This window comes from Miniopterus schreibersii, assembly GCF_964146895.1.
Source record: "Miniopterus schreibersii genome assembly, chromosome: 9".
Taxonomy (NCBI): Eukaryota; Metazoa; Chordata; class Mammalia; order Chiroptera; family Miniopteridae; genus Miniopterus; species Miniopterus schreibersii.
Window position 1 is genome coordinate 36,678,092 of NC_138118.1, and position 144,179 is coordinate 36,822,270.

The 144,179-nt window shown below is 36.1% G+C and overlaps 1 pseudogene across 1 annotated transcript; it reads left to right on the plus strand.

Moving 5' to 3' along the window:
- Positions 1-26,922: 26,922 nt before the first annotated feature.
- On the plus strand, positions 26,923-98,671 carry LOC308562077 (large ribosomal subunit protein eL27 pseudogene; annotated as a pseudogene). The gene is made up of 2 exons: positions 26,923-27,326; positions 98,482-98,671. The product of its transcript is annotated as a large ribosomal subunit protein eL27 pseudogene (transcript).
- Positions 98,672-144,179: the final 45,508 nt, after the last annotated feature.

The following is a 144,179-nucleotide window of genomic DNA, read 5'->3' on the forward strand; positions in this document are numbered from 1 at the left end:
ATATCATACTCAATGGGCAAAAACTAAAAACATTTCCTTTAAGATCAGGAAGAAGAAAGGAATGTCTGCTTTCATCATTTCATTCAACATAGTACTGGAAGTCCTGGCCACAGTGATTAGGCAAGAAGATGAAAAAGACATCCAAATTGGAAAAGAGGAAATAAAACTGTCATTATTTGCAAATGACATGATATTGTACATAGAGAATCCTGAAGACTCCACCAAAAAACTTCTAGATTTAATAAATGATTTCAGCAAGGTTCAGGATACAAAATAAACACCCAGAAATTGGTGGCATTTTTATACACCAATAATGAACTCTCAGAAAGAGAAACTAAAAAACAATCTCATTCACCATTGCAACTAAAAAAATAAGACACCTAGGAATAAACTTAACCAAGGGTGTAAAAGATCTATACTCAGAAAACTATAAGACATTGAAAAAGGAAATAGAGGAATATACAAACAAATGGAAGCTTATACTATGTTCATGGATTGGAAGAATTAACATCATTAAAATATCCATACTACCCAAAGCAATCTATAAGTTCAATGCAGTCATTATTCAAATACCAACAGCATATTTCACAGATCTAGGACAAATATTCCAAAAATTGATAAGGAACCAAAAAAGACCCTCTAATAACCTCAGCAATCTTGAGAAAGAAGAACAAGTTTGGAGGGATCGTAATACTAGATATCAAACTATACTACATTATGCTCAATTAATATTTGACAAAAGAGGTAAGTGCATACAATAGGGTAAAGATACTATCTTCCATAAATGGTGTTCGGAAATATGGACAGGTGCACACCAAAAATGAAACTAGACCACAGACTTATACCATACACAGGAATACATTCAAAATGGATAAAAGACTTAAATGTTAGTTGCAAACTAGAAAAATCCTAGAAGAAAACATAGGCAGTAAAGTCTCAGACATCTCATGCAGCAGTATTTTCACTGATATATTGTCTAGGGAAAGGGAAACAAAGGAAAAAATAAACAAATGGACTACATTAAATTAAACACTTCTGCACAGCAAAAGAAATCATCAGCAAAATAAAAAGAGAACCTATAGTATGGGAAAACATATTCACCAATGATGTACCTGATAAATGGTTAATCTCCAAAATATATAAAGAACTTATATAACTCAACACCAGGAAGATAAACAATCCTATATAAAAATGGGCAAAGGACCTGAATAGAAACTTCATCAAAGAGGGCATACAGATGCCAATAGAAATAGGAAAAAATGCTCAATGTCACTAATTATCATAGAGATGCAAATTTAAACTACAATAAGTTATTACCTCACACTTGCCATAATGGTTACCATCAATAAATCAACAAATAACAGTGCTGGAGAGGATGTGGAGAGAAGGGAATACTAGTACTCTGCTGGTGGGAATGCAGACTGGTACAGCCACTGTGGAAAACAGTATTAGAGTTTCCTCAAAAAATTAAAAATGGAATTATCATTTAACACAGTGATCCCAGCTCTGGGAATATATCTTAAGAACCCTGAAACACTAATCAGAAAGAATATATGCACCCTTATGTTCATAGCTGCGTTATTTATGATAGCCAAGATTTGGAATCAACCCAAGTTCTCTTCAGTGAAGGAGTGGATAAAAAAGCTGTGGTACATTTACACCATGGAATATTATGCAGCTGTAATAAAGAAGGAGCTCTTACCCTTTGAGACAGCATGGATGGACCTGTTGACTATTAAGTTAAGCTAAATAAGCCAGTTAGAGAACGACAAATGACCTCACTTATAAGTGGAATCTAATGAACAAAATAAACTGATGAACCAAATAAGTCCAGAAACATGGATGCATGGAACATAATAATAGATCTTGACCTGGGATGGGGGGAGAAGACGAGGTTGGGAGGAGACAGGAAGAGATTAACCAAAGAACATATATGCATATATGCATAACCCATGACACAGACAATAATATGGAGAAGGCCTGGAGTGGGGCAGGTTTGGATGGAGGGTGGCAAAATGGGAGACATCTGTAATCCTGTCAACAAACAAACAAAGATACAAACAAAAAAACCTGACATAACCAAAATGATTTCTACTGTCAGTTATGCTTCTACAAGTTAAGCAAAGAAATTGACACCATACCGGTTGCCTGGGTTAATATACTTTTGTACTGGTAACTGGGTATTATGGGAGATGAGAGAGACAATTTGACTGGTGATTTAAACCTTATTTTTTTGCTTGACTTGAGGAAATGTCAAAGTGACCCCATCAAGGACATCATCTTAAGAATTAGGTTAAATAGCCACCACAAGTTATTATAATTTAAAGGTTATTTTCAAATTGTTTTATGCCCCAGAAATGATACATAGAGAGAGGGAACTCTTTTTTTGGAAGACAGTGAAGACTGGGACCTAGAAACTCATTCCACTTATCCTTCACCCCATTTCCACCTCCCTTGGTGTCCCCTGAGGCAGAATTTTAACATTACATAAAAAATTACTTGAAAAAAATTCCTTGAAAAATTCCTTATCTCCCATAAAGCTCTGAAAAACACTACTTTAGACCCAGAAAATAATTTCATATCTTACTTTTCTTCCACTGCCATGCTATCTTTCTTTTCTTCTCTCTCTCCCTCCCTTCCCCTCTTCCCTCTCTTTCATTGTCTCTCTTTATTTTGCCTGTTTAATGTATAATTTTGCCTAAATGTCATAACCAGTCTGATCCTTAGAAGAAATAGTTTAATGTTTCCACTTTATACCCACCCACAATTTATGTCATTAGATAGCTTGTCCCATGCCTCATTATTACATCTTCAACTTCATTTTATTCTTCTGCAAACCCAATTTTCTGTTGTTTTGATGATGAAAACTTTTTAGTTCATTTACATATACGGTAGCCTTTCCTCTCTGTATTACTGAAGTTAAAATCCATTACTTCCCTTGGGTTCACCATTCTCTTGGCCACCTGGGCCCCTTTTCTAAGAAGCAGGCTTCTCTAGTAGAGTAGTGTTCATGTACTTCTCCATCCTGAAATGTTGAGGGCACCTGCCTGGCTCAACAGAACAGCTATATGAATGCTGACACTTGGTAAAGTAGACATTATAGTGTCAAGACTATCCATATATCTGCCCACCCCAACTTGTCCATAACATCATGGTGGAAGGACATTTATTGTGGGAAGCAAATTTTTATTGAGGAGAATATTATCTATTTGATTGTGAATATTCTAAAGACTTCTCTCTCTCTTCTCTTTCCCTAATGATTGACAGAATCTGATGCAGAAATCCTACTGGTTATCATTTATTTGTTAATCTTTTCAAAATCAAAATTCTTACAAAATAAAATAAGGTGAGGGGTGGTTGAGAAACCTAACCCTAAATAAATGTAAGGAATTGACAAGTAGCTTGCATGGTCAGCATTTCCCTTAATCCAGTGGTACCTCGGTTTTCAAATGTAATCTGTTCCTGAAGACATTTTGAGTTCTGAAAAATTCAAAAATCCAGGGATCAACAGCCCACAGCTAGGCCTCAGGATCTTGCACTCAGTGGAAGCCATGTGGCATGTTTTACTTCCAAGGAGTATACGAAAACAGAAGCATTTACTTCTGGGTTTATTGCATTCATAAACTGAAATGTTCGTCAACAGAGATGTTCAAAAACCGAGGTACCACTGTATATCTTTTTTGCTTTAAGTTACTATTTACAACAGCAAATTAAATTAAAAATGGTAAGTCATAGAAGAGAAGTTTTCCCACTATGTCTCCAGGGGAAGCTGGTTTAGAATTAGGAGTCTTAGAATGTCTCATTAGTATATTCTGCTATGTGCACCTAAGCTTTTAATGCTTAGCATGATTGAATGCTGGTTTGTGTTGAGCCAGACCCCTATCAGGCTCTCGCTGGAAGCTGAACCCTGGATTATTACCATGCTGTATCTCATTATCATTTTAGTCTCTACAGAGGGAGAAAACACACAATTTCTATTTGAAGAGAACTTCAGCATTTTTTTCCTTCTGGATAACTTTGTCATCCTCAATTTACATGAACATATCCATAAATTTAAACTGACCTAGCAATTCTTTCTCCTCATCATATCACCTGAGTTTGGTTATGCTGCTGAGTAAGTACCAGGAGTAGGGAAAGCAGTCACTCCTAGGATTTTAGCCGGGAAGTTAGCTCCTTCAGGCATCCCTTGGGCAGGATTATGTCTGTCTGTATGACTTTCTCTTCCAACCTTTGTTCCCCTGTAGGAAAAGAGTACAATGCTGGCACTTCACTGTGACTTGACATGCATATTCTGGATAAATGGGGACCCTCTTGTCTGTCTATATTTCAGTCTGGAATAATTAAAATATATTAAAGGAAAATTATTCTTTAAACTTCTTAGATTCATGGCTAGTGCCCTCCTGAAATAATAATGGAGAAATTTCCATTAATTGTCAGATATGCTCCTAGGATCTGGCTCTGGTTCAATGGAATGGGGGTGGGAGTAGGGAAAAAGCCAATCGTTTCTGGCAAGGAACAGACATGGTTGAACTTTGCAGTGGGAAGATGTACTAGCTGCCACCATCTCTGCCCAACTTCCAGTTTCAGAATGGTGCTATTAGAGTTTAATTCTTTTGCTCTGGAAATCTCTTTATTCTGCAAATACTCCATATTACCTCTCCCCACAATAATATGTAAATATGTAGATACCCTTGGGATTAATCAGTTCAGTAAGAGTAAAAAACAATAAAAATGGACTTTAGGTTTCCTATTTATGGATAAATTAGTGCTTTTTACTTTTTTTCTAGCAAAGATTCTGAGTTTATCAAGTTAAGTATGGATTTTAAAATAGTCTTCTATAAGACAAGGTACTAATTTATTTTTTTTGTTTGTATATGATAGAAATATTTATGAGATATTATATAACTATAAGTAACTCTTGGAACTCTAGAGATGGAAACTTCTATGACAAGTCCTTGAAAACTTTTAATAATTATCTACATATGCAGTACACTGAAATTCATTTCAAAGTACAGAAGTTCTGATTAAAATTTTTTTTTGGCAATTTTTATATGGTGAATTTAATTTCCAATTAAAATGGAAATGTGTGTTCTCCTATTGATATCGTCACAAGTATTGTGAAAATCCATAAACACATTAGAAAGCTATCTCAGATAAAGCAGAAACAGAAAGAAACCAACACAAATGCTGAATAGTTGAAGTAAAATGGAGGCCTCTTTTTGTTGAACCAGTGATAGAGTGATAAAGACAAAAACAAAACAAAAAACCTAGCTTTGCAAAAATATAGCAATGCAGTGTATAATTTATTCTTTGGTTTGATTTATGTTTGGTGTTTAATGCTTACTTTTCACATTATTCATGTTTGAAATGTGAAGGTCAGTGCTGCACTGAACTTGGGCAAGAGATCCTGCGTATGGGAGACAAAGCAGCACCAGTCAGGTGTTTGCTCTCTCCACTTCTCTTCTCTAGTGAATGATTTGTGCTTGTATCCATGAGGGAACGCTTCTGGTGACCTACTTATACATTTGGGATGTGGTATGAAATGAAGGCCAGTTGCCCTCCTGACCAAGCTGAGGGATCAACAAACCCAGAGGCTTCTATAGTAGTACCGGACATATGAATTATGTCTCATGGAATTGTGCCTGCCAGAAGAGAGGATATTGATTCTATGACTATCAGAAATGGTTTTTCTTGAATATGTCTACAATTAAGAGAAAATGCAGCTTCAACTGGAATCCTGAATTCATTCTGAAAATGTAGCAGGGATATATGTAAGACACATTGCTGATCCTGAGCCAGCATTGTAGGCACAGTAACACTAGGGACATAAAAGTTGGAAATGTGGATTCAATAAGAGTCCTCTCAAGGAAGTGTGTGTGTTGGAGTTAACTTCAATCTAAGTGGAGACTTGATAAGACCTCTACAAAGCCCTAAGATGAATATCTGAGATCTGCATAATGTAAAAACAATGAATTTAGAAAAAAGCTCATCTTTCTTCCTAGACCATCTTCTTTTTCACTCAGTATTACGTGCTGCCAGTATTATGGTTTCTCTGGGAAATCTTGTTTTTACTAAGGGTTTTCCTAGGACAAATTAAAATACAGATATCAAAAAAAAATTTGAGCCATGAAAAATTTAACTACTAAGTAGCTTTGGACTATATGTAGATCATAAGTTATTTTACACATGCAAACACACACACACACACACACACACCACTTATAAAATACAAATCAATAAATAATCTCATCCATTGGAAATAGTAATAAACATCAGCTTAAATCTTCTAGGGAAAAAGTAGAAAATTTTTGCATTCAAAAAGATATGTCATATAGCGGTCATTTTTAGTTGGCATAGCTCTGTTAGCTGTAAAAACAGAAAAACAAAACAAAAACAGACAAACAAAAGCCTCTAGATGATTTTAGGAATTCATGCCTCAAGCCAGAGCAAGTAACTATTTCAATGCAAGTGAGGTACAGGCACAGACTCTATCAACTTTCTTCCTATTATTTGTGAGTTTAGGTTTGGCACATACAATCAGAGCTCAATGCCTTTTTGTGTGTGTGGTGGGGAGAGAGTCTGGTTGTAGCTAGGAGTTTGGCACCAGAGGAACTGGATGTGTTAAACCTCAGGAAAGTTCAGACAGTAAGATTAGTTTCTCTACAAGTATTCAAAGGTTTATGGACACAAAGCTCATCTGAACCCTCTAAACCTATGGAGTCAGCCAAGTTGGCTAGAATTACTGACAGGATTGGGCTTTTCCCCAAGCCTTCCATCACTTCCACTCTGATCCTTGCCAGAAATCAAACAAGAAAAAGCCTTTCTTGTCGTGTTTTGACACTTCTAGCTTTAGTCCCTGCTATAAACTCTGCATCCAAATATTTCAGCATATCAACTGAAGGTTGATAATATACATGGGCAAAGGTTCAAAGGGTGGCTAAGAGCCTGGAAAAGGGTTACTCAATGTTACATAAATAATGTACTCCTAGGATAAATTAAAAAGTGACTGATTACAGGTCTAGTCATGTAAGCAGCAACTTTTCTTGTTGCCTGAGTGTCTCCAGTAGCACAGCTCTTGGTGTAGTGTCCAGTTCAACAGGCATGTTCTAAGGCTACAAAAACTGTGACTTGTAATTGAAAATATTCCTTCTAGGATTAAAAAAAAAAAAAAAAAAAGAATGAAAAAGAAAACAATATCCAATAACTTGGTTGAACACAAATATTTATCTAGCTGGGCATGGTCATAGAGAAAGCTAAAATGTCATTCTTTAATTCAACTTTTAACCCAGTCTATTCACACACATGATTTCTAGTGCGCTCTAATACCATATTTTATTTTATACCTAATGCTCAACATCATTTTATCTAATCTGATAGTTTAATACATGGCTGAGGCTCTACATCTGTGAATTACCTGAGGTAAATATTGTTATCAGTTGCCTCCATCAAAAGAATATCAGACTTCACTTTAACATTATTTTAATTATGAAATAATTATTAAATATTATTAGAAGTAATGGACTTCAACCTTACCCAAGGTATTATGCACTAAGACTGATTACTTTTAAACACATTGAAATATATGATATATTTTGTGCAAAGAATCTTTTTCAAGTGTTTTTGAAACTATAGTTTGTAACTGATATACTCATAAAAACAATGTATTGAGTAACAACCAGGACATTAAAAAATGAAATATAATAAAGTAGAATAGAAAATATCAGATCAGAGCTTGAGTAACTAGTATGATCATATTTTTTTTTTAGTTATATGGGTATATGCCTTTATACTGGCCATCATATAGAATGTATTTATTCCCATGGATCACAGTCATAAAATTTGGGAGCCATTGATTTAGACATTCAAGAATTAACTTTTGAGGCATCCAGCTACTACTGGTTTAAATGTTTATGTCTATTCTCATCATGGCACCCAGAGTGGGACCTTTTCAAACCTAAGGCAGGTCATGCCACTCATTTGCTCGAATACATTTAATACCTTCTCCATTTATTTAACTCAGAGGCACCTCTCTCAACCCATGGCATTCCACTTTCTCCCTCACTCATTCTGTTCCAGCCAGACTTACTTCCTTTCTGGTCCTCAAACAAATCAGGCATGTACTTGCCTGCACTGGTTGTTCTCTGCCTGAAATTGTCTTTTCCCAGGTATTCCTCATTCCCTCACAGCCTTCAAATTTTGCTTCAATACCTCCTTCTCAGTGAGACCTCTTGCACAGGCTTCCATTTAAAATTGGAAAAGCTTCCCCCAACTGGCCCTATGCTCTCCACTTATTCTGCTGTATTTTTTTCTCTGGCACTTATAACTGCCCTACATGATTTACTTATTTGTGACATTGAATCTCTGTCTCTCAACTAAAATGTGAGCCCCACAAAGACAGAAACTTGTTTGTTCTGTTTAAGCATTTGAACCCATGCATGCTATATAGTAAATTCTCAGTAACCATTTGTGGAATTGACTGCATTTATGAAAGAATTGCATTCAAATCCACAGACTGGAGCACTTTTCTTTGCCTTGGGGGCAAATGGAAGTGATAGAGACCTCCAAACTTCCCAGAATTCTCTCCAACTCCAGATCATCCCTCTCTTCTGCTATAGAGTGAAATTCACTGAGCGCTTGCCCATGGCTTAGGCTAAATCAGGGTGATAACTAGATGAAAAGCACATATCCTAACAAATAAACCCAAGTTTCCTAAAGACCTACAGTGTCTTTTTGTGACCTATTTCCCACTGACTTTCCCAGTCACATTACTCATTTCTGCTGGCTCTTAATAGACCTCCACCTGCACACCCAAAGCCTATTTTCTAGACCTAATGGAACTGTAGTAGTCCTCTGGATGTTCTATTTCATATGTTCATGCTTTATTTCACATGTTCATACTTTTAACGTATCAAATTCCCACTGCCTGGAGTTTTCCTGCCCTTTACTCATAACTCTCATTTATTCATCTAAAATCGAAATTTTTACATTGCTTGTGAAATATTTTCTCACTCTTCTTGCCATTTTCTGTCACTCAGACACTCTTGGTACTATTGGCCTGGTGGAGTACAGAGAAGACAAAGTAAGACAAACTAAACTTTGTAAGAATATTATACAAACATGGGTAAATTATTTTTGCCTGTCTTACTTTTTTTACTTATTGAGTAAAGGGAAAACATGGTTGTTTCATGTGGCTGTGTTAAAGTTAAAAGATGGCATTATCAAGCATAATGCCAAGGGTGGCAATGGTGGGTGCATGTAAATGTCACTCTCTTCAGCCCTATCCTGAAGCACTGTGTGCAGGCATATTACTGTCAGCTTTAGGCAATTGCTTATTTACACACACAATTGCTCATATACTTGTTCATTCAACTGACTTTCCAGAAGGTCAAAATGATGTTCTAGCATTTTTTGTATTTTCAGCTTCCAGTGAAGTATTAGGCAAGAAACAGGTGCTCAATCAATATATGTAGAAAGATCATGACATTGATATTTGTAATTATAAATGGCTAGCATTTATTAAGTGTTATTGAGTCAGCCTATAACATAAATCATTTCTTGTATTCCTCACAACACTGTTATGAAACAGTGTTCTTATTTCCCCCATCTTACAAATGAGTTAATTAATTTTCAGAGAGTTTAAATAACTTTCCCCAGTGCACAGAACTCTGATGAGATAGAGAGCTAATGTTAGAAACAAGTCAATGCACTAAATATGCCTTAAGCTATAGACCACACCTCTGACTGTAATTTTCTTATTTCAATGGTAAGGCCTTGGTCAATCCTGATGCTATTTCCATGGTTCCCCACTCTACATACAAAATAATCCTGCTGGACAGGCCCAAACATCTGGCCAATGGGACCTGGACTAAGTTCCATCTGGAAGCCATCAGCACCTCTCATGGGTCAGCTGTAAGGGATTTAATTTCAAATGACCCAATACATTTCCTCTGCTTCCTTCTCACAGACAAATTTGTTGACTGCACTATTTTGATAACTGAGAGGTAAAGGTCTATTTAAATTGCAACTTAATCTCAAATCAGTGAGTCCCAAAATGCTATTTGTTATTGTTGAAGCTATGTTCCCATTTTCAATGAAGTCTACATCAGAAATACTCTAATGGCTTCTGTGGATTCCCGGTATGTGTGAGAGCTCAGACTGGTTCTAATTCTGTAAATATTTTTTATTCATTTAAACAATCCTAAGGTGCATTGTCTCATTTCAAAACAATTTTCTGCTTTCAAGGCTGTTAATTTGAGGGTACATGTTCCCTCTGTTTCCTACAATCTGACCATAAGCCTGAAAGTTGGAGAATCAGATTGCCACAAATCCCTTAGGCAAGGTGGGTCACATCCTCACACTTTGAAGAGACGCAAAATTAGCATGGTGGGGCAATTGAAACCATAATAAGGTTTTTAATTCCTATTCCATTGCCACAACTCATAGTTATCAATTTTGCCAGAAAATCCCAAATGAGTTCTTAATAAAACGTATTCAGGTTCTTTCTCCTCAAGATTCAGAGACTTAAAAATCATCAAAGCACACATATTCCTTTCCCTACTCTTAATAGTAACACTTGTCTTGAATCTTATATTTCAATATTCAGGAAAAAACACACATTTTATTTCAGGAAGCAAAACAGCAGAAGAGTTTTCTAAGCAGCCAGGGAAGCATCTTCAGAAGTTTCCAAAAACTTGCTGATATAATCAGAAAAAAAAAAGCAAAAAAAAAAAAAAAAAAAGCTTTAAGAACCAAATACTCTGCTCTGCCTATATAACAGCATGTTGTCACATTTTTATTATTTATTTATTTATTTATTTATTTATTTATTTATTTATTTATTTATATTTTTATTATTATTTTAAAAATCCTTACCCAAGGATATTTTTTCCATTGCTTTTCAGAGAGAGTGGAAGGGAGAGAGGGAAACATCGATGTGAAAGAGACACATCAATTGGTTGCTTCCTGCACATGCCCTGACCAAGACTGAGCCTGCAACATAGGTATGTGCCCTTGGTTGGCATCGAATCTAGGACCCTTCAGTCCACAGGCCAGTACTCTAACCATTGAGCCAAACCAGCTAGGGCAGTTGTTACTTTTTAAAATTCATGCTCATTTTTCACATGATTTATTTGCTAATAAAACCATGTAATTCCTAAAGTCTCATTAATAAAGAAATGCTGTGGCTTCAGTTTTCCTAACAAAATTCTTAGGTGTTTTGTAAAAATTAAAATTGTTATATACTGTGTATATAAACATAACATGTTTTTCACTTAATGATATGTTGTTCTCATGTCAATACATATCCTTCTAGAGCATGTCACAGATGTTAAAGTTATTCAATTAGAGAGGTGAATTAGTATTTATTTTATTAATCTATTATTGAAATTAGAGCTTACCTCTGATTTTCTCTTTTTAAAAATAATATAACAAGAAACATCTTTATGTATATACATTTTTATACACAAACACACAATTCTTGGTTTATCTCTCAAAATGCCAGTCCTAGAAGTGGATTTGTCAGATCAGAAGAAATGCACTATATACATATATAAAGAGATATCATATATATATATATATATATATATATATATATATATATATGAATCACCTACCAGAATATTGACCCACTCTATGCAAGCAACAACAAGTAAACTCCAATTATTAAAATGAGATAAATAGTTGCATGGATAAATTATTTTATACAAAAATGTATACAAAATAAAATTTAACAACTGTCTATCATTTATGTGCATCTGCAACACATAAGACAATGGTATCTAGTTATCTTGTTTTATACCACTTTAGAGCTTAATGACATAAAGTAAGCTATGTTGTCTTGTGTCCTAGAAGCAGGCACATATGTGATGGGGTCATTGGGTGTAAGTGAAGATATGGGCTGGGACTAAATCTTCTATCTTCAATGAGTTGCACTCTTTAGTGCTATGATATTCTCCTTATACACCCTGATTTTCTAAGACAGAATACTTAATGATTCCTGGATAGTGTGCCTCAAAATTATTAAGCAAGTTTAATTAGAAAAGGTCATTATTGGTAAATTTCAGGCTACATAAATTCAAATGTGTTATTAACAAATAAAATGTCTTATTATATCAGTTCCCTAGGCTTAGAAAAAAAAAGTAACACTCATTTCATTCATTCATTCATGCATTCAAGAGATATTTATTGAGTGTCTATTGGGTAGCCAGGGGTGAACTAAATAGAAATTATACCTACCCTTACAGAGCTCACATCCAAGTAACTATGTTATCAAAAATTTAACAACTGCTATGAAGTACTGTGTGCTATTTCAGGGTAAAACAGGGGAACTTCTCTGAGTAAGTGTATTTTGAAAGATAAGGAATTAACCAGATTAAAAACTGCAGCTCTGTCATCTCCTCTAAAATTTAAGCATAGAGATAGTTAGTATACAACACAGTTCCACTCCTACATATATATCCAAAAGAAAGAAAAGTATATGCCCACACAGAATCGTATACCCAAATGTTCATAGTAGCATTGTTTATAATAGCTAAAAAGTAGAACAACTAAAATTTCTATCAACTGATGAATGGGTAAATAAAATATAGTATGTCAATACAAAGGGATGAAGTATTGATACATGCTGCAACATGGACGAACCTTGAAAACACTATGCTAAGTGAAAGAAGCCAAACACAGAAAGCCCTGCATTGTACAATTCCCTTTATATTAAATGTCAGGAATAGGCAAATCTTTAAAAACATAAAGTAAATTAGTGATTTCTGGATTTGGGGAGCAGAAATGAGGATTACTTCTTATGAATACAGTTTCTTTTTTGGGTGATGAAAATGTCCCAAATATGGTTGTGGTGATACTTTGCACAACTCTATGAATATACTAAAAACCATTTTGAATGGGTGAACTGTATAGTATGTGAATTTTATTTCAATAAAGCCGTTATATTTTTAAAAATAGAAAAAAATAGAAACTCTGGGAGATTCAATAATTAAACTTAAATTCACTAGTTAAATAAGGCTTGTGGGAAAAGCAGAGGTTGGTTTTCTCTGCCTTGGGCTCTCTGAAAACTCCTTTTTCTGTGGAAAAAATGAGAATAAAGTTAATCAAACTTTATATTAGTCATCGCTTTATTACATGTGAAAAAAACAAGTCAGACTAATATGAAATCATTGATCAGTGGACCTTATTTCTTACATGTCTTTCCCTTATTTTATGCTTATGTTATATCATAGCCACCAAGGAAATTAAGGTGGAGTCACATGACTTTAAAATGTATAAAGGCAAGTACAATGTACTTTCAGAAGAATATAGATCCAGAGACATGGAAGCATGGAACAGACTGATGAATCTCAGAGGGAAGAAGGGAAGGGGTGGGGGAGAAATTAACCAAAGAATTTACATTGCATAACCCATGGACACAGACGACAGTGCCAGGAAGTCCTGGGTGGGGGGTGGGAGCCAAGTAGAGGGATCAATGGAGCGAAAAAGGGGGGACATCTGTAATACTTTCAACAATAAAGATAAACTAAAAAAGCAAACAAACTTCCAGAAGATGTTTAGGAGCCTCCTGTTGCCAGTGAACCTTCTATTTAGTACAAGACAGAAGCCTGAATTTTCCTTTGAGTTTGTGTTAAGTTAGTGACAGCCATATAAGTAATGACCAACAGGTAATAGTGGCTACTTCTATATTTCAATGAAATATTGAATAAGGATTCTTCTAAAATATAAAATGTTTCCCAAACCTCGGTTTATTTCTTTAAGATATAACTTATTAAGCAACTAAGTATGATGCTGTTAAGTGCAATTGTACTAGAAATTAGGTCGTGATAGAGAAAATAATCTCCAAAACACAAAGCATGCTTTATAGATATAAAATTGGTGTGGTCTAAGAACCCTGGAAAGAATTAGAAGGTCTTTCTAATATTAGAAAAACTTTGTGGGTTCTTTTAAACTTATTTTGTACTGTTATAAGACATGGATCTTAAATAACTGTTTTAATCATTGGCATGAAATAGGATTTTTTTTAGGAACTGGATATTAATTATCCTTGCCAAGACCTCAGTGAAGTATTGCTCTGAATTTGAGTTTGAAATGAGATTCCCTTTGAACTGTTCTAGAATTTTTTTTCTTTAAGTTGTTCTTTTAGGAGGAAAAATGTAAATTGATTTTCCTTATGCCTTAAAAAATGTATACAAATAAACATGAAGGAAATATACTATAATATAGTAAAATGGTGGTTGTCTACAGTTTACAATAACATGTTTTCAAATGTTCTGCAAAGAAGTTTGGTTACATTAGAGTCAGAGAAAAAAAATATGTGTCCTTAATCTTATCTAGGAAAGTCAATTGCTTATTTGTTTCTTATTTCAAGATAGCATCTGGAATTCTAGTTGTTCTCATGCTCTTAGTACTTTCTCATTTATTATACCACAGAGCATGGGTTTTGGAGTAAAATAAACTAAGGTTTAAATCTATACTTTGGCTGCCAAAGAAAGAGCTAATATAAGATGTTGGCTCTTGATGCCAAAACCTACTCTGGAGATGAAGCATAAACAAGACAGGAGTTGATTGCTCTCAGATCTTAAAAACTGTGAAAAACTCATGGAGAGACAAATGTGGAAGGGAAAAGAAGCAGCAGGCAGGAGCAGATGGGGACCAAGTACCTGAGGGGAGGTAAATGAACAGGAATTCTATTTCTGAGGGAAGCAAAACAATTGCTCTTGCTCTGGGGTGAGCAGAAAACAATGAGGTCAGTCTCTGTATACCTCTATAGGTTTCCCACTTGAATTATACCCCATAGTGAGACAACACTCTATAGTACTACAATGGTAGATACATGTTAATATATGCTTACCAAAAGCCAAAGAATGTACAATACAAAGAGTAAAACCTAATGCAAACTATGGACTTTGGGTGATAATGATGGATCAGTGTAGGTTAATTGATTTTAACAAATGTACCAGTATGGTGCAGGGTGTCCATGATTTGGGAGGCTGTGGGTGTGTAGAGATGGGTGTATATGAGGACTCTGTACTTTCCCATCCATCAATTTTCCTATAAACATAAAACTGCTATTAAAAAAGTTTATTAGAGTAATGTCAGAGCAATGGTGGCGTGAGAGATACCCTTGGCCTCTCCCCCTGAAATTTCAACAAATTAACCAACTGTAATTCAACAAAGAACTCCCTACTCAACACAGGCACACTTGAGAGACCTGTGCACTAAAACATTTAAAGGTGGGCAGCCAGGAATAAGCAGGGAAGCGAGAAGGGAGGAAAGCTCAGATGGCCCTCATATGCAGCCCTGCAGCCAGGAGCTCACAACACAGATGGAAGAGAGGAGGAAACCTGCAGTAACAGGTGCCTTCTTCAGCTGGCCGGGGGGGCGGGGCTCAGAGAGCTGCTGGGAGGAAGCCCAGCTGGGCAAGCCGAGAGGACAGTGACTGAGCCAGCACATGCCTAATAAAACTTGGGGTTCTGCCAAGTAGCTATCCACTGTAAGGCTGGGGGTTTTCTGATAAAGAAATGAAACCAGAGCCCTGTTGCCCCTTGGACTCCCAAAACCCATCTCCCATTGCCCTGTTTCATGTCGAGGAACATTTTCTTTGCGACTAATCCCCAGGTTTTCTGCTTGGAACTGGACCCCACAGAGATCTGGGGTCTTGGGTCACCTCTACAGTGAGGGCAAAACAAGGCTTACTCCAAAGCAACCCCACTATACTGGCTTACAGAAGCCTCTGAGGTCAAGTCTGAGAGATCACAAAGGTAAAAAAATATTGCAATTCAGCACCATCTACCAAGAAATAGTAGAAAGACCTCTTCAGAAGATGATGCTATAGAAAGGAAATTTATGCCTAGACAAAGGAGAGTAACAAATACCATGAATAACCTTGGTAATGAGGATGATCAGAAAGGAAATGAAAAATCCCCAGAAAGGAAGATGGAACACATAGAAATATGTGATATAAATGACAGAGATTTCAAGATTGCATTTCTGAAAATACTCAACAAGATGCGAGAAAATACAGACAGACAATTCAGTGCACTCAGAAAACAAACCAATGAACAAAAGAGATTGAAACTTTAAAAAAGAACCAATCAGAAATCCTGGAAAGGAAGCATGCAATTAAGGAGATTAGGAATGAGCTACTGAGCATATAAGACAGAGACAAGATGGAGGAAAGAATTAGTGATATCAGAAATAGGAATCTAGAAATGACTCAGTGAAGCAGAGAGAGACCTGAGCATAAAGAAAACTGAAAGAGCTCCATGAGAATTCACTTCTTTAGAAAAAGCAATATTAGAATAATAAGCATTCTAGAAGAAAAAGAGAGGGAGAATGGAAGAGAGAGTCTATTCAACAAATAGTGAATGAGAACTTCCTAAACTTATGAAAAGAACTAGATTCTTAAATCCAAGAAGTAAACAGAACACCTAGTTACCTCAATTCAAAGAGGCTTTATCCTAGGCACATTGTCAAAAATTAACTGTCAAAAATTAACGAGAAAGAAAAAATTCTCAAAGTAACCAAGAAAAAAAAAAGTGACCTAAAAAGAAAAACTCATCAGAATTTCATCTGACTTCTGAGCAGAAACTCTACAAACCAGAAGAGAGTGGAACCAAATTTTCAAACCTATGAGAGAAATTACCAGCCACAAATAATATATCCAGCAAAATTTTCCTTTAAATATGAAGAAGAAATAAAGAAGTTTCCAGACATACAGAAGCTGAGGGATTTTATCACAAGTAAAACTCCATTGCAGGACATAGTCAAGGGAGTTATTCTACCTGAAATAAAGAACATAAGGTCAGAACACTATGAGTAAGCTTGCCAAAATTGTACAGCAAAAACAGGACTAATTTGAGACAACAAAAACAAAAAGGGGGCGGGGAAAGGTTTGAAATGGCAAAGGAGGATGGATGAACATCAGATGCACTCAAAAGAAAAAAAAACATATTATTATATATATGCAACTTTATTTTTTATAAACCTAATGGTAACCACACACAAAAATCACCAAACCAGGACACATAGCTTTGAAAGAGAGGACAGAGAGGAAAGAAGTATGAAACACCACCAAATAAAAAAATAAAAATTAAAAAAAAATGGAAGCATAGAGCTACCAGAAAACAAAAGATAAAATGGTTATAAGAAATCCTCAGACATCAATAATATAAATGGCCTGAATTCACCAATAAAGGGGCAAAGAGTAACAGAGTGCATCAGAAAAAAACCCCAACTATATGTTGCCTACAAGAGATACATCTAAGCCACAAAGACAAAGGTAGATTCAAAGTGAAAGGGTGGAAAATGATTTTCCAAGCAAATAACATTCACCAAAAAGCAGGTATAGCCATACTTATATCTGACAAAATAGATTTCAAGACAACAAAAATAACAAGAGGCAAAGATGGACATTTTATAAGTATAAAGGAGACTCTACTTCAAGAAAACATAACACTTCTTAATATATGTGCACCCAACCAGGGAGCACCCAAATATATAAAGCAACTACTCACAGAACTAAAGGGAGAAACAAATCAAAACACAATCATAGTTGAGGAATTGAATACTCCATTGACAGCTCTATACAATCAACCAAACAGAAAATCAATAAAGAAATATTGGCCTTAAATGAATCAGTGGAGCAAATGGACATAATTGACATTTATAGAGCCTTTCATCCCAGAACATCAGATTATACATTCTTCTACAGTGCACATGGAACATTCTCAAGGATATACAATATGTCTGGTCACAGAACTACCATCAACAAATTCAAGAAGATTGGAATTATACCAAGCATAGTCTCTGACCATAATGCCTTGAAATGGACAATCAACTCCAAAAAGGAAGTAAAGAAACCCACAAATAAATGGAGATTAAACAGCATACTACTAAAAAATGACTGAATCAAAAAAGGAATAAAAGATGAGATCAAAAGATATATAGAGGCAAATGAGAATAACAATACAACATATCAAAACTTCTAGGATGCAGCAAAAGCAGTAATAAGAGGGAAGTTTATATTATTACACTCCTACCTTAAGCAACAAGAGAAATTCCGAGTAAGCAACCTAACATCACATCTTCAAGAACTAGAAAAATGAACAAAAGCAACCCAAGTGGGATGGATTGTGGGTGGAGGGAATTAGTGAGGTTAAAAAGGGAACATCTGTAATGGTCTCAATGATTAAAGATAAAAAACATTAAAGAAACCACCAAAAAAAAAAAACAAAACAAAAAAACAAAAAAACACAAACAAAAAAGAAACTAGTAATAAATAAATGGATCTTCAGGAAAAAAAAATCAACAAAATAACCTCCTAAAAACAAACAAACAAAAAAAACCCAAAGTCAGCAGAAGAAAGGAAATCATAAAAATTAGGGCAGAATTGAATAAATAGAGGAAAAAAAGACTTTACAAAAAATTAATAAAACAAAGAGCTGACTCTTTGAAAAGGTTAATAAAACTGACAAACCCCTGGCTAGACTCACTAAGGAAAAGAGACAAAAGACCCATATAAACAAAATCAGACATGAGAGAGGAGAAGTCGCCACAGACATCACAGATATACAAAGGATCATACTAGAATATTAGACTATATGCCACTAAATTCAATAACCTAGAAGAAATAGATAAGTTCCTAGATATATATAACCTTCCTAGACTAAATCATGAAAAACTGGAAAAACTAAATATACTGATCAGCAGCGAGGAAATTAAAACAACCATCAAAAACCTCAACAAAAGTAAAAGTCTAGGACCAGATGGCTTCACCAGTGAATTCTGCCAAATGTTCAAAGATTTAAAACCTATTCTTCTGAAACTCTTCCAAAAAATTGAAGAAGAGGCAATACTTCCTAACACATTTTATGAGGCCAATATAACCCTGCTACCAAAACCTGGCAAAGATAACACAAAATAAGAAAACTACAGACCAATATCTCTGATGAATACAGATGAAAAAATCCTAAACAAAATACTAGTAAATCAAATACAGCAGTACATCAAAAAATAATACATCACGATCAAGTGGCGTTCATTACAGGGGCACAAGGATGGTTCAACATATGTAAATTAATCAGTGTAATAAACCACATTAACAAATGAAAGGATAAAAATCATATTATCTTATCAGTAGATGTAGAAAAAACATTTGATAAGGTACAACATTAATTTATGATTAAAACACTCAATAAAATTGGAATAGAAGGAAGGTATCTTAACATAATAAACCCTCAGCTAATATCATACTCAATGGTGAAAAACTGAAAGCTTTTCTCCTAAGATCAGGAGCAAGTCAAGGATGTCCATTTTCACCACTCTTATTCAACATAGTTCTGGAAGTCCTGGCCAGAGCAATAAGGCAAGAGAAAGAAATAAAAAGTATCCAAATAGGAAAGGAAGAAATAAAACTGTCACTTTTTTGTGGATGACATGATTTTCTTTATAGAAAACCCTAAAGGTTCCACCAAAAAACTATTAGAAACAATAAACAAATACCGTAAGTTTGCAGGATACAAAATCAATGTACAAAAATCCATTGCTTTCCTGTATACTAACAACAAAACTTCAGGAAAAGAAATGAAAAAAATAATTCCTTTTGCAACTGCAACCAAAAGAAAAATACCTACTAATAAAGTTAACAAAGAACGTGAAAATCTTATATGCTGAAAATTACAAAGCATTATTAAAACAAATTGAAAAAGACACAACATAATGGAAAAATATCCCGTGTTCATAGATTTGAAGAATTAACATAGTTAAAGTGGCCATATTACCCAAAGCAATATACAGATTTTAATGCAATCCCCATCAAAATCTCAATGTCATTTTTTAAAGAAATAGAATGAAAAATAATAAAATTTGTATGGAACTGCAAAAGACTCTGAATGGCCAAAGAAATCTTGAGAAAAAAAGAATGAAGCTGGAGGTATCATGCTACCTTACTTCAAATTATACTACAGAGCTATGATAATCCAAAGAACATGGTACTGGCATGGAAATAAATACACATATCAGTGGAACAGAACAGAGAGCCCAGATGTAAAACCACATGCATATGGGCAGTTTTTGACAAAGGAGCCAGAAACACACAATGGAGTAAAAATAGCCTCTTCAATAAATGGTGCAGGCGAAACTGGAAAGCCACATGCAAAAGAATGAATCTGGTTTACAGTTTATCCTCATGTACAAAAATTAACTCAAAATAGATCATAAACCTAACTATGAGACCCAAAACAATAAGTTACATGGAAGAAAACATAGACACCAAACTTATGCACTTTGGTCGTAGAGACTATTTTATGAACATGACCCCAAAGTCAAGGGAAGTAAAGGCAAAAATAAAGAATGGGACTATATCAAACTAAAAAGCTTCTTCACAGCAAAAAACCCCGACAACAAAACAAAGAAGCAGCCAACCAGATAGGATATGATAATTGCAAACAGTAGCTCTGACAAAGGTTTAATTTCCAAAATATATAAAGAACTCATAAAACTTAACACCAAACAAACAACCCAATCAAAAAGTGGGCAGAGGATCTGAACAGACACCTCTTCCAAGAAGACATACAAACAGCCAATAGATATATGAAAATATGCTCACCCTCACTAGCCACAAGGGAAAAACAAATCCAAACTACAATGAGATACCACCTCACACCTGTTAGAGTGGCTATTATCAACAAGACAAGCAATAGCAAGTATTGGAGAGTTTTGGGAGAAAAGGAAATCCTCATTCGTTGCTGGTGGGAATGTAGACTGGTACAACCACTACAGTCTGGTGATTCCTCAAAAAATTAAGAATTGAGTTACCATATGACTCAGCAACCTCTCTCCTGTATATATACCCCCATAACTCAAAAACATGTATTCACAAAGATATATGAACCCCTATGTTCATTGCAGCATTATTCACGGTGGTTAAGACATGGAGACAACCAAACTGTCCCATGGTAGAGGACTGGATAAAGAAGATGTGGTACATGTACACAATAGAATACTACTCAGCCATAAGAAAGGATGAAATACTGCCATTTGCAACAACATGGATGGACCTTGAGAATATTATGCTAAATGAAATAAGTCAGTCAGAAAAAGCTAAAACCATATGATTTCACTCATATGTGGGATATAAATTTGAAACTTGTGGACACAAATAGCAGTGTGGTGGTTGCCAGAGGGAAGGGGTTGAGGGTTGAAGGAGGTCTTAATAAATGGTGATGGGAGAAAATATGACTTTGGGTGGTAGGCACACAGAGCAATATGAAGATCTTGCAACATAGAAATTTACACCTGAAACCTATATATTCATATTGATCATGTGACCCCAATGCATTTAATAAAAAAATAATAAAGTTCATTAATTTAAAAAGAAAGGTTTATCACAATAATTTGAAATAGCTTAATACCAGAAAATCTATCAATTTAATTTATTTCATTGAAGATAGAAAAAGCAGCCAATTAAAAAATATCACTGTATTATGTGAATAATTATAGAAAAAAATACTAACTTTCAGTGCCTTTTTATGATAAAATTCTCAAAAAATGACTGAAAGTATATTTTTACATCTGATAAAATCTGTTTCAAAAAGCTATAATAAGCATCAGTTTTAATTCATAAATATTAGATATATTTTGTTAATGTAGGGAACCACTTCCTGAAGGTTCTGACCAAAACAATAAGACATGAAAAAAAAGTAAGAGGCTTAAGGTTTGAGAAGAAAGAGACAGGAATCTTTTCTTATAATTATTTAAATAGAACCCTAGCAGAATTAGAACACTTATTGAATATTATGAATGTAAATCAAGTCACCAAATATAAGGTCATCTTATAAAAAATAATAACCCATTTTTATACTAATAATAATTGAGTAGACAACCTGACAGAAAATAGTATTTGCTTTACAAAAATAACAGCAACTATAAGACACCCAGGAATTAGACTCCTAACAAAGTGTGGGAGAAATTTTTTAAAAAGGAGGAAAAATGTAACACCTTATTAAAAGACCCAAAAGAAGGCTTGAGTAAATAGAAACTAATGACTCTTTCCATGGATAGGACAATTTAACATGTATTGATATCAATTCTTCTCAAATTAATCTGTACATTCAAAGCAATTCTAGGCAAAATTCAAGCAGACTTTGTTTAAGGAACTTGGAAAAGAGATTTCAAAGTTGATGTAAAAATAAGTGTGCTGGTTGTATTATCTACATTTTGAAAAGGAAAAGCAAAATGGTCCCAGGGTTTCGAGATGGTGTTATTAAGAACTACTAAAAATAAAAATTGATTACAAATGATGTGTTATTGGCATAAGAATAAAAAGAACCAGTGAAATAAAATAGAGGACCTATTATATATGGGAACTGGCACAAAAGTGATACCACACGTCAGGAAATAAAATATTACTTACTTAGTGAAAATTCTTAGGAAAACTGGCTCACTATATGAAGAAAAATAGAATTCATCACATAGTGAAATCCAGGTGATTAAATGTGAAAGGCAAAATACAAAACAGTAGAAGAAAATGCATACAAATATCTTTATGTCTTTTGGGTGAAAATTTATAACCCAGATCCCAAAATCATGAAATGTTTATCATAAAAAATTGTTGAATTCTAATACATTTAAAGTAAAGATTATTTTTTAAGGAAGGAATCTTAGACAAAGGTAGCAAATGGATAACAGACTAGGAGAAAATGTTTAATATAAATAAAATATTAATAATGCAATATAAAAGTAACACTTGAAAATCAACAAGAAAAAAACAAACTTCATAGAGAAATGGCTACAATTTAAATATAAGCAATACAAAGAAGAAGAAATCCAAGTGGCTAGCAAGTGGATGAATATATGCTTATTATCAATAATAATTAGCAAAGCACAATTAAAACCTTACATCCATCACAGTGGAAAAAATTAGAAAGTTTATGATACCAAGTGTTGTGCAGAAATGAGGAAAATGTTAATCATGCTCTACTGGTGGGAGTTCATATTTTTATAGCCATTCTGGAAAACTCTCAGTAATATTGATAATGTTGTATCTTGTGATTCAAAAATCTTTTCCTAATAATAGATCTTCAAAAAACTGTGGCTATAATATGTTATATACAGGGTTGTTGTGATGTAAGAGCAGTGATTTGGAGAAATCTAGGGATACCTGGTAAAGAGCAGTTGACAAATAAGATGGGATACTATACAGCAATCAGGAGCAATAAATTATCTATAGCCCCATGATCATGAAAACAATGTGGGATTAATAAAGTAAAAAATATAATTATATCTATCATGATAGCATTTAGACAAATTAAAAACATACATTAGAAAACTATTTTTTGAGGAAATATGCATATCCAAGGAGCTATATGAAGCACATTAAAATGATGACTTTATCTAGAGATTAATGGCAGTGGAGTATAAGGAAATGTTGAGAAAATAATGAAGTAAAACACAAGAAATGTTCTTGTTAAACTGATATTTAGTGTACCACAAACTGAGCAGTAATATGAACTCAAATCTTTGTATTGTATTTGTAGTACAAAAAAACAAAAAATCCAAATTATTGCTCCTCCCTTTGTTATGTTCTTTGAGGCTAAGTCACTTAACCCTTCACAGCTTTAGTTTCCTGATTTGAAAAAGGTGATGAAAATAACTACCTCATTCTCTAAAATTAGTATTAAATGAGATAAAGTGCAGTTAGCTCTTAGCACAGTACTGGAACATGGTAAATGCCAGTGTGTCAGCCATTGGGAGGCTGTCCATGGGTCTTACTAGTTTATGATAGAGTCCTTAGTGCCAACTAGGCCTGCTGTTTTCAGAACTGGTGGTGCCACCAGCCAGCTATGAACCTGCTCAAGTGATTTATACTCCTTAAGCCACAGGTCTATTAGTTGTACAATGGGCATAGAATAAAAGTTGTGAGCATCATTGACTTAGTGCATTCAGGCTACTATAACAAAAATATCATAGGCTTTGCTTATAAACAGCAGACATTTGTTTTTCACAGTCCTGGAGAATGGGAAGTCTAAGATCAAAGCACCAACAGATTTGGTGTCTGCTGAAACCTGCTTCTGGGTTCATAGATGACTGTCTTCTTACTGTGTCTTAATGTGAAGGAAAGGGGTGAGGGAACTCTCTGGGGCCTGTTTTATAAGGACACTAATTCCATTCATGAGGACTCCACCCTCATGGCCTAATCACCTTCCAAAGGCTCCATCTCCTAATGCCCTTACATTAGGGGTTAAGATTTAACATATGAAATTGAGGGCAGGGAACAAACATTCAGTCTATAGGAGTTATATACCATAAATGTAAACCAAGTTGTTCACTAAGAGCTGGCACAAAATAAGTGTCCTTTGAACAGTTATTATTTTTATTATTATTTATTATTAAAAGTATAAAACTTGAAAATTAGGTTCACCTAAACATTTTATTCAGGTGATAAAAAGTAAAAATAACAACAAATCAAGGCTTGATTTTCATTTTTTATTAATCTAATTCAATGGTTCTCAAAATTTTGGTCCCAGTTCTCCTTTACAGTATTATGTGGGCAATATTTATCAATATGCACCAAATTAATGATTTAAAATGAGACACTGAAAAATATTTATTAATTAATTCAGCTAATATAACAATGAGAAGCCATATCATGATAAAAATAATATATTATGAAAAATAATTGTACTTACTGAAACAAAAAGCATAGTGAGAAGAGAAACATTGTTTTATGTTTTTGCAAACTTCTTGTGTCTGGCTTAATAGAAAACAGCTGGAATCTTATATCTGCTTCTCTATTCAGTCTGTTAGGATATGTTGTTTTGGTTGAAGTATATAAAGAAAATTCAGCTTCATGCAGAGAAACATCACCTGAAAATCCTTAAGCACTGGGAAGCTACCTAGCTTCCAAAATTCTAATTTTTGGTTGAAAGCTCAAATTCTGTCATAACCAAGTATTGGAGGTTGTTTTCCTTGAAGTGACAAGTTTATTTTCAGGAACTTGTCTACTACATACCCAAGTCTGAATAACAAATGTTTCTCTTTCAGGTGTTCTTTTAAATAAAATGGTGTTTCATGAAAAAAGGGAGCTGATTCATCCAGCAACCCATTCACACAAGTCCTTTTCCTCAAGACAATCACTGTACCTCTGTATGCAACAAAGGGTTTTATGCATACTTCCCATTTTATCACACAGAATCTTTTTTAAAAGTATTCAAATATTAAGGTATGTAAATTAATTTTTAATACATCATCAAGGACATTTTAAATTGGTATTTTTTTGTATTGTGTGTGGTGGTGAAGAGTATATTTTGGTGCCAGTACATTAATTCATGCTATGGTGGCAACATTCTTACCCACCACTTATTCTACAAACTATACTTTGCTGTTATTTTGAAAATAGTTGTGGCCTTATGGACCCTTGGACCTGACCTTCAGCACTGTACATTTAATTTGTCGAAGTTATCATTTCCTTCTCGTTTCCCAAGGGAGTGCCTCCCATCTTTGAGATCCAATCTGTATCCATGTTGGCAATGTGAAGGAAAACCTAGAGGAGAAAACTGTTGAAAGTAGAAAGGTGAGAGAATAGTAAGAAGAAAAACGTGTTTGTAGGCAAATAGGTTTAAGTGGGCTCTATTACCCTTCCACATAAGAAAACTGAGCCTAAAATTCATAAACATGAATGTGAGTTTTGGCAAAGAAAATAAGTATAACCTGTGTACAATTCCTGCTGCTTTTACATGCAGTGAGCAATAGGGCCCACAGCAGTTAACCTCTGTTTAAGGCTGCTTTGCCACTGGCATCCAAGCTGCAGAAAGATCACAATTAATCTCCAATCCTGGTAGACCATTTTTCTGTCATTTAAAATAAAGATTCTATTAAGTAACAAGGGAAGGAGAAACCTGCACAATCATTAGGACTCTTTTTTAGGTCCAAATGTTTATTCCAAATATTGTTTTAAAAAGAACATAAATTCAAATATAATTTTAATTAAATTAAATTTATTTGGGTGACATTGGTTAATAAAATTATATAGGTTTCAAGTATACAATTCTATAATACATCATCTGTATATTGCATTTTGTGTTCACCACTTAAAATCAAATCTCCTCCTGTCTACCACACATCCAACTCCCTTTCTCTTTAGTACTTTTTAAATGCCCTCTTCTTAGTTTTCTTAACTTGAGGTGCCATTTAGGAAATTCTTACTGCCCACAACTAATTACTTTTGTTATTAATGTCCATTGTCAGGTTCAACATTACAAATCTCCATATTTCATAAATATATATGTCAGGCCTCACATTTATTTTGTTTTACCCTGCCCTTACCACTATCCCTCCCAGTTTCCCCATTGGACTCTGTCATTATTAGCTGCTTTGGTAATAAAGTTACAAATCACTTTTTATCGCTTCTTCACCTTATTTCTGCAAACAGCTACTGTACTAGGTTGATGTTACATTATATACCCCAAAGGGAGGGAGTATGACCAAATGCACAATTTCTAACAGATTTATTACATAACCAGACCACTGGGCCAATGAACCTATTTATCTTGTAGCACCAGGAGCTTAAAATATGCTACTATTCCCAAACTAGCAGCACTTCAGGAAAATGTCAATGTAGGAAACCCTCCCTGAGGGTGAGTAATCAGTTAAAATGTTTGACTCTTTAACAAAGGAGATAATGTATTTACATTGTTGTTTAATCATCAGGCGATTACAGAACACATTAAAATAAACCCTTTCCTTTATCACAAAAACCCCACTTCTCTGCACATACACAATAAGGAAAATGCCAAGAGCAATATCAAGTTCTATCTGCTTTTCTTATCAGTGATTCATGATTTGAGATTTTGTTTCATTTTAAAATTTGAGGGAAATGCAGTTCTTTCCTTTCTGCTCTAGGCCTGAGTGGTTACCTTCAAAATGGGCAAGTTTATGAAACCCCAGAAGGTGCTGCTGGTCCTGGCCAGACACTACTCCGGATGCAAAGCAGTCACCATGAAGAACATTTAGGATGGCACCTCAGATAGCCTCTACAGCCATGCTTTGGTGGCTGGAATTGACCACTATTCCCACAATGTGACAGCTGCCCTGGGCAAGAAGAAAATTGCCAAGATATCAAAGATCAAGTCTTTTGTGAAAGTTTATAACTACAATCACCTCATGCCCAGGAAGTACTCTGTGGATATCTCCTTGGACAAAACTGTCATCAACAAGGACATCTTCAGAGACCCTGCTCAGAAACACAAGTCCCGAGGGGAAGCCAAGGTCAAGTTCGAAGAGAGATACAAGACCGGCAAGAACAAATAGTTCTTCCAGAAGTTGGGGTTTTATTTATTTATTAATTTTTTAAAAAGTTTTGAAAAATATATCTTTATTGATTTCAGAGAGAGGAAGGGAGAGGGAGAGAGAGAGATAGAAACATCAGTGATGAGAGAGTCATCATTGATCAGCTGTCCCCTGCATGCCCCCGACTGGGGATTGAGCCCTCTCCTGGGCATGTGTCCTGACCAGGAAAGGAACTGCAATCTCCTGGATTCTAGGTCAATGCTCAACTGCTGAGCCATGCTTGGCAGGGCCAAAAGCTGCAGTTTTAGATCATTTTTGCTTCAGTCATTAAAAATACAAAAGATATAAAAATTTTTAAAAAATAAAATTTGACCTTGATTAGCATCAAGGAGACATATTGGTTGTGCTTCATCTCCTGCTGGGAAGACAGGTCTCTGGAGAATGACTCAGGAAAATCCATACTGAAAGGTGGAGAACTGGAGTTTTAGGCTGAGAGAGTATTCACCAGAGAGAATGTTTGGAAATGTTGATCTCAGAGCACGTAGAAAAAAGATGAACTTGCTCCTAGATCCAAGATCCATTCAAAAAAGGTAACTTGGCCCTAAGATGGAGGAAACTCTGACAAGACCCTGTGCTATTTTAACTTCAAAACTTCATTTATGTGGCTCAGAGTGAGCTTCTGCACTCTGGAACACTGGGTGGAAAGGTAGTCCAAAGGATAATCAAAAAGGAGTAGACAACTGATAGAAAGTGTGAGACGGTTTGGGTCTCCTCCCCATCTCCGCATTGTACTTTGGGAAATAGCATCAACAGTGTGGCTGTTGGTCTTTATTGTAAGAGAAGGGATTAGACTAAACATTAGTTTTGGTCTGGCACTTGAATTAAGTGAAGCCACTCACAAGGTCATTCTAGAGCTAACATAAGAATAGTAGTCTGATTTCCAATCCACTGCCTTTTCTGTGATGCTTCAGGAGGCAGAAAAACATCACAGTAGCAAAGGGAATGTACTCTGGAGGCACATGGCCTAGTGCCTCTGCTTAAGAACTAACCATGTGAGTGAGCTACTTATTTAACCTCCTTCTATATGAAAATGGTTAAATCTCCTGGGCATAACTCAAAAATCAAGCATAGTACATCACACATACACACTCAAAAAAGTCCTTAGTATTCTCATTATATAAAACCATCTTCATTAGCTTTGTTGAGGTCAGTGATCTCTCAAGTTCTCTTGTAACTATTTTCATGACTCTTGTTTTCATGAATGTGCTTTCATTTAATGAAATCATTAATTAATATACATTTTAACTGTATTTTCCTTATGTTAGATGCCATACTTTTAAAATAAGGAAGTTTAAACAATATGTAAAAGTCCACATAGAAAATAAAAAAAGAGCAAATTAAATGCAAAATAAGTAGAAGAAATAATAAGAATTTTTATTTATCTATCTATTTTTAAATTTTATTACTTAATTTTGTTTATTCAGTCTTACTAGGATGTTGGAAATTCTAATAATTTTTACTCTGTGCTTTTATATAATGAAAAACTTTATTTTGATATTCTGTTATTTGTTATCTAATTATAATTTTTGTTTTTATATTTGTTTTATATTTATTTTATTAAATTGATGGGGAATTGAGTTTTTCATAAAGTCTAACTGATATTTAAAATTTTTTTTTCAAATAGCTATATTCCCCTCAATAATTTAGTGAATAATTCATCTTTTTCTCACTTTTTGATGTTTAATCTATTGTACAAGAAATATATATGTGTTTTAGAGAAATCCATTTATCTGAATGTATTAACACAAGTTAATTGGTAAATCAGGAAAACTGATTATAGCAAAGGATAATAAAAAGTGTTTTTTACCCTCTTTAAATATTTCAGTATATTCATTTATTTGTCAATCTCCTAATACGGTTCCAGGGCCTTTTTGAGTAGATGTCCATTGATTGGAGTTCTCCATCCCCTTTCCTGTGCAAACTATGATATTACACCATTTATATTTTCTGGATTTAGTTATATTAAGTGGACAGATAATTTACAAAAACAAAGTAAGATTAGGATCTTTGTATGTTTATGATTTTTATTTTAGTGGCTTGGTTTTCTCTATCTTTCTATATCATTCAACATAGTTTTCAGTACAAAGACAGTTCCTCTTTCACACCCACACTTCATTGGTTCTGCACAATAATGAAATAAAGTAATTACAATACACAAATCTTCTGCATAAATAGGTTATAGAATGAGATCATTAACTTGGGAGGCAAATAACTACCAGTGGCAACATAATTTATATATATACTACACATATATACGTATATTATATATATATATATATATACACATATAATTTCAATTCCTGGGTGCTCCAGGTTCTAGGCATTGGTCATTTTGTTTTTAGAGGGAATGAAGCATGTTGGATTATGCAAAGTTCATTAAATGAGCTTTTTACAATCTGTACATAATATGTGTGTTTTTGTGTTTATATAGTCTGTTTGGGGCTGGCTACTCTTTTTTAATAATTTTCCAGTTTCCACATGAGTAAGTAGTATTTTAATTTTATCTTTATAATATGTTTTGTAGCTCTTAGAATAAGACCCTCTGCAGTTTTTTCTTTCACTGTTTTAATGACTCACACCTGTGAAATCTTCCAGGCAAATTTGAGGATAATTTAGAATAATTTTACAAGTTTCATGAAAAAAATCCTAATGAGACTTTATTTTTATTTATTGATTTGAGAGAGAGAGAGAGAATTTGTTGTTTCACTTATTTATCCATTCATTGGTTGATTCTTGTATGTGCTTTGACCAGATACAACCTTGCTGTGTCGGGTCGACACTCTAACCAACTGAGGTACTTGACCAGGGCTGAGATCTTGATTGCAATTGCATTAAGCCTATAAAATAACTGGAAAGAGTTAGTTTTTCTAGGCACATGTTATACCTCTTTTATTCAGATACCCTCAGTAATTTTGCTGTCTTCTTACTGTGTTGTTAATCTTCAGCCACTCCTTACCCTGAGGATACTATGATCAACCAGGCAACAGGATCTCAGCTCTGTAGGAGCTAAAGGTTTCCTAGCTCCTGTAGTTGGAACAGGGCTTCAGTGTCCTCTCTCCTCTCTCAGCAGTCTTCTTTTCCTTTCCTCCTGCCACCAGCACCCTTTGCCAGGCACCACTGTCAGAAATCTCTACATGAGCACCTTACTGTTATGTCATTTCCACTAAACTCAATTCAAAGCTTCTATATGCTTCAGACCAAACTCCTCTCTGGGAGATTTGCATTGTGATCAGGTTATTAGAGATGAAAAAACATTTCAAACTATGATAACACAATTACATACTGGGTTTTCAAATAAAGACAAAAAGCCTCGACCAGAGGAAAAGTCTTTGGCTTGTAAGTCAATATGCCCAATCCTGTTGCTATCCTGGGAAAGTTAGTTTTTGTCTCCCAATTTCAAGTTTCCTCTTGTGTAAAATGAGGGGGTGGGAGTCAATTAAAATTCCCTTTGGCTCCAGTATTTATAGTGAACAGAAGTCTGAGGCCACAAAACCTTAAGTTTAAGTACTACAGCTTTATTTTTTGACAATTCAACTCAATTTCTCTTTTGTACACCTAGTGTTCTGGTGGAAATACAATTCATCTAGATTTACTCATCCTTTTATTTCAGGAATGTGCTTATGTTCCAGAGTCTTCTGAGACTTTAGGTCAATGGGGGTAAGAAAGAGGGACATTGCTAGCACTTTGTACAGATAAGTAAAAGATGCTCCTTCTGGAAAGGTGCTTATTTATAAAGCACCTTTCCTCCCAACGGTGTTAGCTAGGGTCCAGTGGCAAGCAGGGCAGGGGATCCATTCTAGCCCTCAGTGGCCTCTGCAGTAAGCTTCCCTTTGGCAGTGAACAGCCAGCACTGTGAGGCTGGCAGCACTGATGGTGGGGGGCACCACATACATTGCCCCCTTGATTTACCCCTGTAATCAGAGTGTGGCAAGACTGCTGAGAGGTCTTGAGAAAGGGCCCTGTGCTCTGCTACCATAGCGGAGTCTGTGGGAGGTGGCCGGACCACAGGGATAGGATGGCCTGTTGCAGACATTTGGCTGACAACCTTGTAGAAATACCAATGACAAAGCTTTGCACAGTTTATTGCAAACACTAGTGGAACTCACAAAAGCTTCTCTGTAGTCTTGCCACCTACCTTCTCCAAGGCTATGCCTGGGATGTGGCCACAGTTTCTTTGCATTCTGTTCCCACCAATAATCTTGTTGCCCTCACTGTGCACACAGGATCTATCTTACAAGAGAGCCTGGCTGGGGAGGTTTAGTTTGTTGGAGTATTGTCCCATGCACCACTGATTCCTGGACAATGCACATACCTGGGTTGTGGGTTCGATCCCCAGTATGGGGGCATATGGATTCATGTTTCTCTCTCACATCAATGTTTCTCTCTGTCTCTTTCTCTCTCCCTTCCTCTCTTTAAGCATATTCTTGGGTGAGGATTAAAAAAAAAATAAAAGTGGGGAGGAGTATATTGATCTTTCCAAATATGCACTCGTTGAATTTAGTTGGATATTAGTAACTATTCCATTTTTGTAACTTCTCATTTTTAAAGACTTTATTTAGTGCGATGATCTTTTATATTATTCAGCCCCCTGGGCTAGTTTGTAAAGGAGGCAGGATAGACATATTTTTTAAAATTTATTGTTGAAAGTATTACAGATGTCCCCTCTTTTTACCCCATTGCCTCCATCCATGCTGCTCTGCGCCCTCCATTGCCTTCACTGCATTATTGTCTGTGTCCATGGGTTATGTATATATGCATATAAGTTCTTTGGTTAATTTCTTCCCACTCTCCAACCCTCCCCTTTCCATCTGAAATACAACTGTCTATTGCACGCTTCAACGTCTCTATTTTGTTCATCAATTTATTTTGTTCACTAGCTTCATCTTAAAGAAGACCCTTCAACATTTCATGTAACAGTGGTTTGGTGGTGATGAACTCCTTTAGTTTTTCTTGTCTGTGAAACTCAATCTAACCTTTGCTGGGTAGAGTAGTCTTGGTTGTATATCTTTGCTTTTCACCACTTTGAATATTTCTTGCCACTCCCTTCTGGCTTATAAAGTTTCTGTTGAGAAAGCAACTGACAGTTGTATGGGAGCTCCCTTGTAGGTAACTAACTGCTTTTCTCTTGCTGCTTTTAAGACTCTCTCTTTGTCTTTAACCTTTGGCATTTTAATTATGATGTGTCTTGGTGTGGGCCTCTTTGGGTTCATCTTGTTTAGGACTTGTATGTCTATATCTTTCCCCAGGTAAGAGAAGTTTTCTGTCATTATTTTTTCAAATAGGCTTTCAATTTCTTGTTCCCTCTCATCTCCTTCCAGCACCCCCATGATGCAAATGTTAGTATGTTTGAAGTTGTCCCAGGGACTCCTTACACAACCTTCATATTTTTGGATTATTTTTTCTTTTTGCTCTTCTGATTGGGTATTTTTTGCTTCCTCATATTCCAAATTGCTGATTTGATTCTCACCGTCCTCTACTCTACTGTTGATTCCCTGTAAATTATTCTTCATTTCAGTTAGTGTAGCTTTCATTTCTGACTGGTCCTTTTTTTTATATTGTTGGTATTCTCACTAATTTCCTTGAAATTCTTCTAACTTTCTTGAAATTCTCATTAAGTTCCTTGAATATCCTTATAACCATTGTTTTGAACTCTGTATCTAGTAGTTTGCTTCCTTCCATTTCATTCAGGTTTTTTTCTGGAGATTTCTTCTGTTCTTTCATTTGTGACATGTTTCTTTATCTCCCTATTTTGGCTGCTTCCCTGTGTTTGTTTCTACTTATTAGGTAGAGCTGCTTTCCTGAAATTGTTAGAGTGACCTTGTGCAGTAGATGTCTTGTAAGGCCCAGTGGGTCAGCCTCCCCAGTCACATGAGCTGGGCACTCTAGGTGCTCCCATGTGTGGGTTGTATACACTGTCCTATTTTAGTTGAGCCTTGATTGCTGTTGGCATCACTGGGAAGAACTGACCCCTGAGCCAATTGACTGTGAGGACCAGCTGCAACTACACTGGAAAAGCTGCTGTGCAGAAGCCGACCTTATGAAGCAGAATTTGTTTCAGTGGGGATTTGGTGCTCACCAAATCTGACCCTTGAGTGCATCACTCTTGTATGTGGTGAGGTTTTAATTTGGCATAGTAGATGCTGACTACTAGGTGGACTGTCTCTGGCACCTCCTGGGAGGTGCAGTCAGCCACTGCCTATGCTTTGTCAGGGGCCACTCAGCAAGAGCTACATAGCTATCTGTATATGGCTGCCACTTGTATTGGGCTTGTAGGTGCCCAGGAAAGTCCAAGCTCTGAACCAAGGCAGGCTGCCACTAGTGCCAGGCCTGGGACCACTTATCAAGAGATTTGGAGCATGCTGAGGTTAGCTGTTGCTTGTTTGAGAAATTTTAAGTAAGTCTGAAGCATGAACAAAAGAAGCCAGTTTTAGGAAAAAAAGCACTGGAAAAGGCTTGTATGACCCTGCAAGTAGGGAGGGGCAGGGTCTCTGGGAATCACCAGGGTGGGGTGAAAAGTGTGAGCCAGGTTGATACAAATTCAGATATAGCATCTTCCTGCTGGCTCTGTGGAGGGGTGGGCTGGTCAAAGGAACAACGGTCTCTGCCAGCACTTCAGTCTGGGAGAAAGCTGCCTCTCCAGCTCGTGCCCTTATTCCAGGCAAGTTAGTTCCTCCCCGAATGTCTCAGGTTATTTTCAAGCTGCTGACTCAATGCTGGAGCAAGTCCAAGCAAGTCCGTGTGCCAGCCCTTTAAGAGGAACTGCCTGGGGCCAGCAGCCTCAGTCCTCGTCACTGAGCCACAATCCCTGCTAGTTTTTACAGCCAGAAGTTATGTGGACTCTTCTTCCAGGCACTGGAACCCTGGGCTGGGAAGCCTGATATGGGGCTGGGACCCCTTGCTTCTCAAGAAAACCTCCACAGTCAAGATATCCCTCTTGATTTTAAACTACCCCATGTGGGTGTAAGACCAGCTGGTTCCGTGATTCTGTTCAGCATCTCTGCCCCCTCCTGCTGGTCTTAATGTGCTTCTTAATTCCCTAGTTGTAGGACTTCTGTTCAGCTAGATTTCAGGTGATTTTGAATGATGTTTGTTCTGAATTTCAATTGTAATTTTGATGTGGCTGATGGAGGTGACATGTACTGCATTTACCGATGCCACCATCTTGACCTGAAGCCCAGGATAGACATTTTTGTGTGCTTTTACAAAATGTCAGTTTCACCATGTAAAACTGCCATTTTGGGGGTCAAAATGGTCAAATGTTAGTAATTTTGATTTGACCTAAATAGAATTATGAAACATGGCACAATAAAAATATTAGAAATATCAATCTGCAATCCTCTTTTATTTTAAGTCTCTTTGACTTCCCTCATTTGATGGAGATGGTTGGTTCTAAGCTTACTGCCTCAGAGGATGGATGTGATAGGACAGAGTTCTCCCAAGGCCTTGGTGCTCATGCCCAAGCCCTTAGGGCAGTGATTTTCAACTGGAGTGGAAGCAGGACATTGGTTGTCACAACTGGGGGAATCAAGGGGGTGCTACAATCATCTAATGGGTAAAGGTCAATGATGCTGCTGAACATCCTACAATGCACAGGACATCCCCTTACTACAAAGAGGTATTTGGCCTGAAAGGTCACTATTGTTAAGGTTGAGAAAACCTCAGCTCAGGAGAATTTAGGAAACTTAGAAGTAAACAAAATATTCTGGAAAAACATCAAGGAAGGACAGATTCCCTCCTTCCCACACATCCTTCTTTTTCCATCAAGACTAGAAAAATATTATGTCAAACTAGGGGTGAGAAAGAGACAGGAGGCATCTTCTCTGTTCTCTAAGAATGTATTCAGAATTTGAGTACAGTGAGTATTAATGAAATTACAAAATCTGCTGGATAGGTTTTGTAAAACATTTCAGAATAAAGTATGAAATTAACTTTTCAGTTTGATTCATTGACAAGTGGTTTCCCTAATGCCACTTTCTCTAGGGTTTTTTGTTTGTTTGTTTGTTGTTTATTTATTAATATATCTTTATTGATTTCAGAGAGAGGAAAGGAGAGGGGAGAGAGAGATAGAAAGATCAATGATGAGAGAGTCATTGATCGGTTGCCTCCTGCATGCCCCAGACTGGGGATCAAGCCCACAACCCAGGCATGTGCCCTGGCTGGGAATCGAACTCTGATCGCCTGGATTCTAGGTCGACGTTCAACCTCTGAGCCACGACTGGCAGGGCATGGGTTTTTATGTTGCTATAGACAGGAATCATGTATCAGAAGAGAGCAATAATCTAGAAACACTTCCAGATTTCTAGAAGTATTTTGAATATCTCTTCTCTGAGTTTAACCTGCAATATTTTCAACTGCTCATATTTTGACATGTATTTATCTAACATAGACTTAACAAACAACCCTGTTGATTTATTAATCTAACACCTCAAACACAGATTTTGCACAGTTCTTCTCACTACTCTGGTATCTTTTCATGGCAACAGCTAAAATAAACTACTCTGGGGAATTATAATTGCCTTTAAAATTTAATCATACATTAGAAAAAGATTTAAAAGATTTGTGGTAGAAAATTACAAATGCAAAAGGATATATGCACCCCTATGTTCATAGCAGCCCAGTTTACAATAGCTAAGATCTGGAAACAGCCCAAGTGACCATCAGTAGATGAGTGGGTGACAAAGCAGTGGGACATATACACCATGGAATACTACGCAGCTGTAAAGAAGAAGAATCTCGTACCCTTTGGTACAGTATGGAAGGCCCTGGAGAATATTATGCTAAGTGAAATAAGCCAGGCAGAGAAAGACAAACATCACATGATCTCACTTATATGTAGAATCTAAAGAACTTAATAAATTGGTGAACAGAATAGATTCAATGACATGGAAGCATAGATCAGACTGAAGAATGTCAGAGGGGTGGAGGAGGGCGGGTGGGTGGAAGGGGATAGAGTAACCAAAGAATTTATATGCATATATGCACAACCCAAGGACATAGACAATGGTTGGGAGAGGGACTGGGGAGGGGGAAGGGAAGGGATGGAATGGGTCATTGGGAGAAAAAGGGACATCTGTAATATTTTAAACAAAAATAAAATTAAGAAAAAAAGAAAAAAATGTTAACTGACAAAAAAAAGGAAAATTACAAATGCAAGAATGCTGTGCACACTTAATTTAAATATTCAAATTAATATCTGTATCTATTTGCATAAAGGTTCTTATTTTTCTAAAGTAAAAATAAAAAACACAAAAAACTTTTGAGTGCTTTTAAACTAAAACAGGTGTGTGTGTGTGTGTGTGTGTGTGTGTGTGTGTGTGCGCGAGCGTGTTTTAAAGGTTTTACTTGGGATTGTGGAGTGGAAGGAGAAAGAGCAGAAATGGTACAAAATTTGTCCTGAAAAGTTACCTGTTTTGTTTGGGGTTTTTTAGGGGATATAAAAATTTTTCCCACTCTTGAATTTATATTAAAAAAAATGGAAGTGACCAGTGTTCTAAATGACTGTCTTTAAGGACACTTCTATTTCTGTAGAGAGATTCCAGCATAAGGCACAGTAACATTAGGTGTGAAGATTAGGCAATGGTGCATTAAATTTGATTTGTTAAACTTTTTGGAATTTTGTAAGCTAGTTTTTAATCACAGCCATTACTGAAATTAAATTATATAAACTCAGAATACATAATGTTAGAGACAAAGGTAATAACTACTGAAAGTACATCACTAATTATTTTATATTTTACTGTCATGTATTTTATCTGTAGGATGGATATGTATATAATATTATCTGAAATTGTTCTATTGTGCATCTCTTACTTACTCCATGTTTGCTGACATCATGATGGCAACTTAAAGTCAGCCATGGTGAGAGCATTTAAACCATGGAAACTGGCAAATGTTCTCTATAAATTAGACCTTCCTTCCCCTATCCTACTCTCTCTCTACCACTGTTAAACATTTACTAGCACACAAATGATAGTAATTGAGAAACTAAGGACTGACAGCGGTGGGTAGGGTAGGTGGGACCAGTTTATTAATCTCAGTGTCTTTGGCTCAGAGCACACTGCCAAGAACATAGTAGGCACTCAGTAATTACCAGGCTAATAAGAGAAAGTATGGTTCAACCATGCTATTTTCTACACTGTATAGTATTTCCTCAGATTTAATACTGGTTTTGCTTCAAGGCAGTAGAATAGGCTGAGTCACATTTGTATGACCTCCTAGCCCATTTCTCAACTTGGGTTATGGTTAGTTTTCTACAAAATGCATTCACACATAGATTGAGAAAAATTTTCTCATAATAAGTGAAGAAAAATGAGCTGTTATCATATAGAGCAGTAGCTTTTCATCTTTTAACTCAGATCTAACATAAGAAATACATTTTTAAGCATAATTCAGTACATGCATATATATAAAAATGTATGTACATAGATAAAATGAATCATTTGAATAAAATATTATTTAGCTTTATTGTGTGTAATGCACACAGGTTTTTAAATTCTATTTTATTTCATTATAGAGTGCTGTTCAAGGCTCTTTAAATTATTGACCCAACAATGAGTCAAAACCTACAAATTATTAAAAATATTCTTCTGGCAGGGTGAGAAAAAGTAATTTATTTATTTTATTCAGACATAACACATTAGTATCAACAATAAACATATAATTAATGGAAGAAATTAAATGCATAAAAACATTTATGAAACAAACAACAAAAAGAAACCACTAACAATATTCAGTCTAGTCACAGAGAATGTTAGCTTGCCACCAATACTATGCAATTTTCCCTCTTTGCCAATATAGTAATTTTTGATGATAAGTCTCTGTCCTCTTCAGGGATGTCCCAAACTTGGCAGTTTTAATCAGTGGCATTGTTAGGACTCTGTCTCATTAGATGTGTGTAATCCACTTGCTTTTAGAGTAAGATCCAGCAGTGATTCTTCATCTAGGAAACTCCCCAAGATGGCTACCAATTTTTCCCAACATGTTTTCACCTATGAGTAAACTTAACCAAAACCAAAACCACTTTCAGAATTCTAGGATAAGAACACTGGACAAAACCACAACCTGTGCCCAGCACCCTGCTGTCAATTCATAGCACCAGTGACTAACTGGCCACCCTGCAGCATTCCTGAACTACACTGTCTTTGCAAAACCCAACAGAATTTAGGGAAAACTTTATACTTATGAAAATATATGAAATGAAAAAGAAAATTGATTCATTTTGTCATTGGCTTAGGTCACATAAGTATACATTAAGGACATTATTCTGAAATGTAGATACATACCTAAGGGCAAGGTGGATTATCTGTTTTGATCACATACCTGATCAATCCATTGTAATAAATTAATTGTTCAAACTCTGCACCTTTAACTCCCTGTGTCTTTCTTCTCAAGTAGTACAATGCTTACTATTGATCTCTGCTCATGATCCACAGAGATTCTCACCCATGGTTGGTGATCATTGTGTAGAACTTTAGAGTCTTTTGTAAAAGGGAACCAGGATGATTCTGTCAGTAGCCAGTTTTCATCGAAGTCAATAGAACTCTGGAAAGTCTTTCCCACTGAGACAACAATGATGGCAAAAACTATTGCTTTTCAGGTGTTGTTGTTAAAGATAGCTTACTGAATGATTGCTGTGTGGGAGGATTTGAGGTTCCAATTCTTAATAAGAGAAAATTGCTTTGATTAATTATATTATATTATATATTATATATTATTATATTATATTATATTATATTATATTATATTATATTATATTATATTATATTATATTATATTATATTATATTATATATATTATATTAATGATATTATATTATATTATATTATATTATATTATAATTATATTATATTATTATTATATTATATTATTATTATTATTATGTCAGTAGGAACTTGGGAAATGCTTCAGGTGGCTAGAAAACAGGCCTAGAACTTCAAAACAAATGCTTGTATGGACTCAAGCATTCCGGGTTTTCCTGTGCTTAATATGTTACATTGCTATGTTGATACGTAATGTCACAGATGGTAATATTAGTCATGAAAGAACAAAGAAGCCAAGTTCATAGCCAAATGAAAGTTAAAAGGAGGGTACAAAAAGTGAACTTACCCCACAGACAGGTTTTTCTTATTGAAAACATCTTAAACACCTTCCCAAGATCCATGTGTTGGCAAGCAGATGGGGAAGACTGTAAATCTCCCAACTGGCTTAACTCCCACTCAAGAACTAAAGCAAGGAGTGTAGTGAAATCAAATTCAGCAATGAATGGATGATCCTAATTTAACAATGGGCAGTTTGCCCACAAATTCTCATGCAAACCAGTGGTGGCTTCCTCTTTTTTTAATTAACAACACAGCCTTTCCAACCAGAAGATTTAAATGTTTACTTCTGTTTGATTTACGTCATTTGCATTTCTTTTGATTCTAAAAAGAAATTAACCCCTTAGGCCTAGGAGGGTATCCTTTTGAAGAAATAGATGCAAAACCGGAAAAAAAATTACAAAGTGAAGCTCTCCATTTACTGCACCCATTTTGCCATCCAACTAAATAAGATGGCAGGTATTTTGAATGATAACAATAGTGGAGTAATTTATTTTCAATAGCCAATGTTTCTTGGAAAGCCATGAGGTACAGATCAAAACCTAGATTCAAATAATGCTATTACAAAAAATAAAAAATCTTTAAATCCCTAAGAAGGAAGAGCAGTAGATTTTGAGTCATGTAGAGTAACATAGAAGGTAAAATCCTTTCCACTTGAGAAATTACACAATAATTCTTCTCCCTCTCCTCTCATCTTTTAGATAAAATGTAGGAGGTTAAAAAAAGGGGGAGTATTTCACCTACTCAGTATATCTATTGTTGATTCATTTTGACAGATGCATACTTCTCATCTTAGGCACCTGGGCTGTGACTAAGAGGGCAAGATAGCTGACTCTGACTACAGAAGCTATATTTGGAGGCTGTAGCAACGGAGAAGGAGAGGGCTGACTTTGGTTCTGTAAGCGGTTGTAGTACAGGATAATTAGATGGAATTGTACACGGAAAAAATTTGTTAGAGTTACCAAAAATAATTCCTAACAAGAAGCCTGTTGTGTTTTGAAGTAGTCAAAGGGATGCAATGAATATTTCATTTCTTAAACATTTCTTAACAGAGAAAGGGATGCAGGAATAGAAAGTACATCTAAGAGCTATTTTCTGTTGGATAAGAGTGGAGATCATCTTTCTTGCCTTCATTACTGCCTCAACTAATAGGGTGGAGAGAGGGACAGCACACTGTAAACCACAACATGAAAGATCAGATCTTTGAATGTGAATGGTAGAAATAAATCTTATTTCTGAGCCTTAGACAGTGGAAAAATAAATGCTCTTGACTTTTTCTGTTACTTAGCTTCCTTTATCAGATCATTCTGCTGCAAATGCTAAAGATATTCTAGAAAAATAAGTAGTATATTTTGAGTTTATTGATATTGAGTGCAGACAGTTTATGGAGCATAAAAAAAATAGTACTCGTGAAGTTTTGAGAATTAAGGTGATCTGGTGGTCTTTGGTCATAAGGGATACCTAAAGAAAAGGTGCCATTCCAGAAGAAGAGAGCATGGGCTTTGAGATCTGGTTCTGTTCACACCAAAATCATTTAGTTAAATCAGACTTTATATACAATGGTTTATCTGACTAAATGTTTATTTACATTTTAACTGGTTGTTTGGATTTTACATTCACTCTCACTGATGTGACTACTTCAGAAACTGGCTAAACTATCTTTCTGTGTATTACAGAGCACTCTCAGATTTGAATATGCATAAGAGCACCTGTAGAGATTTTGCTAAATTGCAAATTCCAGTTCAGTAGGTACGGGGATGTAGTCTGAGATTATGCATTTCCAACAAGCTCCTATGAGACACTGATACAGCTGGTCTGTGGACCACATTTTTAGTAGTAAGATATTACATCACTGCCTGTTCTTAATCCCATTCTTCTGTGGATACAAACCAGTAAAAGGTATTTCCTTTTATTAATACATGAAGTATAAATTAAATGTTATGTTTCATTATGTTTCACAGTCCTTTCATAATTCCTAAAGCTATATCAAAACTCAGATGGCATATTACAAAATCACTTATATCCAATTGTCCCCAACTCTGGCTATATTTTAGGAGAGACATTTGGAAAAATACAAATGCCCAGCAGCTACCCAAAGCCAATTCAAAATTTCTGGAAGTAAGGTCAAGACATCATCTTTCTCCCTATCTTTTTTATAAGAAACATTTCAAATTTACAGAGAAGTGAAATAGTATAATGATTACTCATATACCCACCATTTTGAAAGAATAGCTTAATAATTACCCATACACTCATTTGCTTGGATACAACTGTTAACATCTTACCATAATTATTTAACTATATGTTTTTGCTTCATTTAAGTCTGTGGTTCTCAACCAGAGGTGGCTTAGTAATGTCTGAAAATATTCTTGACTATTAGAATTTGGGGAGGGAGTAGTAGGAGATACTATCTAGAAAGCAGAGGCTAGTGAGTCGAACATATTATAATGCACAGCACAATCCCCTGCTGCAAAGAAGTATCCAGACCAAAATATGAGTTGTGGCTAAGTTGAGAAACCTTGATCTAAATATGATTCATACTGAGCCATTTGAAAACACCTTGAACACTTCGTTTTTCACTCCTGAATATTTCAGCATCTCAAAAATGATGTTCTCTCACATAACGAGCATGTCTATATTACACTGAAGAGGATGAACAATGATTCCTTAACATCTTCTAATAGTGAGTCCATATTCAACTTTTCTCAATTGTACCTATGATTTTTACGGTTTTTTGAACCACAATCCAATCAGATTTGTGTGTTGCATTTCTTTTATTTTTTACTCGTAAAAATCTAGATCGGTCCTCCAAACTTTTGTTGTTGTTTTTTACTTTTTGAAGAGATCAATTCAACTGTCCCACATTATGGGTGAAGTTGGATTATTTTCTTTTGTTTCATTATTTAGCTTGCTTTTTATATCCCTTGTATTTCCTGAGAAAATTTTAGGTGTATATAAAGGTTTCCTTAGATTCAGATTAAATATATTTAGTAAGAATATTTAGGGTAACACTATATAACTAATATTGCATCATAGCAGGAGCTACATAATTCCTGGTTTCCTCTCTAGTAGCATTACTATATTTGATAATTTGGTGCAGGCAGTGATTTCACTCATTTTAAGGTCCATTTTGCCCTTTGTGATTAGCAAATACTCTTTGGGATAATTCTTTGGCACCTGTGAATATCTTAGCCCCAACAATTTTACCTAATTCTTTTAGCCCTCATTGATGTTTCTTGCCTGAATTACTGGAGGTTGCAAACAACTTAATTTCTTCATTTATTAATGTAATGAATTAGCCCAGATAATTCATAAAATTGTAAGTTGTTAGATGGTAGATGAATTGAAAGTCACTAAGTTGAAATCTAAGCCTTCACTTAAAAAGAAAATGATTTTTATTTTTTTAAATTATTTCTATTATTATTATTATTTTTAAAATATATCTTTTATTGATTTCAGAGAGAGGAAAGGAGAGGGAGAGAGAGAGATAGAAACATCAGTGATGAGAGGGTCATTGATGGAGCCCGCAACCGGGCATGTGCCCTGACCGGGAATCGAACCCTCATCACCTGGATCCTAGGTTGACGCTCAACCGCTGAGCCATGCCCGGGTGGGCAGAAAATGACTTTTAAATCCCATAATCTCCATTTGTTATCTGGAACTCTCTTATGATGAGAGACTTCTTTCATCAAATGGAAATCAACTATAGTTTCTTCTAAAAAGGATCAATGTTTAATTCTTTTAATTCTCATTTTTTCAGAATAAATTTCAGAATAAATAGCTGATGTTATAGTCACTTCTTGGCTATTCGTAATACTGACTTTTATGAATCACAAGATATGGTCAAGAAATAGTTGGAAATAGCAAGGAATATCACAAGTTTTCTCCAATCAGAAAAAAAAGGCACAAAAAATTTCAAGATTTTATTTTCTTTAAAGTAAACTTTGAAAACATCATGTATATTAATATAGATTTTGATGCACTTAGATGTGAACTTCTTTTGAATTTTAGAAAAGGAATATATTTTTAGGAAGAATTCTTGTGGAATATCAACTGTTTGTTAGATGGAAGATGGATTGAAAGTCACCAAATTGAAATCTATTCCTTCATAACTTGGACTATATTTGAATAGCCTGTTTAGTCTCTCCTGAATCCATGGGTGGTAAGAGATGTGTGAAAGCCAAATTATTTTCAGACAACACTTGAACAAATATTCAGTCAGGTACTTGGATTAAAAGATTGTTGTGTTTGGAAATCATCATTTTCCCCAAGAAAAAATGAACATATTACAGGAAGCAACTGGAACCAGTTTTATCCCTGTTTCAAAGCTTCAAAGTTCTTTATTTCTGAGTCTTGGGTCTCATTTTGGGTGCTTTTCTTTGGGAATAGTAATGTGTAATCAATTAAAATAACAATTTTTAATTCACTCTGACATGCTATACCAGATTCTTAGACCAGATCCCAAAGCTCTACCTGGAGAGTTAAAAGTTAGTTCCTGTAATTCATCGTCTTAGGTCTGCCTATAATGAAGAAATCTGCCTTCAGTATATAAAATGGTAAATTTATATTTATGATGAATAAATAGGCTCTTAGCACCAAAAACTTTCAGGCATCATCCAGATGCAGCCAGTGTTGGATGAGCACATGAAGCTGGTCACATGGAGGCTTCTGTGAACTGAACACACAATCTGGAAAGAAGACGCATTTTTTTCAAGATCTGGAAATTTTAACAGTATCTGGCAGCTACTTCATTTTCAAGATAATCCTGTCACTGTTTCTGGTTATAGGCAAGGGAGGGGGTCGGGTACCAAAGACTAGAGTTTGGTGGCTTGCTGAAATTGGGTGGAGATATTGTCATGTTGGTGCCTGAAGCGTGAGCACAAACAAGCTTTAGAGGAAGAAACCTATGATTGCGCTATTTTTGGTCATTTAAGGACCTCAATGGTGTGGGTATGATGAAAGAGGGAGAGGGAGAAAAAAAAAAAAAAAAGAGAGAACGAGAAAATGAGTTCTGTGGACACAAAAGCAATTGTTAATTCAGATTTTCACTTTTAAATAATGGTTTGATCAGATCCTTAATCTTTAGCCAAATGACTCCCCAAAGACCTATTAACTCAATATTTTATCTTTTAAAGATGCACCATCAAAGCAACCATTTCTAAAATTACAAAACCATCCTCTCAGTCATCTTTGGCTTGGTCTGTAAGGTTTGATAAACTGACTAGATTGTCATTATGACTTGGTCAGGACTATGTCGTGTCTCTCCTTCCACTTGCCAATGGTGGCAGAGAAGTAGGCTGTCACCAAATATTGCTTGTTCATGCTCTAAAAAAAAATGTCAAAACCAAACCAAACAAAAAAGCATTGCTGAGCAAATGAATTTTCAAATTTATTTTCTTTAAACTGAGAGATTCCCTTTATTCCCCTTTATAGAACAGGCAGAAGCAGAAATAAAGAGGTTACTTCCAGACGGATTTAACTCCATGACCATTTTGATCATGGTGTTAGTCCCCTTCAATATCTTTATATGTTTTAACCATTTAAAAACAATTTATAAGAGACATGAAAATATTTTGTCTACAGAAGAGTTGGCACACAGCACTTCCTATGTCAGACATTTCCAGCAAGTCCCACTGTCACAGCAACCCTATGTTGGTGGACCTTCAGAGATTTTCTTCCATGGTTCATTCACAAGGAAATATTTCTAAGGGAGCATAGGGAGCATAATTACAATCCACCTCCAATCAAAGAAACCTTGAGAAGTCCCTGAAATTCTCTCTGTACTGTAAGAGGTTATGTGTTACAAAAGATAGCAAAGAACTTAGTTTAACCTTAGTTAAACTAACTTCTTAGTTTAGACAGGACAATAGTCCACTTCCACTTTAGAGTTGGACATCGTAAATTATAATGGCTCCTCTGTCTGCAAGGCTGCAAGGGGACCATAGGAGTAAGGAGACATGGGTTGCCTCCTCCTCTTGGACCTCAACTTTTCACTGATCTCAGAATTTTGGAACATTTTCTCACAGTGTCTCTGCCCCTTCCCTTCATCTTCCCTCCCTCCTCCTCCTGTCCTTCCTTCTTTTAGTTCTTTCTTCTTTTCTTCTACATCTTTTCCCATTCTCTTATCTCCTTTACACCACACAAAACACATAACAATATGACTATTTTATATGAAAATTTGAAGAAGCTAACTGAGAACTATGCAAAAACATAGGTCACAACCTTCTCAAACTTCTTCCATGTGAAACAAAATGACATGTTCAAAGCCGCAAGCTGCAGATTATGCTTAGACTAGAAATGCCTCTTCAAGGTCAGAAGCCCTCTCTAGTAACAATGGCTCAGTTCATCCACTAAGTCCCAACTTTGCTCAATATGTATGGGCAACATTATCACACTGGCTCCTCCAATCTCCCCCTTTTTTTTTTTTTTAATAATGAAAACTCAATTTTTAAATTTTTTCTTCTGAGGAGAATCATTTCCTGAGGAAAATTTGTGATTCACTGACCCTCCACTATTTTGGGTTGTGCTATGCTGTCCACATGTTCCATGGCCCACTTATTGTTTTCTTGTGTAGTGAACATTGTGGTTGCCATCCCTTCACTGCACATGACTGGTCCAAGCCCATCAGGGTCATTTTGCTCCCCTGTTAGATATTTGTGCAGAGATGAGCAGGCAGGCCCAGAGCTGTTTGGGAGAGAGATATAAGGAGAGGCTTACTTAGGGAAAGAATTCCACTCTCCACCTCTCTTCACCACCACGTGAACGAGAAGTTACATGGCTCCATTGTTGCTGGCAGTCATCTTAGGACCATAAAGGAACCAGTGACGGGATGAAGCTGATGCTCCAGGGAGCAGAAGAGGGAACCAGAATGAAATGGTACTTTGTCCAGGCACTGGTTCACCCCACCCTGAAACTTACCACTACCTCTGGATTTCCTGATATGTAAAATAATATTTCCTGATTTAAGTTATTTGATTTAACGTCTATTACATGAATCCAGAAGCATCCAAGTTGATACTCTTTCAAATTTTTAAAAAATAGGTTTTTTTCTTCCTTTCTTCCTTGTTTTTTTATTTCCTTTTCCTTCCCATTCTTCCCCCCTTCCTCAATCCTTTTCTTCCTCCCTTCTTCACTCCCTTTCTTTTTCTCTCTTTCATGGTGTTGGCTAGTGACAAGTATCTAGGGTGACTAGCTGTTCTCATTTTCTTGAGATGAGGCAGTTTGGGGGGATGTGGACTTCATTGTCCAGGACAAACTAGGGTGGTTATGCATACCAAAGGCCACATACCTCCAAAAACTGTATGCTATTTTTTATGAGGACAGACTTTTGATAAAAAAACTGCAATCCTTTTCATTATTCAGAAATAACAAGGGAAAATAAAACAAACACAAAAACCAAATACTTGGATTCCCATTCTTGGCATTGCTGCTTTCTTACCTGGCTACCTATGGGTCATCAGGAATGTTAGAGGTCTTGTGGTATAAGTCTTCTATAAGGAAAGAGAGAGAGACAGAGAAAAAGAGGAAGGAAGGAAAGAAGGAAAAATGAATGAGCGAGATTGAGAGCAGACTTACCAAAGACTACAGCACTACTAAATGGCAGAGCTAACACAAAATCAGACTCTTACCTCAACTTCATTTTTTTTTCACATTTTCAGAGACATTTATCAGTTCTCACACTCTCTATAATGCTCCCATTTCTCTCATCTTCATTTATTTTGAGGACAAAATGGTTTAATGATTGGAAGATGTGAGGAAGCCATGTAACTCTGCACCTAGATGATTATTCGAATGTCTCTCAGTGTCCCTAGCAGAGAAAACAGGTTATTAATATCTGGTTTCTCATTCACATTAAAAACTTATATTTCATTGCCTGCTTTCCTGCTTTTATCTCTTTGTGAATGTCTAAATGGGCACTTCAAAATAGCACATTCAAGCATTATGTTGATTATATCTGAGAAACTTATACAAAAACCTTCTACTTCCCCTCTTACTTTGATTCAGGACAAAGCACATCTTGCCTCAAATATTGCAATTGCCTCTTAATGTCTCCTACCACCACACTTGCATTTCAGGCCCAGGAGATTCTTAACATAGAGGCAGAATGACCTTTGAAAGCCTTGATCAGACCCTGTCATCTTTTCTCCATAAAGTCTTCTCTGGCCAGTCCCTACCCAGCCCTCATCACTTGTTACTACCCAGTAGCTTATATATTTGACTCATTTATTTATTTGTTTCATATATTCCTGTTTTACTAGGACATAAGCATGTGAGTTCAGACCAGTGCCTAGCACAGTCATCAATAAATTAGTTGAACATATGAAAATAATTTTTTTATTCAGAATGCTCCAAAAGCATTCTACTTTATTCAAAAGAAAAACTAAAGTTCTTTAAATGGCCTAGGAAGCCCTACATAATCTCCCTCATCACCCCAAGCCACCCACACTTCTCTCTCCCTTGCTCACTCTGCTCTGAAACTGAGCTCCTTGCAAGTCTTGGTCATGCCAGGCAACTTTCACCTCAAACCTTGACCCTCTCTCCTTCTTGCTCTTGCTGCTTGGAAGCTCCTTTTGCAGACATCTCCCCAGCTGTCTCCTTCATGTTCTTCAGGCCTCTGCTCAAACAGAGTTGTCATCAGAGCATTCCCTGAATACCTAGCACAAAATAATGTTGTACCCATTCTGCACGTCTCTCCCCCATAACCAATGTCTCAGTACTTCCAAGATCTTACATATTTTCTAATTATTGGCTTACTGCTTATGCCCTACCTCCAATCTGGCACACTAGTATGTAAGCTTCATATAAGGAACAGTCTCTTTTGTTTGTTGCTGGCATAGGGGAGTTGCTCAATATTTATTTTTTTGAATGAATGAATGGATAGATAAATGAATAAATTATTTTTCATAGTTTTTTTGTTTAGTACTAGAAAGTATTAATGAGATTAAAGATGGCAGCAGGCTGAGTGGAAACTACAATGACACTCTCCTGGGACCAAATTGGAATTAAAACTACACTATAGAAAAACCATGCTGAATAATCAACTGCAACTGAAGAAAGCTGGAGAGCACCCTCATAACCAAGGACAAGAGAAGACCATGTAGAGACTGGTAGAAAGTGTAGAGGCATGAGAGGGCTGCCTAGGCTCCCACAGGCAGCAGCTGAATGTCCATGGAGTATCTCAGATGTGGGGGGTTTCCACTGAGGACTCTGGGGCCTAAACCTCAGGCTGGGTTTCCCAGCCAAGAAATGAGAAAGGTACCCACATAACATCTGGTTGTGAAAAGCAGCAGGATTTCTGTCTGTCAAGGAGAGATGGTTGGAAATGCAGGCACCCTCTTAAAGAGCCAAAGCACAAAGTTTCTTTTGCAGCCACTCACCTTGGGCTCCAGAAGAGGGAAGGCAGAGTGGACTGGAGATGTGTGAGGAGAATTAGTGTTGTGGGCTCTTGACATAGAGCTCAGAGGGCACCCATCTGGATTCCTGTGCCAAGTCATTCCCCCATACTGCAGAGTCAGACAATTACCTTCCAAGCAGCTTTTGCCTGAAGGGGAAGCAACTGCCCAACTCTGCTGGAAAACCTCTCTCCCTACCCAGAGGAGTTTCTATATCCTGAGGTTCATTAAGAGAACCAGATTAATCAGCCTGCAGACAGAGGTAGACTTCAGAGTGCTTTCAGTCTTTGCCGGATCTGCTTCTGGACCCAGGCCTTGAAAAAGCAGACTTTGATGTGCATCTTGGTTTTGTCCAAATGCACAAAGCCCAAACAGAAGGGACCTCAAGCCATGGTTTGTTGATAGCTCCAAACAGGGCACTCAAGGCTAGTCACAAACAGAGTCTGACACTGGCCTGCACTAGAGACCCTTCAAAAAGGGTAGCAGAACTACCCAATACTTAGAAACAATCCCATTTAGGCAGGCAAAATGGGGAGACAAAAAAAACAAGCCTCAAATGAAAGAACAAGAGATGTCTCCAGAAAAAGAGCTAAATGAAATGGAGATAAGCAATCTATCAGATAAAGAGTTCAGAATACTGATTATAAGGATGTTCAATAGCATGAAAAAGATATGGAAGCTATGAAGGAAATGAAAAGTGACATAGTGAAAATAAAGAATACACTGTAAGGAATAAACAGCAGATTAGAGGAAGCTGAGGATTGGATCAGTGAATTAAAAGACAAGGTAGGAAAATAATCACTCAATCAGAGGACCAAAAAGAAAAAAAATAATTAAAAAAATAGGAGGACAGTCTAAAGGAGCTGTGGGACAACATGAAATGTAACAATATTCACATTGTAGGATTGCCAGAGGAGGTCCAAAATAAGCAAGGGTTAGAGAACCTGTTTGAAGAAATAACGGAAGAAAACTTCCCTAAAGTGATGAAGGAAAAAGTCACACAATTCAGGAGGCACAGAGAGTCCCAAGCAAGAAGAATCCAGAGGCCCATGACCAGATGCATCATAATTAAAATGTAAAAATTCAAGACAAAGAGAGAATCTTAAAGGCAGCAAGAGAAAAACAATCTATTACCTACAAAGGAGCTCCCATAAGGCTGTCAGTTGACTTCTCATCAGAAACTCTAGAGGCCAAAAAGGAAAGGCATGAAGTATTCAAGGTAATGGAGAACACGGGTCTGAAACCAAGACTACTCTATCTAGCAAGGCTATCATTCAAAATAAATGAAATAAAGAGCTTCCCAGACAAAAGAAGCCTAACGGAGTTTATCACCACCAAACCAGCATTGCAGGAAATATTAAAGGGACTGCTGTAATTAGAAATCAAAATAAAAGCATTGCAGGAAATGTTAAGTGGACTGCTCTAATAATAAGAAGAAATAGAGAGAGAAACATAGTCATAAAGAATTAAAATGCCAATAAATAAGGACCTATCAATAATAACCTTAAGGACTTTAAAGGAGATATCAACTGCAATACAGTCATAGTCGTGGACTTTATCATTCCACTGACTTCACTGGATAGATCTTCCAGACAAAAGTCAATACAGAAATAGTGACTAAACGGCACACTAGATCAGACTGATTTAACTGATATTTACAGAACATTTCACCCCAAAGCTGCAGAATATATATTCCTCTCAAATGCACATGGGTCATTCTCAAAGATAGACCACATGTAAAGACACAAAACCAGTCTCTACAAGTTCAAGAAGACTGAAATCTTATCAAGCATCTCAGATCCACAAGAGCATGAAATTAGAAATCAACTACAGTAAAAACTGTCAAAAATATTCAAACACATGGAAGCTAAATAACATGTTATTAAACAATGAATAGATTACCAATAAGACCAAGAAAGAAATAAAAAACTTCTTGGAAACAAATGAAAATGAACACACAGCAATCCAAAAATCTATGGAACACAATGAAAGCAGTCCTAAGAGGGAAGTTCATAGCACTGCAGGCCTACCTAAAAATGCAAGAAAATTTTTTCATAAACTATCTAACCCTACAACTTAAAGAATTAGAAAGCTCCCCTGTGAAATTGTCCGGACCAGGGATTTTGTTTGCTGGGAGGTTTTTTTATTACTGCTTCAATTTCATCAGTTGTTATTAGCTTATTTAGGTTTTCTGAGTCTTCCTGATTCAGTTTTACATGATCTCATTCATATGTGGAATTTAATAAACAAAATAGACTGAAGAACAAAACAGATCCAGAGACATATAAGCTTAGAACAAGCTGATGAATCTCACTGGGAAGGCCGGGGTGGGGAAGTAGGTGGGGAGAGATTAATCAAAGAATTTATATGTATATATGCATAACCCAAGGACACAGATAATAGTGTGATGAAGGCCTGGGGGATGAGGGGGCATATGCAGGGTGAGAAGGATTGATGAGGGAAAATAAGGGAGATATCTGTAATACTTTCAACAATAAAGATAAATTTTTAAAAATAAATAAATAAAAAATAAATATGGTATATTTTAAAAAAAGTATTGGTTTATTATTAGATGATGTCATTTGTAGAATTCAAACAAAAGATGTTTTGTGAAATGACAAATATTTAAATATTTTAGTACATATTAAAAATTATTACAAATTTATTATGTAGTTTAACATTGCTCTTTTTATTTAAATCTTATTTGTTTCCTCTTAATTTTAAGGCTAATTCTAGAATTACAATAGCAATGTTCTAAAATGATACTTTGAAGACTTTGATTTAAAATGTGGTGAGGTGGTACTGGGTGAAAGAAAGTGAAGGGATTACCCAAAGAACATATATCCTAACCCAGAGACACAAACAACAGTGTGGTGATGGCCAGAGGGAGAAGGGGGAAGGGGCTGGGTGGAGGTGGGCAAAAGGGGAAAATAGGAGCATTTGTAATAGTGGCAACAATAAAAATAAAGTAAAAAATGTTTTGTATATCATTATTAAGTAGAGAAATAGTGGAACTCATTGCAATATTCTATGTTGTAATATAAATGGTCACTTGGTGAAGGTGTAGTCTGCCAGGCTTCTCTACTGTTAACTTAAAATTTTCCCCCTTGTAATTTTAGCATACATTGGTGGATCTTGTCTGTAATTGTTACTACTGTGGTGCCCTCATGGCAATTTTCCTCATTCCTTCTACATTTAATGACTGCAATTCTTCTGTAAAAGGAGTTGTCTCTTCCCTGGTTGGTGTGGTTCAATGGTTGGAGCATTGTCCATGCACCAAAGGATTGTGGCTTCAATTCCCAGTCAAAGGCATATACTTGGGTTGCAGGTTTGACCCCCAACCCTGGTGGGGGTTCGTGCAGGAGGCATTCAATAGATGTGTCTCTCTCACATGCATGTTCCTCTCTCTCTTCCTCCTTCTTTGCCTTCCACTTTCTCTCAAAAAATCAAAGGAAAAAGTATCCTAGGGTGAGAATTAAGAAAAAACATACAAAGGAGTTGTCTCATCTCCCCCATTTTTTATACAATTATTTATTTATGACAGTAAGGGCTCATGGATATTTATTTTAGTTTATGGGTTATAATCCAATGCTGTTATTTATTTTTGTTTCAGCTTTGGACATTGGGACTTCCTCTAGGTTGGCTCCTTGGCCCTTTGCCATGCTTCCATACTTTTGAGGATGTCCTTACTTTCTGATACCACAAGGTACTCTAAGTTCATCTTGTTTTTTTTTCATGACCTAGTCCTGGGATTGACCATTTATCCCAGGGATGAGAAGTGTCTGGTGGGTGGGTCCTACAAGCCCTTGAAATTATTTGGTTTGGCCCTGCTAAGGCACCTGCAGGCTTGACTAGAAATTCAATAAATCTAGGAACTTTTTCATAGTTAATTTTTAAGTTGATAATTTTGTATGGCCTGTGAATGATGTTATAGATATCCAAATTGCCCTTGGCAGAAAAAAGGTTCCCCACCCCCTTTTATCCAAAGAAAGATGTAGTTAATTCTTAATCATTTAACATTTGCTAAATAGTTTAGAGATTGTAAGTTTATTTTTTTTTCCATTTGCAGCAATATTTAAGCTACAGGAGTGCTGATTTACCTGCCATGACAAACATAAATAGTGCACGAATCAAAAAGAATACCAATTTTTATAATGTATTCCCATGCCTATTTTAAAAATTTGTTTTTTTAATGATAACTTTGGTAAAAATCTAACAGGATGCTTAAGAGATTACTTATAATACTAATGATCTAAATGGCCAATTTTTATGAACAATCAGGCTTCTGCTGTCTATACCACAGAATGACTTGTAAAGGAGCCCATCTTCTCCATCTCTCTCCATCACCTTCTCTTCTCCACCTTAACAGTGCGAGGCATTTCTATAGGCCTAAGGATCTACAAACACTTTTTGTAAACAATTGACAAGGAGGGAGTCCAATAACCTAATTTACAGATAACCAAACTGGGACTGAGAGTAAAATGAGTTCTCCAAGATTACAGAGTTAGTAGTGGCTCAACTAGGGACTAAAGCCTATGTTTAGAACCCACTTGAGTGCCCTGTCAGCTTCACCACAATGCTGAAGGAGGTGGGATTGTATTTTAGGTACTGAAAATCGAATAGAGTGAGCCTTGCAAATGTCAGCTAGAATGGACAGAACCCAAATTAGATAACAAAAATAACTCTGTTAATGATAAAATAAACTGCTTTGGGGGAAAGTTTTTAAAGTAGAAATTTAACTTAGACTAAAGCCACAGATAGTGGAAGAATTGCAAGTACTTTATATTATTTATATTTGGTGAGAATCTAAAGACAGGCTCTCTTGTCCTGGTGGTTTTTAATGTGAAGTAGTATTGTTAAGATACCTATAGGAAAAAAACAAAACAAAACAAATCCTTAAATTCTTCTTCATTGTCAAAGAATTTCCCACCATAGTATTATATTTTGACATATATGTACCCAGACAGATTAATATTATGAAATAATTTTCCCACCATCCTTCTGAGTTTGATAAACTCAGTTTTACTTAATATTCTCATCTTTATCCAAATCCAAACCAGAAGTTTCATCTTAGTGGCAAACAAAGGCGTGTTCTTTTTTTTTTTTTTTAATTTAACCTGTTTTATTCACATAGTTGACTTTTAGACTAGTGTTTTCTATTTTTCTCTAATTACCTTTTCATGGTTATTGCATTATATTTTAAATATCATGCTAATTCCATTCAGATAGTAAACTATAACAATCTACTAGAAGTTAGTAAAAGTATGATAGGACTAGCAAAAGTTGGGGAATGGTAAAGAGTATTTCTCTAAGGTAAATTATATATTATTTGAGAAATTTATCCCCAGGAACATTCATAAACCTTGAGTTAGAGGGTTTTAGCCAAGTGAGGCACATTTCAGACTTTGACCTCCAGAAGTATAAGACAATGAATTTATACTGTTTTAAATCACTAAATGTATGTTAACTTGATATAACAACAACTGGAAACAAATATAATTTTAAAGAAATCTTATTTACAATGGAAACAAAGGTATGCATAGACAATTAATATGAAAGGAGGATTAGTGTATTAGGGTTCTACAAAGAAACAGAACCAATAGGTTATGCATAAAGATATAGATATGAAAGGAGATTTATTATGGAAATTCGGTCACAGAGCTATAGAGGACAAGAAGTCCCACAATCTGTTTTCTACAAGCCCAAGAACCAGGAAATCTGGTGGTGTAAGGCAGTTCAGGTTCTATGACTTGAGAATCAAAGGAGCTGATGATATAAGTACAGTGGAACCTGGGTTCTCAAATGTAATTCATTCTGGAAGGCTCTTCAAAAAGCGATTTGTTTGAAAATCAAATCATTTTTTCCTACTAGAAATAAAGAAATTGAAATAACCCATTATAGACCCTCAGATGATTCTGTCTTAACCTTTCTTGTATACAGTGCTTGTCTAAGCTCTATTGCTGTTCTCATACCATTATTTTTCATTTAGCTGCTGTCATTAACCTTCTTAGGACCCATGGTGACTTACTGTATGTATTTAATAATAAGCAACAACGAAAGCAAAAATATCAAAAATATTCACAGAACAATTTCCTGCAATGTTAACAACATGAGGTTTAGAGATAAACTGACTCATAACTTGCATGTTCTTTCCTTCATTTGTCGCCTGAGAGATAGATGCATGACTGATCATACAGGTATCAGCATGAAAGGGTTGTTGGGTCAAGAACCACAGTTCTATTCAACAACCAAGACATTTTTTCATGAACAACTTGGTTGAGAACTGAACTGTTCGAGATGGGAGATGTTTGAGAACCAAGGTTTGACTGTACTCCTACATCTCAAAGCCTGGAAACCAGGAGTAATGATGCTCAGGGGCAGGAGAAAATAAGTGTTTCTGCTCAATTGAAGAGAGTGAATGGGCCCATCTTCTGCCTTTTCATCTTATTCAGACCCTCAACAGATTGGAGGATGATCATCTACATTGGATAGGGTGATCTTCTTTAGTAATAAAATGATTCAGGTGCTAATCTCTTCTGGACACACCATCACAAAAATAATATTTTACCAACTATCTGGAAATCCCTTAGCTTTGTTAAGTTGGCATTAACCATCACAGTTAGACACTAATGAAAAGAATGTGTTTTGAGAACTTGTCATCTGAGAATGTGTGACATTCAAAGAAGGAAAGAATAGACTACAAAGTTTAGAAAGTAGAACTTCTAAAAGTTTAATGGAAAGTTTGTATTACTCTATAACATGAATTTTTGAAATAAAATACAACTTTAGAAGATTGGAAAGTTCTCAAAAGATGTAATTATGACTGTATAATCCTATAGATTGAATTGTATGAAGCTACAGAAGGCATGCTTATCAAATATGTAGATAACATGAAGCCTGGCAAGAGAATGAACACATTGTATGTCATAACCAGAACTGAAACAACAAAATATCTTGTTAGTCTGTAGCAATGGGATGAATCTCTAAAAATGATAGAAGTACAGGGATTAAGATACCTAACTGCCCAATGAAATTGGAAGTAATGTAGCATAGCACCATGTGATAAAATGACTGTCAATTTTTTTAATAAACCAAAAAGTTAAAGAGCTAGTATAATGGAATAATAGAAATGCTCAACATTTTAAAAAGTTTTTTTCTACCAATGTCTGCCAGTCAGGTCATATAAGGTAATTGTCTAATTTTGTATTTGTTATAGGAAAAAAATCAGTTAAAAAACAAAACCAAAAACCATAAAACTCACACACAACTCCCCTCCACTCCCCCCCCCCACACAAAGAAAACATGCTTGACAGTAATAAAACATAGTAAAAAACATGAGGGAGGGTTACTTTGTAAAAGAGACAACTCCAAATTAAGGTGAGGAGGGAATAATAGTTTTCTTCAATTATTTTAATGACTTATAAGTCAAAGATGTTAGTTTTATTCTAAAGAAGTTGAAAGAGTAGAACTAGAATAGGTGAGTAGAAGTCACAGGAAAATAAATTCCAGCTCAATATAAATAAGTTACAGTAAAAGTTTTCTAAAATTCAGATGGGCTGCTTGAAGAGTAGGTTCCCCATCAATAGAGACATTTGAACACAAATTAAACCACAATTTGTTAGATAATGTTGTAAAATTCATTCAAACAGTGAAAGAAAATTTAGATCAGATTACCTTATAGTTTTTGATACTATGTCTAAAAACCATTGTGAGATTACTTACTATATCAGACTTATTTTAATTCATTCTTTACAGGGACAGAATTCATTTGCCAGGTAATAAGTCTATATCTTGGTAATAACAAACTATATTATATCAACATGAAAAACCTTCCTAGAAAATAATTAAAAACATTAAGTTTCAGGGAATTTTGAAAGGTTATAGTCTTATTATAGCTCTTATTTTTGTTGATACTTATAAAAATGGAGACATTGGATTCATTAGGAGCTAGCTCCTCAGAACAACTGACTAAAATCTTACTATCTAATTACAGAGGAAAAGAAGCTGACTAGATGGCAAATATTCTCTACTCATATTGTAATAGTAAATGATTCTCTGACATGCCAAATCCTCCTTTCAAAATCCCTAGCACTGCCCCTTCTATCAAACTATCAAAAGTTCCCAGCTGTGAACTTCTCAGTTCCCCATGTGTGCTGAGGCACCCCAGGCTTTGGAAGCATTTCCTTGCTAGCACAGCCCAGGAAAGACTTTGTTGGCATTCTTAGATCTATAAATCTTTTTTTACCTTTCAAAATCCTGTTAGTTCTTCTCTGAGTTACCGCTTTCATCTCTTTCTTTCTACTCTACTTGTTTCATTTTATTGCTCTTCACTTAAATTGCTAAAAACCCTTTACATTCCAAGATAATATATAGAACTTTTTTTTGTACAACATCAAAAGAAAAATAAGAGAGAAAAAGATTAGAGAAAGGGGAAAGGGATGCTTTGAATTTTTATTCAGAATCTTCCTGGAAATGGCTAAATAAAGCTATCTTGCAGAGTACTGATGAGATATTAGAGATTCAGTTTACAGACTGTATTTAGGAAAAGTGAGATTTGAGAGAGAACATAAATAGATGAAAGAAGAGGGAAAACGTTTAAAAGATTGAATTTGCAAGTTTGTAAGTTTTCTCTTAACCAACATGATGGTTAATTTTATATGTCAACTTAGATAGACTGTGGTACACAGTTTTTGGTCAAACACCAGTCTGGATGTAGCTGTGAAAGTATTTTTAAATATATCATTAGCATTTAAATCAGTAGAATTTGAGTAAAGCAGATGATGGTTTATCATATGATTGGATCTCAGCCAGTAAGGTTATGAAAGCCTTAAGAAGTCTTCTCAGGTGGAAGGTAATCTGCCTCCAGACTGTCTTCAGGCTCAATGCTGCAGCATTAACCCTTCCCTGAGTCTTCAGACTGCTGGTTTGCTCTGTAGATTTCAGACATGCTAGCCTCCAAAAACACATGAACCAATTTTATAAAATAAACTTTTCCCTTGATAGAACAATAGAGATATAGAGATATAAATATATATTTATCTATAGATTATATATATAAATTTATATTTATCCTATTTGTTGTTAATCAGCAATTAATTTCTTTAATCTTTTGTCCTACTCATTATATTTCTCCCCTCCTACTTTTATCCTTGAAATTTACCTTCTTCTGGGGTAAGACTTAGTATTCCTTCCCCAAACTTTCTGTATCAAGCCACTTCTACCTCTCTTCTCACTTCAAAATGATATTTGTGTAATGACATCAGAAAATCTGTATTCTAGTACATTTTGAAAAACCATTAGTTCATGGATATGTATATCTTTCAATCAAAAAAAGGAAATTATGATAAACTTCATGAAAACTCACCCAGGATTTATAGTAAGGATCATTTGAAACATTATATATGGAAGAACTTTTTAGCCTAAAACCATATCACATTTTTTTTCTTTCTTTCTTCATTTTCAAACTCAAATGTACATCACCTACCTCACTGAAGAACTCTTCTAGAGTACAGAATACACATCAGCAAAATCTAACATATATTCCCTGTGATAATCCTTATACAATAGTAACTCACAAACTGTTAGAGGGGAAACTCATGTAAATACAAAACTCTAGAACAGTTGGATCTAAGAAAGATGCTTTAAGAGATTTATAAGCAATGGACATGATGTGGGAGTATAAGGTAAAACAATTTAATGATTTCTATAGAAATTTGAATGAACTTTTGAAGAAGGTAGAATGTGTTGGCCTTAATGGAGAATAAGAATTCAATTACAAATGTTCAAGGAAAGGATATTCTAGGCAATTGTAATAGTAACTAACATTAATTTATTCTCTACTATGCTTGCCTCTAGAACTCTTATACAGTGTGTGAGACTTTGTATTGATACTTTACATACATTATCTCATTCAGTTGTTACAACAACTCAGGAGTATACTATTAATAACCCCATGTTATAGGTGCAGAAACTGAGGCCTTGAAAGGTAAGTAAATGTTCCAAGGTCACATACTTAAAGAGTGGCATAGGAAATACTTGAATTCAGAATATCTAATTACAAAGGCCAACATCTTAAGTGTCATATAACAATGCCTCTCATATCAAGAATTAGTAAAGTGGCAAGATGGTTGCAGAGTAGCTGGAGGCTGCATGTACTTGGGCTCAGCCACAGACTGGATTTACAGCCAAAATAGAGCAATCAACTTGAAAAACCAATTGAAGTGTAGCTGATCTGAAATATTATATATATCCTTATATATATAAGCCATGTAGAGACTGGTAAAAGGAGCAGAGACATGGAAAAGGGAAGCTCCCCTCAAGCAGGTGGGGCAGCTGAGAGGCCAGAGGAATATCATGGTTGCAAAGCTCCCTCCCTCTGAGAGTGTAGGGTCTCAACCCCATGCAGGGATCTCCAACCCAGAGCACCAAAGATGGGAAGAAGTGCCTGTGCAGTATATGGCAGAGGGAATCAGGGAATCTCCTGTCCATACAAGAGACTGGATCTCACATTCCCAGTGAAGGAGTGTTCTTATTGTTAGAAGGCCAATCCTGAGATTCCAACTGCTGGAGAGGCTATGCAACTGTGTTTGGGTCCAGTGGAGGGGTCTGTAGGCTGCACCCAGCTTTGACTTTGAGGGACCCTCTACTTTCTGGAAAGACATTGGGCAGAACCTCAGTCAATGAAACTGTGTGGCTTGGGGAAAAAGGAGTGGTCTCTCCCAACTTGAGTGCATGGTAGTAGCCCTTCTTCCCACCTGTGGAACCTCCCAGATTGCCCCATCCTGCTAGGTTGGTGGCACAGGGGAGTGGCACAGGTCTGGGATTTTTGGCCCTTGTGGGAATTTCAGCCCTGCTTTGCTAAGACCAACCACATAGAGATTGGAGTCCCACACAGGTTTGATTTTCTGCTCCCTCCTGCTTGGTTTAGAGGCACAGAGGCACTGGTGCCATGCAAAGCTGGGTTTTTGGACTGTGTCTCTCAGGGAAGCTTCATGTCAGAGAGAAAGACAGATGAATGTTGAGCTCTGTGACTGCATTGTAAGGAGGCAGATCCGAGCTGCCTGAGAGTTCTGCCAAGCAATCCCTGGAAGAGAGTAAGTGCTGGTAACTCCTCCTGAAGGTTGCAGGCACCACTGCCAACAGGAGACCCCCAGGTTCAGCCTTGGGAAGCAGATGGGAGAGTGACTCAGAGAGGGACATTCACAGTGAGAAATACTTGAAGGCTATTGTCAGGGACTGGGAGGAAGTGCTTAGCACCCTTGGTGGGCTGGGCCAACAACATCCTTAAGCGGAAACTTTTGATCTATCCTCCTGAGCCCAAGGCAGCTGAACCTGATCTGCAGAAAAGACTGAAACTGTATCCAACCTGAACCTGTGGTGAGCCCCCTTAGGGGGAATCAGAGTTAGAGACTCTGGCAGAGACTGAGGTGTTTGGCTTTGAAGGAGAGCCTTCAAAGCCAAACTCAATGAATGAATCTCCCTTCATTGAGTTCCTGAATACATAATCTCCAAGCAGGATGTCCACTAGCCCGAGCAAGGCTACCCTGGCTTCCTCATATAGAGTCTCTTCCAAAAGCCCTGGAAGAAGCCCAGGCAGCCTCAGGGTGGAGTACCTGACAAATAAATGTGAACCCCAAGGAGCCTCAGTCAGACCATAGATCTGCCCCCAGCTCTAAGTTGGAAGAAGCTGACACATTTACTCAGATTGGCCCTTCCCATGCACACAGGTCTAGTAGAGGCAGACACAAAAAGTGAACAGAATGGTAGCTACTGACACATAGCCCAAAGTCAGTTACATGCAACATCTGACAGCAACCCAAGAGGACCCAGAACCAATACAAAAAGTGGAGGGCTTCAGGCCACACCAGACCTCTACCAAACTAGACACAGAAATGGCATACCAGAAAAGGGATCCCAGCAGGCTCCAGACCCTGCTGAGAACAACCCCACCTTAGCGGGTAGACCCTGCAGAACGTCTCATAAATGGTGATCAAGGGTTAGCTCTATAGATATCCAGCATGAAGGGTTAACAATTGTGCCACTAAGCCCAATAGGATACCTCAAGCTTGCACCAACACAGCAGTTTGTATGTCATGGTGGAGGTGAAGCCTCATAGTCAGCAGCCTGAAGGTCTATCCCAACATACTGACGGACCAACAGCAATCAAAATCTAATTACAAGAGGGCCCAAGTATGCCACACAAGAGACATTTCTAGAGCACCCAGCTAAGGAGATCAAGGAGATTGCACCACTGCGTCTTACAGGATATGCCAACCTACAAAGACTGGAGTCATAGCAGTTCTCTCTAATGTATAGAAACAAACACAAAAAGACAGCCAAAATGGGAAGACAAGCAATAAAACTCTAAAATGAAAGAACAGGAAGAATCTCCAGAAAAAGAGCTAAATGAAATTGAGAAAAGCAATTTATCAGAAACAGAGCTCAAAGTACAGTGGAACCTTGGTTCTGGAAGGCTGTTTGAAAACAGAATCATTTTTTTTCCATTAGAAATACTGTAAATTGAATTAATCTGTTCCATACCCCAAAAGAAAACAAACAAACAAATAACAAAAAAATACACATGAAAATATTCACAATACTATTCCCTGAGATATTTACAACTCAGAGTTTGGTGGTAAATTGACTCATACTTGCATAGCCTCTCCTTTGTTTGTCACCTGAGAGATGTGAGACTGATCACACAGGTATTAGCATGAAAGGTTTGTGGGGTCAAAAACTGAAGTTTTGTTCACCAATCAAGACATTTTTCCATGAATGACTTGGTCAAGAATTGAATTGTTGGAGATAGGAGACAAAGGTTTCACTGTAATTGTTATAAGGGTGCTTAAAAGCATAAAAGAGAACATAGAAACCATGAAAAATAGTAAGAAATTGAAAAATGCTATATCTGAAATATAGAATACACTGGAAGGAATAACCAATAGGCTAGATGAAGTAGAGGATCAAATCAACCAATTAGAAGACAAGATAGAAAAAAATCACCAAGTCAGAGAAGCAAAAAGAAAAATAATTAAAAGGCAAGAAGATAATTTAAGGGAATTTTGGGACAACATGAAATGTACCAACATCCACATCATAGGGTTACAAGAAGGAGAAGAAAGTAAGCAAGGGATAGAGAACATGTTTGAAGAAATAATGATAGAAAACTTCCCAAGCTTGGTGAAGGAAAATGTCACACAAGTTCAGGAAACACAGAGAGTTCCAATCAAGATGAACCCAAAGAGAACCATACCAAGATACACTATAATTAAAATATCCAAGGTTAAAGACAAAGAGAGAATCTTAAAGGCAGCAAGAAAGAAAAAATCAGTTATCAACAAAGGAGTTCCCATAAATCTGTCAGTGGATTTCTCAAGGAAAAACTTTAGGCCAGAAGGGATTAACACGAGGTATTCAAAGTAATGAAAAGCAAGAACCTGCAACCAAGAATGCTCTATCAAGCAAGGCTATCATTTAAAATCAAAGGTGAAATAAAGAACTTCCTAGACAAAAGAAGACTAAAAGAGTTCATTTACCACCAAACAGGCATTGTGAGAAATACTATAAGGACTGCTTTAAGAAGAAGAAATAGAGAGATGGGGAGGAAAATGGGCATAAAAAAAAAAGGCAATGAATAAGTGCCTATTATTAACAGACTTAAAGGTAAAGGGATTATGTGCTTCAATCAAAAGACATATGGTGGCTGAATTGATATGAAAACATGACCCTATATATGTTGTCTACAAGCGACTCACCTCAGAACAAAATATACACATAGGCTAAAAATGAAGAGATGGAAAAATATTGCATGCAAATGGAAACAATAACAACAAAAAGCTGAGGTAGCAATATGTACATGTAACAAAATAGACTTCAAAACAAAACAAAAGCCATAAAAGAGACAAAGGAGGTCACTACATAATACTAAAGGAATCAAACCAACGACAGGATATAGTCCTTATAAACATATATGAACCCAATATAGAAGCACCAAAATTATAAAAAAATAAATAAATAAATAAAAACTTTTAGTGGACTTTAAGGAAGACATCAACAGCAATAAAGTCATAGTAGGAGACTTTAACACCCCACCGTAATCAATAGATAGATCTTCCAGACAAAATTTCGACAAAGGAATAGCAACATTAAACAACATACTAGATCAAATGGATTTAATTGATATTTATAGAACATTTAATCTTAAAGCAGCAGAATATACATTCTTCACAAGTGCAGATGAACATTCTCAAAGATAGAGAACTTGTTCGGACACAAAATAATTCTTAACACATTTAAGAAGATTTAAATCATATGAAGCATTGTCTCAGATCACAATGGCATAAAACTACATATAAACCTCAATAAAAAAACTTATAAACATTCAAAGACATGGAGGCTAAAAAGCATGTCGTTAAACAATAAATAGCTTACCAATGAAGTCATGGAAGAAATAAAATATTATCTGAAAACAAATGAAAATTAACACACAAACCCAAAAATCTATGGGACATGGAGAAAGCTGTCCTGAGAGGGAAGTTCATGGCATAACAGGCCTACCTCAAGAAGCAAGAAAAATTTCAAATAAACAATCTAACCTTACACCTAAAAGAACTGAAAAAGAACAACAGGAAAAGCTCAGAGTAAGTAGAAGGAAGAAAAATAAATAATATCAGAGAAAAAATAAATGAAATAAACACTAACAAAGTAATTCAGAAGACCAATTACACCAAAAGCTTGTTCTTTGAAAGAATAAACAAGATTTACCCAAAGAAGTAAAGTCAGAAATGAAACAGAAGAGGTAACAAGTGATATCACAGAAATATAAGTGATTGTAAGAAACTATTAGAGATAAATATGCCAACAAATTGGACAAGTTGGGCAAAATGTATAAATTCCTAGACATACAATTTTTCAAAACTGAATCAGGAAGCATAAAATATCAATAGACCAATAACAACTAATGAAATTAAAGCAGTAAAAAAAAATCTCCTAGAAAACAAAAATGTTGGACCAGAGAGCTTCACAGGTGAATTTTACCATTCAAAAAGGAACTAATACCTATCATCCTTAAACTATTCCAAGAAATTCAAGAGAAGAGAAGACTTCTAAGCTATTCTTATGAGGCCAACATGACCCTAATACCAAAACCAGATAAAGACAAAACAAAGAAAGAAAATTATAGGCAATTTCCCTCATTAACATAGATGCTAAAATACTTAACAAAATACTAGCAAATTGAATCCAAAAATACATTAAAAAGATCATACACTATGATCAAGTGGGATTTATTCAGGGGATGCCAGGTTTGTACAATATTCACATATTAATAAATGCTACAGCCCGGCCTGGCATGGCTCAGCAATTGAGCATAGGCCTACGATCCCGGAGATAGTGGTTCGATTCCTGTCAGGGCACATGCCTGGGTTGTGGGCTCGATCTCCAGTCAGGGGTGTGCAGGAAGCAGCCAATCAATGATGACTCTCTCATCATTGATGTTTCTATCTCTCTCTCTCCCTCTCTCTGAAATCAATAAAGATATATATGTATATTTTAAAAAGCAACACACAACATAAACAAAAAGGATAAAAAATCACACTATCGTATCAAGAAATGCAGAAAAAGCATTCAATAAAATCCAGCATCCATTTATGATAAAAGCTCTCAGCAAAGTGGCAATAAAGCAATCATACCACAAAATAATAAAAGCCAAATATGAAAAACCTATAGTCACCAGCATACTCAATGGGCAAAACCTAAAAGCATCTCCCTTAAGATCAGGAACAAGAGAGGGATGGTAACTTTCACAACTCTTATTCAATTTATTACAGGAAGTTCTAGCCACAGAGATGAGACAAGAATAAAAAAGAAAAGGCACCCAAATTGGAAAGAAGGAAGTAAAACTGTCATTATTTGCAGACAATATGATATTGTATATAGAAAACCCTAAAGACTCCACCCAAAACTGCTAGATTTAATAAATGAATTTGACAAAGTTACAGGATACAACATCAATATCCAGAAATCAATGGCATTTTTATACACCAACAATGAACTATTAGATTGAGAAACAAAGAAAATAACCACATTTACTATTGCAACAAGAACAATAAGATACCTAGGAATAAACTTAACCAAGGAGGTAAAATATCTGTACTTAGAAAACTATAGGACATTGAAAAGGGGAATAAGAGAAGATCCAAACAAGTGAACGCATATACCTTGTTCATGGATTGGAAGAATTAAGATAATTAAAATGTCCATACTACCCAAATCTACAGATTCAATGCAATCTGTATTAAAATACCAAGAGCATATTTCACAGATCTAGAACAAATATTGCAAAAATTTATGTGGAACCAAAAAATACCCCAAATAGCTGTAGCAATCTTGAGAAAGAAGAGCAAAGTTGGAGGTATCACAATATCAGATATAAAGCTATACTAAAAAACATTGTAATCAAAAGTTTGGTACTGGCATAAGAACAGGCATATAGATCAATGGAATAGAACAGAGAGCCCAGAAATCAACCCATGTCTTTATGGTCAGTTAATATTTACAAAGGAGGCAAGAGCATACAATGGAGTAACGACAGTCTCTTCAATAAATGGTACTGGGAAAATTGAACAGGTACATACAAAAAAATCAAACTAGACCACCAACTTACATCATACACAAGAATAAACTCAAAAGAGGTAAAAGATTTAAATGTAAGTCATGAAAACACTAAATTCCTAAAAGAAAACCTAGGCAGCAAAATCTTAAACATTTCTCCCAGCAATAATTTTGATGATATGTTTCCAAGGGCAAGGGGCACTCAAGAAAAAATAAACAAATGAGACTATATCAAAATAAAAAGCTTCTGCACAGTAAAAGAAAACATCAACAAAATGAAAAGAGAACACCCAGTATGAGAGAACATATTTGCCAATGGTACATCTGATAAGGGGTTAATTTCCAAAATATATAAAGAACTTATACAACTCAACACCAGGAAATTAATAATCCAATTAAAATGGGTAAAGGACTTGAATAGACACTTCTCTAAGGAGGAAATACAGATGGCCAATAAACACGAAGAAATGCTCAACATCACTAGTCATCAGAGTGATGGAAATTAATACTACAATGAGGTATCACCTCATATTTGTCAGAATGGCAACTATCAATTAATCAGCAAACAAGTAGTTCTGTTGAGGATGTGGAGAAAAGAGAACTTTAGTGTACTGTTAGTGGGAATGCAGACTGGTACATCCACTGTGGAAAACAGTATGGAGTCTCCTCAAAAAAATAAAAATAGAATTGCCTTTTGACCCAGCGAACCCACTTCTGGGAATATATCCTAAAAATCCCGAAACACCAATCAGAGAGAATTTATGCACCCCTATGTTCATGGCAGCATTATTTACAATAGTCAAGATCTGGAAACAGCCCAAGTAGCCATCAGCAGATGAGTCAATAAAAAGGTGATGGTACATTTACATCATGGAATATACTGCAGCTATAAAGAAGAAGGATCTCTTACCTTTTGAGACAGCATGGGAAGGCCTAGAAATTGTTATGCTACTTGAAATAAATCTGTCAGAGAAAGAGAGATACCATATGATCTCACAATATGCTGAAACTAATGAATAAAATAAAGTGATGAACAAAATAGTACCAGAAGCATGGATATAAGGAACATAGTGACAAATGTTAGAGGAGATTGGGGGTGGGGGTTACTGGATAAAGAAGGTGAAGAGATTAGCAAAGGAACATTTATGCATAGCCCATAGACACGGACAATAGTGGGGTGAAGACCAAGTGAGGAGGAGGTTGGGGCTGGGTGGAAGTGGGCAAAGCAGGGATGTGAAAGGGGGACATCTGCAATAGTGTCAAAATAAATAAATAAATAAATAAATAAATAAATAAATAAATAAATAAATAAATAAATAAAAATTAGTGTAATCAATGCCTGAAAATGGAAAAATGTTGGATCTATTTTCTGTGTGACTGAGAAGCAACATTACATTTTTACTTAAGGCAACATGGTAGAACAGATATTCAGAAATATACCTCCTGGTGCAGTATACCTAAAATGGTGGAATAAACATTTTTTTTAATGCAAATAAGTGACTAAGGTGATAAAATATTTAAGGGATTCCACTAGAGGGTAGAAATAATTGATCTGGAAAGGTAAGCAAATTGCTGTTTTATTGGTCTATACAAGTTGGGTATAGGAAATGAAGCCTTAGGCTGGAAAAGAACAGAAAATAGATGAGAGACCTTTGCATGAAAGTAAAACACCTGAAGGATGATACTCATAATGATTGAAGAAGTACCAAAACATGATTGAAAAATTTGAAAGTAAGAATATGTGCTTGTCTTTGACTTGGTTTTGGAAGAAATGGGGGGTGGGAAAAAAAGCAAAAATCTTTCTTGAGAATTCTAAATTAGAAGCATATACTCAGGATTTCAAGTTAGAATTCATACATCCATGAAGGCTAAAAAAGCCTGAGTTGGTGGATAAAATAGTGGCTACGAGGCTGAGAAGCTGACCAAAGCTTTAAGCAGTTTTAGGAGGCTTACAAATAAAATGGAAAATCAAGAAACCATCCCAGATTTTGAATTCATAAACCTAAAACTGGCTTCTGGTCATGATGGCAGAGTAGCTAAACACTGCACTCGCCTCCTCCCGTGACCACATCAAAATTACAACTAAACTACAGAACAACTATCATTAAGAACTGCCTAAAGTCTAGCTGAACAAAAGTCCTATAATAAGGGTAAACAGAAGAAGCCATGATGAGACTGGTAGGAGGGGTGGAGATGCAGAATGGGATGGTCCCACATACACATGTGGCGGATAAAAATCAGGAGAAATATCTCAGGTGTGGGGGTCCCCCCTGAGGAGTGAGGCATCCCAGTTCCACATCAGGCTCCCAATCCAGGGTCCTAGTGCCAAGAAGAGGAGCACAGCCCTCCCTCTTCCCTGCAACCTCTGTGTGAAACCAGTGGGGATTGCATTAAGACAAAGGGCTGCTGGAGTCACAGGAATTCCTTAAAGTGTCTGAGTATGGACTCATTCATCAGTGAACTCACAGTCTATGAGCTCCAACACTTGGCAGCAGCTCAAAAGGCATCAGAGACATACAAGAAGTAACTGAATTATCTGGCTTCAGGGTGAGGTCTGGAGGGGCAGCTTTATTCTAGACAGAAATGCTGGGTGAAACCATTGTTCTTCTGCTGAGTATCCCCCTGTAGGCACAAGCAGGCAACTATTTTAGTCTCCATCAGCCTAGCTAATACTGTTTGCCTGCCTGGTGACTCTCTGAGACCCTGCCCCACTCTACTTGCAGGCCCACCCAAACCACTTCCAATGGCTTTTCCATATAAACAGCCTACCTTGGCTCATGCTGTGGACTTTCCTAAAATCTGTCAAAGGTTCACAAATCCCAAACAAACAGCATTTGGCCTCTTTAAACCCAGTAGCTCTTGCTAAGCAGCCCCAAATCCAACAGTAATGACAGGCAGCTTCAGCTTACAGTTTTACCTCTCTCAAGCAACTTCAAATCCTGCACTAGTGGCAACAATCTACAGATCACATTGTAGCTCATACTGAGTGGCCCCAAGCAGAGCATAGTTCAGCATCTCCCAACAGCTCCCAGAACCAACACACCTGATGGCCAGCTTCAAACAAGACCAGAGCACTACCCACAACCACCTCCACAAATGAAACATCAGAGGGCTGATTCCGCAAGCACCAGAGCTCTGCTAAAGCACAACAGCTTTTCCACTGTAGTCACAGCCAGTCCTCACAACCAATCAGCCTGAGGGTCAATCCCTCCCAAAGATGTGTTAACAGTATTCAAGGCTCACCTACACCAAGAGAGTACACAAACTACACAAGGGATACACCTGGAGCACTACCTCAAGTGACCAGAGAGACCGTGTCACTAGGCCCCACAGGACATCTACTAGATAAGGCCACTCTACCAGGACCAGGAGACATAGCAGCTCTACCTAATAGATAGAAACAAACACAGGGAGGCAGCCAAAATGAGGGCACAAAAAAAGTGTTCCAAATGAAAGAACAAAACAAAATTCCCAAAAAACAACTAAACAAAATGGAGACAAGCAATCTACCAGATGCAGAGTTCAAAATATTGTTTATAAAGATGATCAGTGAGAGCTTCAACAAAGAGATCAGAGACAAATATGGACATAGAAAACATAAAAAAGCATCAGTCAGAAATGAATACAATAATTGAAATGTAGAATATATCACATGGAATCAACAGTGGAGTAGATGAAGCAGAGAATCAAATCTGTGATTTGGAAAGTAAGGAAACAAAAAACATTCAATTAGAACTGGAAAAAAAAAAGTTTTAAAACTCATTCCTAATTAGCTCAATACCATACTACATGAGGTGATATGCTTTTATACTGAGAAGAAATAGTCAAACTATATCCCTTTTGGAGGAAAATTATGTATCAAAAACTTTATCTCTTCAAGTTTTCATCACAGTGTTCAACAACTTTATTTAAAAATTTTAAAAAATTACCATGCATTCCATGAGACAAAACAATTGAATGAATACTAAGAGAAAAAAAAATAGATGAGAATCAAATCCAAAATGAACTGACATATTAGAATGAATAGATACAGACTTTAATATGATAGCTACTATATGTTCAAGAACATTGATGGATTTTAGTAGACAACTAAACTCTAAAAAATGATTAAAATGGAAAATCTAGAAGAGAAAAATGTAATTACTACAAGTAAAAATTCAGTAGCTAAATAGAAGATTAATGAACTGGGAGATATAGGAGAAAATATACTCACTGAAGAGCAGAGAAATAAATGTATAATAGAAGCAAGAAAAACAAAAACAAGCAAACAAAAAGAAATCCAAAATTTATTTCAAAAGGCATGTGGGAAATGGTGAAAATGACACTTGTAGGTGCATTGGAATCTCAGGAGCAGAATATTTGCTATTTTTGAAGTAATATTGACCAAGAATATTCTAAAATTGATTAAAGACATCAAATGTCAGGTACAAATAGCATTATAAAATCCAAGTATAATAATAAAGAAACCAAGCAAACATACCATGGCATATTACTGTAAACCTCTTGGAAATCAAAGCCAATGAGAAAACCTTAAAAGCAGCCAGAGAGGGAAAAAGAGACATTACTTTCAATAAAATACTTTCATCACTCACTTTTAAATCCATAAAAATAAAACTTATTCCTTAATAGAAATGATGGAAACCAAGGGACAGTTGAATTGCACCTTCAAAGTGTCGACAAAAAATGGCTGACAACTTTGAATTCTGAAACAAATAAAATATTCTTCAGTATTTCTAGAATTCTAGGATTATATACCAACAAAAATGTTTTCTTAAAATGGAGACAAATTAAGACATTTCAGGCAAAAATAAAATGAACAGATACATTCTAAAGAAAAACAAATACAAATCCCAAAGAAAATTCTTCAGGCAGAATAAAATAATTTGAAATGAAAGAAATAATGGTGAAGAAGAATTGAAGAGCAGAGAAAAGAAATATATGCAGCAATCTAAATTATTATATACATAATACTCACCAGGTCCCTCCATTTGTCTCAAAGGGTAAAAGATACTTCTTTTTTACAGCTGCATAATATTCCATTGTGTAATAAAAAGGGAACATCTGTAATACTTTCAACAATAAAAATAAAAAATAAATGATTATATACAATAATATCAATAATATAATGTAGGAGCTTTAGGATATGTAAAAATAAACAACAATAATAGTGCAAAAAGTGAAATGAGGATGTGTTTTAATGCTTTTGCATTGTATTCTGAGTGGTAAAAGTAATTATTTAAATTACACTTTAATGAGTCAAAGATGCATATAATTTCTAAGTTAACTATCAAATGAAAAGTAAAAAAATGTATAACTAATAAGCTAATCAGAGATGGAATGAGATAATTTTTAAAATTACTTGATTAATACAAAATAAGGAAACAAGCAAGAAAAAATGTCTCATAGTATAGGTGGGATTATTAATAATGAGGCCATAAAATAGTACATTAAAACCCAAATATATCATAATTTAAAAATGTAAACAGACTACGTTGGTTAAAACAACAAGACTGTCACTAAATGGAAGAAAAAACACAGCCAAACTATATGCTGCTTACATGTGTTAAAGAAGTAAAATAATGTAAAGAGACTCATCATGTATACACTGACAAAATATAGCCCCAAAACAACAACATCATCTTATTTTAAAATTTAACCTTGATAAAAGAGAAAAAAATTAGAAAAATATAATGATACTGAAAGATTAAAAGTAAAGGGATGAAAAAATTATAAGACAGGTAAGTAGTAAGTGTAATCAAATTAATCTGGATATATTGATACCAGACAAAATAGTTTTTAGGGCAAAAAGTATTACTGAGGATAAAGAGAATCATTTCATAGTGGTAAAATGATAGAATCATTGCATTGTGATAAATTGTGAAAGATTTAAAATTCCCAAACTATATTCATATAACATCACAGCTTCAGACATAAGTAAAAAGTTAACAAAAATAAAAAATGATAAGCCAACCATTATGGAAGGCAATTTTAATACATCTTCCTCAGTAATTAATAGGTCAAGCTCACAAATATATCATTATGGATATAGAAGATTAGAATAGCACAATTAACAAATGATCTAATTGATATATACTGAAAACAATATCTCCCAAAATATTTATATTTTTCAAGTACAGATGTTAATATATACCCAAACTGAGCATGTGCTTGGCTATAAAGCAAGTTTTAATAAATATCAAAGAATCAGTATCACATGGAATCATTTCAAAAATTATGGTCATAATGAAATTACTTTACAAATAAAAAATATAAAGATAACTTAGAAAAGCCCATGCATTTAAAATTTTCAAGATACCTTCCAAAAATATGTGGAGCAAGGAAAAAAATCACAAAAATTTTTTTAAAGTATTTTATTCTAAACAATAATAAAAACCTATCAAAACTGTGGGATTCAGGTTAAATAATATTTAGAGAAAAATATATAGTCAAAAACACAGTAAAAGGAAGAAATGCTAAAAGATAATGAACAATTTATGAATAATAAGTTACTCTAAAACTTAGTGGTTTAAAACAGCAAACATTTATTATTTTACAGTATTTGTTGGTCAGGAGTATGGAGTGGCTTGGCTTGGTAGTTCTTTCTCTGGCTCTCTCAAAAGGTTTTAGTCAAGATATTAGAAGGGCTATGGTCTTCTGAAGGCTTGACGGGTTGAAGAATTTGCTTCCAAGATGTTTCACTCATGTGGCCATTTGCTGAAGGCCTCAGTTTCTTTTCATGTGAATATATTTTATGGTGTCCAACCATCCCAGTTTTACCAGGACTGAAATTTATCAGGTACACAAGATTTTCAGTGCTAAAACTGAAAAACTCTCAGAAAAAAACAGAACAACTGGTCACCCTAATCTTTTTATAGGGCTCCTTGACTTACTCCTGAGTGAGTAATCTGAAAGATAGGCAAAAAGTAAGTCATAATGTCTTCTATGACCTAGTCTCAAAAGTTACACACTATCTATCATTTCTACCATAATCTATCATTAGATTCAATGATTTCAGTCCACAATCAAAGGGAGAACACCACATTTTGAAGGAAAAAGTTACAAAGAACTTGTGGAGATATTTTAAAACTGCCGAATTACGTTTCCAACTGAAAAAGTTAAAAAAATGCTACAAGGTAAACACAAAACAGGTAAAATAAATAAGCTGATAAAGCTGGTTAGAGATTAATAAGACAGAGAGCAAAGCTATTATTGCTTAGATCATAAGACAGGCAAGGGAAAAAAATCAATGACCTACATAAATGAAGTGGTATACTGTGTTCATTGGTCGGAAATTTCAACATAATAAAGATGTCAAGTCTCTCTAAATTGGTTTACAGGTTAACATAATTAGAACCAAAATATCAGTAGAAATTGTTATAGCTCATTCTAAAATTTATGTGGAAAGGCAAAGGAAGTAGAATAGCCAAAATAGTTTTGAAAAAGAATAATGAAGAAAGCACACTACCCAATTTTAATACAGATGGTCCCCAACTGATGATGGTTCAATTTAGGATTTTAACTTTATGATGGCACAAAAGCAATACATATTCAGTACAAACCATACTTCAGATTTTGAATTTTGATGTTTTCCCAGGCTAGCAATATGTGATACAATACTCTCTCATGATGCTAGGCTGCAGCACTGAGATTATTTGCACAACTGTAAGCTTCTATAAGTGTTCTAAGCACATTTAAGGTAGTCTAGGCTAAGCTATTATGTTCAGTAAGTTAGATATATTAAATACATTTTTGACTTAAAATATTTTAAACTTATGACTGGTTTATTGAGACATAACCCCATTGTAAATTGAGGAGCCTCTGTACTTACAATAAAGCTATAGTAATCAGGGCAGGATGGCATTAATAAAACCATAGGCACATAGATGGGTGGAACAGAATGGAGATTCCATAAATATATCCACACAAATATGGCCAATAGATTTTAGTCAAAAGTGCAGAAGCAATTCAAGGGAGAAAATAATAGTCTTTTCAAAACTGGTGTTGGAATAATTGGATATCTCTTTTAAAAGTATAAGCTGTGGCCTATTCCTCATAACATAAAAAATGAACTCAAAATGAATAATAAATATAAAACAAAATGACACTTTTAGAAGAAAACATGAAAAAATTTTCATCATCTGGAAATAGACAAAGAATTTTTAACATGATCCCAAACACATAATCCATAAAAGAAAAAAATGGTAAATTATTAGGTTTCATCAATATTAAAACAGGGTTGATTTCTGAAATATATTATTAAGAGACTAAAAAGTAAGCTATAGACTTGGAGAAAATGTTTAAAAATCATATATACAGCAAAGACTTGTATTCAGAATATATAAAGAACACTCAAAGCTCAAGAATAAGAGTGGGCAAAGCACTGGAAATGACACTTCATCAAAGAGGATATAAGGATAGTAAACAAGTACATCAGACATTAGGGAAATTCATATTAAAATCACTATGAGATGCCACTATATATCTATCACAGTGGCTACAAAAAAACTGACAATGCCAAATGCTGTCAAATTTGGAGCAACTGGAGCTCTTGGCTGCTAGTGGGAATGCAAAATGATATACACAGCAATTACACTTCTGGGTATTTACACTAGAGGAATGAATACTTATGTTGTCACAAAAATCTATGCATAAATGTTTATGGCAACTCTACTTACAATTATTGAATAATGGAAACAACCCAAATACTCTGTAATGGGTTTAGCAAACTGGAGTGCATCCATACTGTCAAATAATACTTAATAATAAAATAGGAACTAATTACTGATACATACAATAATGTGGATGAATCTCAGATGCATTATGCTGAGTGAAATAAACTAGCTTCAAAAGATTGCATACTATAAGATTCCATTTGTATAACATTCTTGAAAAGGTAAAATTGTACTAATGTAGGAGAACAGATCAGTGGTTGCTAAGGGCTTAGGTGGTGAGAGGAGTACAAAGGAATAATAAGAGAGATTTTAGAGATATGGAATGGTTTTGTATCTTAATCGTGTTTCTGGCTATACAAATCTATCAATATATCAAAATTATAGAACTTTATACTAGAAAAAGTTGACTTTTACTGTATGTTAATTTTAAAGTAATATTAAAAACAAAACAAGGCAAAAATTAATTATTTAACAAGACAAGTGAAACAAATTCATCAAGAGATAAAGAAAATAAGTACAAAAACCCAACAAAATTAATGATGAAAATTAGAGATGTTGCACAGATTTAAGCTATCAGAGAATATTATGAATATTTTCCCACCAATGTATTTGAAAACTTCATTGAAATAGACACTTTTTAAGAAAAATATCTACAACCAGAGTAAAATTTTTTGAGACAAAAATCCAAAAAAGTGAATCTGTACTAAAAAATAATCCTCCCTAAAAACATCAGGCCTAAAGTTATAGATGAATTTTTCAAATAATCAAGTAATAAATAATTTTAATTTTATTGAAATTCTTTCAGCAATAATACAAGAGATTGTACTTTCCAAGTTATTTTGCACATTTGCTATAAACTTGATACCAAAACAGGACATAGGAAAAAGGAAAATTAAAGATCAATGTCACTTGTGTACATAGATGTGAATAAACTGAATCTAATGATGTATGAGTATGCATTATAATGAAAATGAGTTAATTTTAGAAATGCAAAGTTGTGTCAGTATTTTAAAATTTATTATGATAATTTATTACATTAACAAATTAAAGCAGAAAATTATATAAGTGTATTAAACAAGTAAAAATTTGATAATTTGAATATCTATTCATAAGAAAATCAATACATTTTAGAAAAAAAATCAATAACAATAGACTAACCAGGAAATGAAAAACAATATTAATATAAAAGACATGTACAAAAATACCTATAATAAACATCATACGAATAAGGAAATATCAAATATCAAAAGCATTTTTAAAAGTTAAGTTTCTTCAATTAAAATTTGTTTTAAATCACAAATGTCCAATATTATGTATTATATTTATAATGATAAACCTAGCCAACCCAAAATTTATAAAAACTTTATAGAAAGTGAAGAAGTTATAAGGATCAACAAAAGTGAATTGTCTGAATTTTAGCAATAATCAGCAAACACAATTTCACAAGATACTTAAAATAACAATATCATGTAGCTCAGAATAAAGCTCTCATATAATCTAATCATTCATGCAACATAAAAAAATAAATCTATGGTAAATATGAAAGAGGAACACAATAAATCTAGAGGCATACTGCATTTATAAGGATCGACTCAGTATCATGAAGATGTTCATTCTCTTTCAAGTTGCTCTAAGGATTCAATGCAATGTCAATGTAAAATACCTTATAAGGTGTTTGTTTTTTAACTTGTCAGTCTGATAATAAAATTTATGTGGAAAAACGAAGGTCCAAGAATAACCATGACATCTACAAAGAGGATAGGCTATGGAAACTTGCCTTCTAAAGTAGCAAGTGCCGCCCTGCCAGCGTGGCTCAGTGGTTGAGCATCTATCCAGGAGATGGAGGTTCCATTCTCTGTCAGGGCACATGCCAGATTGTGGCTGGATCCCCAGTAGGGGATGTGCAGGAGGCAGCTGATCAATGACTCATCATTGATGTTTCTATCTTTTTCTCTCCCTCTCTCTTCCTCTCTCTGAAATCAATAAAGACATATTTTTAAAAATAAAAATAAAAAATTAAGTAGTAAATGTCATTTTGCATGAGCAGTAAATAAAAGTGTGGAATTTGTGTAAAGATGAACAAGTGGACAAATAAAAAGAATAGGGGCTGAAAAAGCAGACTCACACATATATATGATAATGAAAAATTATATATTCAAAAAATGTAGCTGAAACTCTCTCAAGATATGATTGTGCTAAAATAAGGATTAAACATTGTTGTAGGTGAAATAAGATGGATGTTTGCCTGACATTGCACACAAAAAGTAATTCCAGGTTCATTACTTACATGTAAAAGGCAAAATTCTACAACTTATAGGAAAAAACATATGAGAATTTCTTCAAGAATATTCTATAAAGAAGCATTTCTTAAATTAAAAAAACTAAGTTTTAAACCATAAAGGACAGAAATTAATAACTTTCACCACAATAAATAACATATCTATCAAAAGACCTAAAAAGCATGAAAAGACATGCTGCAAACAGGGACATTTTTGCAACCCACACAATTGATACATTTTATATAAATCTAGATAAATCACATTTATGATATATACAGAAATATTATAAAATAATGAAAAATAACAACACTGAAGCATTTGTTTGACCTGATAGCATGGAGACTTACCAAAAATACAAAGAAATTATATTCATGTACTTTAGATGATTTAGTAATCCATGTTAAAAAATAAAGTTAAGAAAATGTAAAACACTAAATTAGAATAAGAAAGTCTTATACATCAATAAAACAAAAATTTATTTAAAATCTCTTGCTTTCTCTTTCGAAACAAGAATATCTTTTCCTTGAATAGCATCTTTAACCCCCTTTTATGGAACAGCTTCAAACAGATATAAACATATTACTATCTTTGTTCTTCTTTTAGAATAACTTTGTTTGGGGTATCTACATATGTATTCTTCCGTAAAATGAATTCATAAATAGTAAAAGCCAATAGCAAAGTATGATAAAGTTAACCCCCTTATAAAAATAATGAAGACTATAAAATATTATGAGTATGTGTAAAAACATTCAAAACTTATAAAAATTTACAAGGTGATAAAGAATACTTTAAATAAGTGAAAATTTAGTCCATGTTTCTGAACATAAATATGTAAAACTCCCCCCAAACAATCTGTAAATTTAATATAATGAAAATAAAAATTGCAACAGGATTTTAAAATAAAACATGACAGCTTATTCTAATATTATCTGAAAAGATACTAGTAGTGAATAGATAAGACAAGTTTCAAAATTAGGCACAGAAGTTTTACCTTTTTTCAATATACAAAGATTAATTTTGTCTAATTCAATATTGTCAATTATATCTTTCACATTCTTTACATCCTCTTTTATTTTAGATGATTTGATATGCCAAATACCTAGAGAGGAGCATTATGAATCTGCATTTCAGCTCCTGTCAGTTCTTCCTTTTTATAATTCACAGACTGTGCTTTATACACCTTGGCTATGTTACTAAGCACATAAAGATTCAGGAGTTATACTTTCATTATGAATTTGTGTGTGTGTCCTATTTAACGCACCCTTGCATTACTGGGATAAAAATATCTTAATGCATATCTGCATTATATTTTAAAGATTTTATTTTAGATGTTCTAGTCCAGACTTGTCAAGTTGGCATTTGTTTTTTCAGTGTTTTTTTGTTAAGTTTTTTTTTCAATTTTGAATAGACTGGAGCATGTTTATATTCTTCAATACATGTCTCAAGTGTCTTCAGCAGTAGGCTTCTCAAGTTTTGTGTTACTTATTTGTAATATTTGCCTTTTTACTGACATGAGTTTACAACAAAAAAGTTTAAATATCACTGTTCTACACAAGGGATAAACTTTTAGAAACACATCCTGATGATAATAATAACAATAATATTGCATTAAATACTGCCATGCCAATTAGGACAGAGGGAAAAGTTCATATTTCTTTTTTTAAAAATAATATTCTTGAGATATAATTTATATACCATGGACTTCATCTACCTTAATGTTTTTAATATATTCACAGATATATGCAAGTCTATCACAATCAATTTTACAATTGTTTCATCATCTCAAAAAAAAAAAATTCTATGTCCATTATCTCTCACCTCCCTATCTTCCCACTTTCTCCTTTGAGCCTCAAGCAACCACTAATTTACTTTCTGTCATATGTATTTTACTATTTTGAACATTTCATAGGAACAGAATCACATAAAATATAGACTTTTGTGACTGGCTTCTTTCATTTGGCTTAATGATTTCAAAGTTCATACAAGTTATAGCATGTATCAAGTGATATTTCATCTCTCCTCCCCCGTTTTTAGAATATGCTTTTATTGATTTTTTTAGAGAGAGAGGAGGGACAGAGACAGATAGGAACATCAGTGAGAGAAGGGCATTGATCAGATGCCTCCTACACTCTTCACACTGGGGATTGAGTCCACAACCTGGGCATGTGCTCTGACTGGGAATCAAACAGGTGACCTCTTGGTTCATGGTTTTATGCTCAACCACTGAGCCCCACCAGCCAGGGTATATTTCATTCCTTTTTCACAGCCAAATAATAGTACTGCATTTTATGGATATACTACATTTTGTATACTATTCCTCTGTTGATAAGCATTAGTTTTTCTACATTTTGACTATTACAAATAATGCTGTTACAAACATTCATGTACTAGTTTTTGTGTAAATATATATTTTTATTTATCTTGTTTAAATATCTAGAGCTGGAATTTCTAGGTCATATAGTAACTCTGCTTAATTAAGGAACTGCCAGCAATATATGAAGGTTCTAATTTTTCTACATCCTGGCCAGCATTTATTATCTTACTTTTTGATTCTAGCCATCCTAGTGGATATGAAGTGATATCTCACTGTGGTTTCGATTTCCATTTTCTTGGTAACTAATGATGTTTGAACATCTTTCCATGTTCTCATTGGTCATTCGTATATCTTCCTTGGAAAAATATCTACACAGATCTGTTGCTCATTTTTTTAAATGAGATTTATTAAAAACAAAACAAAAAAAGGCTGTTGCCATCTAAGTATTATTTAAATGGATTTTCTTATTATTGAGCTGTAAGTGTTCTTTTAAAAAAATATATTGTTATCAGTATTATAGATGTCCCCCATTTTACCCTGCTTTGCCCCCCTCTACCCAGCTCCCCACCAGGCCTTCCCCACACTATTGCCTGTGTCCATGGGTATGCATATTGTTCTTTGGTTAATCTCTTTCTGTTCCCTCCACCCCCCACCCCTCTGAGATCTGTCACTCTGTTTCATGCATCCATGCTTCCAGATCTATTTGTTCATCAGGTTATTTTGTTCATTAAATTACACATATAAGTGAGATCATATGATTTTTGTCTTTTTCTAACTGGCTTATTTCGCTTGCTGTTGCAAAAGGGTAAGAGCTCTTTCTTTTTTACAGTTGCATAGTATTCCATTGTGTAAATGTACCACAGATTTTTTATCCACTCATTTACTGATGGACACTTGGGTTGTTTCCAGATCTTAGCTATTGTAAATAAAGCTGCTATGAACATAGGGGTGCATATATTCTTTCTGATGGTGTTTCTGGATTCTTAGGACATATTCCCGGCAGTGGGATCACTGGGTCTCACATAAGAGTTCTTTATGGAACCCTTTTCAGATATATTATTTACAAACATATTCTTTTATTCTGTAGATTACCCTTTCACTTCCTTGATAATGTCTTTTAATACACAAAAGTTTTTAATTTCAAAGATGTCCAATTTATCTATTTTTTTTCTTTTGTTGCTCAGGCTTTTTCAGCATATTTTTTTCTTTTTTTGACTATTCTGGGTCCCTTGGAATTCCATATAAATTTCAGAGTCACTTTCTAATTTTTGCAAAGATGTCAATTGGAATTCTGGCAGAGATTGTGCTGAGTCTACAGATCAGTTTTGGGAGCACTGACATCTTAACAAAGTTAAGTCTTCCAACCCATAAACAGGAGATGTTTTTCTTTTTATTTAGATATTCTTTAATTTTACAAACAGAGTAAATTTTTTCAATTCTTTTGTTAAATTTATTTTTTAAATTTAGTTTTCAATTACAATTGATGTACAATAATATTATTTTAATTTCAAGTGTACAACATAGATATTAGATATTAGATACAACACACATTAGATATTCATATACTTTATTAAGTGATCATCCAGATAAGCCGAGAACCCATCTGGCACCATATATACTTATTACAATATTATTGACTACATTTCCTATACTGCACTTTATATTCCCATATAAGTTAAGTACTATGGTACTTGTCTTTCTCTGTATGATTTATTTCACTTGGCATAATACCATCTAGGCCCATCCATGCTGTCACAAATGGTAAGATTTTATTTTTTTTATGGCTTGATAATATTCCATAGGGTGCATATATCTTTTTAAATTAGTGTTTTGGATTTCCTTAAATAATACTGAGAAGTGAAAAATTTGGGGTCATGTGATAGCTCTAATTTTATTTTTTATTTTTTATTTTTATTTTATTATTATTTTTAATTTTTACTTTTATTTTTGTTTAAAATATTACAGATGTCCCTTTTTCTCCCCAATGACCCGTTCCCCCCCATCCTTTCCCCTCCCCAGTCCCTCTCCCCACCATTGTCTGTGTCCTTGGGTTGTGCATATATGCATATAAATTCTTTGGTTACTCTCTCCCCTCCACCCCCTCGCCCTCCTCCATTCCTCTGACATTCATCAGTCTCATCTATGCTTTCATGTCATTGAATCTATTCTATCCATTAGTTTATTAAGTTCTTTAGATTCCACGTATAAGCGAGATCATGTGATATTTGTCTTTCTCTGCCTGGCTTATTTCACTTAGCATAATATTCTCCAGAGCCATCCATGCTGTCCCAAAGGGTAGGAGATTCTTCTTCTTTACAGCTGCATAGTATTCCATGGTGTAAATGTCCCACAGCTTTTTTATCCACTCATCTACTGATGGGCACTTGGGCTGTTTCCAGATCTTGGCTATTGTAAACTATGCTGCTATGAACATAGGGGTGCATATATTCTTTCTGATGAATGTTTCAGGATTCTTAGGATACATTCCTAGGAGTGGAACCATTGGGTCAAAAGGCAGCTCCATTTCTAATTTTTTGAGGAACCTCCATACTGTTTTCCATAGTGGTTGCACCGGTTTGCATAATCTTTTAAGGAAACTTTATGCTGTTTTCCATTGTAGCAGCACCAATTTACAATCCCCCCAAGAGTGCATAAGTGTTCCTTTTTCTCCACATTCTCATCAACACTTGTTTGTTGATTTATTGCTGATAGCCCTTCTGACAGGTGTGAAGTGATATCTCATTGGGATTATAATTTGTATGACTCTGATGATTAGTGATGTTGACCATTTTTTGAACATTTTTCATATGTCTATTGGCCATCTGTATGTCCTTTTTTTATTTTATTTTATATTTTATTTTATTTTTTTATATTTTATTTTATTATTTTATTTTATATTTTATTTTTATTTAAGAATTTTTATTGATTTTTAGAGAGAGAGAAAGGGAGAATTAGAAAGAAAAAGAGAGACACATCAATGAGAGAATGAAACATCAATTGGCTGCCTCCTGCATGCCCCCCACTGAGCATGTGCCCTCACCAGGAATTGAAACCACAAACTTGGTGCTCCGGGCGATTCCCAACTGAGAAACATGGGCCAGGCTGTATGTCCTCTTTAAAGAAATGTCTATTCAGGTTGTCTGCACATTTTATTATCGAATTGGTTTGGGGGGTTTTGTGCTGGTAAGTTGTATGAATTTCTTATACATATATATATTTTATATATTAATCCATTATTGTATGTATCATTGGCAAATGCCTTCTTCCATTAAATAAGCTGTCTATTCATTTTCTTGATGGCTTCCTTTGTTGTATAAAACATTTTAGTTTTATGTAGTCCAACTTGTTTATTTTTTTCTTTTTTTTCCCTTGCCTGAGGAGACATACCCAAATAGATATTACTAAGAACAATGTCAACAAGTTTAGTGCCTCAGTTTTCTTCTAGGAGTTTTATGGTTTGGGGTCTTACCTATAAGTCGTTAATCCATTTTGAGCTCATTCTTGTATATGGTGTAAGAAAGTGGCCTACTTTCACTTTTTTTTAATGTATTTATCCAATTTTCCTGACTCCGTTTATTTAACAAACTGTCTTTATCGCATTGTGTATTCTTGCCTCCTCTGTCATAGATTAATTGGCCATATAGGCATGGGTTTAATTCTGGGCTCTCTCTTCTGTTTCATTGATTTATGTACCTGTTTTATGCCCGTATCATGCTGTTCTGAGTCCTAAAGCCTTGTAGCACAGTTTGATATCAGGTAGCATAATACCTCCAACTTCGTTCTTTTTTGATTGCTGAGGCTATTTGGATTTTTTTTGTGTGGTACTATATAATTTTTTGGATTATTTCTTTTTGTTTTATGAAGAATGTCATTGGTATTTTGATAGGAATTGCATTGACTCTGTAGATTGTTTTGGACATTTTAATGATGATATTTCTTCTTATCCATGAGAATGAAATAAGCTTTCATTTATTTGTATCATCTTCAGTTTCTTTCTTCAATATGTACAGTTGAACAAGTGCAAGTCTTTTACCCTCTTGGTTAAATTTGTTCCTAGGTATTTGATTCTTTTTATGCAATTGCAAATGGGATTGTTTTCTTTATTTGTCCTTTTGATTGTCCATAATTGGAGAATAAAAATGCAACCAATTTCTGAATATTACTTTTGTTCTCTGCTATTTTACTGAATATATCAGTTCTAATAGTTTTTTGGTGGATTCCTTAGAGTTCTCTCTATACAGTATCATGTCATCTGCAAATAATGACAATTTTACTTCTACTTTCTAATTTGGTTGCCTTTTATTTCTTTTTATTGTCTGATTGTTGTTGTTAGGACTGCTGATACAATGTTGAAAAAAAGTGGTGAAAGTGGACATTGTTGTCTTACTCCTGATCATCAAGAAAAAGCTTTCAGCTTTTCACTGTTGAACATAACATTAGCTGTGAGTTTTTCATATATGGCCTTTATTATGTTGAGGTACATTCCCTCTATTCCCTTTTTGCTGAGAGTTTTTATCATAAATAAATGTTGGGTTTTGTCAAATGCTTTTTCTGCATCTATTGATATGCTCATATGATTTTTTTTTTAAATGTATCTTTATTGATTTCAGAGAGAGGACAGAAGAGGGAGAGAGAAAGATAGAAACATCAATGATGAGAGAGTCATTGATTGAGCCCACAACCTGGGCATGTGCCCTGACTGGGAATCGAACCCCAATTGCCTGGATCCTAGGTCGACGCTCAACAGCTAAGCCACCCCCGGCAGGGCGCTCATATGATTTTTATCCTTCATTTTGTGTATGTACTTTATCATGTTGATTGATTTACAGACACTGTAACAACCTTGTATCTCAGGAAGAAATCCCACATGATCATGTTTTATGAACTTTTTAATACATTGCTGAATTAATGTTGCTAATATTTGTTGAGGATTTTTGCATCTATGTTCAACAGGGACATTGGCTCATTTTTTTTTGTTTGTAGTTTTTTTGTGTTTGTCTGGTTTGGGTATAAGGGTAATGCTGGCTTCATAAAATGAATTTAGGAGCCCTTTCTTCTCTTCAATTTTTGAAATGGTTTAAGAACAATATGTATTAATTCTTGTTTGAATTATTGATATAATTTGCCCATGAAGCTATCTGGTCTAGGAATTTTGTTTTGGGGAAGGTTTTGATTACTGATCTATTTGTTAGTAGTTATTGCTCTGTACAGATTTTTTGTTCTTTCTTGAATCAGTGTTGGAAAACTATATGTTTCTAGGAATTTATCCTTTCCTTCAGGTTGTCCAGTTTTTAGACATATAATTATTTGTAGTACTTCCTTATAATATTTTGTATATCTGTGGTGTCGGTTGTCGCTTCTCTTTCATTTCTGATTTTATTTGGACTCTCTCTTTTTGTCTGATGAGTCTGGCTAAAGGTATATCAATTTTGTTTATCTTCAAAGAACCAGCATTTGGTTTCATTGATCTTTTGTACTGTTTTTTAGACTCTAATTTATTTTCACTGATGTCTATTATTTTCTTTCTTCTACTCACATTGAGCTTTGTTTATTCTACTTTTTCTAGTTCCTTCTGTTATAAAGTTTCATTGTTTATTTGAGGGTTTGTTTTTTTCTTGAGATAAGCCTGTATTGCTATGAATTTTGCTCCTAGAACTGCTCCATCCTATAGATTTTGGGTTGCTGTATTATTTTCATTTGTTTCAGGGTACTTTGGAATTCTTTCTTGATCTCATTGTTAACCCATTTACTGTGTTATTTAGCCTACTTGTGTTTATGTTTTTCAGTTTTCTTATTTTAATTGATTTTTAGTTTTATATAATTTTAATTGGTAAAGATGCTTTATATGCTTTAATCCTTTTAAGTTTATTGAGACTTGTTTTGTGGCCTAATATGTAGTCTATCTTGGAAAATATTCTATGTGCACTTGAAAAGAATTTATAGTCTGCTGCTTTGGGGTGAAATGTTCTGAAAGTATTTATTAGTTTATTTGCTGTAATGTGTCATTTAAGGCCACTTTTACTTGTTTATTTTTTGCCTGTATGATCTATCCATTGATATCAATGGGGTGTTAAAGTTCCCTACAATGAATGTATTACTGTTGATCTCTCTATGTCTGTCAGTATTTTCTTTATATATTTAGATGTTACTATGTTGGGTGAATACATGTTTAAAAGAGTTTTATTCTCTTCTTGGATTGACTCCTATATTATTATGAAATGTCATATAGTTTTTGTTTTAAAGTTTGTTTGGTCTGATCTAAATATTACTGCCCAACTTTTTGTTGTTGCCATTTGCATGAAATACCATTTTCCATCCTTTTACTTTTAGTCTCTGTGCACCTTTTAACATGAAGTGGGTCTCTTGTAGGTAGCATACATATGGATCTTGTTTTATTTTTATTTATTCACTTACCTTATGTCTTTTGGTTGGAGTATTTAGTCCACTTAGTATTTAGTCTATTTACATTTAAAGTAATTATTGATAGTGATGTAGATATTGCCATTTTATTGTTTTCTGATCTTTTTTTTAGTTCTTCTCTGCTCTTTTCTTATTCTCTTGCTCTGTTCTCTTGTATGTTGACATCTTTCTATAGCATTATGTTTGGATTCCTTTCTCTTTATTTCTTATAGTTTTTTGGTTTGTGGTTACCATGTGCTTTATATACACTATGCTATATTTATAGCAGTTTATTTTAACATGATGGTTGCTTAATTTTGAAAACATTTTAAAATCTGTGCAATTTTCATTTACACCCTCCACATTTATGTTTTTGTCTTTATGTTTTCCTATTTTTCTTTGTGGTTTTATGTATCCTTAATTTATTGTTGTAATTATATATGCTCTTCCTACTTTTGTCTTTTAATCTTTGTACTAGTTTTATAGTTGTTTGATCCATTGATTTTACTGTTTCCCTTTGTCAGTGAGAATTTTTTCTTTCTTCTATTTTCTTATTCATATATTTTATCTTTTCTGCTTAAAGAAGTTTCTTTAACAATTATTGTAATACTGATATAGTAGTGATAATAAACTCTTTTAGCTTTTTATTGTCTGGGAAACTTTCTTGTTGTATTCTATATGATTACATTGCTAGGTAGAACAATTTTGGTTATAGATTCTTACTTTTTATCACTTTGAATATTGCATGCCAGCCCTTCTGGTCTGAAAAGTTTCTATTGAGAAATCAGTTGATAATTTTATGGGAATGCCCTTATATGTAATCTCTTGTCACCTTTAAGATTATTTTTTTATGTTTAACCTTTGGCATTTTAATTCTGATCTGTTTTGGTGGGCTTCGTTGGGTTCATCTTGTTTTGGACTCTCTGCACTTTCAGGACTTATGTACCTATTTCTTTTTCCAGGTTAGGGAAGTTTTCAGTCATTATTTATTCAAATAGGTTTTCAATTTCTTGCGCTCTCTCGTCTCCTTTGGTACTCCTATGATGCAAATATTAGCACTTAATATTCTCCCAGAGGTCCCTTAAACTATCCTCATTTTTAAAAATTATTTTTTCTCTTTTCAGTTTCAATTGCATGTTTTCCACTACCTTGTCTTCCAGATCGCTGATTCAATACTCTGCTTTGCCTGATCTGCTATTGATTACCTCTGTTTTATTTTTTAATTTCAATCATGGTTTTCTTCATTTTTTACTTGTTCTTTTTAATGTTTTCTATAGTTTTTATGTTTTCTATCTCTTTTTTTAAGCTATCACTGAATTTATCTATCTTCCCCTAAGTTCACTTTATGAGCAAGCTTATAACCATTGTTTTGAACTTTGTATTTGGTAGATTGCTTTTCTCCATTTTATTTAGTTCTTTTCCTGCAATTTTGCCAAATTATTTCATTTGGGTTGTGTTGCTTTGTCTCCTCATTTTGGCTGTATCCCATTGTTCATTTCTGTGTATTAGGTAGGTATGCCATGTATCCTGGTCTTGACAGAGGGCCTTATGTAGTTGGTGTCCTGTAGGGCCAAGTGGAACAGCCTCCCTTGTCACCTGAGGTAGGTGCTCCAGGAATGTCCCCTCTGTGGGTTGTGTGTGCTGCCCTATTATAGTTGAAACTTGATTGCTGTTGGTATGTGAGGTTGACCCTCTGGTTAACTAGTTGTGAGGGCTGCCTGTGACTACAGCAGATGATCTATTGCATTGGAGCTAACTTCATTGAGATGGAGTTGCTTCAGTGGTGCTCTGGTGCCAGCCAAGTTTGTCCTTTTGGTGTGTCATTTGTGAAGTCAGTTGGGTGTTGCTCTGGTGTGGTTTAAAGCTGTCCTTCAGGTGTGTTGGGTCTAGTGCCTCTAGGGAGGGGCTGCAGAACAGGCTGACATTAGCCACTGCTTGTGCTGGGCTTGAGGTCTCTTGATAGGAGTTACAAAGTGATCTGTATTTGGTTGCCTTTGTTCTTAGTATTTGGGAGAGGTTATGTTGCAAACTGAGACTGGCTGCCACTTGTGCCAGACTTGGGACTCTTTGTTACACACCACATTGTGGACTGTGACTAGCTACCTTATCTGTCAGAGTTGTGTTCTGTTTAGTTGAAGCTATGTTCAAGGTCAAGACTGGCAACCACTTATGCCAAGCTTGGGGCAACGTAAAGGGTATTACAATGCATGTTGAGACTGACTGTTGCTTATGCTGGGTTTGAGGCTGCTTAGCAAGTTCAAGAAGTCGTGCTAAGGTCCACTGTTATTTGTTTGGGGTTTGAGCACCTTTGAAAGCTTTAGGGGAATTTTGTAGCATGATTCAAGGCAGGGCACTCATGTGGAGGACACACTAAGAGGCTTGGGCTGAGCAGGCAAGCAGGTGAGGCAGTGTCTCAGGGAACTATCAGGGTGGGGTAAACTGTGGTAGCCAGGCTCATGGAAAATAGATTTGGTGCCTGCTTATGCCAGGCTACCTGGGTTGGGGAAGAGTTCAACAAAGGGGCAATAGCAACTTCCAATGTTTCTGTCCCCAGAGAGAATTGCTCTGAACCCTGCTTCTCCAGTTTTTGCCCTGAAGTTAGTCAATTTAGTTTCTCTCCTTATGTCTCTGGTATTTTTCGAGCTTCTCTCCTATCACTAAAGTTTAGAGTAAGTTTGTGAGCTAGTGAGTTTGTGTGCTATTCCTTAAAACCTTTCCATCCTCTTTCTCCCACAGCCAGATTTTCACAGTCAGATATTATAGAGATTCCTTTTCCTGGCACTGATACTTCAAGCTGAAGAGCCTGGTATGGGTTGGGGCCCCTCACTGCTCATAGGGTGACCTCCAAAGATGAGATATTCCTCCCAATTCTTTATTGCCACACCATGGGCTTGAGAATTTCTCGTTCCTCATTCCTCTCCTCCTCCCAGTCTCAACAAACATTCTTCTTAATATTCTTAGTTATAGAAATTTTTTTCAGCTAGTTCTCAGGTAGTTTTCAGTAATGATTGTTTTATAATTTAATTTTAATTTTGATGTTGTTGCCAAGGAGATGATGAGGAGACCTCAGTTCTTGTCTTCTTGAGGAAAAGATTTCAATCAAGAAACAAAATATATAAAAGAAAGCAAAAATTTATTGGCTGCAGCAAAAATATACTTAGGACAAGGAAACAAGGAAGGGCATAGTAGAAGCAACAGGAGAGCCTAGGTTAGGCTGTTTTGGATCACTGAGAAGTCAGAGAGAGAGAAGGGGGCCTTAGAGGCAGGTTCAGGGGATAAGCCAGGGATGAGTTGTTGTTGCCCATTGCTCCCCTAGTTGCAAGTCTCATGGGGTCCCCTGGGAGGGGAGAAGGAAATGGCATTGGTATGCTCCCCTGGGGGGGGGGCTGGTTGAGCGAGTACTGGGTCCTTTGTCCTGAGTATTTCTTTCTTTCAGGCAAGAAATCTTAGGGGAGTTCTCAGGGGAGTGTCTCAATAAAACATTCATCAGCTTTCCAGGTGTTCTCTTTCAGGGTTGTGATCTCCACTGACTGGTCTGTGCAAAGGCAGGAGGTCATTAGTCAATGTAGCTGTTTCTGAGGCAGCCATGGTGTCACTTGTCTGGTTTTGCTGCTTTTCTGGACCTGGAGCTAAAGTAAAACTGAGGCCTAGATGTTATCTTTAGGGAGGGAAGTTCAGGGGCTCTAAACTGAGTGGCCAGTGATATAGTAAGGTAGGATAGATTACCCTGGGGACAAAGTTCTTGTTTTCTTAGTTTCATCCCTTGCTAGGCATCCAGGGTTTCAGGCCCTGGTGAGGTTCTGTACCCTAGTTTCTGTATCTGGCCCATCTAACACAAACAATTTATTCTCAAGTGTCTTTGGTTTAGGGCAGATAAGATTTACTAGGTGGCTGCAAACCGCTGTTTAACAATCTGTCTCAGTTTCCCTATTCCATTTGTCCTGAAATTTTTCTAGCTTTTACTATGTTATAACAATGTGATTGTGGGGGATGCAAGCATAGAGTCTACTTAGCTGGTCATCTTATTCAGAAGGCTCTCAGTTAAATTTATTCCTAAGTACTTTATGATTCCTCATGCTATTATAAATGAATTTGCTTACTTAATTTTATTTTATAATTGTTTATTGCAAGTACATAAAATACAACTGATTTATGCATATTTTATTGAATCTTGTAAACTTGCTGAACTTTTTTTAGCTTACATAGTTTTTTGATGGGTTCTTTTGAAGTTTCTATTCTAATATTTTGTCATCTGTGAGTAGAGATAAGTAACTTTCTTTCTTTCTTTTCCAATATGGGTTACCTTTATTTCTTTTTCTTGCTTAATTGTCATGGCTAGAACCTCCAGTACATTGTTGAATTGAGTTGTTGAGAACAAACCTCTTGTTTTTTTCATCATTTTAGGAGATCTTTCACCATTAATTATGGTGTTAGCTGTGGGGTGTGGTAGATGACCTTTATCAGGTTGAGGAAGTTTCCTTCTAGTCTTAATTTGTTCGTGTTTTAATCAAGAAATGTGCTGGATTTTGTCAAATGTTTTTTTCCCTTTGTCTACTGAGATGAATACATAATATTTGTTTATTATCTTATGGATGTAATGTATTAATTGATGTTTGGATGTTGAACAAACCTTTATTCCTGGGATAAATCTTACTTCATCATGATGTTTAATTATTTTTATATGTTGTTAGATTTATAATCATAAGAAATATTAGTGTATAGTTTTCTTTCCTTGTGATGTTTTCATCTAGTTTACAGGGTAATATTGACATCATAAGATTAATTGGGAAGTGTTCCTTCCGCTTCTATTTTTTCCTTTTTGTTCTTTGGTTTAAATGCTCTCTGTTGATCTATATTCAAGTTTTATAATTCTTTATTTTGCCAGTTCAAATCTACTGTTGAGTTTCTCTGGGGAATTTATTTTTTAAATTTTAGTACTTAACTACAGAATTTTCATTCATTTCTTTTTTAATAATTTCTATATCTTTTTTGATAATCTTGTCAATGTAGAATATCCATACAGCTAAGAAATTAAAAAAAAAAATTTGCTTGAGCTAAACACAGCATAGGCTGGAAGCAAGATCTCAACAGACTGAGAAAAATGCTTCAGAGAAAAGCAGTTTGCACCTTCTTCATGCATTTGGAATTAAGAGGGACCATAAGGAAGATTACATGAAGGTTGTAGAAGGCAGGCAGGGATTGGATTGCAGTAAAGTTAACAAGATCATGTGTTCTTTTGGAAGGTTGTTACTTTGAAAAAGGAGGCAATTCAAAGAAGTGTTAACCTAGATGTACAGAAACAATGGACAGGGCTTGTTTAAAGCAAAGATAAAACTTTTACTATAGAATTTATATGCCAGTTAACAATTTATGACCAGGTCACCCTGCGATGTTGTTTTCCACAGAACTGCTCTTCATCTACACTCCATTTCATGTGACATTGTAACCCTACCTTCTTTTACTTCTTTAATCATATTTTCTTTTCATTCTATGAGCATACTTATAATTGCTATTAATGTATTTTTCTGTTAAAACTCACATCTTGCTCTCACAAGCAGTTTGTGATGCCTCCTTTATTTCCCCCCAGTGTATAGGTCATACTTTCTTGTTTCTTTGAATGTCTTGTAATTTTTTGTTGGAAACTGAATATTTTAAATAATATATTGTAGTAACTCTTCCTACTGGCTCCCTTCTTCAAAGCTTATTATTGTTGTCTGCTTGTTTACTTTTAGTTAATGGCTTGTTTCTTTTAGTGAGATCAATCTGTGCCAGAGTGTTCAACCTCTGTTGCTCTTCCTTAAAGAAGCTCAGCTTTGGGCACCTCACAGTTTTGGGAGGGTTCTTTCTCTCCTTCCCTGATCACACACAACTGTTAATCTCCACTAATTGCCTTCTGACTGCTCTATCGTTTTCAACAATACCCTGAGCCATAAATTATTTTACAAACTAATTCAATCAAATTCTAGCTTTCAAGAGGAATAGTTTCTGAGGTCCACGTTTGATCTCAGGCCTCCTCCCAGCTGTCTTATTCCCTAGTACTCTCCTGCAAATTAGTTGGCCTATTATCTAGGCTATATATTCATTAAATTTATAAATCTCTTCTCAAATGCTTTTCACCAAAACTTCCATTGTTCCTAATTGCTATTAATGAGTACTCTTAGGTTTGAATTTTTTTATGCTTTTTGCAAATTTTGCTTATTCAGTTCTTTTGGAAGAGATTAAAAGCTATCTGTTTTATTGCCTGCATTCACCCCCAAGCAAATCTCTGAGCCAGGGCTCTGAAGCTGGGGCTGGAACTAATGACAAACCTCTCTGAGTCACTTCCCTACTTTAGGGACCGTAATCTCAGTAGGGTGTGGCAGGAGCTTGAGGTCCTCTCAACTTGCCTCTCTGAGCATGAAACCACTATCTCAAAAACTGGGTAAGAATAATGGGGACTCTACTCTCAGCATGCTGAGCCTTTGTTCCATGAGTGGGGATTGAGCTGAAGAAAAGAACTGTCACCTCTTGGCCACACTCAGTCAAGACTTAATCTCAACAACAGATAGAGTCAGGAGAACAAATGTTGAAGTTCTGCTTCTTGTAGGAGGAAAGCTCTCTGACTGGGAGCTGAGGTAAGGGGTCCCCATGTTCTTAACTTCAACAGACTGTTTTAGAATCTTCACCTCACTGAGTTGGAGGAGGGAAATAAAGGAAGGGGCCACTCTTGGTTCAAATACAACAGACTCCTACCTTTCTTATCAAATTTTTATAGATTTTCTTGAATAGATGTTTCTTCATTTGTGTGTTTCATTAACCATGTCTAGAGGCTTTAAATGGTTCTGTCTTTATACAGTTTTCACCAGTTTCACCACTCGGTAGTGGACCAGCAGAGTTCTTCACACTGTTTTACTGGAAGCCAATCTCCTCTCATACTTCTTAATGTATTTTAAAAGCCTTGTATGATTAGACCCCCTATTCCAAGTTTTTATTCCTCAATTTACACACTATGCTCCAGCCATACAAAACTAACTTTCATGTCTTAAGCCATACTCCCTTCCACCCCCACACTTTGCTTCTGTTGTCCTTTAGTCTGGGTATTATTTTCCTCTCCTCACATGGCTAGTTTCTCCTCCTACATGCAAAGATTTTTCCATATCTCCAACTCTCAGATTGCTCCTCTATTCCACAGTTCCTTGACCTCCCCACAAATACACAACAATTGCTTAATTATGTACACATATCTCCCAATAGACACTAATTTATCTTAAAACAGTATTTCAGTTAGAAAATGCGTTTGGCTATAAGTAACAAAATATAAACAATGGTGTCTAAAACAGAAGAGAAATCCATTTTTCTCAAGTAATGAAAAATCCAGGGATGTATAAATATTGACATTGGTTCAGTAGCTAAAGAACACAAAGTCTGAGGATCCTGCAGTCCCCTTGAACCCTTCCTTCTGGGTGCATGATGCTGTTCTAGCTCTAGACATTATGTCTACATTCCACATATGAGGAAAAGAACATAAGACTTGCTAAAACAATAATAAAAAATAGCAGACTTCTGCTTATGTCTTATTTTTCTGAGTAAGTTATAAGACCAAGTTTTCCAGCTTCACGGAACCTAGAGTTCTGTTGGTAAGCAAGAAAGGGTAATGGGCACGGAGTAAGCAAAAATAGTCTCTGAAATAAGGAAGGGGTATATATTATTCCATCACTGTATCTCCAGTGTGAAGTAGAGAACCTGGAATATAATGAGCATTCAATACAAGATAATTAAATAAATATTACAGAAGAAATGGTATGATGTGTAATAAAGCATTTTTACATAACAGAGTTATTAATATAGTGGGTCAGATTGCAAGAGTCTTTATTAATTCTGCCTTATGATTCTTAACCTGGGTTGAGGTGTGTTTAGGGTGAAAGATGCATACCAGAATCTTGCAAAAGAAAAATTAAAAGTGTATTCATTGCCTCTAGGTGTGCTGAAATACTCCTTCACTGAGACTCACTGATCTGGTATAAGCTACTTGTGCTACAGATAAAGAAACTGAAACACAGTTCAATGACTTGCCCAATATATCACTATATTATTGATGCCTAATATTGCATAATAGGAAAAGTGTTCAAAACAAAATATACTTTAAAAAGAGCAGAATAAAAACTTAATGTATTATAAATTTTAAATTGGATTATTAACAGATAAATTTTAAATCATCAAAGAACTCTAAGATGCAATTGAAGTTTGATTTGAAAATGTAGTTGCTGAAATTTAACTTATAAAATATGACTTTAAAAATCAGTCTTCTTTTTCATTTACAACAAAATAGAAATTATAGATAAACATGTACAGTAAGCCCTACTAAAACTTTTCAATTGAAGGATGGCTGAATAGCAGAGGATAAGTGACATATATCTTAATGGTGAAATGGGCTTTCATGTCATTTAAATTAACATTTTGTCTAGTTAAAGTTCACAAATCAATTTTAAATTTGAGAAAGCCTTCTGGAAACATCATAGTATTTTGTGGATAAGAAAGTTTTCACATTGTCTTCCCATCTTCGCTTACTTAATGAATTATCCTTTTTAAAGATTACATTTGCTATATTTGGTTTGGCATTTGTGCACTTTTTTAAAAATTCTCACCCAAAGATATATTTATTGATTTTTTTTTTTTTTTTTTTTAGAGAGAGAAGAGGAAGAGAGAGAGGGAGGGAGGGAGGGAGAGAGAAATATCAATGAGAGAGAGAAGCATTGATTAGTTGTCTCTTGTACACTCTTTGACCTATATCATACCCGCAAACTAAGTATGTGCCCTTACCTGGAATTGAACCCGCAACCTTTTGGTATATGGAACTAGGCTCCAACCAGCTGAGCCACCCAGCCAGGGATGCATTTGTGTTTTTGAAGTCCAAATTTCATGTCTACTATAATCATTTTAGTGTTTAGTATTGTATTATCTCAAATGACTCAGGATTGACGATCTGTTTTGTTCCCTCTTTAACCTAAAGGCATTCAGTTACAAATAATAAGTGAATGCCACTCCAAGATGAGAGGAGTAAGGCAAATAAATGGTTATTAACCTAATGGAAGCTCAAAATTGGAAAAAATAAAAAACTCTAATGGAGTTTCCCCCACGGTGAATCTCATTCCAGACCCTCATCCACATAGATGAGACTTGAACATCAAATCAGTCTTGTCTTTAAAACAGTATGAGTAAGTATAACAACCAAAAGTATAACATGAGCAATTCATTTAGGATTGATGCCAAGGGTTACCCAAAGTCAATATGATTTAGTCATTTAGTAGCATAAACTTAAACTTTGATCTCCTATAATGTTGCATCCATTGTTACACCTACTCTTTTTTATTTTCTTATTTAAAAAATTGAGACATAATTGACATATAACATTGTATTAGTTTTGTGTGTGCAGCACAATATTTGTTATATGTAGATATTACAAAATGATTACTTGGTATATTTAACATCCATCATCACACATAGTTACAAATTTTTTAGTCTATTAGCTACATTCAAGTATACAATACAGTATTGTTAACTAAGGTCACCATGCTGTATATTTATCTTATAACTGGAAGTTTGTATCTTTTGAGTCCCTTCACCCATTTTGCCTCTCTGTAATCCCTCCTCTGGCCACAAATCTGTTTTCTGTGTCTATGAATTCAAGTATTTTTATTTTCTTTTTAAGATTCCACATACGAGTCAGATTATACAGCATTTGCACCTACTCTTTTTTAATTAAATTTATTGGGGTGCCATTGGTTAATAAAATAATATAGGTTTTAGATGTAGGTTTTAGTAGGTACTACTCTTATAAGTCAATAATATACAAGGCTGTGACAAAGGCTGCTAACTTTCTTCCAATATATTTTATTCTCTTCTTCCATAGTAATAGTAATAGAATGGGTTGTTTTAGCTTTCTTGACTGCTGGCCATGGCTATGTGACTAATTCCTGGCCAAAAAAATTATGAAAAATACTTGTGAGGTTGCCTTTAGACCCTTCTTTAAGAGATATCAGGTGCATAACTGTGGATACCATGTGTCAATATGTTCAATTAGGACAAGAAGCCATACTGAGAGTGACAGTGAAGCCCTTTTTAGGAGAAGGACTAGAGTGGGGAAGCCTTGAGTCATTGGGGGAAAGTGCCTCAGTCCAGGCAGCAGCCAGCAATGAAGCCCTGCAGAGACTCAAATGAGTCCCTGATGAAAAGGCCTCTGCATGGAGGCACCTGGCTTACGAGCATGGCCTGCTTGATCCAGGGGCAAGGGAGGGGGAGTTGGGGAGGGACGAGGGGTCCAGACAGGTATGATGCGCTGGCTCGGCACTAAGCATGATGTGAGGAGGGCAGCTTTCCCTTGTGAGGCCTGGTATTTGCCTGTTCTTGGGCTTGAACGAGCACACAAAGAAATGTGGCCTGGGGCTGGAGTCCTAAATGACGGTTGTTTATTTTTCTTCTTTTCCTTAATTCGGACGCTAGGAATGTGGCTCTGGCTGCCATCTCAGATGGTGAGGGTGAAAGCTCCCTAAGATGGCAGAAAGTTGAGCCAGAAGGCTCCCAAATTTCTGAGACTCTGTGGAGCAGAACGTCCATCCCCTCCTGTACCGCTGCCTTAGCTCTCTCCCTCTATGTGACCAAAACGCACGAAGTTCTAACTTGCTTAAACCACAGTTTTGTTTTTCTAATTGGTGAACCTTTTTCTAATGAATACAATGAATTTGAATGCATGGCCTTTGAAAAGTGGGTATATTAACTTTGAACCACTAATTCAATACATGTCTCTGGGCTTTGTGGCTGGGGTGTCAGCCACGTGTATAGCCAGTATTTTATGTACCTAGAAGGTACATAAAATTCTGTAACAATTTTCATTCTTCCTGCACCCATTTTGAATTTCTACCAAAATCCTCTCTTTCACCAGCTTTCTATCAATTAAGCTGGAGAGACCATTTTTCCTCTATTGACAGCTGTTTTTGGTTAAGAAAATTCATCCTGGAAGTAGATTGATCCTCTGTGCTATAAGCCTTTTGGCAGGATATATGCCAATCCTGTCTAGGATTCTTCCAACAAATTCTCTGTTCTGACAGTGTTTCTTCTTTTCTGACAGAAGAGGAAAAGCTGCCAGCTCCCAATTTATACTCCCTAATGCCTGTTGTTGGGCTGTTCATAAGAGACAGCCAAATGTCTCACATGCACTGCTACTAAGAGAACGTCATTGATGCCCAGGCAGAAACTATTGCCTTCATGATTCTTATTCGAGAAATCTGTAGTAACAGGTCTGGGCTTGGGTGGGGGATATTAAGGACAAGCCAAGTAGTTGCAATACAACTTTCCATCCTTAGTTGTTTGCCCCATTCTATTTAATAACCAGGAATCAGTTGATTGGTATTATTTTCTTATCTTAGAAGAAATTAGTTCAGATTATTTTCCTGTTTGTAAAGTAAATAGCTCCTGGATAATTCAAATTACAGTCTAGTTGTTTCCTTCAACTGGAGTTTCTCAAGAGCAGGACTTTCATTAAAGGTAAATTTTTATGCAAAAACAACAATGGTTAAAGAAAAAAGTAAAAGCAATGTTCATAATATTAGTGATGGGAACTTTTTTCTAGCAATTTTTTGAGACATTGTTGCTATTTATATCTTAAGAATTTGTTAACAGACAGTAGATATTTTATGAAGAAATTCTTATGAAACTGCTATGAATGAGACACTATACTAAATTATGTCTTGGAATATTACAGATAACTACAGGTTCAAGGTCCTCCAGTAGAGACAGACAAGAAGCAAGTAAGTCAGTAAAATGTGATAAGCTCTGAAAGACTCATACAAGGTTGCTAGGGGTAGAAAGTGAAATCAGACATGGATTCACAAAGGAAGTTGTTCCTTCAATTTATTAATTGAAGATCTTAATGTAAAGACTATTTTCTTAAGTCTTCATTATCAGTTAACAACACTAAATATTGTCATATACAGCAAATTCAACTGTTCTTTGCTATATGTCAGAATCATTTTAGGTATTTTTGGATTTATTTGATAATTAAACTATGCAATCAAAAGCAAATAGAGTACAGCTCTTTGGGGGGGGATAACTTTTAGGCATTTAATTTTAATTAGATATTCTATTTGAATTGATAAGGACAAAACTTAATGTTACTAATATTTTATAGGTGGTTAGGCTGAGGACTTGGGCTATAGGTAAAGTTACCAAGTGATTTAATGTTCAAGCTAGAACTCTGAAGAGTAAAAGGAAGCAATATTAAAAATAATAATGTTGGGATAACAGGTGTAAAACAGACCTGTCTTGGACAGAAAATCTTTTGGCCACACTTACACTTCCTAAAGTCTTCTTTACCCACTTCAAGTTTGAATGAAACTTCTTTATATTTATTCATATCACAACAAGAAATATATGAGAAAGAGTCAAGAGATCTATTTTCTGTTCTTGGCATTATCTTTATTGGAAGAGAATTGTCAGTCATGTTGAGGAGTTTTCTACTCTAATGTTACTCTCCATTTATATTTAGAAGCATAGAAATGTAGACCTCCCTGGCTAAAGCCTTGTACTCACATGGCCCAGTGCCCTGAGGTGTCACAGAAGTCATTATCTCTTTGGTGTTTATCTCCTTACACTCATTGGAAGCTCCTTGAGGACAAGGGCAGTCTGATACTTACTTAATTCAGCATCAACTCCATCTATTAAGACCTGGCACATAGTGTGTGCACTGACAATGGTGGTGAATTCAGAAAGGAATAATGATTCCATGGGAATAAGTTTAAGAGGGTAGAGGGTAGAGATATTTCTGGAGTCTTTTCACACTAAAACACATCTTATTTCAAAAATGATAAAAACTGTCAGGCTCCCTTGCTCTGTCTGTGTGACTAGTCTCACCACATTCAAAATCTAGAACAAGAGTCAACACACTTTTTCAGTAATGGGTAGATAATAAATATTTTTGGTTTTATAGACCATACTATGTCTATTGCAACTATTCAACTTTGCTGTTGTAGTGCAAGAAAAGGCATAGGGAATATGAGCGTGGCTGTGTTCCAACAAACTTATTTATAAAACATGTCCCACTGGGCTGCATTTGGCTTGCGGGCTGTAGTTTGCTAACCTCTGATGTAGAACTAAAAGGGACAGAGCAAGTAACAACAACCTGGTAGTTAGTTATTCTGCCCACCTTCATGAGTGCTGCTTTGAGGACAAATCTTGAGCAAAATGCCAAAGTAAATAAATAGAAGTTTAAGTCTCCCTGCCAAAGAGCAGGACAAGTCCTCTGAAAAAGTGAACTAGAGAATGGCTATATATTTTTATCATTTTATCTTTCTGAGATTTTTGAGTTATTGTTTTATTTTAAGAATTTTACACCATTAGCTTTCACTGTGATTTTGCTAGAACTATTTTGTCTGAGATAAGAACTTTCATTCCAGGAGAACAGGTCTGGGCTAACATGGTGGTACAGGCAGACCTACCTGAGCACTTGCCATTATGTTCAGAGCAGCAGGAGAAAAGTGATGGAAGCGAGGAGACAGATGAACGTATGCTGAAGGCTAACCCAGTGTGAGGGACTTTACACTGGTAGCACATAAACCCCTTAATCTAAAACACAGGAGCACAAGAAACATTGTATTTCAGGATTTTCTTTAAATCAATTACAATTAGATTCCCAACCTCTATCCTACCTGTTAGACAGAGGAATGCATTCCCAGTAATTACTATGGTTGCCCTGTATAACAAAAGACATCTCCAGCCCTCTGTCTTCAGGTTATATTGGTTGCTGCTGAGACTTCCAATTCCTGCAGCTCTGGGATTTTGACAATATATCTGGGGCCTAGGAATGTTTGGATAAGTTGCGAGCCCTTCTACTTATTGTATAGCTTCCCTTTGGGCACCCTTTGAGGTCTTACTTAAGGCACTGCCTCACAACAGTTCATGATTTCTCTTTCACCTTTCAGTTTCCAGTTCTCTCTGCCTCCCATGTTCCTCTCACTTTCCTCTCCTGCAGTGGTATCTCTTCTGTGAACTTCAGCAATAAAGAAGGACAGGAGTGTATTTACTGAGACAAAGAGTTCTCCTTCATGAAACAACAACTCCTTAATTTCAGGAAATCCAAATATTGGATGTGTGTGTGGAAGAGGAGACACAGAGAAAAAAATACAAATTAACATCTCAAAAATTAATCTGCCACACATTTGTTGTTTTATGTAATTACTACCCCCATTCCTGAAAGAGAAACAGATGAACTTGTAGATTAGAAGGGTTAAGAGACCTCCAGAGGTCACAGGACTTCTTAGTAGACTTAACCTTGGATTTGTCTACCTTCAGACAGCTGGCTGTTTCCACTAGGCTATACTATCTTCTCACTAATTCTTTGGTCTATTGCTAAAGCTGCCTGGCTTCCCAAGGGGCATTTTCTTATTCTGTGTTTGAATAATCATAGCTCCTAGTAGCTTAGGCTGTCAACAGCAAAGATCTCATCTTCCTCTTCAACCAGATAGAAACTTGGTCCCAGGGGTAATTGCTGGCAGAAAAGGCTGGCTTGTGTGGTCATGGATTAGACTAGGAGGGGGATACTCCAATTCTAATATGAAATTCATCAGCTGTTGAGTGTCTCTGAATTTTCCTGTAATAGTCTCATTAGGGATCTGGAACTGTCTTTAAAGAAACAGCATCATTCACCACTGGCTTTTTGAGGGATTAGAGTCTACACTGAGTAGGAATGGTAGCCAAGTGTTACGTTCTAAATTTAAGGAAAAAAGGAGCAAACTGAGCCTTAGTTCTGTTTTTCTAAGATAAGGGGAACGATAAGAATTGTGTTTGTAATGACCAAAATAAACTAACAAACAAAATAGAAACAGACTCATAGATATGGAAAGGGAAGAAGATTGGGGGGGGAGGGGTGCTGGGTGAAAAAAACTGAAGGGGTTAAACAAACAAACAAAAATCCCAAACAACACTTTAGACACAGACAACAGCATGGTGATTACCTGAGGGAAAGGGAGTGGGGCAGAGGTAGAGATAGTAAAGGGGGCATAAATGGTGATGGAAGGAGACTTGACTTGGGATGGTGAACACATAATACAATATACAGATAATATATTATAGAATTGTACACCTGAAACCTATATAATTTTATTAATCAATGTCACCCCAATAAATTAAATAATTTTTTTTAAAAAAGAATTGAGTTTGTTTACTCACATATATTTTCCTTCTGTAGGGATCTATGTTCAATGTTTGCATTAACATAATGATTCAGGCAATGTTCAAATGCATTAAAATAATATTTTCCATATAGTCCAGAAAGAGGGCGCTGTATTCACTAAGGCATGAATTTGAAAGAATGAATAGAATATTCAGAGGCTATTTTGCCTGGTGTGGTTCTAGCTAAGGGCTTGTAGATATGGAGTTATAATTGGAAAAGTAAGTTGAAGCCAGGACTGTAAATTTTATTCCATGAGTAGTGGAAAGCCATTGATGAATTAAAAATGGGAAGTGACATGATGAGTTTTGTAATTTACAAAAAAAGAAAAAATATGTATAACAGATAAAACCTCTGTAGTAAAAATATATAAGTAGAGTAGAACAGAAACCTGAAACTAGTTAGGAGAAGGGGTAGTAATCCAGGTGAGAGAAAGATATTGCAGATATTTAGTGCTCACCATATATTCTATGTGTCTCCATATTTCCCAGCCTTTCTTGTAGTTTCATTAGATTATGTGAGATTATGTGATTAATTCTGGCCAATGGTCTGCTATTTCTACTTCCACTTCTCATGTGTTACTTCCTGCATAAAGCATAAAGATTTGGTCTGGCCCTCTTTTCTCTCTTCTCTTTTATCAAAGATTACAGAGGCATTTATTGAGATGGCAGAGTCAAAGATGAAAGTAGAATGAATCCTGAATGACCACATGAAGGAAAGCCACTTCAGAGATCACCTGTATCAGATCTGAATGAGTCCATAACAACAATACTGTTGTTTTAAACCATTAAGACTTCTAAGTTTGTCTTTCTCTGAGTGGCTTATTTCACTTAACATAATGTTCTCCAGGTCCATCCATGCTGTCACAGAGGGAAAAAGTTTCCTCCTTTTTTTACGGCAGAGTAGTACTCCATTGTGAAAATGTACCACATCATTTTATCCACTCATCTACTGATGGACACTTGGGCTACTTCCAAATCTTGGTTATTGTAAATAATGCTGCAATGAACACAGGGGTGCATATGTTCATTCTAATTAGTGTTCCAAGTTTCTTTGGATAAATTCCCATAAGTGAAATCACTGGGTCATAAGGTAGTTCCATTATTAATTTTTTGAGGTAATTCCATACTGCTTTCTACAGTGACTGTACCAATCTGCATGTCCACCAACAGTACACTAGGGTTCCCCTTTCTCCACATCCTCACCAACACTTGTTGTTTGTCGATTTATTGATAATAGACATTGAGACAGGTGTGAGGTGATATCTTATTGTGGTTTTAGTTTGCATTTCTCTGATGATTGTAACACTGAACATCTTCTCATAGGTCTATTGACCATCTGTGTGTTCTCTTTGGAAAAGTGTCTGTTCAGGTCTTTGGCCCATTTTTTAATTAGATCATTTTATTTTTGGTGTTTAGTTTTATAAGTACTTTATAAATTTTGGATATTAACTCCTCATCAGATGTATCATTGCTAAATATGTTCTCCTATTCAGTGGATTCACTCATATGTGGTCTTTAATAAACAAACTAAACTACCAAACAAAATAGAGACAGACTCATAGATAGAGAGAGAGCAGACAAACAGCCTTGGGTGTATGTGTGGCAGAGGGTGGAGGGATTGAGCAAAAGAGGAAATAAAGAGAGAGAACTCATGGATATGGACAACAGTGTGGTGATTGCAAGGGTGGAGGTGGAAGAGGGCATAGAGGAGATAAATGGTGAAGGAAAAAATAAAATAAAAAGATTTATAAGTTTGACAACTACAGCAGGTAAGATTAATTATCCTGATGAATACAAAGGACTCAAGACATAACAGCAGGATTTGGAAAAAGAAAACATATTTAAGAGATGAAAACTACAGGAGATCAAGACTGATGTTGGGAGTAAGAAATAGGGAAAAGAGAATGATGACCCTGAACTTTTAGCTTGAGAGGATCGCAGTGTTATTAACTGAGACAGATATGTGGGGAGGGGATGAAAAATAGGTGTTAAGTTTGACGTGTCTAAAGAATATCCAAGAAAAAGTTTCCAGCTGACAGAGGAGGATGTGTGTCTGGCAGTTAGAAAAGCCCACTGAAGATAGGCTTGGGAACCATTTTCCTTGAACAAGTGAAGTGAGAAAGAAGAGAGCCAAAGGAAAGGTCTGAGGGTAAGATGCATGACAGAAAAATTATTCAAACAAGGAGATGAAGAGGTAAGAATGGGAAGAGAATCAGGAGAGTGTAAAGGCAATGCAAAGAGAGGAGAGAATTTCAACAGAGAGCTAGACAGCAACACCATATGCTATAAGCAATATTTTCCATAGTCCTAAATTGTCTGGCTGATATTAGCATTTGCATCATGATTCATGTGAATTAATTGACTGAAATATAAAATTAGATATTAAAAGTAAATAAAAGGAGGTATATGGTTATGGGCAATACAGTTATCCATTCTCTTTCCTTAAATCTTTCTGCCTTAACATTAAAAAAATGATTTTTTTATTTATAACTATGGTCTATGTGTGAGGAAAACATTAGAAACTATCATCATAACCATTATTATCAATGAATATTGAAGCTACACATAATTTCAGGGCAGTTTCTGCTATCTAAAATTTTTTCTAGTCCCAGAAATAGGTAAGACACATGAAGAATGACCAGACTGAAATAAGTGCCTGGTAGAAGGTAAGTGCCAACTAATGATTTAAACAATAACTTGCTCCAGGCTAAAAATAGGGGCAGATGGGAGAAGCTTTTCCAGAGGAAAAAATACTGGGCTTGAGTTTTACAAGATAAAAGGAAAATGAATACAAGGAAGAAGTAAAAGGAAGGGGAAATACAAAGTAGGCAAAGGCCTGGAGGTTAGAAGTGTTTATGGCACGTACTGACCAAGTTTTCTGCATTGCACATCACCATGCCACTGAGGGGTTTATATCAGTAGTACCCTCTGGGATTGCACAACACAATGGTTCAGTCCAATATCTATATATATATACAAGACATGGGATGGAGGTGAGGCCAGGCAAGTAAGTAGAGGCCATGCTTTAAAAGACCTTAAACGTCATTGTGAAGGCACTTATAATTAATATGAGGAACACTGGAGATTTTTGAACAGAGGTGGAAAATGCGAATAATTACATTAGAAAGATTTCTCCAGGTGCAGTGTACAAGGCATCTTAGAAGGTAAAAACAATGGAAACACAAAGAGCTAGAAAACTATTGCAAGTGTCCATATTTTAGATGGTGAAGTTTTTAGTCTATGGTTGTAATATTGGACTTGGAAAGTAAGTAGGTCAACAGGTAAGTAGGCTGTCCAAGGTCAAAACTCAAAAACTTGAGTCAGCAAGTTGGGAAATTCAGAGTCAGTCATTATTTGCATAGAATATGATTGATTTTTCTTTAGAAATGCTGATTTGGGAAAGGTAAGAAGTCTAGTAGGAGACATCCAGTTTGAAGTTGGAGATATGGTACTGAAATATGGGTGTGTTTGCTTGCGCTGTAGAGGAGTAAAAGAGATATTGAGGATTCAGAAAAAGTAGAGTGAAAGATAATCCTGTGGTATACTATGTTTGAGCGTTTGAGAAGGAAGTGTTGCTTTGGGAAGTAGTTGCCCAAAGGAAGGGAAGAGCCCAAAGAGAAGGACACACAATGGGTAGACTTTGAACAAGAGAGAGTTTCATGTAGGGGTAAGTGGTCACACTGCCAAAGTGCTAGAGCAGGTCTCTTGAATTCTCTGATTGTCCTGTCTGTGGAGCAGTTTCAGAACAGAAGCTTAGATAGATGACAAAGGGTCAGGGCCACTTGGTGCTTGCTTCTGTAAATGCCTTCTGGAGATGGAAAGAAGTGACCTTCAAGCCAGCTCCCTTCCCAAAACTTTTCGTTAGACACAATGTCCTTGGCTCAGAGCTTCCAGGGAGCTAAGCAGATGGTAGCTCTGTCAACTGCAGCTGCAAACAACTTCATCTTCAGTTTATTTCCAAGAGCCAGAGGAGCTCAGGGATAGTTAACAGCTTCTACCTGTAGGGACTCTAATGATTTCTAGGCCGTCAAATTATCATATACTGAATAGTAACTTAGCAATTTATTCCAATTCTTCCTAGGGGCCTGAAAGAGCTATCAAAGGCCTCCTTGATTCCTCCCAAAAGGGACTTTTGCAGGTTCAAAAGAGAGTGGGGTAAATACACCCTTTAATGGAGACCATCCATGAACAAAGAGACACTATAAAACATGACTGTTTAGTTGTTCTCTTTGAAAGTAAATACAATTATCATATTTGGAGGGTTTTTTGTCTTTTTTTTAACCCCCCCACACCCAGGGAATTTGTCCTTTTTTAAAAAAAAAAAAAATTCTATAGCCTAGTTCATGGGGTTTAGAATAAGGAATATTAACTACCAGCTGGAGTCACTGCCAAGCTCAAGTTTTGTTGGCTATCATGAAGATTTATAAATATTAGAAAGCAAAAAACTAGTTATAGAAAGTATCTGGCTTGCACATGATGTCACTTCAGAAAGAACATAGAGTTAGGTCATTAGATAAAAAACATAGAGGCAGCTTCACTCTTGAACTCACTCTTGAGTAGGCAGTATTCTGTCAGGAGATAGATTCAAAGTCATCTCTCCCCAACCAGAAAAGACACTTTCAGAAAAACAGAAACAAAAATAAAACATGGTTGGCCCTGACCCTGTGTACTCTGTTTTAAGCTGCTGCTCTGAAACTTTTCCAAGGGTGGGGGTAAGGAGTGTTAATTTAGATAATTCAGAAGATTATCCCCCAGCCTTATTTACTTTTGAACCCTCATAATCAGCAATGGGAGTCAATGTCTTTGCCAGTATTTACTGAAAGAAATAAATATTGAGTACTAGCAGAATGCAAGGCACATGGTATGTCCTTGTTCCAGTAAAAGGGGGAATATTTCTGATTACAAACAATCCCAACACTTAGCAGCTTAAATAACAATGATTTGACACTTGCTGTTATTCCTTGCATTGGTAGGGCACAGCTGGGTCATCCTTTTGCTCCACATGGTGTCAACTGGGGGTCACATAGAATTTAGTTAGGGGATTAGCTGAGGTTAGAAGATCCAAAAATGGCTTCATTTATATGTTTGACATCTCATCTGGGGTGACTGAAGCAGCTGGGGACTGGTTGGGTCTCTCTCTCTGTCTTCATTTCTTTCTTGATGTAAGTAGCTGTTCCTCCTGCACTGTGGCTCAGGGCTATTAGAGAACCAAGAGGAACCTGCTAGTACTTTTAAGGGCTAGGACAAACTGGCATGGTGTCTATTATTTTAAACACATCAAAAGGCCACTTCTAATGCAAAGGGATGGGGAATAGATTCTCCCTTTTACTAATGGGACAGACATGGGAGAAATTAATGTTGGCCATCTTTGGAAATAACCTACAAGGTACTACATAATGGTTAAATAAATGAAAATTAGTATGTTAGTATACTTTTCAAGTGCCTAAATGAAGAAAATGCTAGATTATCACAGATACAAACCATGCCCTTAGACATTTTTTAATCACTGAAAACACATGAACACTTCCATGCTTGCTCCTGAGCAGTCTTATTAGTGCACTTGGGTTGATAAAACATGGTGTTGGGCTCAATAGTGAGGAATGGTGGGAAAATCATAAATAAAAGGGAACCAGGCCTCAGTGAGGACATGCTGCTCAGGCAGTGGGTAGACTTGAGGGAAATTATCCTAGCTACAGAGGTAATTTATGTGAGGTCAACCTCATGATCCTTGTGGGGTCACCTTTAAGCTCATCAAAGATTCTGGTCATTATCAATATCTGGGAACTTAATTTTACAGATAGAAAATGGGAAGGGCAATATCACAGGCAAAGATACACTTACAAAGGCAAGTGAAGGTAGTACATTTTGTTGGGAAGTCTTTCCATTAAGCATGTCGCTTGCTAGTGGTTGAGTTGTAAGGATAGATTGCATGTGAAGGAGGATGACAGAAGCCATAGCTGGGGAGCAGGGCCCAGTTACTGCTTAGGTTTCTGGCAAGGTACAATACTTGGGATATATTGGAGTTAAGACACATCTCAAATGAATAAGAAATCATGGAAATACATAGTGCTATAGAAGATACCCAGACAACAGAGATTTTCCTTTCCCTGGATTGAGTGTTCAAGTCTTTCAGAAACTGTGTGTGCATGTGTGTGTGTGTGTGGGGGGGGAGTTGGAGGGATGGAAGGTAAGGGGAACTGGCATGCAAGTACTCAGAAGCTGTAGTTAATCATATGTGCTCAGGGAAGCAAGGTGTTAGGAAGAGAATAAGATGGGTCTGGTTCATACCCTATCACCTCTACTTAATGAGGAAGTTAATTAACCCCCCAAAGTCTTAGATCATCATCAATAAAAGGGAACAACCATAATAATAGCTTCTTAAGGGAATCTTTTGCGGAGTAAGTAGCTAAAATTTATATAGTACTTAATATTTTGCTATGCAAATATTGAATCTCAAATATATTTACTCTTTTCATTCTTCCCTCCACCAACCTATCATTATCTGTGAGATTTTTCCTGATCCAGAACTCTTTTGTCTCCATGAGCATTAGCTTAGGAGCTAAGGGGGGCCCATTAGCAGATATATGGTTTTGGAGAGCTATGTAAGACAGCTGAAAGATGGTGAAACAAAGTGGGCCAGATTACTGCTCTACAGAAAAGTAAACCTCTAGAGGGCAAAAATATATGTGCTTTTGAGATCAACATTTTACTATTGGAAACTAGGAAGGAAAACCCCTCATACTCTACTTTTGCCAATTTTTTGAAGAAGCTCTACTCATTTTTTTCTCTAAATAAAAACAATGTTGTTACTGTGTTAGATTTCACCCTTGTCCACTTTGACAATTCTTGACATTTTTTTACAGCAAAACATTTAACTTTAAAATAAAATTGGTGTTTCAGAACACTTGCTTGCTGCTTGAAGACCTTGGTGGTTCTAGTGGCCTTTTCCAGGTCCCCTATGCAAATATTGTAGCTAGCTAAACCCACCAACTTCCAAACTAATGAGCTTCTTCTATATTTACTTTTGGAGACTAAATTGAGTAACCTTTGTTTTCAGATGTGTTCTCAAAAAATAGTAACTCAACCATCTAAACTGTAAGGATCATTTTATTAGATTATTCTGAGAATTGAAAACTAACTCTCCCACTTTAACAGTATGATTGCGTAGACATAGCACTATGATTGATATTAAATACGGAAAGAATCAAGCTTTTTGCATGTCATATCTTCGAACATTGACTTGTAACAGAGTAGGAATTCCGCAGACTACTGAAGAGCTTATCTATAAACAAAACAAGGAACCAGATGCCCCTTTCCCCAGATTTGTATGGGAAAAAGTATAGAGTGTTAGCATAGAGTGTGTTTCATGCCAAAACTTTGTAAATATCTTATGCCTTGCACTCAGTAAACCCTAATCACACTTTACATCACTTATATGACCTCAGCTATTTATGGGGGTTGGAAAGGAAAATATGAGTGGACATTTCTGGCTTCAAACCTCTAAATGATTCCTCTATCCTCAATATTTATTCCCACTAATAAAGAACTGTTTCTGCAAAGAAGACATGTACAAACAGAAAAGTCTCCATCAATAACTCCCCACCAAAAATAAAAGTAGTGCTTAAACAAAATAAGTTCACCCCATAATTAAGTATAAAATTTTATCTGAGAAGTACGCAGCATCCATAATGAAGTAGAAAAACACCTGTTGTTAAATTATATATATTTCACTTTAGCATGAGATCTTCAAAAGAAGGTTCACAGGTAACATTTCCTCAGTGTTGTTGCATATTATTTGTAAAACATTTAAGCACAGCAGAATATGCAATAAATATCAGGTGCATTCTTACTGCAAGTTAAATTACTGTGCATGAGTCAGGGATGGTCTGTATTTCCTATGTAGATTGTCTCACATTGTGTTCCAAAGATTATATTACTTAAGAAAATATATTATTAGTAAAGTATTTCTAATCTTTATGACTTGAGAGTGGGGTAAGAAGCAAATTTGAGATATAGGCAAGTACAGGTTGTCCTCTGTAATGAAGACTTTGCCCTGCTCTTCAACTCTCCTCTAACTTATCTCTCGGAAACAGCTCATTCATTCTCAAATGTCAGAATCCTGTAGGATGGTATGTCACTTGCTTTAAATAATACTAGTAGCCACAGCAGATCACTCCCTAATTTTAGTGGCTCAGCCCAACCAAAGCTTATTCCTTGCCTACACAAAGTCCAATATGGGCCATGTGGACTTGCCTCCATCTGGAGCACATTAACCTTGAGATTGTCACAAGAGGGAAATAGAAGCTTGTGGAGACAAACTGCTTTGGGCTGAAAGAGACATTTCTTGATTTTCACAGTTGACCCAACAGAACTGGTTACATGACCCTAACTTAACCACATGGGAGGCTCGGAAGGAGAGGAGAGCACATTGATATTTGCAAGCACTATGTCCATGATTTAATTTCCTTGCATGGTAGAAGACCCAGAGCAAAAATTAGTGAGGATCCATTGGTTGGAGGCTAAGGTCATCTAAGGTGGCAGCTGAATAAGGAGGTGGGTAGGAGATTTGAGAGCAGAAATTTAAAGAAAAATAAAGAAAGAAATACCTGTTCATATGCACCAAAGGAAAGGTAATAATAAGTATGGGAGCTTGGATTTAAGGTCACAATTTTCAGATTAAGGTTAAAAACAAACAAACAAACAAACAACTTCAGTTCTTCTTCACCTTTCTCACAGACCAAACTTATCTGTCTGATAATGTAAGGTTTAAGATTTTTCATTGATGTCCTCCATCTGGGCTATGCACCTGTGTGTGCAATTGCTTAATGTGTTGGTTTGTTTTAATGTCATAATGTTACCTTAAACTAACATGATTAAAACAGAACTCAGTATCTTACTCTTCACAGTGACTTTTTTCCAACTGTCTTGTTTGGGGAGGACATCATGTCCTACTCATTTAGGCTTAAAGCTTAGATAGCTCTTTGACTAATACCCTTCATCTTCCCTCTCAGCAAGTTATTCTCCAAGTCCTATGTCTGTTCTTGGTTCATTTGGTTGTTAGATTATAAAAACTGGAACATGTCCTGAATTTTTTCCCTTTCTCTAATCTCTTTCATCCTCTTAGATCCGGCCCTCATCATCTTAGTTATAGATGTTTTTGAAACCTTACGGAGATTAGTTCCAACCTCTCTGTGCACCATTGTCAGATTAACCTCACTCAACACTGCATTTGTAAGATTGCACTTATTCAAAAACCTTCAATGCGCCTTATTTCCCATCCCCCACATTAAATCTACATTCATTATTTTGCTCAACCCTGCATAGTGAACCTTCTTACCTAACCTATACCCTGCATACCTCTTACATTACTCTCCTTAATGTATTCATCTTTGTATATCTCACAGCAATTAGCAGTAAATATTTTTTGAGTGAACAAAGAGTAGATGTTCAATAAATATCTGATTTAAGACGGAAGAGGCAGGGATTAAAAGTCAATGGAACAGATATCTTGAGATATAGAATATTTCAGCACCCTTTTAGATTTAAATGATACTGACTGAAAATCAATATGATAAAGAGCTATTGAAACATTATTTACCTTAGTACTTTAAAGTAGTTACTATTTACTGTAATTTTTTAATTGTCCCTATATATTTATAAATTGATGTGAAATTAATAATTTTATGCATACATCCATCTATCCTATCATCCAAATTTAATAAGTGTTTATAAACACTGTGATTATTTTATCATATGGTAATTCCCTTCTTTATTCCAAATAAAGTACTACAGCACATTTTACCCCTGTAAATTTGGGGACACATCAGGGAAGCATTTCCTATTCTACCTCTCATATATCCCCATGGATCCTTCTTCCCCCACGTTGCCCCAGTCATTAATTTACCTATCTTTTCCACTTATTATTATATACAGATTTTTATAAATAAGAATACAATTTTACTCCTTAGATCTGCTATCTTTTTTATATAATAAACTACTGTTTTTTGAGCAAATGAGAACAGTTTAATTGACTGGAGAAGTGGGAGTCTCTACAATCATATCAAGAAAGCAGCAAATATAATTAGGTGAAAGGTGACTTTTTCACCCAGAACAGAGTCAGAGCCATGGGTCTGGAGACAGTCTGGCTGTGGATGGATTTCAATATCACTTTACAATAGCTATGTGTCCTTGGAAAGTTACTTATCTGTGTCATATTTTCCTTATCTAAAAAATGAAGATAATAATTTTTCCCTCTTATGGTTGTTTTAAGATTTGAATCTGGCCATTCACAAGTACTCAGCACAGTGCATAATGCATGTGTTAAGGTGGCCCTCAGTATCATCTGATTTTATTTTTATATTATTGAAGCACTGAAGCATTGTCTTGAGGCTATTGTATTGACCTCAGGAAGGGATGAATAAAGAGGGGACTCTGGGGGTTATTTTTGGAGCAGAGTACACACCCTCAGGTTACTTTTAAAAAAATTTATTGATGTCCTTTTGTCACAAACAGCTGGGAAATTAAGGTGGTAAGAGCATCTTTCCCCAAGTGGGTGTCATCATGGAGCATTTTGATGTATTTCCACTTTAAGGTTTGAGGTAATAAAAGTTTATTATCCTTTGACACCCAGCCTGACAGGTTACTAGAGAATCCATTCTCTAAGGAGGAAGAAACCTCCTTTTTGGTGTAGGAGGGGCCTTCTGGGGGCTGAGGGAGGTTGGGGAACAGAGTTGCCCCTAGAGAGATTGATGAAAACCATGCTGCTAGCTTAGTTGCCCAATCTGCCAATGTATTGACTTTGATTACATATCTTTGTTCCCCTTTTGGTGGCTCTGGCAGTATATTACTACTACTTTTGGGGTGAATGTTACACTTGTCAAGAGTTCTAAAAGTTCTTTATGGTGTTTTATGGGGGAGTTTTTTGCTGTTAAAAGTCTCTTTTCCTTCCAAATAGCAGCATGGGCCTGTAATATTAGAAACTGATATTTTGAGTCAGTATAGATATTAACTCAAAGGATTTTTCCTAATTATAAGGCCCTAGTGAGTGCTATGAGTTCAGCTTTTTGGTTTGGAATAAGTAAGGGTCAGGGATTTTGCCTCTGCTATTTTCTGAAGACTGACAAAGGTTTACTCAGCCTTTCTGACCCCATCTCGTTTAAAACTGCTGCCATTCGTAAACCACCTGCTTCAGGGTTAAGTAAAGGTTCATCTTTTTTTTAAATGTTTTTATTTTACAGAGAGAAACATCAATATGAGAGAGAAACATGGATCAGCTGCCTTCCACATGCACCCTGACCGGATGATCAGACCCGGAACCTGGGCATGTACCCTTCCTGGGAATCGAACCTGCCACCTGCCACCTTCTGGTGCACGGGACAATGCTCCAACCAACAGAGCCACACCTGCCAGAGCAAGACTCATCTTTTAGGTCAGGCCTGCTTGAATATACTTGTTCCATAGTTTCTATGCAGTGGTGTGTAACCTGGGTTTCTTTGTTTATTGGGAGACGGGTGGCAGGATTGGAAGTTGGACAAACCTTCAAGGTTAATTTAGGAGAGTCTAGGAGCAGAGCCTGATATTTACTTAGCCATTCCCCTGTGAGCCATTGCTATCCTTTTATTTCTAACACAGCTTGTACTTGATTGGGGGGGGGGGGGATTGTACTTCTAGTGACTTCCTTAGGGTAAATTTATTGGCCTCTCCTTCTAAGAGAGCAGTGGCAACTATGGCTTACAAACAACACTACCAGCCGGCTGCTTGCTATAGGATCTAATTGTTTTGAAAGGTAAACTCCTGGCATTGGAGTCAGGCCTAATTCTGGTGAGGACTCCAAGTGCTATTACTTATCTTTTTGCTATATAGGGTAAATGGTTGTTCTAGATTTGGCAGTTCCTAAGGCAGGTGAACTGCTTAGTTTGACTCTTAACTCCTCAAAGGCATGGTGGCATTCGGGGGTCCAGTCTATAGGCCCTTTGCTACCTCTCTTTAAAGCCTTATATAAAGGTTTAGCAAGTAGCCCCAAACCTTTTATTCATAGGCAGCAGAAACCGGCTATTCCTAATAATCCTTGATGCTATTGTTTACTTTATGAGACTCCTAGAGACAGTGTGGCCTGTTTTCTTTGGAGTGACAGAGTCTGGGCTCCTAAGGTAAGTAAATATCCTAGGTATTGGACCAACCTGGAGGTTATTTGGTCTTTTTCGGGAGACACTTTATATTCTCTACCTGCAAGGAAGTTTAGTAGTAGAATGGAATTTTTCTCTGAGTCCTCTTGGTTAGTACAAGAAATTAAGTCATCAACATATTGTTAAGAGAGGCCTGTTGTTGATTAATTGGAGTTCTTTTCATTTTTTGGTTAAAGCATTTCTAAACAAATGGGGACTGTCCCTAAAGCCCTGCAAGAGCACAGTCCATATATATTGGCAAGTTTTCCTAGTTTGGGGTTAGTTCATTCAAATTCAAACAAGTACTGGAAGTCAGGATGAAAGGGAATGCAGAAAAAGGCATTCTTTAAATCTAACACCATAAAATATTTGGCTTATCCTGAGATTTGAGTTAAGAGAGTTTAGGGGTTTGGAACTATAGGATTTACCAGAATTACAACCTCATTCACTGCTCTTAGGTCTTGTACAAATGGTATTCTTTGTTTGGTTTTTTTACTGGGAGAATAAGGATATTGCATGGGAACTGGCTGGGCCTGAGAAACCCATGCTTTAGATATCTTTTAATGAAGGGTTCAACCCCTTTTATGGCCTCAGGTTTTAGAGGGTACTGTCTTCTGTTAGATTAGAGTACCCCTGGTTTTAGAGATATCTTGACAGGGGGTACATTTGTTGCCCTGATAGGTATTCTAGTTTCCCATGTCTCAGAGTTGACTTGGATGACAACAGATTCTGGAATATTACTAATTTCTGGTTCAGGGTGAGAAGATTGGCAATCAGGCTAAACAATGAGGTTTTATTATCTTCTATGGCTAATGCTCTTAGGGTTATGGTAGTTCCTAGACTAGACAAGATGCTCCTCCATAACAAGGGAATGGGGCGCCCTGGAAAATAAGAAAAGCATGACTAAAAGTGAGAGTCCCGAGGCTGTAGCCAAGGGGTTAAGTGAAATGGTAGCATTGAGGATGCCTATTTACCACAATGATCAAACAGGGTTGGGAAGAGAGAGGCTTTAGGGAGTGAGAGCAGAATAAGCAGCCCTCATCTCTAATAAAAAAGTAAGGCCCTTACCTGCCACATCAAAGATTACCTCAGGCTTCTCTGGTGTGATGGTTAGATGGTCAGTGGGGGCAGTAGGAGGTCTTAGGCACCGTCAATTCTTGGGTGTGGTGACCATCACTGGCTTGGAGGCTACAGGTTCCCTTTGGAGCCTATGGCACTTTTTTCCCATGGCCTTCACTTTTACATAGAGGTCATGGTCCTGAAGATAGTTGACCCTGAGTCAGGTGTGAGCACTCCTTCTTTATGTATCCTTCTTGTCTGTAAGAACAACATTGCTCTTTTGATGTTTATTTCAGTCGGGGGACTGGGTGACCTTGAGGTGGCACAGGACTTAAAGCCAGGGTAACAAGTTACACTTTTGTTTCCATGAAGAGGCGTTTTGCTCTTCCTCTGCCCTGTGTCCATTTTTAAAAACACTGAAAGCTATTTCTACCAGTTGCTCAGTGGGGGTCTAGCTTCCCAAGGCTGGTTTTTGTAACTTTCTCCTGGTGTCTGGGGTTTCCTGCTGGATAAAATGCATCCCCAGAAGTGCTTGGCCCTCAGCAGATTGAGGTTGATGTTTGTGTACTTTTGGCTAAGACATTAATTAACTTGGTCCCTATTGTCAATTGTACCTGGGATTTCTGTGGGAAAATAAGAACTGATTTTGAAGAATTGAAGGGAGCTCCCAGCCTTTTCATTCATCATCAAAATTATCACTCCACTTTACCATCTATTTATATACCATTTCTTTTCTTTCTTATTTCTTTATTCCATTTCCACTGTCCTTCCATTCTTTTATATCCTTTTATCGCCTTTTTTATTTCCTCAGTTCTTTCTTTTTTTGCTTTTACTATCTACACAACCTTTCTTCAACTTACACAGACTCTCTTTTTTTTTTTTTTTTAATGTTTTACTGATTATTTTAGAGAGAGAAAGGTAGAAGGAGAGAGAAAAAGAAATACTAATGTGAGAGAGAAACATCGATTGGCTGCCTACCATAGGTGCCCCGACCAAGGATTAAACCTGCAAACTGGATATGTGTCCTGGCTAGAAATCAAATGATAACCTTTCAGTGCACAGGATGATGCTCAACCAACTGAGCCACACCAGCCAGGGCTCACAGGAACCCTATTAGTTTGATTCTTAACTCATTCAGAAGTAACCAACTTTAGAACAACCTAATTTCAATTCTATTTCCTTACATATTTTATCAAAACCACATACTTTTCCCCAACTTAATTAGACTTCTTAATTCTTAGAAACCTTAACTTTTAGTGATAACTCAAAGTAAGTAATTAACATTCTTTAGATTGACAAATTTATGAATACATTTTATAACTTTTAGAAACTGTTTTTTTCCATTAGCAAATATGCTAACATTTTTAAGAGGCATAATAGAAATAACATGAACTTTTATGTAAACCCAAGCAAAGCAAATATATTTTATATTAGTAACTTTAAAAGACATCAATTAAACTTATCTTACACATTTGAATTCTTGGTCTTGCTATTGCATTCTTTTGGTATGCTCAAAAGCGAGCTGTTTAATTATCTAGTGTTCTTGACAACTTTTAGAAGGCTGTAGAAGAGACAGGGGAGATATCAAGCTTGGGCGGCTTCAGCTGCTTGAGTTTCTAAAGTGACATATTTTTTCCCTTCACATTGAGGTGAGGCAGTCATCCCCTGCTGCTCCCACAGCCTGCACGGGGCTTGGGGGTGGCATTAATTATGCTATTGTTCCTGGATTGCAATAGCTCCCAGGTCTCCAGGACGAGGACTTAGGGTGTTTAAAATTCTCATTTAAAAAAAAAAAATTCCTTCTATTATCTCAACCTTGCTTACATTTCTAATTACCCAGTAGGAAGACTTGTTGAGACTCTCAATGAAAGTTTCAAAGGCCATAAATGATCTGTGGAAACAAAGAAAGTTGGCTCCAATTCAAGTAATTATATATGTAGAGTCCCAAAGAATTGTTTAAAACAGGAGAAAGAGAATAAATGTTTTAAATAGAGTACCAGGAGTTACAGTATGAGAAGAGAAATGTGCTGTGGCCATGTTTACCTTGTTCCCTGAGGGTGGCCTTATCAATGACCAGGACATTGGTTGGATGTCCCAGGAATGGATTTTCCCCACTCAGACAGGGGACTCAACTCCACATAGGCCAAACAAGGGAAAGAGAAGGGATCCCTTTAGACAACAAGAGTGATTGGGTCCTGATTCACTGGACCTCATCACCCAGGTGTCTCCTGGGAACGGCTGTGTGGGTGGTTGACTCTGTGTTGAGAGGGTAAGCTTACCTTCCATCTCAACATTCATGAAGCACATTTTTAAAAATGTGTCTTTATTGTTGAAAGTATTACAGATTTCCGCCTTTTCCCCTACATTGATCCCCTCCACCCTGAGTCCGCCCCACTCCCAGGCCTTCCCCATACTATTGTCTGTGTCCATGGGTTATGCATTTATGCATATAAGTTCTTTGCTTAATAAGATTTACTCTACAGCTAAAGAGTAGAGTTCCCCAACATTGACAATGAGAAGTAACAGGAAAGATGAATTATAAAAAAAGTAAAGAATAGAAAATAACTTTGTGCCCCACATAGAGTGCCAAACTGTTACCCGCAGAGTCTAGGCTGAGAGCGGGTCTGCCTTGGGCCTGCCAATAGTATGTAGGTTTTTCACTTCATGCAGGGAAGACTTCACAACAAGAGTCCAGGTGATTTTGAAAGTATGTTTATTAAAACTGGGGACACTAACAAAGGAAGGTCTTGAGGTAGAAGAAGAAACAAGAAAAAGAGGGCCTTGGAGACAGGTGAGGGAGTATGCTTAGGTTGAGGTGCTACTGACCACTGCTCCACTGGTTGCAAATCTCATGAGGACCCTTAGAACTTAGGAGAAAAACAGCAGAGATACAAGGTGTTGGTGTGCTCTAGTGAGAATGCACCATGGCCCATTGTCTTGGGACTTCTTATCTCTCTTTGGTCAACCAGAACCCTAGGGGAGGTCTCAGGGTAGGATCTTAACAGAATATTCATTAGCTTTTCAGGTGTGTCGTTCAATATGTTGATTCACCAAAATGTGTGTATAAAGGTGTCAGGGTTATTATGTTTAGTTTTTATTTTTTTTAAATGTTATTGAAGAGGGGCTGGAACTGAGCCTGTCTGCCCAGAGATAGTCTGAAATGTGTAAGTCATTTGCTCCTAAATGTCCTTGGTAAGAGAAAATAAAAGATTGTGATTCATTAGCTGACTGTAAATTGCTCAAATCGTTGGCCTTGCTTAATTATTGTCTCCTTTTCCCTTATCCACATGTCAAGGCATTTCACTAGCTTCTTAATATCTCACCACAACCTCACACCTGTCAGAAGTGCTAACATCAATAAAAAGACAACTATTGGTGAGGGTGTGAAGAAAAGGGAACTCGTGCACTGTTCGTGGGAATGCGGATTGGTACAGCCACTGTGTAAAGCATTAATGGAGTTACCTTAAAAAATTAAAAATGGAACTTTCTATGACACAGCAATTCCATTTTGGGGAATTTATCCAAAGAAACCCAAAGTACTAATTCAAAATAATGTATACAACCTTATATTCATTTCAACATTATTTATGATAGCCAAGATTTGGAGACAGCCCATGTCCATTCATGTACAAGTGAATTTAAAAGCTGTGGTACATGGAGATGCCAAGATGGTGGCAGATTAAGTGGAAACTACACTGACACTCTCCCAAGACCAAACTGGAATTACAACTAAAATATAGAAAAACCATCCTGAATAATCAACTGAAGACAAGCTGGAGAGAACCCTCCAATGGTTATAACCAAGGACAGAAAGTGGAGACAGCGTAGAAACTGGTAGGAAATGCAGAGGCAAAAGAGGGTTTGCTGGGCTCCCATAGGCAGTAGCTGAAAGTCGAGAGATATCTCGGATGTGGGGGGTTCCCACTGAGAACTCTGAGGTATAAACACCAAGGTGGGTGCCCCAGCCCAGAGCACCAGAACAGACAAAGGTGCTCATATAACATCTGGCTGTGAAAAATAGCAGGGTTTCTGTCTGCCAGGGAGAGATTGCTAGAAATGCAGGCACCCTCTTAAAGGGCCAACACACAAAATTTCATGTACAGCCACTCACCTTGGGCTCTGATGGAGGGAGGGTAGGATGGACTAGAGGTGTGTGAGGAAAACCCAGGGATGTTGGCTCTGGGGATAGAGCTTGGAAGGCAGCCACCTTAATTCCTGTGCTGAGTCATTCTCCCATACTGCACAGGACATCTGTCTCAAGCAGATCTTTACCATCCAGGAAGCTTTTTTCTGGGGGAGAAGAAATTAGCTCCACATTTTGGAAAACCTCTTGGCCCACCCTGTGGAGTTTACAACTTACTGATCACTCAGAGCCATCCAGACTTGAGACTCATTAAGAGACTGAGAATAACAATCAGTCTGCAGGCAAAGGATGATCTCTGTGTGCTTTAAATCTTTGATTGATCTGCTTCTGCACATGGAGCTTGTAAAAGCAGGCCTTGTTGTGCATCTTGGCTATTTCCAAATTCACCCAGCCCTGGCAGAAGGAGCCACAAGCTGTGCAACACTGATAGCTCCAAACAAGGTACCTGAGGCCAGTCACAACAGTGTCTGACATTTGCCTGCACCAGAGACCCTCCAAAAATACTGGGAGTCCTAGAAAATTTACCTAATACATAGAAACAAACCCAAACAGGCAGCCAAAATTGGGAGATAAAAAACTAGCTCCAAGTGAATGGACAAAGTATTCTCCAGAAGAAGAGCTAAATGAAATGGAGATAAGCAATCTATCAGATATAGAGTTCAGAATAATGATTGTAATAATACTCAGCAGCATGTGAAAAGAAATGGAAACTATGAAGGAAATTAAGAATGATGTAGCAGAAATAAAGAATACATTGGAAGGGATAAACAGCAGATTAAGGGAAGCTGAGGACTGCAATAGCAAATTAGAAGACAGGGTAGAAAAAAATCACTAAATCAGAGATCCAAAAAGGAAAAACAATTAAGAAACAGGAGGACAGTTTAAGGGATCTGAGGGGCAACATGAAATGTAATAATATTCACATCATAGTAGTTACAGAAGGTGAAGAAAGTGAACAAGGGAATCAAGAACCTGTTTGAAGAAATAATGACAGAAAACTTCCTGAACCTGGTGAAGGAAAAAAAGTCACACAAGTTCAGGAGGCACAGAGAGTCCAAAGCAAGAAGAACCCAAAGAGGCCCATACCCAGACATATAATCAAAATGCCCAAAATTAAAGACAATGAGAGAATCTTAAAGGCAGCAGAAAAAAAACAATTTGTTACCTATAAAGGAGCTCCCATAAGTCTGTCAGCTGATTCCTCATCAGAAACTCTACAGGCCAGAATGGGATGGCATGAATTATTCAAGGTAATGAAAAACAAGAATCTGAAACCAAGAATACTCTATCCAGCAAGGCTATCATTCAAAATAGATGGTGAAATAAAGAGCTTTTGAGACATAAAAGGCTAAAGGAGTTTATTCCCACCCAACAAGCATTGCAAGAAAATGTTAAATCGACTGAGTAATAAGAAGTAGAATTCTTGGTAAGCTCCCTTGTGAAGCCATCTGGACCAGGGCTTTCATTTGCTGGGAGTTTTTTTATTGCTTCTATTATTTCATCAGCTGCTGTTGGCCTATTTGGGTTTTCTGATTCTTCTTGCTTCAGGTTTACGTGATCTCAACTATATGTGGAATCTAATGAACAAAATAGATCCAGAGACACAGAAACATGGAATAGACTGACGAATCTCAGAGGGAAAGTGGGGGTTGGGGACTGCATGAGAAGAGATTAATCAAAGAACTTATATGCATAACTCATGGACATAGAAAACAGTGTGGTGAAGGCCTGGGGTAGATGGATGTAGGGTGGAGGGGATCAATGAGGAGAATGTAGGGAATTCTGTAATACTTTCAACAATAAAGATAAATAAATAAAAACTTTGGTACATTTGCACAATGGAATTCTATTTGGCCATACAAAAGAAGGAAATCTTACCTTTGCCATAGCATGGCTGGACCTGGAAAGCATTATGCTAAGTGAAATATGCCAGTCAGAGAAAGTGAAGTACCATATGGTTTCACTCATATGTGGAATATAATGAACAAAATGAACTAACTAGCAAAATAGGGACAGACAGGGACAGACTCATAGATAGCAGGCTGACAACTGTGAGGGGGGGGCTATGGGGGTGGAGGGATTGAGCAAAAGGGAAAAAAAAAGAAAAAACTCATGCACACAAACAACAGTGTGATGATTGTTGTCAGTGGGGTGGAAGGTGGAGGGAAGATGACAAAAGTTATAGGAGGGATAAATGGAGCTGGGAAGGATGCTTGATTTGGAGTTTTGAACATACAATACAGTGTACAGATGGTTTGTTGTGAACTACCTTGAAACCTGCATAATTTTGTTAATCGGGGTCACTCCAATAAATTCAATATAAAGGAATAAATTAATTAAAATTTTCACCAAGCCCCATATTAATAAAATGTTTGAAGGAACATATTCAAAGTCAATAGTGAATATTCTCTTACACATGGCAGGAATGGGGGCCCTTTTGTTTTAGGAGCTGACTCTGTCTTTTGAAGAGAGTTAGCAGCCAGGTTCTGAGAGCTCAGTGACTATAAGAAATATTCCAGAAGTCTCTTCTTACATTTCCTGGCCAGAAAAAGTATAATCTGAATTGCTGAGGAATCAAGATTGAAGAACAATGACAATAAGCTGACCAATTCATTTTTTTTATTCTTGTGACGGAAACTGGATCAACAGCTTCCAGTCAAACTTCTGCCAGGTGACACCATGAGGGAGAAAAAACCCTCCAAAGACAATAAATAAGTGCCACCAAAAAATTTCAGGGCTGCAGCAGCATACTTTTGCTTATGCAAAATCACCTCACAACAGCTACATCAGAATCTTTCCTTGTTAAAAATTACTTTGACTGCTTCACTTTGTAAAATATAAAAAAGAAACAGTCATTTTCCTGATACATGAATTCACTGCTTATCTAAAATCAGTCACACACTGAAAAACACCCTCTTTTACCTCCTGTCTAGTGAGTGACTCCCATTAGTACACAATGTAAATTCACAGCTAGGGCTTGGGGAACTTTCTGAAAGCATGTTAGGTAGAAATAATGAAGTAGTGGGTGGCAAGGATCTGGTTAATTTCAGAATATTGAAGTGTTGGAATTACAATGTGATGACAAGATTCATCAGAAGGATTTATTTCTTTGGGCCTGTGGCCTAATGAATTGGAAAATATTTTCCTATGTCTTCTTCAGCTCTAAATTAAAGTGACACATTTTATTAAAAAATGTTATTTTTACATTTTAATGTATGAGTTATGGTATTGTACATATGACAATAATGTCATCTGGGTGAAACATTCTAGTGATCTCTCACAGTGATTTTCATTTTACTTAGAAGTGATAACATAGAATGAAAAAATATGTATGGGAAGCTTTATGATGTGTGTATGTTATCCAAATTCACTGTGTAAATGTGCGGGGCTTTTACGTGATGGCTCATATATACATCTGAGCTTGGGGATGTAAAAACATGAACTTGTATTGTATTGTAGGGTAAAGAGAGGATAGGAGTAAAATAAAACCTCTTCCATTTTTGGTTCAGAGTCAAGCAATAAAATCATACAAAATGGCACAGTTACTGGAAATTGCAGGGCAACTGACTGTGGAGACCTGAATTAATTTTGTGTAAGTCTTAACCAAAGAATGATGCTCAAAAGATTTTCCATGTTCCATTCTCAAATACATTTGGGAATTCTGCTATGGGTCATTTTCAGCACACCATGTCAGAATGACATTGTTACAGTGCCTACACAGATTTGCAATTAAAAGATTGTATAAATAGCATGAGTCACTCTCGCTGAGGCAAATATGAACTGGAAATTACTTGATGGTGCTAAACCAATTCTCTTTGCATTAAAAACACAAAAATGGAAAGTTGGAAAGTAAGTCCTTAGAGGAGACAATTCTTGATAGATCAAACATTTAATTATATCTATATCTACATGTACACCTATAATCTGTGTAAACTTTATATATCTAGGCCTATATATCTATGTCCATGTTGCTAGATTTTACTATTTCTGCCCTTAACAAAATAATTTGGACAGATATTAAGAATATGGCTGCTATAAAAAGAAGGTAATTAGGTTATCTTCAATAAACTTATTAATATATTTCACTAGTATCAGTGATATCAATTTTATTAATAATAGTATCAAATATCAGTGATTGCCTAAACAATGGTTCCTAAACAAAGGTTTAGACTATTGAACTTTTACTTGTTCCAACAGTCTAATTCATGACTGTAAATTGGATGGCCTAGATTGAATTAGCTAAAGTTCCATCCTTGGTCCTACCTTCCTCAAGTTTGCCTTATTCGCTACAAGTGACCCCATTTACTATAATTACCTTCAACTGGCATGTACATGCTTTTCACCCCTAATTCTACATTCATAATTTCTTCCTGTTCCTGCATTCTCTTCTTCATTGCACACATCTATTGGACATACTTTTTTGTCATCTGAAAGCTTATCATCTCAATCTCATCAAGTCCAATAACACTTTTCCCACTTTGCCAGTTTTTAGTTTTCATCTAATCTGTTCTTCTTTCATATTTTGTGTGCATGTGTGTGTGTATGTGTGTTTAATCCTCACCCGAAGATATTTTTTCCACTGCTTTTCAGAGAGAGTGGAAGAGAGAGAGAAACATCCATGTGAAAGAGACACATCAACTGGTTGCCCCCGCACGTGCCCAGACCAGCGCCGGGGATTGAGCCTGCAACCAATTATGTGACCTTGGCCAAAATTGAATCTGGGACCTTTCAGTATGCATTCTGACACTCGAACCACTGAGCCAAACCAGCTAGGGCTCTTCTTGTAGTATTTATACAGTTAAGGACATTCATATTTTTCACAGCTGCCAAAATCCCACTCCTCCATCAGCCCCCACATCCAATAGTTCATTAAGACTTATAATTCTACCTCCTAAAACTATCAAATACATTCCATCCTTTCATCCCCTTGACTGTGCTTTAATTCAGCAATACTTTATCTTTTTTCTAGAATATTGCAACAGCCTCTTTGCCTTCATATTTCTACTTGTTAATATGTTAGTCTATAGTTCAACTTTCTTCAAATATTAACTTTCCAAAAGAAAAATCTAATCTTGTCACTTCCTTGCTTAAAGTCTTTTGGTGGAAATTTGTTGCAAATCATTTGCAATCTATCCACCACCTTCTTTTCCATTGTTCCCACTTCCCTGTCCCTCACAAACACCCTATGCTCCATTCACTGTGAAAGGCCTGGCCTTTCAAACTTCCTAACATTTACACACACAGATTCCTCTGCTTGGAATGAGATTATTCTCTGAAAGGTGAATTTCTCCTCCATCAAATTTAAATGCTATCCCTTCTGTGCAATCTTCCTAGATTCTTCTACATAAAGTTAACCACTTCTTCTCCTGAATTTTTAATAATTTGTCTATTACACTGAATTGTCTTTCCTAAGTAAATGGTGACTATTTCAGGTCAATGAGTCTACTCATTTGGTTGAGAGTGGTATCAGTAATGTCTATCCCCATGCCTGACACTCAGTAGGTGTTTGACAGATGTTTGTTGAATGAAAAAATGATCAAATGGATGACATTTTAGCTCCTCTGGATCCTTGAGATGATAAAGGAGGTGAGGAAGGATATAATGTACATTAAATATAACAATTTTCAGGTTAGGGAGCAGTCATAGCCAGGTTATTGTCTAGATTGTGTTTTGTGTTCTAAGTCACCATTTTTTGAATTATTAATAAAAAACATCATTACCCAGGCCTTAATTTGAAAGCATCATGACATGATTTTAAATTCACAACATTTAAATTTCAAGGAATAGTCTAAATTCAATGATCAAATTGTGTTTAATATACCAGATCTTGAAGTCTGTTGGGGTTTCAAAACCTTTAACATTTATAATGTGTTCAGGTTCTGTTTTGTTGTACATAATAACAATATATGTACTTAATAACACTATAAAAGCTGGTATGAATTAATCTCTATAAGAGGAATTGCAAAAATTTTTAGGAAAACATTACAAAACTACTCTTTTTACTTCTTTAGATTAATTTCCACTAGTTATTAGAAATAATCTTTTTATGAGTGTCATAACTAAAAAACACACAAATAAATACCTAAAAGCTGAATAATAATGAATAGAAAGAATTGCAAAACTCTAACATTTATTACAATCACTGGTATTAGTGACCTAAAAAATGTTAAGAGTCCATTGTCTTATTCTCAAGATATTATAGAAAACACAACTGGTAAGTGAGTTCTGCAATGAAATAGCCCTGCCTTTTTCTAGAAGACACTTACATCAAACAGAACCAAACATATTAATAGTTCAGAAGTACAGGTTTTAGCTTTCTCCATAGGTAACTCTTTATGATTTAAACAGAATTTTCACTTGGCTCTTGTGTATTGGAGACAGATGGAAATTTCTCATGACCATCTTAACTTCAGTTCTATTTATCAAATAATATTATTAACCATTTAATGGAGAGCAGTATAACCAGTCCAGGTGTCCTGTAGTTAGGTAGAGAAGAGAACATTAAGATAAGCAACTCTGGTCTGATGTTAATTCTTTTTCATTAAATCATAATAGTTCTAGTTAATAGTATTTCCTCTTGCAATTTCAATTTCACTTTCTATTCTATTTCTCTTGAAAGAGATAATATTGTTCTTTCTTTAAAAAAAATCTGTTTATTTTCATCAAATGTCGATTCTTATTAAAAAAGAAAATTTGTGCCCGGCTGGGCGTGGTTCAGCAGTTGAGCGTTGACCTAGGATCCAGGGGATCGGGGTTTGATTCCCCCTCAGGGCACATGCCTGGGTTGCAGGCTGCAGCTGATCAATGACTCTCCCATTGATGTTTTTTTTTTTTCTCTCTCTCCCTCTCCTTTCCTCTCTCTGAGGAAATAAATAAAATAAATAATAAAATCAATAAAAATAAATAAAATAAATAAAAAAGAAAATTTGTTTCCTTACTTTGGCTACTTTTCATGTTTATATTCTTTGTCAGCCTTGTATTTAATGTTTCACTGTTCTGAAGTCCTCTTATCTCTTACATGCTCAAGTATCCCAGTGTCTTCCATTCTAAAATATCCACCATGAATATATCTGCTTCTGTCATACGTTCTCCTTTTCACCTTCATAAATGTCTGCTTCTGGAGCCTGTGTTCCAATTCTAGAAACTTCCTGAGAAGTAGCCTAAGCTAAATTTCTCTACATTTAGTTTTATTCCTCCACTCCCATTTTTAACATGATTTCTGAAGATCTTCTTGCTACTAGCATCTGAGAACATTTTTCCATCCTCTTTCTTAAATCTTACATCTGCTGTCTTTCATACAATGAACTAACAGGCTACTCTTCTGGCTTCTTTGACCTCAAGACTCTAGTGAAATCACTATCCCTCTAATAGCTCCATCAACAAGGGTTCACTAAAGTCCCAACTGGAACAACTTAGTCTTTTCAGAATAACATATATGAATCTGTACTTACCTATATCTATATATTTTTATCTATCTATATGTCTATATTTCTATATATCTATATCAATATCTATATATCTATATCATCTATATCATCTATATCTACATCTATATCATCTATCTATATCATCATCTATATATCTATATATTATCTATCTATCTATCATCTATATATCATCTATCATCTATCTATCATCTATCTATCTACCTATCTATTTCTATATCTCCAGGAGGGCCAAGTTTTTATATATATGGTCTTTCTTCCTTACCCACATTCCCTAACACAGAATTTCCCAAGTATGTTCCATGGTGTTCTGGTCACTTTGGATGCTTTCTGATGGGGACAAAGTTTCTGGGGCCAAATAAGTTTGATAAACTGCGTATTTGCCATATGAAGTAATCTATGGAAAAGTTCAAAGAAAGCAGACTATAATGAAACCTGACAGTTAAACCAGAGATCACCCTGCATTTTTTAACTATTTTGTTTGGAACTTCTGCTGATATCAATGGAGTTGATATTCTGCAGAAAGGTAAACACATTTTGTAGATGAAGGGGAGTAGCCTTGGTTGGGTTGAGGTAAGTGCTAAGGCAACACAGGCAGGTCACCTAGTTTCTGCTATATCACACATTCCCCCTAATAATTCAGACATGGTATTAATTCTCCACTGTCTGAGAAATGACCCATAGTCAAGCTTACGGTCCAGTCTTGAGCCATTTAAATGGCTATCACTGGTTTATTGAAAGGACTGAACTCAGTAGTGTAAAAGCTGGAAATGGCTTAATTTTTTTATGTCACTTCCTTCAAATCCCTTTTGTCAATGCCCCCTCCATATTGATTTGGCAGCATTATAAGAAGATACTAACATTCACCAACTACTTTCAAGTTTTATAAAATTCAGTACAAATTAAATTTTTATAAATTAATCTTACATTCAATTTAAAACTTCATCCCTCTCCATAGTTCAGGCTTGAGTTGAGATTGTCTTTGTCTTCAGTAGGTGGGGGAGACACAATCTTCCTTTTGTTTTCTTAACTTCTATCAATACCTTCTGGCTCTTCTGAGGTAGGAGAAGGGAGAGAAGACGGGGGTTTAGTGGAATGGAGAAAAAGACTTTATTCTTTTTTGTTTTTGTTTTTTTTATCCTCACCTGAGGATATGTTTTTATTGATTTTAGAGAGGAAAGGGAGAAGGTGAGAGAGAAAGATAAACATCAAGTGAGAGAGAAACATCCACTGGTTGCCTCCTGCACATACCCAATCAGGGATCAAATTCACAACGTGGGTATGTGCCTTGACCAGGAATCAAACTTGCAAACTTTTGGAGTATGGGATGCTCCAAACAACTGACCAACACCACACCTACCAGGGCAGGTCTTTTTTCTTACCTGGTGCTATATAAATTCCTCTCTTAGCTCTTCTTTTTAATCCTCACCTGAGGACATACTGAGAGAGAGAGAGGGAGAGAGAGAGAGAAACACAGATATGAGAGAAACATTGATAGGTTGCCTTCCATAGTGTCCTGACTGGGAACTGGACCGAAACCCAGGCATGTGCCCTGACAGGGAATCTAATGGACAACCCTTTGGTGCACACAATGATGCTCAACCAACTGAGCCACTCTGGCCAGCCCTCCCTTAGCTTTTTAATGCCCATTGTGTTGGTGGTACCATCTTTTATAGGAGCTTATTGGTAGGTTCATTTGAGCTGCCATTTTTTCTGCTTATACATACTCAGTGGCTAGTGACTTCTGAGGTGACTTCAGGTCATTGTTTTTATTCCCCTTGTTGCAGCAAAAGACCCTCTTGAGCATTTTTCAAGATGACTTAAGAATACAGCTGCTCTATCCAGGGAAAATCTCACATATTTGCACTCCACAAAACTCTCCTATCCACTGCTCCTGTGAATGGTGTAGCCCACAACTGACTCAGCTTCTATAGAAAAATAGTCCAGTTTTTATGCTCTCATTTAGCCCCAGTCCCTGGGGGCACAAGTTCATCTTTCTGTAACCTCTCAAACTCTATTCTTGCTGGAGACCTACTAACATTTGTGCTCAGCAAGTATCCAGCATGCAGAAAGATACAAATCTTCCCCCTTTACAGAGCACCCAATAGCTATCATGGTACCTGCAGGAACCCCACTGGATTAAAGATGGGAAAAAGAGAGGAAGAAGCGAAATGTCTCAATGCTTTGTATTCTTCTGGATTATGTTCAAAGAAATAGCTTCTCCTCTCTACTGAAACCCTACTGTTCCCTTTCATAGACTACCCTTGTGATTTTGGATGGTTTAGGTACTGTGGATAGTTAGCCCTGTGGGGAGTATCTAATCTAATGCCTCCCTTTGGAATGCAAAAGTAGATAAAAAGCCTTTAAGTTAAACTTGAAGCTTTAGTTAAAACTCCCAAGCAGGAGGAAACATGGCATCCATAAGATGTTGCCATGTCCAAGAGCCAGATGCCTGTTACTTGGCTCTTTCTGTACCACAGCTTTGTGATCCACTGGCATACTAGCTGAATGAAATGGGACTAGACATTATTTGATGAGTTGGTGTTTGCTCTCACATACCCTTTCTTCTTTCCTCCTCCAAATAGCTTAGAACAGCACTGAAGAGAATGATTCCTGGTTTCAGAGAAGAAAGAGGCAATTCTGAACCAGCAAAGTAAAAAGCCACTGCAGAGACTTTGTAGCTAATGGCCAGCTAGAACCGCTTCCAGCTTTCCTCAGATGAGAAGTGCTCATTATTGACATGAAAATATCAATGCTAGGCGATTGCTAGGAAAATCTAGAGAGTGCTAATGTTATATCAAGAAATAACAATAAACATGATAATTGAACTGTAATAGAAACAGAGAAAGAAAGTAACAGGAGATATTTTTATTTTAGGAATTCCAAACACCATAGCGTTTCCCTGGAAAATATGGTCAATACTGTGGTCCTTGACTTCAGGGTCATACCTGCCTTCCATAGAACGGTATCACCAGTGCCTGGTAAGGTATTGGTCACAGAGAAGGTGCTCAATAAATATTGTTTGGTGAATAAGTGACTTATTCCTTGGTATAGTTTCAGAAGAAATATATTAGGAAATTTAGGTGCTTATATTGGAGATAGTTTGTGAAGAAAATAATGAGTTGTGTAAGGTGTAAATATTATTTTCATTTAAAAAAATATTACTATATGAAAAAGATTGCTCACATTTATTTGAAACATGTTGGGGACATAAAATGGAAAATAAAATACCTGCTTCAAGGGCCTTACATTTCAGAGGAGAGGCAAACAGCTACAATGAGAAAACACGACTATTACAAGGGGAAGAAGAAGGCACTATGTTTCACAGAGGAATACCATTGAAATTAGGTATAAATACTGAGGGAGAGTTTATAGCCTACAAATTGGGAGGAGGGACAGTGAATACATAAACTTGAGGGAGACTATCATTTTAAATGCTGTGGGAGCCTAATGATAACAACAACAACAACAAAAACAACTGCAAAGATGGTTCCTAGACAAACATTGACTGGGTCCTTGTCAATCACTCCTCTAATGAAAGTAGTTATGCATATTTTTTAAATAATTTTTTTTCAATTATAGCTGACATACAGTATTATATTAGTTTCAGGTGTACAACATAGTGATTAGACATTTACATAACTTGTAAAGTGATCACTTCGGTAAATCTAGTACCCATCAGAGACCATACATAGTTATTGTAATATCACTGACTATATTCCCTATGCTGTGCTTTTACATCCCATGACTATTCTTTAACTATCAATTTGTAATTCTTGATCCCTTCTACTTTATTACCTGTCTCCCCAAACCCCGTGTAATCTGGCAACCATGAACATGTTCTCTGAATCTATGGGCTTGTTTCTGTTTTGTTTTTATGTATTAGGTAGAGTCGTTACATCTTCCAGTCTTGGTAGAGTAGCCCTATGTACTAGATGTCTTGTGGGGCACAGTGGTGTATTCTCCTTTGTCACCTTAGGAAGGTGCTCTAAGTGTGTTCCTTGTGTGGGTTTTGTGTTCCCTTCGGTTGTATTTGAGCCTTACATCACTAGGAAGGATTGTTCCTCAGGCTGATTTTTAGTGAAGATTTGTTGTGACTACAGTGCAGGAGCTGCTGTTAAGGGGTTGACCCCACTTTTTTTGGTGGGTTTCTGATGCCTATTTAGTCTGCCCTTTTAGTGTGTCATTTTTTAAGGTGGTTGGTCATGCTGTGGTGTGGTCTAAAAATAGTCACTCAATGTGCTGATTTTGGGGCATTTTGGGAGTTGCAAGCCAAGCTCAGCTGCTCCTATGTTCTGCACAGGGTCACTTGTTATAACCACAAAGTGATCCATCGATATTTTACACTTTTGCTGAGTTTAGGGGTGCATAGGAGAAGCTAAGATGCAAAATGAGGCCTGCTGCCACTAGTGTTGGTGGTGGGGCTGTTTAACAAAAGGTACAGGGCATGACAAGGTCAAATGATGCTTGTTTAGGGCCTGTGACTGTTTGAGAGATTTTTGGAAAGTCCACAGCCTGAGCCAAAACAGGCTGTTTGTATAGAAAAAACACTGGAAGTGACTTGGGTGGGCCCCAAATTGAATGGGACAAATAGCATTAGCCATGTTGGTGGAAACTCAGATATGGCACTTTCTTGCACCTGCATGGGGAGGGCTCAGCAAAGGAACAATGGTTACTGCCAGCACTTCTGTCTAGGAGAAAGCTGGGCCTTCAGCCCTCACCCTGAAGCCAGACAATTCAGTTCCTCCTCATATGTTCCTGGCACCTTTAGAGTTGTTGCCCCAGCACTAGAGCTCAGAGTTAGTGAATCTATCTGCTAGTCAATTTGTACACAGGCCTTTTAAGAAGTTTGCTTAAGACTCTAGCAGCCCTCCCAACTTACTAAGCCACAATTTCCACTGGTTTTCACAGCCAGAAGTTATGGGGACTTCTCTTCCTGGCACTGAAACTCTGACCTGAAGAGCCTTGTGTGGGGCTGGGACTCCTCATTCCTCAGGGAAGACCTCTGCAGCCAAGACATGTAGGTGTGGGACCAGCCCATTCTGCATCCTCATATCTTACCATTTTCAATGTGGTTTCTTCTTTATATCCTTAGTCATAGGATTTCTGTTTAGCTAAGCTTCAGATGGTTCTCAATGATCATTTTTCTGTAGTTTAGTTGTAATTTTGGTATGGTTATGGGAAGAGGCAAGTACAGTGTTTACCTACTCCACCATCTTGACCCAAAGCAATAGTTATGCATTTTTATTGAAAGCCAACCATTACTAACTGAGGTTTATTTTATTTTATTATTTTATTCTATTTATTTATTTTTTAAATTAAATTTATTGGGGTGACATTGGTAAATATGATCATATAGGTTTCAGGTATGGGTTTCTATGTTACAAAATCTGTATATTGTACTGTATGCTTACCACCCAAAGTCAAATGTTCTCCCATCTCCATATACTAGGACTTCCTTCACCTCCCCCTTCCCCCTGGCAACCACCACACTGGAACCTGTGTCCACAAGTTTCAGTTTTATATCCCACATGTGAGTGAAATCATATGGTTCTTAGCTAAGTGAGGTTTAGAGTGCAGAAAAATAATACCTATTATCAGTGTTCAGGGACAAAAACAATTGTCCTAACACTAGGTAGGTCTCTTGGTCACCTCCTTAGGTTTACTTTTTAGCTCAGATACCACAGCATGAATGAAACTCAGTGGCGATGTACCCCAGCCTTCAATCCCACAGCAGGAGCAAATTGCAGTCTTTGGCTGCCTCCCTGGCCAGAATCCAACATTATAATAAAAGGTCTGACAGATACTACAACTCAGACAAGACAGAAAACATTTCTAAGTGTCTGGGTTTTAAACACAACTTCAGCTCTTTGAAGTTATATTTATGGTTTGTCTTTAAGCATTGGCAAACATTTTGTCCAACAACCAATATTTACCAAGAAAGAGGGGGAATAATTTGAAAAGCTTAACAGACCAAAAAGCCAAATAGGCCTTTGGGACCTAACATCTGTCTTGCTTATAATATTTGAATGAGTTATTTTAAAAAATTAAAAACACACATAAATTATAATTATTTCATTTCTATCAAAATACTTATTTATCTAAAGTCAAAGGAAAATTAGTTTGGTATTTGATTTTGCCAAGCCCCAAGCACATACATATGACAGAGAGATGCATTTCCTAAACCAAATGTAATGAGCAGCTATTCTAAATAGTCTATTAAGGTAATCAGAACTATAGTCTTGAGGTGTGGTTTTCCACCTCCAAGGGGAATCTAGATCATCATGTGCATCTTTCAGAGGTAAACCATGCACACACTGACAAGGAAGCCCAGAGTTTTAATTCCTTCCAGTTGGCAAAAACACTGTACTCATGAGCTAACTAAAGTAAACTAAAAAACAAAAATGGTTTTCTCAACCAAATCCAAACACTCAATAAATAAAAATATTCCCCAAAGCTAAGAGCTATGATTTTTGACATGGAATTGGTAAAAGTTTTATTTTATTATTTTTTTAAAAAAGCCTTTCAGTTAATATGTTGACTGGCCCATGAAAGCTAAAGCATAAAACTGTACCATAACTAACTGTACCATAACTTACTGCTTCTTCAGCCCTCCTGAGCTCCTATCAGATACTTTGCTAACATACACCATAGTTATAACATTCTATAATATTCTAAACAGTGTAGCATAAATATTGGTAGATAAGACAAAAATCAAATCTTAAAGGGAAAACATGCTGGGTTTGATGAGAGCAGTAACCAAAAAAGATCTACTGGGAAAGGGCAACTATAAATTGTAATAATTTGTCTTCAGGATTTTTATTTTCTCACTTTTGCTTGTAGATAGCAAAATAGAAATATGAATAATCTCAAAGCTTTTGCAATTTTTATGATAGGTTTAATAGTCTCCAAAGAATTAGGAAGGAATATAGAAAAATAACTTCATCAAGGGCTCCAGGACGAAACAGGGAATGGATTTATATGTAGGCTCCTTTTTGCTGTGTGCTCTCAAGCAGGTTGCTGAACTTCCTTAATCTCCAAGTATTTTGGAATTTTCCAGCTATTATTCTACTATGATTTTTTTAGTTTAGTCTATTGTGGTCTGAGAGCATACTTAGTGTGTCTTCTATTCTTTTAAATTCATTAAGTTATGTTTTATGGTACAGAATGTGATTTGTCTTGGTGAACATCAATATACGAGATTGAGAAGAATGTGCATTCTGCTATTGTTGGATGAAGGAGTCAATAGATTTCAACTATATTCAGTTTATTGATGGTACTGTTGAGTTCAAATATGTTCTTATGAATTTTCTGTCTGCTAGATCTGTCTACTTCTGATAGAGGGGTGTTGAAGACACCAACTATAATTTTGCATTCATTGATTTTTTTTCTTGCAATTCTATCACTTTTTGTCTTATCTTGATGCTCTATTGTTAGGGGCATACACATTAAGGATTAATATGTCTTGCCCTGGCAGTGTAGCTCAGTTGGATAGAGCGCTGTCCTGATACACCAAAGTTAGGGGTTGGATTCCTAGTCAGGGCACATATAAGAATCAACCACTGAATGCATTAATAAGTGGAAAAACAAATCAATGTCTCTCTCTCTCTCCCCTTCCTCTCTGTCTCTACAATCAATAAATAAATATTTTAAAAAATATGTCTTCTTGAAGAATTGACCCTTTATCATTATCTAATGCCCCTCTTATCCTGGATAAATTTCCTTGCTCTGAAGTGTGCTTTGTCAGATTAGTGTTAGCTTCGTATATCTTTCTCTATACCTTTACTTTAAATCTACCTGTGTCTTTATATTTAAACTGTGTTTCTTATCAATAAGATATAGTTGCATTTTGGTTTTTGGTCTCATTCTGACAGTATCTTTCTCTTAATTAATCTACTTAGAACATTGCTGTTTATAGTGATTATTGACATAGTTGGATTATATATAGCATTTTGTTATTATTTTCTATTTGTTGTTATATTCTTTGTTCCTTTTATTTGTTCTCTACTCTTTTTTTTTGTCTTCTTGCTTTGAACTATTTTAGATGATTCATTTTCACTCCTCTCTTTGCATATAATTTCTACTTTTCTAAAACTTATTTTTAATGATTGCCTTAGAATTTACAATATACATTTCCAACTAACTCAAGCCTACTTTCAATTAATGTCTTCAGAAAAACTACAAGTACCTTATAAGAGACTATTTCAAATCCTTCCCATCCATCTCATAGCATTGCTGTTAATAATTTCACTTATGCCTAAGCTATAATCATTGAATATATTGGTTTTTTTAAATTTTTTAATTTTATTTTTGTTTAAAATATTAGAGATGTCCCTTTTTCTCCCCAATGACCCATTCCACCCTGTCCCATCCCCCTCCCCAGGCCCTCTCCCCACCATTGTCCATGTCCTTGGGTTGTGCATATATGCATATAAATTTTTTGGTTACTCTCTCCCCTCCACCCACCCACTCTCCTCCATCCCTCTGACATCTGTCAGTCTCATCTATGCTTCCATGTCATTGAATCTATTCTGTTAATCAGTTTATTAAGTTCTTTAGATTCCACATATAAGTGAGACCTTGTGATGTTTGTCTTTCTCTGCCTGGCTTATTTCACTTAGCATAATTTTCTCCAGGTCCATCCATACTGTCCCAAAGGGTACAAGATTCTTCTTCTTTACAGCTGCATAGTATTCCATGGTGTAAATGTCCCACATCCTTTTTATCCACTCACCTACTAATGGGCACTTGGGCTGTTTCCAGATCTTAGCTATTGTAAACTGTGCTGCTATGAACATCAGGGTACATATATTCTTTCTGATGAATGTTTCAGGATTCTTAGGATACATTCCTAGGAGTGGAATCACTGATACATCTCCTAGGGCAAGAGAAACAAAAGAACAAATAAACATATGGGACTACATCAAACTAAAAAGCTTCTGCACAGCAAAATAAAACAACCTCAAAATACAAAGGAACCCCACGGTCTGGGAAAACATATTTGCCAAGGATGTATCTGATAAGGGGCTAATTTCCAAAGTGTACAAAGAACTCATATTACTCAGCAAGAGGAAGACAAACAACCCAATTAAGAAATGGGCAAAGGACTTGAATAGACACTTCTCCAAAGAGGACATACAGATGGCCAAGAGACACATAAGAAAATTCTCAATGTCACTACTCATCAGAGAGATGCGAATTAAAACCACAATGAGGTATCACTTCACACCTGTCAGAATGGCTGCGGTCAACAAATCAACAAAGAACCCATGCTGGGGAGGATGTGGAGAAAGGGGAACCCTAGTACACTGCTGGTGGGAATGCAGACTGGTGCAGCCACTAAGAAAACAGTATGAAGGTTCCTCAAAAAATTAAAAATGGAGCTGCCTTTTGACCCAATGATTCCACTCCAAGGAATGAATATACTGTTGTTATTTTAATTTAGAACAAGCTATTATCTGTTTTATCAACTGATGGTAGGAAAAATAAAACAATTATTTTGCATTTATTTATTTTTTATATAATGCTCTTTCTTTCTGTATGCAGGTTTAAGTTTTGACCTACCAAATTTTCTTTCTTTCTGAAGAACTACTTTTGACATTTCTTGAAAAGCAAGTCTACCAACAACAAATTCCTTCCATTTTTATTTCTCTAAGAAAGTCTTATGTTTTCTTCACTTTTGAAGGATAATACAACTCGATACAGAATTCTAGGTTGGGGGTTTTTCCTTTGGGCATTTAATATTTAAAGTTAAATATTTAAACTCCACTCTCTTCTTGCTTGCATGGTTGCTTGCATGGTAGTCCAGTGTAATTTTTACCTTTGCTTCTCTATATTTAAGATGTTTTTCTCCTTTGGTTTATCTTAGGATTTTCTCTTTATCTTTGGTTATTAGCAATTAAATATGGCATATCTAGGTATAAAAGTTTTTGGCATTTATCTTGCTTGAGTGCACTAACTTCTCTTCTTATTTTAGTATTTTGGTGCATATGTCACACCATTCACAATTTTCCTACTATTATTGGATATTCTCTTCTGTCTTTTAAATATTTTTCCTTTTGTATTTTTGAAAGTTTCTATTGATCTCTCTTTACATTTACTACTGATGCTTTCCTTGGCTGTTTCTATTCTATTATGTACCCATCAAAAACATTTTTTATTTCTTTTACAATGTATATGGTTTCTAGAATTTCCTTACCATTTGCTCTTGGAGTTTAAATCTCTCTACCCATGTATTTTGCACGTTGCCTGCTTTTTTCTATTAAAGTGCTTATCATATTAATCATGGTTGTTTCAAATTCTCAGTTTGATATTTCCAACATGAGTTTGGTTCCAGTGCTTTTTCTGTCTCTTGAAAATGTATTTATTACCTATCAGTATGTCTTGTGATTTTTTGTTGTAAGTTAGACATGACATACTGGGTGAAATGAACTGAGGTAAACAGTCTTTTAGTGTGAGTTTTTATGTTTATCCGGCTATGAGTTAGGTTGTGTTTATTACTTGCTATAGCTGTAGATGTCAGAGACTAAAATCTCTATTGTTTCTATTCTTTCCTCTCCCATATTATTGTTGAGTTTCCCTAGAGACTTCATAGGTAAGGCCTGAGATATGATCCCCTGATGTGGTGGTAAGGTATATGGAGAGGAGAAATTCTATTATTCTGTGAATTCGCTTCAGAATTTTATCGAGCCTGTGTCACTGGACTGTGACCTGCACAAGTGCTTCTCAGTTTTTTTCCCCCTTAGGTGAGACAGGAAGTCTAGAGGGGGATGGAGTTAGGTATGTCCCTTGCTCCAGGTCAGTTAATCTCTGGTAAAACTTCAGTGGATTGGGATCTGTTGAAATAGTTAAGTCCTGAGGGCAGGTCTCATTAAGGAAAACAGAATACTCTGGGCATATTTGAAAAGCTACTTTTCCCTCTCCCTGCTAGAATGATTTGGGGATTTTTCTCTAATTTTCATTGTTGGAACCTGGTAGGGCTTCTGGAGCTAAAATTGATGATTGTCTGGGGAATTCCCTTAGGACTGGTCTCCTCCTTGAAATTTTTAACTTTTAAACTTGTTCACACCACTCCTCTGCAATTTGTCCAGTGCAATTTAAGTTTGCTACTCTTGTGCTAACTACGGTGGCTCCTAGGCCTCTGCCCAGGGAAACTGTGACTCTCTATACTCAGAGTTTATTCTATATTTACATATATTCTGTATGTTCTCCAAGTTTGAGGGCAGTATTTTGTCCTGTGATCTAAATCCTATGGTGGATCTAAGAAGAGCTGTTGGTCATCATTTTGTTCAGCTTTTTTCTTGTTAGGAGAATGGGAGTGGTAACTTCCAAGCTCCTGATATGATGAAACAGAAAAAATAGAACTCTCCTGTGTGTTTTGAATATTGTTATTTTGTTTTTGCAAAAATCTGTGTGTTTTTTTAATGAGCTCCAATATTTTCCTCTCTCTATGGAGGCAAAAAAAAAAAAATCTAAGATTTCATCCCAGCCAGGTAGCCCAGTTGATCGGAGCATCATCTCATATACCAAAAGGTGGCGGGTTCCATTGCCAGTCAGGGCACATACTTAGGTCTTAGGTTCGATCCCCGAGTCTGGCATGTTTGGAAGGCGTGTTCATGTTTCTCTCTCACACTGATGCTTCCTTGTCTCTCTCTCTTCCTTTCTCCCTAAAAATCAATAAGAATCATATCCTCAGTGAGGATAAAAAAAAAAAAAAAAAAAAAAAAAAGATCACTCTGCTGGGCATGGCTCAGTGGTTGAGTGTCGACCTCGGATCCAGACGATCAGGGTTTGATTTCTGGTCAGGGCACATGCCCAGGTTGCCGGCTCCATCCCCAGTTGGGGGGTGTGCAGGAGGAAGCCAATCAAAGACTCTCTCATCATTGATGTTTCTATCTCTCTCTCCCTCTCCTTTCCTCTCTCTGAAATCAATAAAGATATGTTTTAAGAAAAAAAAGATCAAAGATTTCTTATTAGTGATTTAAAATTTATAAAGTAACAGAGTAAAATAGTTGCTTTCTCTGACTCCATCATGGTCAATCTTGCTTTGTTCCCATGGCTTTCAGGCTAATAGCTTCTGCTTAGTCTTGTATATAGAAATGGTAATTGCTTCGGGGAATTCTGTTTCTGCCTTGACTCTTATGTATTGCTGATCAAAGATTTGCAGGAACCTCATGACTAAGCTGACATCAAACAGCACTATATTCCAAGAACTCCTGCTGGAGCCCAAATATGTATGCTGGTCAATCACCTCTTGCCCATTTTATTTCCCCTTCTCTTGACATAAAAGAAGACTGAACTCTGTACTTTTTAAAGATGAAATTGAGGATTTGGTCTCCCATCCTCTCAGTAGGTGCTTTTTTATTTCTTTATTGTGAAAAGTATTACAGATGTCCCCATTTGTTCTCCATTGATCCCTTCCACCCTGCATCCAATCTATCCCCAGGCCTTCCCCATAAAAATGTCTCAGTCCATGGGTTATGCTTATAAACATATAAGTACTTTGATTAATCTCTCCCCACCCACTCCCCCTTTCCCACCTTCCCTCTGAGATCCCTCAGTCTGTTCCATGTTTCTATGTTTCTGGATCTATTTTGTTCATCAGTTTATTTTGTTTATTATGTTCCACATATGAGTGAGATCATGCAGTATTGTCTTTCTCTGACTGGCTTATTTCACTTAGCATAATACTCTCCACATCCTTCCATGCTGTCCCAAAGGATAAGAGATCATTCTTTTTTACAGCTGCATAGCATTCCATGGTGTAAATGCCCCACAGTTTTTAATCCACTCATCAACTGATGGGTACTTGGGCTGTTTCCAGATCTTACTATTATAAATTGGACTGCTATGAACATAGAGGTGCATAAGTTATTTCTGATTGGTGTTTTAAGTTTCTTAATATATATTCCTAGAACTGAGATCACTGGGTTAAATGGAAGTTCAATTTTTAATTTTCCAGGAACCTTCCCTACTGTTTTGCATAGTGGCTGCACCAGTCTGCATTCCCACCAGCAGTGTACTAGGGTTCCCTTTTATCTACATCCTTGCTAGCACTTGTCATTCATTGATTTGTTGATGGTGGCCATTCTGACAGGTGTGAAGTGATACCTCATTGTGGTTTTAATTTGCATCTCTCTGATGATTGGTGACTTTGAGCATTTTTTCATATGCCTCTTAGCCATTTGTATGTCCTCTTTGGAGAAGTGTCTGTTTAGGTCCTTTGCCCATTTTTAAGTTGGATTGTTTGTATTCCTTTTGTTAAGTTGTATGAGTTCCTTATATATTTTGAATATTAACACTTTATCAGATGTGTCTTTGGCAAATATATTCTCCCATACAGTGGGCTCCCTTTTTGTTTTGTTGATGGTTTCTTTTACTGTGCAAAAGCTTTTTATTTTGATGCAGTCCCATTTATTTATTTTCTCCTTTGTTTCTCTTGCCCTAGGAGATGTATCGGCAAATATATTGCCACACGAGATGTCTGAGATTTTGCTGCCTATGTTTTCTTCTAGGATTTTTATGGTTTCAAGTCTTACATTTCAGTCTTTTATCTATTTAGACTTGTGTAGGTTGGTGGTCTAGTTTCATTTTTTTGCATGTGCCTGTCCAATTATCCCAGCACCATTTATTGAAGAGACTGTCTTTACTCCATTGTTTGTTCTTGCCTCCTTTGTTAAATATTAATTCACCATAATGGTGTGGGTCTATTTCTGGCATCTCTGTTTAGTTCCACTGATCTATATGTCCCTTCTTTTGCCATTACTAGGTGGTTTTAATTACAATGGCTTTGTAGTATAATTTGATATCTGGTATTGTGATCCCTCTGGCTTTGTTCTTCTTTCTCAAGATTTCCGTGGCTATTTTAGTCTTTTTTGGTTTCATATAAATTTTTGAAGTGTTTGTTCTAGATCTGTGATATCTGCAGTTGGTGTGTTAATTGGGATTGCATTGAATTTATAGGTTGCTTTGGGTACTATGGACATTTAAAGGATGTTAATTCTTTCAATCCATAAACATGTTATATTATTCTACTTGTTTATATCTTCCTGTCTCTCTTTTTGCAACATCCTATGGTTTTCCAAGTACAGGACTTTTACCTCCTTTGTTAAGTTTAAAAAATTAAGTACCTTAATTGTTTTGTTGCAGTGGTAAATGGGATTGTTTTTTTAGTTTCTCTTCCTGAGAGTACATTATAAGTATATAAAAATACCATCAATTTTTGGGTGTTAATTTTGTATCTTGCTATCTTGCCAAATTCATTCTTTAAATCTGGTAGTTTTGTGGTGGAGTCTTTAGGATTTTTTATGTACAATATCATGTCATCTGTAAATAATGACAGTTTTACTGCCTCCTTTTTAATTTGGATGACTTTTATGTTTTCTTCTTGTCTGATTGCTGTGGCTATGACTTCCAGTATTATGTTGAATAGGAGTGGTGAAAGTGGAAATTCCTGTCTTGTTCCTGTTTTTAAGGGAAATGGTTTGAGTTTTTGCCCATTGAGTACAGTGTTGGCTGTAGGTTTGTCATATATGGCCTTTATTATGTTGAGGTATGTTCCCTCTATTCCCACTATGCTGAGAGTTTTTATCAGAAATGGGTGCTGGATTTTGTCAAATGAGTTTTCTGCATCTGTTGATATGATCATGTGATTTTTGTCTTTCAATTTGTTCATGTGATGCATCACATTTATTGATTTGCAAATATTGTACCAGCCTTGCATCCCTGGAATAAATCCCACTTGGTCATGATGTATGATCTTTTAATATATTACTGGATCTGATTTGCTAATATTTTGTAGAGGATTTTAGCATCAATGATCCTAAAGGATATTTACCTGTAATTCTTTCTATGTAGTGTCTTTATCTGGTTTTGCAAACTGGCTAATGCTGGCTTCGTAAAAAGAGCATGGAAGTGTTCCTTTCTCTTGGATTTTTTTGAATAGTTTGAGGAGGAGAGGTGTTCTTTGAATGTTTGGTAAAACTCCTCTGTGAAGCCATCTTGAGCAGGGCTTTGTGTACTGGTAGTTTTTTTTTTTATTACTGCTTCAACTTCATCAGCAGTTATTGGCCTATTGAGGTTTAATGATTCTTCCTGATTGAGGTTTGGAAGATTGTATTTTTTCAGGAATTTGTCCATTTCATCCAGCTTGTCCAGCTTGATGGTGTATGTTGTTCATCGTATTTTCCTACAGTCCTTTGTATTTCTGCTGGGTCAGTTGTTACTTCACCTCTTTATTTCTAATTTTGTTTATTTGGGTCCTCTCTCTTTGTTTCTTGATGAATCTAGCTAAAGGATCGTCAATCTTGTTTATCTTTTCAATGAACCAACTCTTGGTTTCATTGATCTTTTGCATTTTTTTTTTTTTTTTAGTCTCTATGTCATTTATTTCAGCTCTGATCTTTATTATTTCTTTCCTTCTACTTATTCTGGGCTTTTCTTATTGTTATTTTTCTAAGGTTTTAAGTTGCAGAGTTCGAGAATCTATTAGAAGTTTTTCTTGTTTTTTGAGATAGGCTTATAGTGCTATGAATTTCCCTCTCAGGACTGCTTTCATTTTGTCCAATAGACTTGGAGTTGTTGTGTGTTCATTTTAATTTGTTTCCAGGAAGTTTTTATTTCTTTCTTGATCCCTTTGTTAATCCATTCATTGTTTAAAACCATGCTATTTAGCCTCCATGTGTATGAATGTTTTTTAGTTTTTAGTGTAGTTGATTTCCAGTTTCATGTCATTGTGGTTCAAGAAAATGCTTGATATGATGTCAGTCTTCTTGAACTTGTAGAGACTTGTTTGTGTCCTAGCATCTGATTTATCTTTGAGACTATCCCATGTGCACTTGAGAAGAATGTATATTCTGCAGCTTTGGGGTGAAATGTTGTGTAAATGTCAATTAAAGTCCATCTGTTCTAGTGTATCATTTAGGGTCACTGTTTCCTTGTTGATTTTTTGTCTTGAAGACCTATCCAGTGAAATCAATAGGGTGTTAAAGAACCCTAGTATAACTATATTGCTGTTGATCTCTCCCTTAAAGTCCTCTAGAAGTTTTTGTATAAATTTAGGTGCTCTTATGTTGGGTGCATATAAGTTTATCAGGGTTATATCCTCCTTTTGGATGGATCCTTTTAGTATTATGTAGTGACCTTTCTTGTCTCTCATTATGGTCTTCATTTTGAAGTCTATTTTGTCTGACATGAGTATTGCTATATCAGCTTTTTTTTCATTTCCATTTGTATGGAAAAAAAATTTCTATCTTTTCACTCTCATCCTGTGTGAGTCTTTTGTTCTGAGCTGGGTCTCCTGTAGACAGCATATATTTGAGTCATGTTTCTTATCCATTCAGCCACCCTATGTCTTTTTATTGTGGCATTTACTCCATTTACATGTAAGGTTGTCATTGATAGGTACTTACCTATTGCCATTGTAGTTTTCTATGCCTATGTTTTTCTCTCTCTATATATATATCTACTTCTAATTACAGCAGTTCCTTTAACATTTCTTACAATGCTGGTTTGGTGGTGACAAACTCCTTTAGCCTTTTTTTGTCTTGGAAGCTCTTTATTTCTCCACCTATTTTGCTGGATAGAGTATTCTTGGTTTCAGATCCTTGTTTTGCATTACCTTAAATACTTCATGCCATTCCCTTCTGGCCTGTAGAATTTCTAATGAGAAATCAACTGACAGCCTTATGGGAGCTCCTTTGTAGGTAACAAATTGCTTTTCTTCTGCTGCCTTTAAGATTCTCTCTTTGTCTTTAATTTGGGGGATTTTAATTGTGATAAGCCTGGGCATGGGCCTCTTTGGTTCTTCTTGCTTGGGATTCTCTGTGCTTCCTGAATTTGTGTGACTCTTTTCTTCACCAGGTTAGAAACTTTTTCTGCCATTTTTTAAACAGGTTCTCTAACCCTTGTTTATTTTTTACCTCTTCTGGTAATCTTATAATGTGAATATTGTTACATTTCATGTTGTCCCACAACTCTTTTAGACTGTCCTCCTGTTTTTTAATTGTTTTTTCCTTTTGGACCTCTGATTTTTTAAACCTTGTCTTCTAATTTGATGATCTGACCCTCAGCTTCCTCTAGCCTGCTGCTTATTCCTTCCAATGTATTCTTTATTTCTGCTATATCGTTCTTAATTTCCTTCATTGTTTCCATATCTTTTTTCATGCTGCTGAGCGTCCTTACAATCAGTATTCTAAACTCTATATCTTGCTTACCTCCATTTCATTAACTCTTTTTCTGGAGACGTCTCTTGTTCTTTCACTTAGGGCTTATTTATTTTGTCTCCCCAATTTGGCTGCCTATTTGGATTTGTTTCTATATATTAGGTAGATCTGCTAGGACTCTTCAGCCTTTTTGCATGGGCTCTGCTGTAGGCCAATATCAGGTGCAGCTCATGACTGGCCCTGAGTACACTGTTTGGAGCTATCAATAACCCTTGGCTTGATGTCTCTTCTACTGGGGCTGGGTGCTGTTGGACAGGACCAAGATGCACACCAAAGTCTGCTTTTCCAAGGCCCGAGTCCAGAAGAAGATCAGGTAAATACTGAAAGCACTCCGAAGTCTACCTCTGCCTGCAGGATGATTATTCTGATTCTCTTACTGAGCCTCAGGCTGTAGAAGCTCCACAGAATGGGGCAGCTGTTTGATATCAGTCTCTTATTATGCCTCAGGCTGTAAAAACTCCTCTGGGTAGAAAGAGAGGTTTTCCAGCATGGTGGGGCAATTGCTCCCCCACCCCCAGGCAAAAGCAGAAAATTATATGCTTGAGGAAGATGTCCTCTGCAGTATGCAAGAATGATAGTATGGGGGAATGGCTCGGCACAGGAATCCAGATGGGTGCCTTCTGATATCAATATCCAGAGTTCAAAACCCTTTATTCTACTCACACAGCTCCAGTCCACTCTACCCTCCCTCTTCTGGAGCCCAAGGTGAGTGGCTGTAAAAGAAACTTTGTGCTTTTGCTTTTTAAGAGGGTGCCTGCAGTTCTAGCCTTCTCTCCATGGCAGACAAATCCTGCTGCTTTTCACAGCCAGGTGTTATGTGGACACCTTTCTCAATTCTGGTGCTCTTGGCTGGGAAGCCCACCCCAGAGCTTAGGCCCCAGAGTCCTCAGTGGGAAACCCCCACATCATCTGAGATATCCCTGTGGACCTTCAGCTGCTGCCTGTGGGAGCCCAGCCAGCCCTCTTGTGCCTCTGCACTTTCTATAAGTTTCTAAGTGATCTCCATTTTTCCTCCTTGGTTATGAGGGTGCTCTCCAGCTCTTCTTCAGTTGAAGTTGGTTATTCAGGATGGTTTTTCTATATTTTAGTTGTAATTCCAGTTTGGTCCTGGGAGAGTGTCAATGTAGCTTCCACTCAGTCCAACGCCATCTTTAGTCTCTATAACTCTTATCTTCAAGTAAGGTTCTTTTTTTGCTGACAGACTCACTTGGTGCCTTTTCAATAAATAAATTTTTCCTTATTCCAAACTCTGACATTAAAATTTTTTTTAATATTTTAATTTATTTTTATTTTTGAAAATATTACAAATGTCCCCTTTTCCCCCCATTGATTCCCTCCACTCTGTATCACCCTAAGCCTTCACCACACTATTGTATGTGCCTATGGTTTATGCATATATGCATATAAATTCTTAGGTTTTTCTCCACTGCCCATGCCCATGCCTGCCTTCACTCTGAAATTCATCAGTCTGTTCCTTGCTTCTGCGTCTCTGGATCTATTTTTTTCATTGGTTTATTTTGTTCATTAGATTCCACATATGAGTAAGATTATGTAATATTTGTCTTTGACTGGCTTATTTTACTTAGCATAATACTCTCCAAGTGGCACCTTGCTGTCTCAAAGGGTAAGGGTTGCTTCTTTTTTATAGCTGCATAGTATTCCATGGTGTAAATGCTGGAGAATATGCTTGATATGATTTCAATCTTCCTGAACTTAGAAAGACTTGTTTCGTGTCCTAACATATTTTCTATCTTTGAGAATGCCCCATATGCATTTTAAGAGAATGTATATACTGCAGCTTTGGGGTGAAATGTTCTGTAAATCCATCTGATCT